Raw genomic sequence first — 144,179 nt, forward strand, 5'->3', positions numbered from 1 at the left:
CCTTACTGCCATAAGCAAGTCTTATTTTTTCTAGGTGGATTATAGTATGAATATATTCTAAACAAAAAAGGATAAAAAACTTTCACAAGACCCAAAGACTGTTGTGGATTCTGTAATTCTTATTTAACTTGTGTCAAACTATGCTTTAAAATGTCAATGCCCCATATGTAATAAATGTGTAGATTATTTAAAAAAAAAATATTAGAAAAGCATTTATATTCTGAAGTACCTAAGTATTTATAGAATAAGCTATTTTTAATGTAAAACAAAACCAGAAATGGTCCTGAACTAGACATTAGGACTAAGGAATAAATCTGAATTTTGGATTTAATGCCAAGAATGCCTACAGCAGGGGAAAAAAGGGTTCTAGGCTCACAGTTCATTTAATAAGATTTTTATATAGTTAAGATATTTGCTAATCTATAGATTCCTAAATATGTGGGGTTCACTAGCTGACCAATTCCTGGCGCAGAGATTATATTATAGAATATTCTACACCTATCCCAGAAAATAAGTAGTAAAAAAGGATACATGTACCTGACACTCCTGCTTTGCCCACCCACAAAAAAGAAAGCTACCACATTAAAGAAAGTTAACAAACGTTGGGCAAACTTGTCTTCTCCTGCAATAAAACCTGCAGGAAGAGGCTTTGGGCTGGAAATCTCTGCAGAAGTCCCCTCAGACAGGGCCGCCCAGAGGGGGAGGCAAGAGGGGCAATTTGCCCCAGGCCCAGCAGGGGCCCCCACGAGAGTTTTTCAGGGCCCCTGGAACGGGGTCCTTCACTCGCTCCAGGGGCCCCGGAAAACTCTTGCGGGGCCCGGGCCCCCGGAGCTTCTTCGCTCCTGGTCTTCGCTGGCCGGGGGTCCTTCCTCTCTCGGACAGAAGGACCCCCCCGCCGCCGAATTACCGCCAAAGCGGGACCCGCCGCCGGAGTGCAGCCGGGTCTTCGGCGGTAATTTGGCAGCGGGCGGGGGGGGGGTCCTTCCGTTTCGGGACCCGCCGCCGAAGTGCCCCGAAGACCCGGGGTGGGGGCTGCACTTCGGCGGCAGGTCCCGCTTCGGCAGTAATTCGGCGGAGGGGGGTCCCCGCCATGGGTCTTTGGGGCACTTTGGCGGCGGGTCCCGGAACAGAAGGACCCCCTGCCACCGACTTACCGCCGAAGCGGGGGCCCCCCGCCGCTGAAGACCCCAGGCCCCCAGAATCCTTTGGGCGGCCCTGCCCTCAGAGATCCTTCCATGGTTAGGGGTTGGGATTTGTCCACCATCATGGAAAAGTCTGCAGGGCCCCCACCCCAAAAGCTGGCTGATTCAGCCCAGGATTCTGAAGTACTAACAGCTGGTGTCCAGATCCCTGAGTATGTGGGGGGACCCTAAGCTGTAGTATCTTTGGCAGGTGTTTCTATGGACTGAGGGGTGGAATGATGCACAAGGGCCTAGCCAATACCCCTGCTCAGAGAAGACCAATTATAAATTATAAAGTGAGCAGTTTAAGATGTACCGGTAGCTCCTCATGGAAATCGTTGAGTAACCCGGTATCTTGTATTTCAGTTCAGGTTTGTCTTAAAGATGATAGCATAGCAGTTACTCCTAGGCCTCCTTGCGAGCAGGTTACAAACTTCTATTGGCCCGGCCAGCCTGGTGGTTTGAGCTGAACTGAAGTTTCTCCACACTTCTCATCCTAAATCACAAAAAAGTTTGGAGATTTTTACTTTGATTTAAAAAAGGAAAGAGAAAGACCTGCTGATTGATGAGACACTGCTAGCTCAAATTTGGCTCCAAATTTTAAAAGTGGTGTAAAGATCTTTTTTCAAACCCCCAAACCAATTTGAAGGTCACATTCTCTTTATGATGGATGCTTAACAAAAACAAACAAAAAAGATTCCTTTTAGTGTTGTAAACCTGAGCAATGTTGTGCTAGATTGGAAGAGACAGGGGTCTAGTGCAGTAGTTTTCAAACTTGTGGTCCGTTGACCCCTGGGGATCTGCATGTCTAAGATCTCCAATGGGGTCCACACTTCCATTTGGAATTTTTTAGAGGTCTGCAAATGAACAAAAGGTTGAAAACCACTGGTCTAGTGCATGAAAAACTGATATTGAAACTGACTACATTTATCACCCCTTTTTTTTGGTTTTAAACTTTGCAATACATAGGGTTTTTTTTTTCAGCTGACCATTTCAAAGCAATCCAGAAACCTGGGTAAATTTACTTCCCTGTGCTTGTTTCTAAGCCATAAAACAAAACTGAGTGACATGCCCAGGATCACAGAACAAGTCAGTAGTATAGTCAGGAAGAAAACCCAGGCTTCTTAGTTGCAAGGTCTCTAATGGACAGAGCTTTCCCAGTTAGTGAACCCAACTAGTTTATTTTCATTGTCCATGCTGGGAGAAATGCAGAAACTGAACAAACAGAATTAGATTTTTAAAGGCCATTTTAATAATCCAAAGCATTATTTGAAATGTAGGTCAGGACAATGACTTTTTATATATATATATATATATATATATAGTGAGTAACTTTACAGTGTTCCTTAAAAAGAAAAATATCTTTGAACAGAATTGGAGAAGTTAGAGAAGTAAAATACTTATTGGATGATCCAGTCACTCATTCCCTAAAGCACATTTTTTAGTGGTTTATTACCAGTGTCTAAAAAAGTGTCAGTAGCACCTATGTCCCATTGAAAGCCAAGGGGCATTTGCAATTTTTTACTTTCCAGATCTGTTTTTTCATTTGCTGCCATGTGCTAAGAGCTCTAAATCCAGCCAATAACAATACGAATTTCCCTTGGAGAAACAGATGCTCGCTAGACATTTCACCAGCTCTAGGATTCTCTCCCAGGGCCCCCTACTGGTACAGTTCTGCTGGATGTGCAAACAGCAGTAACCACCACTTTACTTCAGTATGCAACTGATTAAGAACAGCTTCACAGCCCATCTTACTGTTAGTTGCTGATCTTCGCCAAATTTCTCATGTGAAGGCGCATACAGGAACAGAAGAGCGAAGACGTAAAGGTTCCACATCCCATAAATGCCTGTGAAGAAGGCACCATTCATGTACCCTGTGAACAAGTTCCCCCATTTCCAGTGCCCTTCAGCCACCTGTCCATGAGAAAGCAGAGATTCAATAGGGCCAGGCAGGTAAGGAAGAGTCTCAAATATGTTGAATGAGCACCTGGGGGGGGGTGTAATACAAAGCCCACAAGTTGTTTTTTGGATGGATAATGGACCAAATGTTTGGCTTACCACCCAGAACTGAACATGAACACACGCAGAATGGGATTGTAATAAAATACAGGACAACGGACAGAGCAGGTGGCAGAACTGCTCAAGCAAATTCCCGCAAAAATCTATTAGGTAAATAGAAACCCACTGACACATCAGTGGTTTTAGCATTGGCCTGCGAAACCCAGGGTTGTGAGTTCAATCCTTGAGGGGCCCACTTAGGGATCTGGGGCAAAATCAGTACTTGGTCCTGCTAGTGAAGGCAGGGGGCTGGACTTGATGACCTTTCGGGGTCCCTTCCAGTTCTATGAGATAGTTTCTAAAAATAATATATGGAGATATACCTAAGATAAAACCATGCAGCTCACACTGGTGCATTGTTTTCTATAAGCATTTCAAAGGGCTCTATATTAAGACATCACATATCTCTACATCACCACTGCAGCCCATGAGAAGGCACTTCTACACACAAAACCAGAGCCATAGGGTTTGTAGTTAACCAAGAATCATAACCATTTCTTCCTTTCTACTCATTAACCCAATGTGCTGCCTTGTAATTTCTAGAACAGAAATCCCTCCTCCAGTGCAACACTGGAAGACTTAGTTTTTCAAGGGCATTGTTCAGCACAGAAAATGGGATTAGTCCCAGAGGAAGCATCTTGGATAAGCCTCAAGAAGCTGCGTAGTGTTTGAAACACTGATGGAAATCCATGGTACTGAATGGCCTTTTTGACTATGGCCCTTCTCACTCCAGACTGAACAAGGATGAACCTGAGGTGTCACAACACAATGCAGGAATGCTTTCATGCAGGATTACCTTTCAGCGCACTCACCTGCCAGACAATGAAGATGATGATAGTCATGGCAGCACAGATCAAAGTGATGACCATCAAGAACTTGAACCTGATATTCAGCTCCTGGGTATACAGACAGCATTGAAAAAACTACCAACAAAAACAGACTTGCACACATCCTCTAGGTGCGACAGCCAATATTCTTCATTCCCTTACACATCTGAATTCCCCCCAGACGCACAGAGAAGGGGTTTAAGTGTCTGAGATTATTACTGCTTTCCATTACATTTCCTTTTGTGAAATGATACAGGATAGAGTGAGGCTGATTTACTAAGTGAATGTGCTGGAGGCACCACTTAAACTTAATCAAAAGGTTTCATTAAAACAGCAGCAAATTTGACAGCCCCAAGCTTCCATGCTTAACCATTTACACTCCCACCATGCTTACAGTGAGACTGGACAGAATTTTGACTTACTTAGCCAGGGACAAATGAGGCACTTTTGAAAATTTCACTCTTTGTTCCTAGTGTGCCTAACTGACTTAGGAACCAGACTTAAGACACCTAAATCATTGAAAAAAGCAACAAAGAGTCCTTTGGCACCTTATAGACTAACAGATGTATTGGAGCATGAGCTTTCATGGGTGAATACCCACTTTGTCAGATGCTCCAATACTTCTGTTAGTCTATAAGGTGCCACAGGACTCTTTGTTGCTTTTTACAGATCCAGACTAACACAGCTACCCCTCTGATACTAAATCATTGAGTTGCTTTTGAAAATTTTAGCTCAAATTATGACGTATTTCTAAATAGAGAATTAGACTTACCCAACATTTGCCCCCTTTTTAAATAAAGGCTTTCCACCGTATCTTCCGATAACCAAAGAACGGCAGGATGCAGACTCCTCTGTGACATCCACTATGGACCTTGCTATGGTCATTGACTTTCCCTGCACAGTACTGAGATACCCCAGAGATGAGCGATAAAGAAAACTTAGCACTAGATTACAATTGGACAGAAAGTAGTATTTGGCTCCTTGTCCATACACTGTACCCTGGCTCCGTTAATTCTTCCTCTTTAGTTAACAAAGAGCTTGGTCAGACCTTCGGTACCTATGCTAGGCATGCTCTTAACGCAATCTCTCAGTTAAATCAGTAGCCCTTTTTGTTTGGACTAATTCAGGGGGTTTGGCTCACTTTTGCATCTTTTCGCATCAACTTTTGTTGTTATAGGTTATTGTGACATTTTATAAACTTTCATTCAGTTGAGCTCACAATCAGAGTAAATTTGTAGGCCCAATTATCACATGTGCTGCATATGACACATTTTTATTGGAGTAAATAACATATTCCTAGTGAGACAATCTTCTAAGATAAAGATTCCACCTGTGATAATGTCTACTAGGAAATGTTTAATAGGGGCTTAAATATTTTTGGAAAATAATCCATCATTAATACAGACACCCTTCGGGTTACGCAAACCCGACTTATGCAAATCCGCACTTACGGAAAAAATTCCGTAAGCTAGAAATAGGAGTTGTGGTTGGGTTTTTTGTGCATAATGGTCGGTATACATTTCAGACTTATGCAAAATTCTAGTTATGCAAGGCGTTCCGGAACGGAATGCTTGCGTGAGTCGGGGAGCGTCTGTAATAGCACAATGGACATTTTGAGCATGTTCAGAAATCTAGAGGGGACATTCCTTTTCTCCCCTGCAGCAGAAACCAATTGGGAGAAGACTTGCAATCAAGTCAACTCCAGTCTCCCTAGTAAGAGTTATCAGAACACACACTCACTATTTATTTATTTATTTGACCAGACTTTTCCAACCTGATACTGAATCCTGCAAGTCTTCTTTATGGGTGGGAGACTTAATGGCTTTCCATGGAAGTTCTGAAACACTTTAAACACCAGGAAGCACAGAAACAAGAAGTAGAGGCAGAGACAGATGCCAGCTATTGTAATGAATGCCATCAGCTGAGCATACCAGTTAAAGGAAATGACTACTTGGCAGAGTGGTATTTACAGAAACAATCATCCAGGTAATTAGTCTGCTTTCAGCTATCCTAATTCATGCTTCTAGTGTGTCTTCAATGGAAGCGTCAGACTGCAGCTTCCGTCTGAGTGAGGCTATATGCTTCACGGTTCCTTCCCCAGCTCAGTCCCAGAGCTGATGCTTTGTTGTTCCCCCTAAGCACTTGACATGGTGTTAATGAGGGATAAAATATTAAAACTTCTGCAGGCTAAAGAGGCTAAGCTGGAATTGTCACTTCTGCTCCACTGGCATGAAAAGGCAGGGCTTAGCTAATCACCAACCAATCTTAGAAGACTCCTGCAAAAGGACTGGGTTGCTGGAGAAGTGGAACTAATCATGTTACCTTATCTCAGCCTGGAATAAAAATTAAGGCAGCTGAAAGAACTTCCAGCGTGAACAGGCAACTTTAAATAGAAAATCGTATAAATGCTGTAGGATAACACTCCCAATCAGCAATGAAATGAACTGCCCCAGAGGGAAAAACAAAAACAAACAAACAAACAAAAACCAACCAGAACAGGAGTACTTGTGGCACCTTAAAGACTAACAAATTTATTTTAGCATGAGCTTTCGTGAGCTGCAGCTCACTTCTTCGGATGCATAGAATGGAACACACAGACAGGGGATATTTATACATACCGAGAACATGAAAAGGTGGAAGTATGCATACCAACAGGCAGAGTCTAATCAATTGAGATGAGCTATCATTAGCAGGAGGAAAAAAAACCTTTTGAAGTGATAATTAAGATGACCCATAGAAGGTGTGAGGAGAACTTAACATAGGGAAATAGATTCAATTGGTGTAATGACCCAACCATTCCCAGTCTTTGTTTAGGCCACAGTTAATAGTATCTAGTTTGCATATTAATTCAAGTTCAGCAGTTTCTCTTTGGAGTCTGTTTTTGAAGTTTTTTTGTTGCAAAATTGCCACCTTCAAGTCTGTCACTGAGTGGTTAGAGAGGTTGAAGTGTTCTCCCACTGGTTTTTGAATGTTATGATTCCTGATGTCAGATTTGTGTCCATTTATTCTTTTGCGTAGAGACTGTCCGGTTTGGCCAATGTACATGGCAGAGGGGCATTGCTGGCACATGATGGCATATAACCAACCAGCAACTTATAGTTCAGATCAGGAGAGGGAACAGCATAACCTGTCATAAGAACATAAGAACATAAGAAAGGCCGTACCGGGTCAGACCAAAGGTCCATCTAGCCCAGTATCTGTCTACCGACAGTGGCCAATGCCAGGTGCCCCTGAGGGAGTGAACCTAACAGGCAATGATCAAGTGATCTCTCTCCTGCCATCCATCTCCATCCTCTGACCAACAGAGGCTAGGGACACCATTCTTACCCATCCTGGCTAATAGCCATTTATGGACTTAGCCACCATGAATTTATCCAGTCCCCTTTTAAACATTGTTATAGTCCTAGCCTTCACAACCTCCTCAGGTAAGGAGTTCCACAAGTTGACTGTGCGCTGCGTGAAGAAGAACTTCCTTTTATTTGTTTTAAACCTGCTGCCTATTAATTTCATTTGGTGACCCCTAGTTCTTGTATTATGGGAATAAGTAAATAACTTTTCCTTATCCACTTTCTCAACATCACTCATGATTTTATATACCTCTATCATGTCCCCCCTTAGTCTTCCTCTTTTCCAAACTGAAGAGTCCTAGCCTCTTTAATCTTTCCTCATATGGGACCCTCTCTAAACCCCTAATCATTTTAGTTGCTCTTTTCTGAACCTTTTCTAGTGCTAGAATATCTTTTTTTGAGGTGAGGAGACCACATCTGTACACAGTATTCGAGATGTGGGCGTACCATGGATTTATATAAGGGCAATAATATATTCTCAGTCTTATTCTCTATCCCCTTTTTAATGATTCCTAACATCCTGTTTGCTTTTTTGACCGCCTCTGCACACTGCGTGGACATCTTCAGAGAACTATCCACGATAACTCCAAGATCTTTTTCCTGACTCGTTGTAGCTAAATTAGCCCCCATCATGTTGTATGTATAGTTGGGGGTTATTTTTTCCAATGTGCATTACTTTACATTTATCCACATTAAATTTCATTTGCCATTTTGTTGCCCAATCACTTAGTTTTGTGAGATCTTTTTTAAGTTCTTCACAATCTGCTTTGGTCTTAACTATCTTGAGTAGTTTAGTGTCATCTGCAAACTTTGCCACCTCACTGTTTACCCCTTTCTCCAGATCATTTATGAATAAATTGAATAGGATTGGTCCTAGGACTGACCCTTGGGGAACACCACTAGTTACCCCTCTCCATTCTGAGAATTTACCATTAATTCCTACCCTTTGTTCCCTGTCCTTTAACCAGTTCTCAATCCATGAAAGGACCTTTCCTTTTATCCCATGACAGCTTAATTTACGTAAGAGCCTTTGGTGAGGGACCTTGTCAAAGGCTTTCTGGAAATCTAAGTACACTATGTCCACCGGATCCCCCTTGTCCACATGTTTGTTGACCCCTTCAAAGAACTCTAATAGATTAGTAAGACACGATTTCCCTTTACAGAAACCATGTTGACTATTGCTCAAGAGTTTATGTTTTTCTATGTGTCTGACAATTTTATTCTTTACTATTGTTTCAACTAATTTGCCCGGTACCGACGTTAGACTTACCGGTCTGTAATTGCCAGGATCACCCCTAGAGCCCTTTTTAAATATTGGCGTTACATTAGCTAACTTCCAGTCATTGGGTACCGAAGCCGATTTAAAGGACAGGTTACAAACCTTGGTTAATAGTTCCGCAACTTCACATTTGAGTTCTTTCAGAACTCTTGGGTGAATGCCATCTGGTCCCGGTGACTTGTTAATGTTGAGTTTATCAATTAATTCCAAAACCTCCTCTAGTGACACTTCAATCTGTGACAGTTCCTCAGATTTGTCACCTACAAAAGCCAGCTCAGGTCTGGGAATCTCCCTAACATCCTCAGCCGTGAAGACTGAAGCAAAGAATCCATTTAGTTTTCTCCGCAATGACTTTATCATCTTTAAGCGCTCCTTTTGTATTTTCATCGTCAAGGGGCCCCACTGGTTGTTTAGCAGGCTTCCTGCTTCTGATGTACTTAAAAAACATTTTGTTATTACCTTTGGAGTTTTATGGCTAGCCGTTCTTCAAAACTCCTCTTTGGCTTTTCTTATTACACTCTTGCACTTAAGTTGGCAGTGTTTGTGCTCCTTTCTATTTGCCTCACTGGGATTTGACTTCCACTTTTTAAAGGAAGTCTTTTTATCTCTCACTGCTTCTTTTACATGGTTGTTAAGCCACGGTTGGCTCTTTTTTTTAGTTCTTTTACTGTTTTTCTTAATTTGGGGTATACATTGAAGTTGGGCCTCTATTATGGTGTCTTTAAAAAAGGGCCCACGCAACTTGCAGGGATTTCACTTTAGTCACTGTACCTTTTAACTTTTGTCTAACTAACCTCCTCATTTTTGTATAGTTCCCCCTTTTGAAATTAAAGGCCCACAGTGTTGGGCAGTTGAGATGTTCTTCCCACCACAGGGATGTTGAATGCTATTGTATTATGGTCACTATTTCCAAGCGGGTCCTGCTACAGTTACCTCTTGGACCAGCTCCTGCGCTCCACTCAGGATTAAATCTAGAGTCGCCTCTCCCCTTGTGGGTTCCCGTACCAAGCTGTTCCATGAAGCAGTCATTTAAAGTATCGAGAAATTTTATCTCTGCATTTCGTCCTGAAGTGAAATGTTCCCAGTCAATATGGGGATAATTGAAATCCCCCACTATTATTGGGTTCTTAATTTTGATAGCCTCTCTAATTTCCCTTAGCATTTCATCATCACTATTACTGTCCTGGTCAGGTGGTCGATAATAGATCCCTACTGTTATATTTTTACTAGAGCATGAAATTTCTATCCAGAGAGACTCTATGGAACCTGTGGATTCGCTTAAGATTTTTACTTCATTTGAATCTACACTTTCTTTAACATATAGTGCCACTCCCTCCCCCTGCACGGCCTGTTCTGTCCTTCCGATATATTTTGTACCCCGGAATGATTGTGTCCCCATTGATTGGTCTCAGTCCACCAGGTTTCTGTGATGCCTATTATATCTATATCCTCCTTTATCACAAGGCACTCTAGTTCACCCATCTTATTATTTAGACTTCTGGCATTTGTGTACAAGCACTTTAAAAACTTGTCCCTGTTTATTAGCCTGCCTTTTTCTGATGTGCCAGATTCTTTTTTATGTGACTGTTTGTCATCTGATCCGGCCCTTACATTATACTTCTCATTCCTCTGCTCCTGACTATAACCTGGAGATTCTCTATCATCAGACTCTCCCCTAAGAGAAGTCTGTGTCCGATCCACACGCACCTCTGCAGCAGTCGGCTTTCCCCCATCTCCTAGTTTAAAAACTGCTCTACAACCTTTTTAATGTTTAGTGCCAGCAGTCTGGAGTATTTGTGGCACCTTTGAGGGTAAAACAAATGTATTTGAGCATAAGCTTTCGTGGGCTAAAACCCACTTCATCGGATGCATGCAGTGGAAAATACAGTAGGAAGATATTACACAGACACAGAGAGAACATGAAAAAATGGATATTGCCATACCAACTAGAACGAGAGTAATCAATTAAGGTGGGCTATTATCAGTAGGAAAATAAAACTTTTGTAGTGATAATCAGGATGATAATCCTACGATGGTGTCCCCTGAATAGGTATGTGGATAGGACTTAATCACATCAGCCACACCATCAGAGGCTCGTTCACCTGCACATCTACCAATGTGACATGTGCCATCATGTGCCAGCAATGCCCCCTGCCATATACATTGGCCAAACTGAACAGTCTCTATGCAAAAGAATAAATGGACACAAATCAGACGTCAAGAATTATAACATTCAAAAACCAGTTGGAGAACACTTCAACCTCGCCGGTCACTCGGTTATAGACCTCAAAGTCGCAATACTCCAACAACAAAAACCTTCAAGAACAGACTGCAATGAGAAACTGCAGAATTGGAATTAATTTGCAAACTGGACACCATTAAATTAGGTTGAATAAAAACTGGGAGTGGATGGGTCATTACAAAAAAGTAAAAACTATTTCCCCATGCTAATTTTTTCCCCTACTGTTACTCACACCTTCTTGTCAACGGCTGGAAATGGGCCATCCTGATTATCACAACAAAAGTTTTTTTTCTCCTGCTGATAATAGCCCACTGTCATTGATTAGTCTCGTTATAGTTAGTATGGCAACACCCATTTTTCATGTTCTCTGTGTATATATATTTCTACTGTATTTTCCACTGCATGCATCCGATGAAGTGGGTTTTAGCCCACGAAAGCTTATGCTCAAATAAATGTGTTAGTCTCTAAGGTGCCACAAGTACTCCTCATTCTTTTTGCTGATACAGACTAACATGCTACCACTCTGAAGCATAACCTGTGCAATTTAGACAGGGTTCAGTGAGGACAGGATTTGCTCTAGAACTACTGTAATACCCAAACCCTAATTCCAGATGTGCCCTTTTCCAGACTTCCTACAGCTTGAGGCAGGTGCTAATTTTTCTAATTACTTCCCTTATATTAACATCAGTCTCAGAATTCATCCTTGCAGCAAAATCTACATGCTGCATTAATGTTTGACAGAGTGTCACCCTACAGAACCATAACACTGTTCACTCAAAGGACACTCTGGATCATCCACAATATTAAAATCATTAGAAACCAACTACTGGTCCCATTTTATCCAAGATAAGATGCTTTTCACCAGTTAAATAAGAACTTAGAGAAAAAATAAATTGTTACTTAACTGTTTCTAGTTTCTACCACAATAAACACTTGGTACTAATAGATGGAAGGAAACAGCCAGCTCCATGCCAACATCTGTGGTCCAGAAACCGTAGAATGGATTTTTCAGTTGTACCCCTCTGAAAACAGGAGAGAATCCACAATAATCATAGATCACATCAGTATAAAGTTGAAAATAGAGCAAGATGTGAGTTCTTAAGCATTAGTCTTTGCAGCTTGGTAAAACCTGAGAAATGTTATTTTCAACTGGGTGGGGAGAGGGATAGGGAAGTGGGAAGGAGGAACATATTTGTCCATGTTTCCAAATAATATCCATTTTCGGAAGAGCAGAGTATTTTAAATCTGAGAATAATCATGTTAGCGCTACAGAGGCCAGTTGGAAGATAGTGTCTCATTTACCTCTCATAAATGTCAAAGATGAAGAGGCAGAAGGAGCCAACAGCTATTGGCCCAACCCACTTCCAGTACCCAGAGAGCCACGTTTGGTCATTTTGATCCTAAGCAAACAAGGATGGGAAAAAATAATCATGCCAGGTAGAGCCAAGAAGGTAAGTTAGAGGCCTAAGCTTCATTACAACAACATGGAGAAATTGCACCGAGCAGAGGACTCTGGGTTTTTTTTTTATTATTGTTTGAAACAAACAGAATAATCACATGTAGCACAATGGCAGGTTCTAGGATACTGCACAACATGCAGGATGACACAGGCCTGGTTAAACTCACCCTGCTGTGCGCTCACCAGGTTGCTGTGTTTGGATCCAAGTGCTGGATCTGATCCCACATGCTTCTAAGCCCATTGAGACTGAGCAGTGTCCAGACACTGTCTCTAACTTCTCAGGTCAATAAATCAGAAGATTCAGATTCCCTCATAGGTGCCCCTTCTTGGAAGCAGGGCCCTGCAGTCCAGCTGCCCTAGGCCCCAGAGGTTCATCCTGATGGGTACTCTGATTTAGTTTAACCCTTCAGGGACATGTGAGAGTTACAGCAAGGAACAAAGGATTTGCACAGTAACTCCTTCACACACACACACACACACCCACACACACACACACCCCTTACTCATAGAGAAAGCATAAGAGACTTACAGATCCCTGAAAAAACAACAAGCCTTTGCAAAAATCTCTCTCTCCGGTGCCCTCACCACAGAGAGGCCTTTGAGTTTTGGCCAGTCCTTTCTAGGGATCCATCTTGCTGCTTAGCTTTCAGGTTCTGGTCTCTCCCCTCCATTGCAACGGCCAGTCAAAGAGGCACACTTTATATAAAGTTGCAGCCCCCTTTGTCAGGGTGCCCACCATCTTTCACTTCAAGTCCTTTGTTTGGTGATCCTTTTCTTGGCTCCTAGCTCACATGAGGGGTTGGGTTTGTCCAGGCAGTACCCAACTCATCATCCAAGGGTGCTTGTGTTCGAGTAGGAGACCCTCCAAGTTAATGACCCTTGGACACTTGGTATTGTTTGCCCTCTGTCAACCTCTCTTGGAATGTCAGTCCAAAATGGAGGCAAAAAGACCACAGGGAAGGCACAGTACAGTCTTACAATCAAAACGAGGCTCCTAAACAAAATGGAGTTTGTAGTTTGATATAGATACACACGGGCATAAACTGAGTTGTCACATAGGGCTCTTCTCTTGCCTTTTCCTTCCATTTATTTGTTGTCCCCTTGTAAGATAGTGTCTTACCATGTATTTATACAGTGCCTAGCACCATGGAGCCACAATCCATGGGGGCTCCTGAACACCAGTGTAATACAAATAAACAATCATCACTCAACATCCAGGTGGTCCTTTATATTGCCAAAAAGTGAGCCTTTACCAGGCACCAAATTGCTACTTAATCCAAATGGCTGGGGGGAAAACCCAGCACCACTATATTTAAAGATACATTTTTTTATTATTCCCCATTTTGTAAAAAAGCAAGCCTTTAGATTTTCCAGATCTGTTGTACACATTGGCATCTCCCTCTCTTGCTTTATTAAGTCCTGTCCAAATTTGGCTAGTTACCAGATTGTGCTGGAATCACCTTCATGTACTTCTATAGATATCAGCTTCAAATCCTGCCCATATGGAAGGCAATGTCACCCTGGATGTTGCAAGAAGCACATGTGCATGAATTTGACTGACAGCAAAGCTGGTTTTAGTAGAAGTCTTCACATTTTATCTATATAAAAGACTCGTTACTCTATAGTCACACCTACCTTCACATGCTCTCCACAGAAGATTATCCAAAATGACAGAAGCATGGCATAGAAGATTCCTTGTCGAATATCTTCAAAGAGCAACATCCAAGTCCAGTCAAATCCAATGGAAAACCACTCTACTGGGATGTTTATGAACGTCATGGAGATCACAAGAGCAAAGATGACTCTGGAGAAGCAGAAACAGAGTTAACAGAATCATTTTGGATTTCAAAGAAAAAAACCCAGCTACACTTGAGGCGGCTGGTGTGGACATACAGTAGCATGTTTGAGCAGCATCTTCACATATCTGCACCAGTCACAAACCCCATTGTCACCCAGTTCTTAGATTTTTTTGTTGTTAAGAAGTCACTTGTCTCCATAGTTTTGTCTATCATAAACCAGTCTTTCCAAATCAAGTCTTAAGCTATTTTTAAATATAACCCTGCATATGTATCAATCCAAGTTCACCGCTCTATCTATATTAAGGGAGCTGAATCAACTGGTTACCAAAAGGCTTGTCAACAAGGCCAATTAGTTTAGTGACTATGAAATAGGGCTAGGAATGAGTTAGGTCTGTAGGCCAATGGGGTTCGGAAGAGTCATGAAGAAGTGGAGTTTGGAATTTTGGGAGAAAGGAAGATATTTGCACTTTGCTGCTAAAGCAAATCCTTGTTAACACTCCCCTCCCTCCCCCGCCTTCCTGGTGGCACTGGTATCTGTTTTCTTGTCTTCCCACAAATACCATGGCTAAAGGCTCACATGGCGACTGGCAAGTAAGGCATGGCTATAAAAAAATGAAAATATGTGCCTAGGCGTACGAGTCTAAATGAAAATGCAGTGCTATTTTATGCAGAGGATTGAGAAGTAGTCAAATCCCTGTGGGGTAAATCTTGCTTCCCCTGACACTATCAGCTCAGGATTAAACACAGACTGTGAATGGCTAGCCAACTACAAAAGCAGTTTCTCCTCCCTTGATGTTCACACCTCAACTGCTAGAAGAGGGCCTCATCCTCCCTGATTGAACTAACCTTCTTATCTTTAGACTGATTCTTGCCTGCATATTTATACCTGCCCCTGGAAATTTCCACTACATGCATCTGACAAAGTGGGTATTCACCCATGAAAGCTCATGCTCCAGTATATCTGTTAGTCTATAAGGTGCCACAGGACTCTTGGTCGCTTCCCCTCTAGTTATTCAGGCTTTGACTGGGGAGAAGCGTTTAAACCAGGGGTCTCAAACACGCGGCCCGTGGGGCTATTTCCTGCAGCCTGCCCCTGCGCCCCCGGTCTACCTCCAGGTTAGGGGTGGGCAAACTACATCCGCAGGATTCCCCTCCTTGAGCCCTGCACCACTCCCTGAAGCAGCTGGCATCACATCCCTGTGGCCGGGGGGGGGGGGAGCAGAGGGCTCCATCCATGTGTTGCCCTGGCTTCCAGGCACCGCCCCCCTGCAGCTCCCATTGGCCAGGAACGGGGAACAGTGGCCAATGGGAGCTTTGGGGGAGATACCTGGAGGCGTGGCAAGCAGGGTGCGGAGCCCTGCGTCCCCCTCCCCCAGGGGCCGCAGGGACATGGTTCCAGCTATTTCCCGGGGCCAGGGGCCTGCCCTGGCCCCGGTGTGCACTGCTGCCACCCCGAAGCCCTCCTGCACCCCGCCCCCCCAACTCCCTTCCCTGAGCCCCTTGCTGCATCCCACATCCCTTCTGCACCCTGAGCCCCCTGCCTGCACCCCAACCCCCTGCTGCACCTCAACTCCCTGCCCTGAGCCCCCACCACACCCCTCATGCACACTCTGGGGGCAAGGAGGGGGCGGAGTTGGGGTGGGGACTTCAGGAAAGGGGTTGGAATAGGGGAAGGGCCAGAAAAGGTGTGTGTGTCAGTGATGTATAAGTAGGGACATTTCCAGCAGATCAAGGGATGTGATCATTCCCCTCTACTCAGCACTGGTGAGGCCTCATTTGGAGTACTGTGTCCAGTTTTGGGCCCCACACTACAAGAAGAAGGTGGATAAATTGGAGAGAGTCCAGCGGAGGGCAACAAAAATGATTAGGGGGCTGGAGCACATGACTTATGAGGAGAGGCTGAGGGAACTGGGATTGTTTAGTCTGCAGAAGAGAAGAATGAGTGGGGATTTGATAGCTGCTTTCAACTACCTGAAAGGGGGTTCCAAAGAGGATGGATCTAGACTGTTCTCAGTGGTAGAAGATGACAGAACAAGGAGTAATGGTCTCAAGTTGCAGAGGGGGAGGTTTAGGCTGGATATTAGGAAAAACTTTCACTAGTAGGGTGGTGAAGAACTGGAATGGGTTACCTAGGGAGGTAGTGGAATCTTCTTCCTTAGAGGTTTTTAAGGTCAGGCTTGACAAAGCCCTGGCTGGGATGATTTAGTTGGGAATTGGTCCTGCTTTGAGCAGGGGGTTGGACTAGATGACCTCCTGAGGTCCCTTCCAACCCTGAGATTCTATGATTCTATGATGCAGCCCTCGGGCCAATGAACTAGCCCTCATGTGGCCCTCATGGTCATTTGAGTTTGAGACCCATGATTTAAACTGAAGTCCATTGTGTTCACTGGATCATCAGAGAGAATTACTCCACTACTCATTTGTCCAGCAGGACAGGAGCACACGTCAGCACTCTGATCCGTCTCCAATACCAGAGCATGATGATGAAGATGACGGGTGTGAAGAAGGTTTTCATTGCAAACCATACCTTTGTAAAATATTTATTCTGATGGATACCCTGAGGGAAGACAAGTTTAAGTGTGGAAGCTGTACGATATTTCACTCTTTTCCCTACCTGCCGTCAATATAGCAGACGGTCTCTGTACAGTTTCCTTTGCAGACCCTGGAAAAGGGTGATTTATATTTATATGTTTTAAAGCAAACAGTGCTTGTAAAATACCCTATATAATAAAAGGACAGCTACAAGCCAGGGAATAGCAGAGCAAACTTCACCACACAGCCCTGGCAGTGAGCCTCAGCCCTAATCTTCAAGAAAGCTTTAAATGCCTGCCCTCTCTGTCTTTCTTTCGTATGGCTTGGCTAGGTAGCATCAACTACAAATTTATATCTAAGTTGGATAGCCAACACAGTGCCGCAGCAATGAGCTGGTGAATGTCCTTCAGGCCCCCGGCAAAAGAACGAAGGGACACTCACATATGATGTGCTCCAGTCGCATACAGGTGTTTGCCTCATTTTCCATTTAAAGAAGGTTTGTCCACATCTCCCAGGAGAGGTCCTGATGCGATTCAATCTGCACCAGTCTTTCTGACATAAATCAAAACCCGGTAGTTTCTCAGCAGGGTCAATGATGATGTGCTTGTTTTGAGCAGTCAAAATGCTCCATGTGACTCTCCATTGAGCCTCAGCATCAAAGATGGATGTAATGGTCTTGGTACTGTTCCATAGGAGGTTGTGGGATTTTATTCTCATCTTTGGGAGTTCTTCAGGTCATCATGCAGCAGGATCTTTGCATTTGCATTGACATGGTTAAGAAAGCGAGATTTCTCCACAGATTAGAAGAGCTGCTCAGGCCGGATGTGCGATAGGACGGGGAGCCAGTCAACTGGAGTCTATTTGAGCATCCCTAACACTCTGCGCATAGCATTAGTAAGTTTAGTGTGACTGCTATGAGACCACATTGGCACAAAATATTCAGCAGCAGAATATGCCAAGGCAATTGTTGCAGTTTGTAAGGTCCGTGGACTGGAGCCCCATGATGTTCCAGCCAATTTTCTGATAAGCACGACATGAGACTTGACCTTATCGTGGGTGTTCTAGGTGTTGTTGAAAGGTCAAACTCCAGTCCAGTGTAATGCCAAGACACTTTGGATTAGCCTCATGGCTGACGGTCTCACTACAGAATGGCACATTAAGTTGGTATTAACCATTTTATTGTTCAGATGGAAAGCAGTCACCGGCGGAGGGGAGGAGGAGGGAAGGGGGTTAGGCCTAAGTTTCCAGCATTGGAAATAATCAGCCATTGTGCTAAGATCTCAGGTTAGGGTGCAGCTGATGGTATGGAGGCTTGTATGCTGAACAGTTAGGGTAATATCATCCGCATACATGAATTTCCGTGACTCCGTCACTGATATATCCTCGGTATATAGATTAAAAAGTATCCAGGCCAGAACAGAGCCTGAGTTAAGAGTTCTTGGTCTACTGGTTTAGCCATTAAGGTGTACCTTAAAGCGGCGGCCCCCAGTCATTGCCGCCAGGAAGCAGATCGTTTGCTGGCAGTGAATGACGTGAGAGATCTTGAGGAGGCGGCCCCTTCTCCAGACAGTGTTGTATGCCGAGCACAGATCAACAAGGGCGATCCCAGTCTTCAACTTACATTGGAATTCTTCCTCAATGCTGCTAGACAACTCTCTGACACCACATTCTACAGGCCATTATCCTTTGACCCCAATGAGGATTACCAAAAGAAACTACACTATCTGCTCAAGAAACTCCTTAAAGGAGCATAGGAACAAATCTACACTGACACAGCCCTAGAGCCCCGACTAGTGGTATTCTACCTGCTATCCAAAATCCATACACCTGGCAATCCTGGATGCCCCATCATCTCGGGTATTGGCACCTTAACAGCAGGATTATCTGGCTATGTAGACTCTCTCCTCAGGCCCTACTCTACCAGCACTCCCAGCTATCTTTGAGACACCACTGGCTTCCTCAGGAAACTACAATCCTTTGATGATCTTCCTGAAAACACCATCCTAGCCACTGTGGATGTGGAAGCCCTCTACACCAACATTCCACACAAAGATGGACTACAAGCCGTCTGGAACAGTATCCCCGATACCATCACGGCAAACCTGGTCGCTGAACTTTGTGACTTTGTCCTCACGCACAACTATTTCAGATTTGGGGACAATTTATACATTCAAGTCAGTGGGACTGTTATGAGTACCCGCATGGCCCCTCGGTATGCCAACATTTTTATGGCTGACTTAGAACAACACTGCCTCAGCTCTTGTTCCCTTATGCCCCTACTGTAGTTGCGCTACACTGATGACATCTTCATCATCTGGACGCATGGGAAGGAGGCCCTTGAGTGATTCCACCAAGATTTCAACAATTTCCACCCCACCATCAACCTCTGCCTGGACCAGTCCACACAATAGGTCCACTTTGTGGACACTACAGTGCTAATAAGCAATGGTCACATAAACACCACCCTATACCGGAAACCTACTGACCACTATACTTACCTACATGCCTCCAGCTTTCATCCAGACCACACCACATAATCCATTGTCTAAAGCCAAGCTCTAAGATACAACTGTATTTGCTCCGATCCCTCAGACAAAGACAAACACCTACAGAATCTCTATCAAGCATTCTTAAAACTGCAATATTCACCTGGCGAAGTGAAGAAACAGATTAATAGATCCAGAAGGGTACTGAAGTCACCTTCTACAAGACAGGCCCAACATAGAAAGTAACAGAATGCCACTAGCCGTCACCTACAGCCCCCAACTAAAACCTCTCCAGTGCATCATCAAGGATCATCTGAAGGATGATCCCTCACTCTCACTGACCTTGGGAGACAGACAAGTCCTCATCTACAGACAGCCCCCCAACCTGAAGCAAATACTCACCAGCAACTACTCACCACACAACAAAAAAACCAACCCAGGAACCAAACCCTGCTACAAACCCCAGTGCCAACTCTGTCCACATATCTATTTAAGGGACACCATCATAGGAACTAACCACATCAGCCACACCATCCAGGGCTCGTTCACCTGCCCATCTACCAATGTGATATATGCCATCATGTGCCAGCAATGCCCCTCTGCCATGTACATTAGCCAATCCGGACAGTCTCTACGCAAAAGAATAAATGGACACAAATCTGACATCAGGAATCATAACATTCAAAAACCAATAGGCGAACACTTCAGTCTCTCTGGTCACTCAGACCTAAAAGTGGCAATTCTTCAAACAAACAACAAAACAAAACAAAAAAAAACCTTCAAAAACAGACTCCAACATGAAGCTGCAGAACTGGAATTAATTTGCAAACTGGATACCATCAGATTAGGCCTGAATAAAGACTAGGAGTGGTTGGGTCATTACAAAACCCAAACTTAATTTCCCCAATACTAATTTCTCCCTACTGTTACTCACACCTTCTTGTCAACTGTCTGTAATGGGCTACTCTCTTACCACTTCAAAGTTATTTTTCCTCCCTTGGTATCCTGCTGTTAATTGATTTCTCTCATTAGACTGACCTCACACTCGGTAAAGCAACCCCCATCCTTTCATGTATTTATAGCTGCTCCTGTATTTTTCCACTCTATGCATCTGACGAAGTGGGTTCTAGCCCACGAAAGCTTATGCCCAAATAAATTTGTTAGTCTCTAAGGTGCCACAAAGACTCCTCGCTGTTTTTGCTTGGTCACAGCAATTCCTCTTCAGGCAAAATCCTGCCTGCTCCGCTGGGAGGATGTCTTTGATAAGGTCAGACAGATGGTGGTGCAGCACCTGTTCCATAAGCTTGCTGATGGTTGAGAGGAGAGAGATGGGGCACTAGCTGGTTGCATCCTCTGGGGTTTCCCAGGCTTCAATAGGGCAACCACTGTTGCCCATTGCCAGCTTGTTGGCACTTCTCCAGTTCTATGCACAGCAGTAAAAAGCACTCCAGCCATTCCCGTCCCCGTCTCACCAGGTTCTTGAGAAACCCTGGAGGAATGCCATCAACCCCTGCAGCTTTCCGGCTTTTGGTTTCCAACTGTGCAACATCGATCTCAACAGAATATGGGGAGGAGAATGGGGATTCCTCTGGGCATTGTTGAAGGTTTCTGCGGAATTCCTGCTGGACCTCCTGGCATGTAACCATGTCTGTCAGGGTCTAGCTGTTAGAAAGAAGAAGATGAGAGGCAATAGCATTTACGGTCACCTTTGCCGGGCATCGCATTACTGGCTGGGATCCTCCAAGTTGCCACAAAAGAGCCCATGCCTTATGACTCCATGGGTGAAATCAAGGCTTTCAAAACAAAACAGTCTCTTTCCACTTTTCCAGGGACACCGAATTCAAGGACTCAAGCAGCACAGGGTCGCTGCTCCTTTCCTATTCCCTCAGGAGGGACTCAGATTCTTTTGTCCAGCAGGAGGTGAAAGCCTTGCAGTCACTGCGGGGGGGGATGTACTCCTTAGCGGTCAATTTTAGGATGTTTGAAAAGTGGACGAAGTTTCTAGGTATTGGTTTGAGCTGTGGGATTTGATGTTCTTTTTCTGAAGCGTAGGCAGGTCAATCAACCTTGCGGAAATTCCCATGCAGCTGTGGCACAGACTGCAGAAGAGGCACTTCCAGGCCAATCTGGAGGATGATTGGGCGATGTTGGCTATGTGGGAAGTAACTCAGGATGGTTCTTGTTGTGGCCAGTGGGACACCTGCACTATTACGGGTCACAAAACACAGGTCAGGGTTGTGATTCATTGTCCACCTCGCAGACCAAAAAGATCCGGATTGCTTCGGATCATAGAGCAGGTGGAGGTCTTCGAGGGGGCCCCATTCTGTGATCTGTTCCCCAGCTGTCATTTGAGTCGTTTCCCCAGTCTTCATGATGCCTCTTAAAGTTGTCCATGTAGATGGCCGGATGAGAAAGGGAAGGTGAGATGGGATCAGGCCACATGATGTTAGGTGGCTTGTATATGTTTACTATAATGATGTCCCTGATTCTAACCATGTTGATCTCTCTTCCACTGGTTGATGAGTCTTCCAAAACTTCCACATCCTCTAATCCATTTTGCACGTACACTGCTAGCCCATGTTTTGGATGGTTGACAGCAGCGATTTTGGTATAGCCATAGATTTTACGTCTGGCACCTTTATCTTCTTTCACATGTGTTTCTTGGAGGGCCACAAGGTCAATGTGATGGTCTTTCAGGGTCCTCGAGAGGTAATCTGCTTTTTTCCCTGGACATCCCTTCTATATTAAGTTGGTATATTCAGAGTACTGGCCCAACTTTTCTTTTTTGGTCCTGAAAAGGGTGGTTTGAGATAGTATAATCATTGCTATGTTCATTGGGAGGTCGGTAATACGACATCTGGTGGCCAATTGATGACATTGGCATGTTGGTTAATTTTCACAACGCCAACACTTAACAGAAGCACCACATGAAGGCTGTCAACTTGCTCCCCCTCTCTCAGTGAAGACTGACAACAAGGATGCCAATTAGTGCCAGTGATAGTGGTGTTTTAGTGATGTGAACCTTAAGAAACTGGCTGGAGACTAACTCATTTCATATAATGCAATGTACATTACAGCTGTGAACTGGGTTCAAATGGTGACAGAGAAGTTAAGAGCCCCCACTCAGTTTCCCAATCCAACAAAAAGTCTTAGGAGATAACAGTAGTGTGGAGTTGTGGGATCTGAGTTTTCCTTTATAAAACTCAGAGTGAGCTCTAATGAGTTTTAAACAAAAACTCTTCTGGTTCTGTGTGCCAAAAAGGTAGTAGCTAGATAGCTCAATGGATTACGAATAGGAACTAGGGTATTGTACTGATAAATCATCCATTCAATCATAAATCATTCCATCATAAATCATCTGTGCCCTGTGAGGCACAGATGAAATAAAATTGGTTGTCCCAGACCACTTGTGGTAGTGGTTAAGATATTTGATATCATTTACTGAAGGCAAGTAATAAAAATGACACACACTTACTATCAGGCGAACATCCTTTATTTCTCCAATGCCCACATTAACTCCCTGACTTTCGTTCACAGGGAGTTGAATGTTGAGGAGGTAGAATAAGTGAGCCACAGTTCCAATTTCCATGAAAGGCAGCATATCACATTGGCCTTCATGTTCTCTAGTCTGGTGGAATCGCATAGAGAGGGAAAATACAAAGTCAGTATTGTTCATACTTAATTGGACCTTACCATGGTTTGGTTCTGTTCACCGAAACAGTCAGTCACTGCTTTAAAATGTGGCGATGCACAGTACAAAGTCCTTATCATATCCTGAATATTCCCTTTTCAGGGAAAGCAGGACTGTGGAATAAGACAGGCAATTACATTACCATATTGCCTTTCAGTTGTGAGGTGGGACAGCTGGTTAAGCAGATACCTGGAGCTGAAACATGTTACTGAGTTGTCATTTATTTTAAAAAATGACTATAGTAGTTACAGTAAATGGTACTGTTGCAAAAAACAAAACAGGGATAACTAAGGCAAATGAACTTTCTTTCATCTCGTCTCACCTCATTTGTGCTCCAATCATGTTGGAATATTTTGCATAATGCATAGACCTTGCACAGCTATATCATCATGAGGGCAGGGGACTGGACTTGATGACCTCTCGAGGTCCCTTCCAGTCCTAGAGTCTATGAATCTATCAATCTCCTAAGGATCTCCAAGCATATTACAAACATTAGTGAATTAACTCTCCCAACTCCACAGTGATGACAGGCATTATTTCCTTTTCCCTCCCTGCTCCTTTTAACAGGAGAAACTGAGCAACAAGTACTTTGCCCAAGGTCATGCCAGAAGGCTGTTAGAGTGGGGACAGAACCTAGATCTCCTGACTCCCTGTCTTACCCACAAGGCAATCTTTCTACTCAAAAGTTGTACTCACTACTAGGTCTAGTCTGCTTTCCTCTAGTTAAGGCTTTGATCACAGGGCAATGTCCAGATAGGGCAATCAAACACTCATTCAGGACACATGGATGCAGCAGCTAAATCCTATGAAGCATAAGAACACTGAAGAAGTAGTGGACCTCTGACTAAATTTTGTCCCATAACTTACTTTTGAAGATGCAAAGGAGCATTTTAGCTTTCGGGTCTGTACTGCATGTGCCATTTCTGTCCATTCAGCGACCATGTCATCATGATAAGCCAATGACACGTCAAATGTAATCTCTGCATTGTCTTCTGCAAGAGTAACAACCAGCCAAAATAATTACAACACGAACTGTAGGCAATGTCGGCTCAGGGAAGGAGGAGAGGTACTGTGATAAAATTCAAGGATATCTATCTCGGGTGGTGATTTAGGGAGGGATTTTCAAAGGCACTCAGCAGTGGCCTAACTCTGCCCCACTGAAATCAATGAGAATAAAGATTGGCCAACACTGATTGCTTTTGAAAATCCACCCTTAGCCCATCCTGGAGGGTTAGATGTTTACCACCTTACTTGAGAACAGGTCAAAGAGCCAGCTGCTCAATCATTATGGTACCCTTCTCTAGGCATAATAGAGCTCACTCACTTGTAGCATTACCATCTAATTCTAGTCACCAAAGCTGGGATTTTCAAAGGGCCCCCATGTGTGATCCACTTTGAGTTGGTTTATGCCCCTACAATGAAAGGAGGGGTGCTCTGTAACAATTATTGATCGGTTTCCAAAATGTGATTTATGTGCTGTGAGAGTTGAAGAGAAGGCAGCAGACAGTTTCTGTGCCCTCACCCACAGATAGATACTGTCACAAGGCCAGTGATTGCAAGCCTCTGGGACTGAATGAATTTAACTACCCAAACAATGGAGCAGCCATCATGGGGACACTGTGGCTGGACCGCTGGACCCTAAATGGACAGGCTAGACTACTGGGCAGAAGAAAGACTTAATTATCTTCACCCTCTAATGAAGGCCTGGTCTTCATGGGGGAACTGACTAGCAGACATATAGCAGTATTATTATAGCACTATAGCTGTGCCAGTATAGCTCCCCATACGGACACTCTATTCTAGAATGAAAGTAACTTTATTCCAGTGTAATTTCCCCACTTATGCAAATCCAAAGACACCACTGAACAATATGGTAATTGGGATGAGATACACACAGGGATGGTGGGGGCTTTCAGAAAACCCAGTTGTCTCTGGGACTAGTGAGAGAGACTCGGACAGAATGGGACCAGGCTGTGTCTCAGGAGCTTGTTGGCTTTCTAAGAGCATGTGCGTTGGTTCATGACTTCTCCTCAGTGGGTGAGATTTTGTCTCTCACCCAAGGAGGTCAGACCAGATGATCATGGTCCCTTCTGGCCTGAAAATCTATGCAAAGTAAGTCCTGTGGGAAATCTGCTAACCCAGCTCCAAGCTGCACAGAAGAGCTGCAGTGGCAGCTTGAAGTTGGTCAGAGAAGTGAGGTGAGTTACCCGTAGTCAAACAGGAGGTCTGTAGCAAAGCCAGGAATTGAACTCACTCACCCTAAGTCCTAGTGCAGGGTATAAATCACAAGCCCAACCTTCTTCTATTAATAAGTCAGTTCACACTGGAATTAAGAGTCATTATTTCCATCCCTGGAGAACCAAAACTATACACTACATGCTACTTGCCTCTGAACAATAGCGCTTCACACTCAGAGAGCTCTTCAAATGAAAAGTGCAAGTCATATTAGAAGCACAAAAACAACAAGGAGTCCGGTGGCACCTTAAAGACTAACAAATTTATTTGGGCATAAGCTTTCGTGGGTAAAAAACCTCACTTCTTCAGATGCATGGAGTGAAAATTACAGATGCAGGCATTATATAATGACACACGATGAGAAGGGAGTTACCTCACAAGTGGAGAACCAATGTTGACAGGGCCAATTCGATCAGGGTGGATGTAGTCCACTCCCAATAACAGATGAGGAGGTGTCAATTCTAGGAGAGGCAAAGCTGCTTTTGTAATGAGCCAGCCACTCCCAACCCCTATTCAAGCCCCAATTAATGGTATTAAATTTGCAAATGAATTTTAGTTTTGCTGTTTCTTTTTGAAGTCTGTTTCTTAATTTTTTTTTTGTTCAAGAACAGTTACTTTTAAATCTGTTATAGAATGTCCAGGGAGACTGAAGTGTTCACCTACTGGCACAGATTCATGTGGTCTCAGTCTCCTGGTGAGCTGGATATTACATTCATTTTACCAATGTATCCATTTGTACCCATTTTTACAGATTAGAATAAATCGCTAGACAAGATCATCCCTTTTTGGTCCCTGACATGTAAAATGGAAGAGCAGTTGCTGCCACACTGACCGTGCAATTTTGAGGCGAATTGTCTGGAGTTGCCCCTGGCTAGCATAGCACGATCGAGAGAAGAGGGCATGTCAGTGTTACCCTGATCGCCCAGCTTTGAACACTCTCACTTTCCGATATACTTGCACTGGAGGCTAAGATGCCCATTGTAACAGTTTACATTCATAGAGCACCGTCAGGCTGAAGGAACCCAAAACACTACACAGAGCACCCCTGAACCAGTGCTACTGATGGAGGGGAGAGCATGAGACAGCTGAGCTGACACACACAACACTGCAGAACACAGAGGAGTTTAGACTATAAACTCCTCAGGGCAGAGACTGTTTCATGCCATATGTTTGTATAGAGACTAGCAAAATGAGGTTTCTAGGTGCTGCTGTAATACAATTAATACTAACTAAGCATATCCAGCAGTAATAGCTCCCCCAGGCTGTCTACTTTTCTCCTCTACAATCATTCCGAAATTCCGAACTGTGCTAGGAGCACTTCTGTTCAGGAATGTTCAAGCTTTATTGTCACTTGAAGCTAAAAAAAACTAAGCAATTTTTTTCCAAAAATCCATTAAAAAATGCCAGAGGTAGATATTTTGATCAAGCAGCATGGGGGCAGTTAGTAAGTGACTTACTGATGGCATTATCCATCTTGAACACGATGTCCAGCTGCATGGTGACAATCATGAACTGGAGCCAGGAGCTCATCTCCCTGTTGGGGAGGGGGAAGTGAACGGCAAACACAATATCACCGATGTCTAGTGGTCTGCTCATTTCTTCATCAAGATCTTGGATCTTCTCACACTGGCTGGGTCCCCAGGGCATTAGCCATTTGGTTTGGTGATGGGGTTTTTGTACATTTATGCATTTTACTGACATATAAAGCACAGCTGTAGTCGCACTTGGAGCTGAAAAGGAAACACAAACCACATTCATAAAATCTGCAAATCCATGGCACAATGACTAACTGCTTTTTGTGCAGTATTCACCACTGACCCTTCCTCAGGTATGCACATAGGACCAACTCTATGCCAGTGAATCCCTTCCAGCAGGTCTTAAAAAGAGGATGTTCCCTAGTAACCCTTCTGCTTATGCAGGAGCAAGTATAAGTGAAAAGCAACATCTACTTGTGCCAGAGGGACACTCTCTAAGCTCCCCTCTGAAGATATTGCTCCAAGCATGAGGTCCTCAGCTGGGATTCTGGCTGCAGTAAACTGCAGAACAAGCCTGTTCAGCCTCTGGATGGAGACTCTGATAACTGGACAGGTACGTTCCAGTCATCAGATAATTACACATATCGGTACTACCAGTGGCACCCAATTCTACATCCTTCTGTTTCTTGCTCCGGTAAAGAGGCCTTGTCTACACTAGAGTTCTTTGCCAAAAACGTTTCCCCACCATTGCTACCAGTAGTTCAGCTTCAGCAATGGAACATAGTAACTATGGGAGCACAAGTGTAGACAGGGCTCTGCGTGGCTACATCTTCCTGTTATCTAGCCCTGCACCAAGCGGCTCTAGACAGCTTCGGAGAGCCTTGTCTGCATGACCACTCCCATCCTATCTACCATTCATGTTCACAAGAGTGGAAATTCTTGGCAAAAATTCTAAGATGAAAAAGGCCTTATTGGGCCTGATTTTGGACTTCACATCAGTGTAGATCAGGAGACGTTCCCATGAAGTCAATTAAACCAGGTATAAACTAGATCAGAATCCGGTCCAGGCACATTTATGACGAGACATCTAGAATATGCATTCTTTATGGCTTCCAGAGACCTCGAGTAGTAGGCAAGGCTCACTCTAGAAAACACGACAGGCAGAGGCGGTGCTACCCCTTTGGGGACCTTTCACAGGAGCATCCGCCCCCCCAACAAACAAACAAACAAAAAGCAAATAGGGGGCCCACTTTGAGCTGCTCAGGGCCATAAGCAATTGCTTAGTCTGCTTATGCCTAGCGCTAGCTCTGATTACAGGGTCCCCATTCAGCAAGGTAGTTAGGCACATGGGTAATTCCATGGACATTGTGGTATCAGGGCCCAACCCCTCCTTTTCATTAAGGATAATGCAGCAGTAATGAAGCCAGAGTAGAAATGATTTTACACTTCTTGGTTTTACATTTACCATAAGCTGTTTTGATAGGGTTTCGCTGGCTAGTAGCTCTTGGCCAAGCTGTGCTAAAACCACTATTCTATTTCAGATTTCTGCTTTAACAAATAGGTTTAACATTGAGTCCATCCCGACTAGCAGTTAAACCAGGATGAAAACAGGGTTTAACTGCTTCAGGCAATATGGTTTTACTAGCTGGAAGGCCATCACCAGGACTCTGCACAAGTAGGAGGGGAAGTGCGGTCACCCTTCGCGACAGCTATGAGCTACTGACAGATTAAAGCCAGAGTAGAAGTACTGGCCAGAATAAATGATAAAATTTTAAATCCTGCCTTGTAAAAAATCAGCAGAGCATGAGCTGGTTTCAAATTTTCTTGCCAGAGGATTAGAAGTGGCGTTCCTCATCAACAGAGCCTGCCATTGAACAACTTAGTCCTTCAGTTACAAGTGGAGATCATGCATTTATTGTTGCTTTTGTCCTCTAAGCATCTACCCACGCAGCGATTCCCCCCACCCTGCAAAAAAATATTATATATAAGGGCATCAGCAACCTGCAACTGGCAGGGTAGATAGAAGTGAGGGCTGAATGTATGATGTCCATGTCACTTTGGCTAGATCCTCTCCTTTTTTAGAGCTGAAAAGGGACTACTGCATTCCTAGCACCATATTGTTCCCAATAAAGGAGGTTGCACAAGCTGCACGTAACGGACATGAAACTAAGGAAGCTCTGAAATCCTGTTGAGCAACATTCTAGCTGCAAAAGTTTCCAGTAACTGTTGCAAACCTGGCAGTGAGTAAAAAGATTTCACCTGGAATCCACCATCTGTGGAAACCAAAACATCACACTGCTATTTCCTGCCTTGCCCCCGGTTCCTTATAAAGACCTGAGACAGAATTTTCGTGTCTGCTGTATTTAATACTAATAGCTACATCAAGAGGCATTAGCTCAATATTCCAGAAAACTTCATTAGGGCAGACACACACAAAGCCAACAGAATAGCTTATAACAACCAACTGGTCTTGTGCTTAGAGCTGGGGTGCGCAGTGCAGTGAGGGAGCGAGGGGAATAACAGATGGGGGACTCTTATGACATATGCCCTGATTCACCAAGATCTCACCCCAAGCTCTGAGCATGCAGATACTTCATGGCATGAAGCAATGGCCCATGAGCCATAAACCCCCACAATGGCATTTTCCCCTGCTGCCGGTGAAGCAGCTCAGCTAGGACCAGCTCTGTGTTGGGCAGCACTGTATAACCTGACCCAGCATGGAGCTGACATGTGTTTTGTAAACACTCACCGCTCAATAGCTTGTTCGGGTTTTGCACCACTCAACAAGCAGTTTATGAATCAAAAATCAAATGAAGACACATACCAAATGGCAGTTATTTAAAGGACTACACAGTAAGTGGACAGTGCCATAAAGAGTGAAGGTAACATCATTTACTTGACAGGACACTGTCAGCACCTCCAATGCAATTTTAAAGTCTCCTTTAAAATAATGAAGGGTGACACCACTTACTACATGTGTTCCCCTTCAATGCCAAATAGCACATCTGGCCAGGAAGGATGATCATGTGGTGAAGGACTCGGACTAGGAGAGCCAGGTGCCATTATCTCCTTTACAACAGAATTTCTATGTGAACTTGGGCAAGTCAATCAGATTGGTTTAAGGAAGCAATTTTTCTTGCTGCTGTGAGAATCTGCTTAGCAGCTTCCCTGACGTGAGAAAGGAGCTCTTCAAAAAGCCCTAAGGGGAAAAACATCATCACAAAACACAGAGGACCCCAAGTGTCACTCTACCAAAATGCCTCCTCAATCTCTTCCATATCTGCCAAGAACCCACCTCATGAAGCAGACTCCCCCCACCCCGTAACTTGTACTGAGCTTCCTCTTGGCAGAGTTCCTGAAATGAAATCTGAGAGAGACTTTAAAGAGAAAAAAAAAACCTCCACCATCACAGCACAATTACAGATAAACAAGATTCTTCTGCTGGAGCAGTTCCCAGCTGTCGTTTTTGTTATCATTATTTGATTAACTGAAGATTAGGTTACTTCCTGTAACTGCACCAAAAGGAGTTAAAGATTTTTAGTTTCAAAGTTCTTATTCAATTTTCCCTTCCTCTCCAAGCAGATACTGAAACTAGGCAGTACCACCTTTTTCCCCTCTGCCCCTTCTTTCCTGGTAGCCACTGGAGTCCACAAAGAGGTCTGGGGAAGATGCATGTTCATAGAAGCAATTCAGCAACACATAACTAACCAGGACAGAGGGAAGGAGAAAGGGAGAAAGTTTGCACCTTTAACACTTACCCATCAGACCTCCCACTAGAAAAGCGATGACTCGGGAAATCAGCAAGGTCCCTCCAACAATGCACAGCTTTTTAGTGCTCATGTTTTCTATAACTGCCCCAGCCATACTTGGCCCCCTTCGCCAGCAAAACTGAGGGCTTGGAAAGTGCCGTGGGGATGGGAAGGAGACAGGCTCAGCACTGGCTGCTGAGGAAAGACTGGATCTGCCTCCCCTCCTCTGAGAGCTGTGATTTAAATTGGTGCTTGGCTGCTTTAAAAGGAGCAGGAACACAAAAGTGAATCACAGGACACTATCTTGCCCCTGCTCCCCTTCCAAATCATGCGGCAGCTATTTATGGCAGTCTCATAGAGCCTCCTCAGCTGTGGAGAGAGCCAGAACTGCCCATTCAGCAGGTGCTTCTTTTAGTTCTTTAGTCACAGAACCATAGGCTAGCTCTACACTACAAACTCTTGCTGGCATAGAGAGGTTGGTCAGGGATGCGATCCCTGCCCAGCATAGCTGTGCGGGCAAAAGCCCCAGTGTAGATGCTGTTGGGCTGGTAAACGCTATATCCCCACTAAGAGTGCTTTGCAAGCTCAGTATACTGGGATAGCTGTACAGGCAATGTGCACATCTGGCGATAGAAGTTGGAGATGGAAGGGCTAGTCAGATTCACAGGCTGGGGTTAGTGTAGGATTGTCCCCTACAATATATGCCTCAGGCAATTTGAAAGTGAAATTGAATCTGGAAGAACATGCAAGCAAACTTATAGGCAATGGTAAGAACACAAGGCCAGGGGACCCATAGGGGGCATTTACATTTCTGTGCAGTATTTAGCCTATCAAGGCTCACATTTGTGATAAGAGTACTCTGTATGCATATTAGAGCTGTGGGATTTCAGAAACAGGTCCCGTTGCATACCGGAAGAATCCATGAGCTTTCCAAAGGTTTTGTGAAGATGATGAGAGCATAAGCCAGGGCCCAGAATAGCCAGTAGCCTGGTGGCCAGGGCAAGCTCCTGGGATGGTGGAAATCCAGGCTCAGATCCCTGCTCTTCCTAATTTAGAGCAGGGACTTGAACTTGGTTCTCCCATATCCGAAGTGGGGTACAGAGTCAGTCTCTCTCACTGAATGCTTAATTATTTATACCAAGTGGAACAGCTCCAGCAGGAAAGGCAGAGAGACCCAACCCAGACCAGCCGGTAGCCTGGGGGGAAGGGCATTCACCTTCACTGTGGGAGAATGGCAGAGTAGGAACACACACTTGGCTCACCCACATCAGAGGCGAGTGCTCTCTCCCCCATCTTACTGGCTATTCTGGGGTCTCTCTCTGGATCTGACCAGAAATTCCTGGGCCTGAGAAACCTTCCTGATGACTGCTTAATCCAGACAGATACGCTCCCGCCAAAACATCATTTCCAACAACGAACCCTTTTATTGAAAAGTTCCTGAATACATAGATGCACTCAAGAATATGCTGAATAATTTCTGGGTTTTGTAGGCCAAATAGAACTTCTTGTGTACTGCAAGTGGCTTCCTCTGCATTTTACATCACTTTAAAAACTAATAGTTTCATGCCCCATACCTATCCCCTGCCAATTTTTGTGGTTTTACAGTCACCTTTTCCTATTCAAAAAAGGGTTTCTCTGTCCTGCTGCTAGTGTGTAAGAACCACACAAACAGGAGAAATAGACTACAGTTGGGGGTGGGGGAGAGAAGGAGGAAGTAAACAAAAAAACAAACAAAACCACACACAGTATTCTTAGATGTTCCATATCAGACTAAGTAAAACAATTGTCCAGACATGACTAATTAAATTGATTCTCTCTTTAACCATCCCGTTTTTTTCCTGGACCACTTCACCTCTGCAGTGTCAATAACACGTCTGAATGTTTGTGCCCTAATCTTCAGAGAAGGGAAGCAAATGCAAACTGCATCAGTTTCTAATGCAACCTAGCCAGCAGTTTAAAACATCTTCACAAACAGCCATAAGAGGCATTTTAATTGGTCTTTGTTTTTAAATGTTAATTGCAAACATCTGTTAGATAAATGACAGACACTCGGTTTATCACAGGCTAAAACTTTGTTCCACAGTTAGCACCGTCTCCCATTAAGCCACTCATTGTCATGCAACATGCTCTCTTTAGTCTTTTTAGCTGGATAAATGGATAGTCTCAGCTTCTTTCACATCTGTCACTCTTGTGAAATATCCTCCCAGTTTATTTTTTGTATACAAATAGTCTTTATTTGTAATGGTTTGATGCCTCATTTAGGTATTCTACCTAATCCATTATCCCACTTTTCCATTTAATCCTAATGCATAAATAAAGTCACGTGGCCCCTTTTATTGCACTATAAATACAACAGTAACATTTTTCTCGTCAAGAAAGCGTTCCCCATTGTTGGCAGTGTATATAGAATGAAGAGTGATTGTTAGGAGTGTTACAAGCACCAGCTTAGTACTGTTTCATCAACCAAGTACAGAAGTTACAAAGGAGGTTTGATTAGAGGTTGCCAAAAAGCATCACTGTAATTCCACATTCCATCAGGGGTGCAGAGGGGGAGCTGGGCCTTGCCCTGCCTTTTTTGAGCACCCAGGATTCCCACTGAAGACAAGGGAAGTCTGGGTGCGTAAGAAATGCAGGGCTGGGTTCCTATATTGAATGTGGGCCAGATGTAGAGTACCCCAGATGCCTTCAACTCACTGTAGTGGTGCATTAGCGTACAGCTAGTTTTGTAAATTAAGTCACACTACGAACGTGATGAACTGCACCTAGAATTGTGACAAAACTCAAGGTCCATGGGCTCGAGACAGACAAGTAAGGTGTACAAAGCCTGCTTGGAAGCATAGTGGCTACTGCTCAAGGCGTAAGTGTAAACAAGATTCCACCTCCTTTCCAGGTGCTTCCAAAAGCACAAGTCTCGCAGTACAGTTCATGCCTTCTGCTATCTTGCCAGTATTGAACAAACTATGGTCTTATGTCTGCAGCTATGTTAACATTTAAAATGCTACAGTAGCACAGCTGCAGTGCCACCGCTGCACTGCTCTAATGTTACAGGGTAGACCCTCACTACAGTGATGGGACTGGGTTCTCCAGTTGCTGTAGTTAATCCACTTCCCGAGAGGTAGAAGAAATCTTCCAGCGACCCAGCTACACCAGGGGCTAGGTTGGCTTAACTACATCTCAGGGGTGTGAATTTTTTTTGCTCCCTTGAGAGATGTAGCTATGCTGATGAAAGTTTCCAGCATAAACCAGTCCTAACTGACACCATGCCCTGAAGTACCCTAAGAAAGCACAGCAGTTTGTACCCTGGTGCTAGTCATTCCTATATAGTCTGTTATTTAGGGTGGTGTTAAAACTACTTTACCTTGTTCTGTTGAATAGAGCTGGCAGCATGTACTTAGAAAGCTCTGTAGGTTTGTTAGCTTTTTTAAAGTGGCCATAGAGCAGCACTCTTGTTCATGCTCCGTGCTGTTTGATGGCATAAGAAGGGTTCAGAACAGTGTATGCGAGACAGAAATCATAACATGAGCATGGTGCCTCTCTGTGTTTGGAAATGCTCCCCCTCCTTCCCCCAGCACAATCGCTGTAACAGCCAAGCGCCTCCTACAAGGGAAACTGCCAGTGGCACCTCATGCTTCATTTTCTGCTATCAAGGAGCAGGCTTGGGAGCGTTTGGGGACACTAGTATGAAAGGGAGGGTACTATTGCAAGAAAGCCTAATCAGAGAGGGGGGTTTTGGTTTTAGCGCTGAACACGTTCTGACCTAGGGAAACTCACTCTTCCTGACAGTTTCCTAGTTCTCAAAAAAACAAATGTCATATCATTTAAAATAAATAAATAAATCCCACCATGTAGCTCAAGCAGCCAGTAATGGTCTCCTGTAAGTTTAACTGTCAGTTCAAATTATTTCACTTAATACATTAGCTTTCCCTTCACAGAATGCCCCTGGGCAGATGTACATGCCAAACTAGTTAGCAAAGTCAGTTTGAAGTACAAGGAAACAAAGGGGATTCCAGTTAGCTGTAAGGTCCAATGTCAAATACCTGTGATATTGAGACCCACCCTGCTTCAGTTCCCATTGACTTCAAAAAGCACTGGATCTGGCCTGGTGTAAGCAAGACCCAAGTTACTTTGATAACGTAACTGCTTCTAAAGTGAGGAATTAAAGAGAGAAGGAGCTCAGCCACTGAAGTACTGCTTTCTCATCACATTTGAAGTGACAAGTTGCTTACGTTAGCCATCTTGCCTCATAATGAGTTATACAAAAGAATTCCAGCTTCCAAAAAAATCAGTTTTGCATTTTCACAAGAAATATGGATTAGACGATTTAAAAAAGGCCAAAAAGACACAAGACATCACCAAGAACTAGATCGGTGGCTTGGTGGGAAATTCAGGTCTCCAGTTCTGCCCCGCCGGTCTATCCACTGCAGTTCGGCAGACAAACCATAAAAAGATACCCAAAAAAAGGCTAAAATTTCTTCTCACTCAATGAGCCAACAAACCAACCCACAATATTGTATATTTTATTTAAATTAACAAAACTACATTTTTTCCAGGTTGTTTAAAGCATTTTGTAAAAAGTGAACATACAAACAAACAATTTAATAAGATCCAGGGGCTGTTTCTGGTACGCAAGTGGCACTTAGTAGTTTAGCAAATATAAAAAGATATCTACACCATAACAGACTTGTTAGTGTTGGACACACGAGATTTGGTTTTAAAGCTGCAATGACTCTTTTGTAAATCAATCTTTACAACATGCACTGTTACACTATGCTATAAAAAAAGTCAGGATGAATTTATTCTAGGTACATAGATATTACATAAAAAAACCTAAAGTTAAAGTAACATTAAGGTTGCAGAGTCAAGCTCTCAGAAGTTGCGAAATGACAGAACTGAGGTTGGAAGGGCAACTGAATTCTGCCCCCTTGGGAATGTGTTATGTTACCATCTTTAATTATATGCTTATGTATATTTTTCTCTAGAGGACCCCAGCCTCATTGTGTGAGCATATATTTATTCAATATCTTCTTTTATTCTCCTCAATATGGATCCAGGCTTTTTTTTTTGACAAAGCCCATCCAAACTGCACTGGATACAAAATTAATAATTTCCTCCTAATGCTCTCAGAGTGCTTCAAACATGAATACATGGGATCTTCACACACCCCTCCCCACAGAGGTGGCATTTACGCATTTACAGATGGGGAACCGAGGCACAGAAATTATGGCCAAAATTGTCCAAGTGTCCATTAATTTTTGGTAGCAAATTTGAGAAGCCCAGAGCCTTGTTTTTAGGAGATTTAGCATTTTCATAGCCTATGCTCCAAGTGCAGCAACACTTGACTTCAGCTGGAGCGCTTAGCACTTCTGCAAATTTGGTCCTAGGCACCTCCAGGTGAGCAGCCAGAAACTGGAACACGTACATTTAGTGATGGGGATGCTACAGCCAGTAGTGTCCTTCACTACACATCCCTGATTTATCCCCACAGCAGGTCCATCCTCTGCACTGAATAAGGCAGAGGGGGCCTATGGGAGCAGGAAATAGTGTGAGATCATTAATTAAAAACTACATCATAATGTGTATGCAGAAGAGGGTCATATTAAGGTTACACAGGCAAGCTTAACACTGGCATTTCCTAACTTCTGAATGCTTGACTTTGCAACCTTAGCACTACTGTGTCTGTCAGTGTGTGAGTGTGAGTGATTTCCCAGGCTTAAAAAAAAAAGCCAACTGAAAAATGACTGTGCCCCCCTCTGCCCATGGCAGCTGGGTGCTGCAGGGTGACCATATTTCCTAGAGAGAAAACGGGACACCCCAGCCAGTGGCCCAAGGCATCCCCCTCTCCTCATGCAAGACTGTCCTCCATCAGGAGTCTATCACCTGTTGCTGGAACCTTCCAGGGGGCCCGTCACTGGAACCCTGCCAGGGCCCCACTGGCCGTCAGCTCCAGAGTCCTGCAGCCCCTGGGGCTGAAGCAGAGAATGTCAGAGGCCTCCAGAAGTCACGGGTTCTGTGACTTCATGACCTCAGTGACAAAAACAGCCTTATGCATGAGTCATCAGCAGATTTGGAACCTTAAGATTCGCAGCACAAACCTCTATTACTTGAGCAACCCATAGCAGTAGACTCATCCTCTGCATGGACCACGCTCTAGAGGGGGATGAGACACAAACTTTGCCAGGAGTTTCAAAAGATATTTGCTGACAGCAGGAATGAGACACTCAGGAATCCATTCCAGGTTCTGGCATAGTATGCACTCTAGCGGGCACAGACAATTCTGCCCATCTCTCTCAGCCTCTACCCTTTTGCCCCAGTCCCCTCCAACCCATGCCTGTCTTAGTTTTCCTCTCCCTCACTACAGCTCTAGCTCCTCCTACTAATCTCCCTGCCCTGCTAGTCACAGTCTCTCTCGGCTACACCCCCAATCCACACGTATCCTAGTCCACTCCCTCTCCCTCCAGATCTGGATCATCCCCTCTGCATTTGAAATCAGGCTGTTTCCTCCTCCACACTGCCTGGGCATTAGCAGGGAGCGCACATGACTTAATACCATGTGCAGCACTACAGCATCCGGCAGCAGCCAAGAGCAGCAATTGCAGGGAAAGTCCTGCTCAACTGTGCAGTCGTCTGCAGGACATTGCCAGAGCTAAACTCCCCAAAGAGTCTAAGAACTGGTCAGGAAGTTTGGCCAAGTTATGAGACACTGAAAAAATATTGGTTCTCACATGCTCAGTGCAGATTTGGCAGCTAAGTTCTCCAGACATTCCATCTCCGAGTATGCTCCATGCTAGTGCTGCCGCCTCCGAGCAGGAGTTTTGAGAGAGAGAGAGAGAGAGAGAGAGAGAGAGACTCTCCTGTGTCCTCAGTGCTCCCTCTCCTGACACCCAGGCATCATGGATGAGAAGGAGCCATCACTAGAATGCACAGAAATGGAGGAAGGAGGGGAGAGAAGGGGTTCAGGAGCCCAATGGCAGTGCTTCTATATCCTGGGAAATTTCACACAATCTGGGAATTTGAGTAAAATGTTTTCATTCAAAACATTTTACTCAAATTCCCAGATTGTGGGAAATTTCCCAGGATATAGAAGCACTGTAAAAAACAATCTGGGAAATTTTTAGTGCTAGGTTGGGAAAAGTGGGCATCACGATATGGACGCACTGCCCAATGGGAGTGGGGCAGATAGGAGGATACAGAAAAGTTGAGGGACAAGGACAGAACGGTTTATAACCCACTAGACTATACTCCCCTCCAGGACTTGGAAAAGAATCCAGGGAGTTCAGAGTTTCTACTTTCCTCTGTCAGCAAATAGCTGTGAAATCCACTAGTAAAGTGTGCATCTCTCTTCCCTCTTTGGTGCCTAGTCCACACACAGGTAACAGCCTACTACTGCTACCAGACACTGTTAGCCTAAGTGGCAGAGGTCTGTGCTACAGGTCTAAAGGTTTGAACCCTGCCAGTGACCCAACTGGGGGTGGGGAGGGTGTCAATATGGTTAGATACAGAATATAGTTTTGCATTTTCTGTGTGTTTATGAGGAAATTACACACAAGAAAAACCAAAATACTAAATACCTCCTCTTAAGCGAGCACTGTTTACTTTGTGCATTGAATGAGGCAGGAGTCCTGTGTTAAAACCCCAGTAATTAAAGACTACCATCCTGCATACACACAAGGAGCCAAAATTAAGGTTCCGCAGGCAACATTAATCCTGGCTTAACTCTTGAACATTTCACTTTGCATCCTTAGTGTTCATTTAGCATGTCTGTAAAATATAGAATACATATCCTGCCCTCCCCCAGAGATAGCGACACCATATTAAAGAGAGTTTACAAAGGTTCTATTTTAGTTCCACCGCTCAGTGAACACACTATAAATACTGGGCATTTGTAGAGGGAGTTACTTCTGATGTCTCCTCAAGGAGGACGTTGTCTCAACCTGTGTATTGTACTTCATTGTGTTTGTCCCAAGTGAGGTGTTCCAGGAGTTACTCCTGAGCCTCCTTGCGAGCCAGCTTGTAAACCTCGGTTGGCCCATCCACATGGGTGATGGTGGTGGTGAGCTGAAGCTCCTCCCCACTACTTACTCCCAGGTCACCTGAAATACAAAGCTATGTTTCAGCGTGATGCACAAAGGAGGACCTGGGAACAAGAGTGACTGCCAGGTTAAATTTCCCGAGAGTTTGGGTCTTGGAAACAATAAGCTTTTCTAAAACTGAGAACTAAGAAGGGTTTCCAGGATTCCTTCGATTCATTTGAAGGGAAGAATGTTCCTTTGCAGTGGTTTCAGTCCAAACAAACAGTTACATGAGCTAATGCTGGAGAGCCACTGTGCTACAGAAAGGTATTCCCAGGGAAACCAACTGGAAACTCAGTAAACAAAACTATTTAGTTCCATTCCTCAGTCTTGTCTTTCACTTCCTCCACCATAGCTACACAATGCTCCCCCCAGACTATTTCAAGTTAGTATTGATAGCAATTTAGAGCCACACTAGAGCCCAGTTTACCATTTGATTGATCTTCACCATAATTCTTGTGCGATGGAGCATATAGGAACATAAGAGCGAAGACGTAGAGGTTCCACATCCCGTAGATGCCTGTGAAGAAGGCACTGTTCCCCTGTACTGTGAAGTCCCCCCACTTCCAATGGCCTTCAGTCACCTGTCCACGAGAAAGCAGAGATTCAACAGGGACATCTAGGTAAGGAGAATTCTATGATGAGCAAGTACATGTTTCTAAGAGCAGATACAGAGAAATCTGAAATCCATGTCCAGACAGAAAACACATGGAAGTAAAGTCTATACTAAAAAGTCTCTTCCCCTGCCACCAACCTATAAGGACTGGCACATGCAACAAGATTCATATTAGAAACTTTATTCATCTTTGGTTTGTTGTTTAAAAACCTAACAAAATTTATCTCAGAACATTCAGGTTAGATCATTCCACTCATAGAAGATTAGTGAGAGGATAATTATAATCGAGCAGTACCTGGGAGACTGGCTATGTCTGAAAACTTTAGAGGGTCTATAAATAAACCTTTTATAGAAGAAAACAGCATGAATAATGCAAAGAGCTAATGGCATCCAGCACGTCTCACTGCTTCTGTCTTACGGCAGAGACTTATGGCTGATAGCATTAGCTCCAGATATAAAGAAAGAGACAAGAGACTATGGAGAGTTAAGAAAAACAAACAGTCATTTAATATTAATAAATATATTGAAAACAATGAAATGCATGGGCTGTGCACCTTGACTGCCTTCCATTTTAAAAGCCAAATTAACAAGTCATTTGGAGCCATAGCCTACCATCGACTTTAAAGCAGAATTCCCCATAGAAAGTGAGCTCTGCTTTAAAGAAAAAAAAAAAAAAAAAAAGACAGTGGCAGAACATAGCCTTTAAACAAACAAAAATACCAAACGATGAAAGTAGCCAGACAAAATGATTTGCCAGATTTGAGGTAGAACTTCAAACCAATTGCTTCAACTGAACAGATTTTTAGATCAGAATCATCTTGCCATGCCAATCAATCAGACTACGGCATTGTTTTCCATAAGCAAAGGGAATGCAGCTGCTAGATTCTCTAATATAGTATGTCTGAGGGTACTTCTGTGCACAACTCAGCAGAAGTGCTTACAAGTAAAACTGGCAAGAAAATAAAATCCCTTCCTGTGAAAAATTTCACCTTTTTGAAAAAGAAGTTTTCATCACAAGCAGAAATGACACATCCAAAATTTTTCCACAGGAAAGGATTTCAAGAAAAACTTCATTGTGCTTCTCCCAAAACCAAATCTTTCAGCTGCCCATCTGGGAGGCTCTCATCAATTTTGCTTTCTGCCTGCAGTGAAGCTGACCCACTCCTCCCAATTCCTGCAGCCAAAGAACTGGGCCTATCAGTCCCCCCACTCCAGTGACTAGCTGGTGAGCTGTCTTTTCAGTTTCCCTAGTAGAAAAGAAGATTCTCCCCCACGTCCCCAGCAAAACTGAAATTGTCCTACAACTGACATTTTCCTTAGGAAAAGAGTATTACTCTTTAGAAAATTCAGATGAAAAAAGTTTCAGAACAGCTCTACTTTGAAAGTAGAAAGGAGTTTGACTATTAATTTATAAAGGTGTATTCATTGTATTTCTGCAACTAAAGCCTACGTATCTATGTACAACTGTGATTGCCACCTTACACCCGAGACCAATAAAATATCTTAACACTGGAAAGTCATTTTGGGAGGTTGTAGTCTTGGGAACTGGTCAGGAGAGTGAAGGGGCTTATTCTCAGAGGAATACTGTGGGGTAGACCTTCAAGAGGGTGCATGGGGTTTTGCCTGTGCAACTTAGAACAGCCCAATTCACAATATGTGGACATACAATTATAATAAAAATATAATCTATAGGCTAAATCCAAGTTCCAAAGGAAGAGACAGAGACAGAAATATAAACTTCCTCAAGCCCAAAAAACTGTTAAGAGCATTTAAGATTGCAAAATCAAGCACTCAAGAGTTAAATCATAGAATTAAAACACCCCACCTAGACAAGTTCATGGAGGATAGGTCCATCAATGGCTATTAGACAGGATGGGCAGAGATGGTGTCCCTAGACTGTTGGACAGAAGCTAGGAATGGGCAACATGGGGGTGGATCACTTGATTACCTGTTCTGGTTATTCCCTCTGGGGCATTGGCCACTGTTGGAAGACCGGATACTGGACTAGATGGGACTATTGGTCTGACCTAGTATGGCTGGTCTTATGTTCTTAGAATTAAGGTTGCCTATGCAACCTCAATTCGGCCCCCTTGTTAACATGTATGATGACAGTCTATAATTGTATACTCACATATTAGAGATTTTCAAAGAAAAAAGGTCATCAGAATTTTTTTTTAAACACATAGACAAACCACCCTTCCCACCCCTTCATATTGCAAATGGGTAAACTATTTTGGCTGAAATGTAGGGGGTGGGGGGGAATGCTATCCTGAGGCAGACACTCAGTATGAAAAATTTCAGCCCAAACAGTTTAAGTTTGCCAAAAAGTTATAAACAACTGAAAACAGGGTCTTATAATGGGAAATATCAGGCAGCCTTAACAATGAGCCGATGATACCAGCCCCACCTACAATCTATGCATTCCTGTGTCCTCTGAACTAGGATATAACCAATATCTTGGCTACCTAGGAATTTGGATACTGCACTCTATCATACCAAGTTTGGTTTCAGCACACTCACCTGACTGACAATGAAGAAGATGATAGTCATTGCTGCACAGGCCAGAGTGATGAGCATCAAGAACTTGAACCTAAAAATCAGCCCCTATTTAGAGAGAGATGACACTGATCACCGTAACAGAACAGACAATCCCATTTTAATTTTTAGCTTCTACAAGATGGAAATTGGAAAAAAAAAAAAAAGATTAGTCCAAAACCACAAAACCCACAATCACCCACTTGCTCCTTTGTCCTGCCCTGGTGACAGCCAATATTCCCTGTTCCCCACACGTCTGCATTCCTCCCAGTTACATTGAATGGGGTTTAAGAGATCTTGACTGCTACTGCTTTCCATTACATTTGCTGCTGTAAAATTAAACTGATTTACTTAGCGCTAATGTGAAGGAGGCACTTGAGTTTAAGCAAAAAGGTTTCATTAAATTAACAGCATATTTGATAGTCTGTGGCTTCCTTGCTAAATCAGATATACATTCTTTCTAGAACATATATCTGATGAGGGTTTGTTAGGTTATACCAGGAGTGATCTACTTTATAAATGTTTTCTGTTTCTGTAAGTGTAACGAGTTCATGTGAGGAGGATGCAAACTTTCCCCATCTAATTTCCTGTGGCCAAGAATTTAAGGTGACTAAACGAATGTTGGACTATAGATTAAGGACATCAAACAAATGACATAAGACCCCCAAACCATGTGAATTTATCACAGACTGTCTGCTTTTCTAAATCTGTTTTGAATTTAACAAAGATGGATTTTAGTTGTGTTAGTTTGGAATCACACTGAGTCAGGCATCTTGGGGGAGTGAGGACATTTTACAAGTTACTTTGTGCAGCAGGTGGGCTGAACGTGGCAAGACTGAAGTCCTCAGGGCAAGGACTGTCTTTTTGTGAAGTGTTTGCACAGTATGAGAGCAGTGGAGCCCTAAGCTCTCCTGTAACACAAATCCATAATACTGGTGCCGTACTTTTAACTCAAGGAAAGGAGATGAAAGAGCTAAGACTTCAGGGAAACGTCTGCAAAAATACAGATTTTCTTATTGGAACAAGTAATGTGCCTTTTAATGAGTCACAAATGACCTGATTAGATGCAGAGTTTGACTCATCAGAACATTTTCTACCAAAGTTTTATGGACACACAAATCTTTATCACCAAGAAAACAGGCATTTTTGGCTTGACTGCAACTCTATCTGGGCTCCTCCTTCTGCTCTGCAACAGCAATTAAAGAGGAATGAGTACAGCTCTGACCAGGGACAAACACTAAGGAGAGGATGGCAAGCCAGAAACTTCTGATTTTTAATCCTATTCTGATGCAGACTCAAGTGGTTTGGGCAAGACACATGAGCACCCTGCATCATTGTCCTCATCTGTAATAATAGTGCTTTATATCAGTAGATCTCAAAAGGTTTTTACCACCAGGCCACACCTCTCTGAAGGGAAAAACAGAGCTGATTGGGAGTAAATGCCTACAAGTACATTGTGCGGGTTAGTGTTTGTAAAGTACTTTGAAGATTGAAAGCATTAGTGGGAGCTAAATATCAGAACGAAGAAAAGTTGATTGCCTTTTTGTGAGCTGACATTAGGGTGGTTTTGGCAGCATGAAAAAGCTGGTAAAATACAAAGTTTTCTAAATTATGGAAAAAGCTAATGAGGATGGATACAGTTTTTCTAGTAGCTCAGCAGTCATCTTTTTGGACTACTAAAGCAACGAGTGCACGCACATGCACAACTGTAATCCAACAAGGGTTTTCTAACCTCATAATGAAGCCTGCGAGCCTTGCTCATTGCTGGGAGGCTGGATTGTTTCCCACTAATGTTTCTGAACACTTGAAACACCATGAAACACAAAAACAGGAAGTAGAGGCAAAGGCAGATTCCTGCCACTATAATAAATGCCATCTGAGCAGTAAAGTTAAAGGGAACAACTACTTGACAAAGCAGGAGATTGAAGAAAATATTATTCAGGTAATTAGAACTTTACAAAAGCAAATTAATTATCGTAATAAGCCTAATTCAGGCTTCTAGTGTGCATTAAATAGAAGCTTCCGTCTGAGTGAGGGTGTATGCTTCATGGTCCCTTCCCCAGCTCAGTCCCAGAGCCGATGCTTTGGTTGTTCCCCCAAGCACTTAACATGGTGTTAACGAGGATAAAATATTAAAACTCCTACAGGCTAAAAAGGCTAAGCTGGAATTGTCACTTCTGCTCTGCTGGTACAAAGAGACAGGGCTTAGCAGAGAAGTCGAAAAGTAATAACCAACCAACATGCGATCCAGGCGACTCCTGCAAGAGGGCTGAGATGCTGGGGAAGTGAAACTAATCACATTACCTTATCTTAGCCTGATAAAAATTAAATGCAGCTGAAAGCACTTCCAGCGTGACCAGGCAAATTTAAAAAGCAATTTGTATAAATGTTGTAGGACCACACTTCCAAGTGTCAGTGATGAAACAAACTGCCCCCGAGAAAAAACTGCTCTAGTTCAGACCAGGAGAGGGAATAGCAGAAAGGGTGCAATTTAGACAGGGTACAGAGAGGATAAGATTTTTTTCTAGAATCACTAATACCCAAACCCTAACTCAAGATATGCCATTTCCTAGACTGTCTGCAGCTTGAGGCAGATGCTAATTTTTCTAATCTCAATATTAAATCTCAGAATTCATTCTTGCAGCAAAATCTACATGCTGCACTAATATTTTTAGAAGTGTCCCCCTATACAGCCATAAAGTTGTTCATTCAAAGGATACTCTAGATCCTCCACTACATTCGAGTCAGAAACCAATTTCCTAGTCCCATTTTACTCAAGTGAATAGGCTTTTCATCAGGTTCAATAAGTACTTTGAGAAAGTGAAATTTTTAGTTACTTAAAAAAAAAAAAACTTATTTCTCATTCCAAAAACCTAACAAAAAATAAATGCTACAGCACAAACAGATAAAAGGATACAGCCAGCTCCGTGCCAACATCTGTGGTCCAGATACTGTAGAATGGATTTTTCAGTTGTACTCCTCTAAAAAAAAATAATAATAATAATAGAGAATTCAGGGCAATCAGAATTCATGTGCAAAGGGTCAAAGATACTGTAAAATACACATTCCTATACATCAAACTTTACAGTTTGGAAAAATGAGTAATGTTATTTTGTAATTTGGGAGTGTGTGTTTGGAGGTGGGTGGGGAGACTTCAGTTTACATTCCAGTGGACATGTAATCTTACAGAAACTATTCCAACACAACTTCACAGTACTATAAAAGCCAAAGGAAAAGCCTTCTTGTCTCTGTAAGAAAAATGGTGAAGCAAATGGTTGGACAGTTGCTGTCAGCACTGGAGCAGACTGTACCTTGCTTGTCCAAAGTGACTTGCATCAGCTATGCAAGTGATAGCATTTTTAAAATATGTATTGTTTATGGTGTCAAGCACACTAGCTGAGAAGGAATTCTTGTCACTTGCACAGTATTAAACCTCCTTTTCAATTATGCAGAATTATGACGACTCCACATTGCTTCAAAAAAAAAAAAAAGTGTTTGTTGGAAATGTATAGGATACATGCAAGAAAAATCTTCCTCATGTAAATGTTAAGACAAGAAAAAGGGATGAAATTTTCTTATATAAGAGACTGGACTAACTTTTGTCTTGATACACATACCAATGAAGCAATACTGTAAGCAACACCTAGGTCTACTGCATTTTCATCCTGAAACTCACTCACTGTTCCAGTGCAGCTTTATGAGATTGCTCAATATACCCTTTGAACTCCAAGTCAAAAACATTTTTTTGTCCTGTGACATGGAATATTTCGATGCTTTGTGAACTTGTATGGCTAGGCAGACAAAGAGCTACCTTTTATCTCTTTCCTCTCACTTTCGGTCAGTCATTTTCCAGTAAAAAGTCTACTTTTAAGTAATGCAATCTGATCTGGAAGGGAAAACTTAAATTGGGGAAATTGCTACTGGGATGTCTAAGAAATTGAACACTGGGCTTGGAGGAAACAGGGTTATAAGGGGGCTAATGACTTGAATACCTAGTCTAAGGAAAAAGGACTTGCCATTCCCTTCCCCAAAGGGCACAGAAAGGTGGCTGGTGAATACCAGTGTTGGCGTGGGGAGACCCAAATGGCCTGAAAAGTGCTAAGCCTTTGTACCAACTTTTCAATCCTTGTCTCAATAAAGCTATTAGAAAAAGGCAAACCAACATGGACCCAGCGTAAAGATCAATTGTATCCAAACAACTGCCCCTGTAAAGAGGACAGCACCTGAGTTCAGAGCACAATCGTATTAGCACTACAGAGTCTAAGAGAAAAAAGTGTCTCCGTTACCTCTCACACATGTCAAAGATGAAAAGGCAGAAGGCACCAACAGCTATGGGCCCAACCTGTTTCCAGTACCCAGAAAGACGATTTCGTTCATTTTGATCCTAATGAATCAAGCCATGGAAAAAGAAAGTTAATTCATGAAAGGGGAAAAAAAAGTGACTGAATTATGCACCCAGTGAGACTCATAGCAAAGTCAAGAAAGAGGTTACTTACTAGGTGCTGTTTGGAGTCACCTCTGTGCATTTCCATGGTGGGATATGGCATCCCAGATTTTGAGCTGCATAACTTCATTGGGAAGCCAGGTTCATTGGGGGATACATGAAAGAGCTTGTGAGAGGGAGACATCATTGCCCTCCCCAGAGGTGGGCAAGCGATGGCCCTGCGCACCACTGTCACTGCAGAACTGCTCCAGGTAAAATGGCCCTGGGCTGGAGCTGGCACCCTGCACCCAAACCCCCTGCTGCACCCCAACCCCCTGCCCTGAGCCCTCTGCCGCACCATTCCTGCACCTCATCCCCCTACCCTGAGTCCCCTCCTGCACTCCACACCCCTCCTGCACCCAACCCCCGTGCTGAGCCCCCTCATATACCTCACACCCCTCCTGCGCCCAATCCCCCTGCCCCGAGACCCTTCCTGCACATTGCACCCCCCTTCCACACCCCAACCCCCTGCCCCAGCCCTACATTCATGGCCCTGCATACAATTTATCCACCCCAGTGTGGCCCTCAGGGCAAAAAGTTTGCCCACCCCTGCCCTACCCTACATATGGAAATGCAGTCGTCCCCCATCCCCGTCCCCCCCAACTGCCTTGGTTCCTTCTCCCAAACCACACAGTACTGATGTCACACTGACTTCTGAGGAGAGGGAGAGGTGGGCAAGTAGTGGGAACGCACAGAGGTGACTCCCAAAGAAGAGTTAGATAAGTAACCTCTCAGATTTGAGGGCATCTGTACATTTCTATTTGTGGGAGATTAGCAAGCAGCGTGTCCATCCGGAGGAAAGAAGGTGAGGAGTTCGGCTTAAACATAGACAAGCCCTATGTGGTATATTAACAGGTAGTCGGGAACTTTAAGTGCCCGCCAGCAGCGTCCACACAGGCCACTTAGCGTGTGACATGCTGGTGTGATCTAGAAGGTGCAGTCCACTGGTGTGGGCTGGAGCACCATGTAGCCAAGCCCATAGACTAACACTGTTCTGCCAGTCTGGGCATTGGAGCATTATGCTATTTCTAAGGAAGAGGAGATCTGATGAAAAATGTGCACAACACTCCAAGTTGTTGCTTTGCAAATATCCAGTATCCACCAGGGGAGCTTGTCTAAGGCAACCACTGATGCTGCAATTCCTCTTGGGGAGAGGGTTTGTAAAACCAGGAGGAGATGCTTGTTTCTTAGCTAAGATTTATACATCTAAACCAGTGGGAAAGTCTGGCTGGCTAGCATTTATTCCCATATGCTACAAGCAATTTATCGGATTTCTAAAGGGAACGAGACACTCTTTACTCCATAGTCATACCCACCATCATGTGCTCGCCACAAAAGATTATCCAAAATGACAGAAGCATGGCATAGAAGAGTCCTTGTCGAATATCTCCAAAGAGCAACATCCAAGTCCAGTCAAATCCAATGGAAAACCACTCTACTGGGATATTTATGAACGTCATGGAGATCCCAAGAGCAAAGATTACCCTGGAGAAGCAGACACAGAACAGAATCCCTTTCCATTTCAAAGAAAGGACCAAGAGGACTAGGCCAAAGGAACTCAAATTTCATGAAGAAGTAGAGGTGTCCTTCTTTTTGCCACAATACCTTCCTGTTTGCCCACTCCCCCCACCCCACAGCGCAGTCCTGTTATCCTGCCCCCACAGAGACACCGTTAATGAACGGTGACTCAGTAACTGGCAAGAAACGTATCCATTTCAAACAAAGCCCATGCTCAGGAGTCAAAATGGAAAACCAGTTGCTGTTTTCAAAGGACTGGTTGGGCAGTCAAATTCTTACGGTGCTAATCCTACACATGCACCCACAGGCAGGGGGGATCCTGACGCAGCAGCCTAGCATGTTTCTGCCACATTAGGAGATACGCATCAGGTTTTGGGGAACTGACACAGAGGGTACAGACACTGTCTGCTACACAGCCCTGCAGGGGCTTCCTGTGCACCACCAAAGAGTTTTGGGAGGCAAATTCTGTGGCTCCATGATTGCTGTGAGAGAACGGCAGAAGGGTCTAGTCACACGCACACATAGGAGGAATGTATCAGCTATGCAGACTATTGCAGATCAAAGACTGCAATAGAGGTTGAAGAGCAGCTCTGCTGCCACATTGGCTTGGCTAAGAGTGGGGAAGGAAGGAAAAGGGATGGCAATCTAGCACATGGCCAGTTTACCCAGGCTTTGCATGAGGCATACATTTTGGCTTAAATCTCTTGTGTTGTCTGGATCACAGTGAGTTACTCCTCTACTCACTTTTCCAGCAGGACAGGAGCGCGTGTCATCATCGTGATCCGTCTCCAATACCAAACCATGATGATGAAGATGCTGGGCGTGAGGAAGGTTTTCATTGCAAACCACACTTTTGTAAAGCCTCCATTTTGATGGATACTCTGAGGATACAAGTTTAAACGTGGGAGCTGTACAATATTTCACTTTCCTTATTTACAGACAAGATCAGATTTGCATGCTCCTGTGATAGTCACAGGGCCTGGCAGAAATTGCAATAGTCTAAACTACAACCACTTAATATTAAAGAGCATTGCTTGTGAAATGCACAGCTGAACTGTTGGACAAAATGGAAAGCGCTGTACACCGCTGTTTAATGGGTGTCCTGACCATTCAGTCCAAGTAGAATTTTTAAGGACTCCTGACAACTAACAAATATTCCACCACTTCAATTTCCAAATAACCAGAAATTGATAAAAACAGATTCTTTTAGTACTGGTGTTTAATAGGTATATTTTTGCATACAATTTAATCAATAAAAGTTGCCACGCATTTAAACTAAATTTATTCTAACATGAAAATTAGTCAACTTTACTATTAAATGCGGAATGAGGATATACATGATGGTAACCCCAATAAATACTCAGAGCTAATAGGCAAATTGATCGTTACTCCAGAAATAGTGCCGATCAAAAGCCAAAACACTGAGAGGAGAGAGAGGAGCTCTACTGCATTAGATGGTGGTAAACAGGAGAACCATTTAGGCTCTCAGATAATGTTGTCCATCAAGGTGCTAAGACTGAAATGAGGCAGAGACAAGGACACTTAACAAATTTAAATTAAAATCAAAGGGGACATGATTAAAGGGGTTTCCTCTTCAAGTGCTATTATTCCAGGTCTCTTATTTCCTCTCATCCCTTATTTTAAGTTCTATGCCTGAAGTGGCCATGTGATAGGAGGCATATTTTTTCCAGTTAAATTAAACTCTGATCCAAAGACAGACTGTATGCAATAGAAAAATGTTAGTCAGGCATAATAAAATTGCCTACTTCTGGAGTCATTCAAGGAAGCAATTACCAGCAGACCAGACTAGCAGTGAATTATCCCATTAGCGAAGTTAGCATGGTGGGAAAGGGGAGGGATAACTAGAGAATAGTCAAAAGAAGAGATCCAGTGGGAAAAGGGGCTGCATTGATGATGAAAGTCATACAAGTTTACTCACCTTAGAAAATAGTGTCATTATATTCTTACTAGGGAATAGAACAATTGGCAATTGTGGTTTTGTACAGAACAGCAAAACTCCTTCCCATTTCTCTATCAGTCATGGGTTACTTTATCACACCAAAATCATAAACCCAATAAAAGGTTGGATTCTACAAATATCTTCTCACCTTTGACACAGCAGTGAGTCCACATTAAACACCTACTCCAGAGGAGACGGGAGCCCACAGTAAAGATAGAAATGAGACATGCACACTTACCACCAGGAGAACATCCTTTATTTCCCCAATTCCCACATTAATTTGTTTCCTTTCATTCACAGGGAGTCGAATGTTGAGGAGGTAGAATTTGTGAGCCACAGTTCCAATTTCCATGAAAGTGAGTGCATCACAGTCATAGTGTCGGCCTTCATGCTCTGTGGTCTAGTGGAATAGTGGAGAGGGGGGAAAATGCAAAGGGGTCAGATTGGATCACTTATTTGGACTTCAAAGATGATAAATCGATAGTTGTAAAGCAGTAACTAGTCCTTCCAGGGACTCTAATTTGGAGATGTACAGCACAGACTTCTTGTTTCATCACATCCTAACCTTTCCCCTTTTAGGGAACCAGGAAGTAAGTACACCTCTACCTCGATACAACGCTGTCCTTGGGAGCCAACAGATCTTACTGCGTTATAGGTGAAACGGTGTTATATTGAACTTGCTTTGATCCACCAGAGTGCGCAGGCCTCCCCCCGAGCACTGCTTTACCGTGTTATATCGAGTGGCATTATATCGAGGTAGCGGTGTAGTAATACGTATAAAAAGAAAGCAAATCCACATGGAGAAGCAGTTCACTATGTATCAACCAGCTTTATCTGTAAACATAAATTGATGAGAACATATCTGAGCCCTTTTCTTCCTGAACAGTGACCATTTGCCTCAATACTATAGTTTTTGCCTGTTTTAATCCGTGGCCAAAAAGAAGTTCATTGGTGTCACTATGCTATATACTATGGCTACTTAGAACTTCCTGTGGTAGCAAGGGTAGGTTACAAATACTCTTGGTCTGGCTTTTCCAAACGGAGTTAAAGGAGACTCTCAGTTAGCAGAACAGGGCCTGACACATGGCTGAACAGTTCCAGTTCCATCCAGTAGAGCTTAGCGGTGCACATTAATGCTGCAATTAACTGGCTAGTTTAGTCAGTAATATCGGTACTGTTAAATTATTCCAATTGTTTCACAGCGCAGATCACTACAATCCAATCAAGTGTACTTAGGCCTGTTCATTTTTAAAGTTATTTTATTGTGTAGCGGTTTTAGAATGTAAGTCATCATTTTTAATGTTCAATTTTCACACAGAAAGACTTATAAGTAAGTACAGGTAGTAAATAGAGAAGTAATAGAAATTTGATTTAGACCCCTAGACCTAAAGTCTGTAATTGATATTAAATGCATTAAGCATTTAGAGAAAAAAAAATGTAAGCAGGAAGTAGTTATGCAGCATCTAATATTCAAATATCAGATGTTAAGCAGGGATAATAGGTCTGTAATCAATTAACCAGCATTGTTTGTCAAACTGCCAGCAAAACCCTATTAATAGATCAATTGCTGCTTAATATTTATCAGGGTAGATTGTTTAAAAACTATGCTTTTCACTTGGTCACTTAAATCATGCTTAAAAATAATTCATTTTAATCAACCTCTCCATTTGTACTTCAGTTAATTTTCTAAAGAAAGGTACATTTTCATTGGTTGATATAGCCATTAAAACATATTTACAATTAGACAGAGCCTTTACATTAGACTGCTACTTTTTTGCTACCTAGGAGGATACACTATAACTATATACATTTGTTTAAGCATTAATATAGGTTGAGATTCAGATTTTTAGTACGTTAGAAAATAGTGAAGGATATATTCCTTATTTACTGGACAATTAAACTTGTACTCATGTGTTGAGCTGCATTAGTATGGCTATTGGAGTTTCATTAAAACTGCACAAAAATGTGCAGTTATTAAACAACAACCTTAAATGTTTTGGATACATAATCTTCTCTTATCATACGATGTTTCACATTTACAACTAAAATGATTTATTAAAGGAACAGAAGGATTAACTGCCGTAAGTGAATTAAAACTATTTCAGGTGAGCCTGGGAAAATTTTCAAATATGCTTAAGTGAAAGTCTCTTGAGCTTAACTTCCTACTCACCTGAGGGGCTACTCTAGGTTGACCTAACTTTCTAGTACAGATGCATTGCTTAGGTGTGTAAAAGTCACACCTGAGAAACATAGTTAAGATGACTAAGCCACACCGTGTAGACAGCACTAGATGGAAGAATTCTTCAGATGACCTAGCCACTACCTCTAAGGGTATGTCTTCACTACCAGCTGGATTGGCAGGCAGCAATCGATCCAGTGGGGAATCGATTTATCGCATCTAGTCTAGACGCAATAAAAATCAATCCCCAAGCGTTCTCCCCTTGACTTCTATACTCCAGCCCGGCGAGAGGCGCAGGCAGAGAAGACACCATGGTAAGTCGATCTAAGTACGTCAACTTCAGCTACGTTATTCACATAGCTGAAGTTGTGTAACTTAGATGGATCCCCCACCCCCACGTAGACCAGGCCTCAGAGAGGTGGATTTACTTCAGCAACAGAACCCTCCCCCTTCTGTCACTGTAGTGTCTCCACTGCCACGGCACAGTGTTTTTAGTGTGGACATACCTACCCTCGGTCTCATTTTCAAGAGACTGAAAAACTTTGAAAACAAACTTAACTAGGAGATCTGATCCCCTCCCTTTTGTTTTTATTCACAGCCTAGAAGAGAGAGAGAGACAGACTAGTTTTTCTATTTCAACTCCCAATTGATTTTTCAACCTCGCATGCATTAGTTCACATGAAGAAAATACTCTGTCCCTGCAGAAGAGGCTATTGCTGTCAAAAGCTGGTTTAGAACTTCAACAAACTATGGTTCCAAGTACTTGGCTAGTGATTTAAATCAGTTAAGTGGTGTGACTTTCTTTAAAAGATCAGCAGCAAACATTCACTGCTTGAATGGTTCATCGCCAGCCCTTCAATTTATTATGGTTGGCATGATTGATGGGTGAATATTTAGATACTTATGTCATAGTAATATGATCTTCAGCAGTTAGGCATCTATCCTGATACTCTGGTTCAGAATATTGGCAAGAAAATTAGGGGGAGTAAGTGCTTGATCCATCTGCTTCTTTACTGCCTGAAATCTCCAAAATTTCAACAGCATCAGCAATATGGCAGCACTTATTTCCATAGCCTTGGGCAAACTGCAGAAACTGAATATACTGAATCCTCCCGCTTACATTTTCCCTTATGTTTGATGTTGCCTACTTTGGCTGTGATAGTTCCATCTATTTTGCCATGCTTTTCTTCATAAATTGTCATCAGAATGGGCCAGTTCTTAAACAGCTCCAGACAGCCAACCAATGAATTCCATCATCCATCCTGGGGGAGAATTAGTTTGCATCCTCCTGCTCTCTTCAGTGAAGCTGAAGCAAAGTGGCTGTTATGGAAGTATCTTGTAATTCCAACATGATTTTCCTTTATTCCTAGATTTGTACTTGGCTAAAAGATACCTCAAATGAGCACTGCACCCAGATGTCAAGTTTCAGGTTCCCTTCGTTATCTTTGCAACGTTTGCAGCATTGACTGTGACAAAGCTACACACTTGAATTTTTGTTCAGCTTGTTACAGCTCAATGAGAAACTAGATGGGCTCATTGAATGATCCTGATGAGATGATACATGGTGTCTCCTGGAATCAGAGGCCAGGTCCCAATGCCTGCAATGACTTTGCCTTGCACACAATAACGCAGCCCTGAGTCCTCCACAGGATCACACCCTTAATACAGTACATGATCTATTTGTGCCACAATTTACAAAAAACTACCTCAAAAGTTAGAATTGGGGAAAAATATCCTTCTTCCTATAGAAAAGGCAACAACTAACTAAGAGTTTTAGATGGAGGCTCCATCAGGGATTTAGCATATTTAAATAGTTTAGCCTTAAAAAACATTTTGTATTAAATTCAGGATTTCATTTTAAAAACAGATTAAAAAAATAAAATCAGTTTGATTTTTTCAAAAAAAAAAATCAACCCTGATATTTACCACTTTTACTTAGAGTTATTTTATGCATTATTCCTGCTTGTATATGCAAGATGGCCATTAAATATAAACTCAATACAATCCCTCAACATCCTCAATCTCTGCCCTGCAGTCAGTCATTCTTTATCCTTCTCCTTAACCTCTCGCTTGCCTCTGGCTCTTTCCTCTCAATACAAGCATACTTTAGTCTCTCCCATCTTCAAAAAGATATCCTTGACCTCACTTGCCTCTCCAGCTACTACCTCATCCACCCTCTTCATCCCCAAACTCATTGATCAGATGTGCTGTCCACAAGGCCTGCAGGGAGTCTCTCTTCCAATTCCATTCTAGACCTTCTCCAAGAAAGCTTCCATCACTTGCACTCCACTGAAACAGCTCTCAGTTCTCTAATGACCTCTTCCTACCTGAATTAGAACAGAGATTCTCCATTCTCAGTCTCCTTGATCCATTGGCCACCTTCAAGATGAGGAGCATGATTGGCTATGCTGAAGTTCTTGTCCTGTCTTTTGTGACTCCGTCTTTTCCAGGGTCTCCCTCTTGCCGATCAGCCTTCCACATGTCATTTGAAAAATCCTTTTCCTCTCCCTCCTCCTCCTGAAGTTGGGAGGGCGAGCGGGTGGGCGGGCAGGTCCCACAGGGCTTTGCCCAGGTCTTCTCCCTCTACATATTGCCTATCTCACTCATTCACAAATGCAAGTTCCACCATCATTTCTTTGCTGATGATCTCTATTTTAGAGAGAGTAAAATCTTAAGCTTGTCTTTCAGATATTTCCTCATGGACTTCCAGCTGTCAGCTTAAGCTCAACATGACCAACACAGAGATAAGCACTCTATATAGCCTGGCCGTGAGGATGTGTCTCTAAGTTTTGTCAGTTCTTCCTGTGTAATATCTTGAAGATACAGCCTCTCCATCCGCACATCTAAGATTCTTGTCCAGCTCTTCAAAAACCCTCTCCACTGCCTTTGTCAAGGCCAATCTTGCCCCACTTATATCCATTCAAAACACTGCTGCAAAGGTAATTTTCCTGACTCATCATTTTGTCCAAATCACCCAGTATTTGCATCCCTCGCTGGCTCCTCCTTTTCCATACATCAAATGCAAGAGTACTTGTCTTCACTTTCAAGGCCTACCTCCCCGCCCCCCATTCACTTCCCCAGTCAATTCTGCCAATGGCCAGCTTTTGATGCCCACGTGTTCAGTTTTTGAAGGAGCACCTTCATGCTTTCTCCCCACGCTGCCTCTTACTCCCGGAAATTAGTTCCCTACAAACACCTGCAAAGCTACCTCATTGATCTCTTTCAAATTCTTATAGTTAAAGCTCTCCTTTGCCATCAAGCCTACTCATACCCACAACTTCCAACACCACCCCCCAACTTGACAATGGACAGTCAGCTGGTACACAGACACCACTGCAATCATGCTTATACTATCTCATTATTTCCTGGTGCTCCCCGGCCATCTGCTACATCTACCAATTATTTCTCGTCTTACAGGGCTGTGAACTGAGGCACGGATTATGTTTTTGTTCTGTGTTTGTACAGCACCCAGCACAGTGAGGCCCTGGTCCCTAACAGGACTCTCATGCATGAGTTCAACCACCACCATAGATGTGATTTGCTGCGGGAAATGCCACTTCAGACTCCTCACCAGGAACACAAAGAACTGAAGTCTCAGTTATCTTCCCCCAAATCCCAGAATTACAAAATGGGGAAAAAAACGTTATATTTCCTTCTCCTTCCCACCTCCCCTACTATTACTCAACCTCAGGAACCCACTTACGCAACCCATCAAGTCACAGTTGTTAGCCCAGTGTCCACAACTCCTTAAAACCTTATTGTAGTAGGGATTTCCCCCACCCCCCAAAAATTTTTGTTCATGATACAGTGATTTAAATAAAAGTAGGTTCTGGAAGGAAAAAAACAAAACCAAAAAACAACCAACCAACATTTCTTAAAATAGACTTGTAATGCTTAAAAACAAAAACCACCGATGTAGACCCCAGGATTAATGACTACTTGGGATCCCAATTTCATTCCTTTGAGAACACACACACACACACACACGCACGCCTTGGAGTCTTTGAAATCCGGTTTTATTGGCAGCATTCCCCTCTGCAACTCCCATCCACTTACTGTACACCCAACAGAAACCTGGTAATGCTGAAAGCTGTTAGAATTGGGTCCAGTTGCAAAGAGCTCATAGAAACCAGCAATACCTACTTTTGGAGAGGCAAAAGAACATTTTAGCTTTCGGGTCTCTATCGCATGTGCCATTTCTTTCCATTCACTGAACATGTCATCACGATAGGCCAAGGACACATCAAGCGTAACTTCTGCATTGTCTTCTGCAAGAGTAACAACCAAGCTTATTATGAAAGGAACAGTATGCAACAAAAAAGGTGCGAGAATACATATTTCAGAATATATAAAGGAGAAACTGATTTACATATGGTGGTGGAAATCCCTCCACTCCAACTCATAGACATTCACCCTCTATAGGGTGTTTAATCTATTCTCCAGTAGGAGTCCTAGAAGTCCACGGTGACCGATCTTTGTTGGTCATGAGTGTTGGGTATTCTTTTCTATTCTTGTTAGCTTCTAGTCTTATGTAACACTGGTCCTAGGGCACACACACATGATCCAGCATCCCATGTCAAGGCTTTGCTGCCTCATGACCCACTTCACCATGACTGCAATTGAATTTGTATTATAGCCATCGATGAAAGCAGAACTCTCACTCAGTAATGGGCCCTACCCCCACTTCATGTGTGTACAGGAGCTTATATTAAGTATAGTAAGATAGAACATGTTAAAAAAACCTTAATGGACATTCTCTTCTGCTTTTCTCCTGCTGTTTATGCTTTTCATGTCCATTTTCACCATTTCTAACGTCTCTCTCAGAAGATAATCTTTCTTCACTGCACACTTCAAAGCAGATGCAGAAAGTGGTGGACAGACCTGGAGCAGTAGTAGTTCAAAGTACAGGTTACCACAAGCAGCATCTGCTTTGAAATTCCCTAGAAGTGGAAGGTTGCATGGTTGCCAATAGACCAGATCAGAAATCTCACCACGTGATAAGTTGCCATATGCATTCCATCTAATCTACCCCACTGAAGATGTTTAGAAAGGCCATTTATATACAAAACATGAACAGAGATGTTGTGCAAAAGGGATCTCAAAACAAAAAATCCACCTAACCCCACCCCACTTATATAGTTCACATAGGAGCAGATTGACAAGGAACTCTGCACCCAACATATTCTTTTGAATCTCTGGCCCCAACTATGGATGCTGTGCTCTTTTGTGAAACTGAGCTTTACAGTTTACAAGGGATAATATTTCAAATTTACAACAGAATAAGAACAGATTCTTGAAGCTCTGCTTGGCCTATGCTTTTGTCATCTTTTTCAGAGTTATGTTTTTGTTGGGATTATGTAATGGTACACTCATACAGAATGCTGGGAAGGGGTGTGGATGGGTTTGTGGTTTAGACTTGCTATTTATAGTGTGTTTGGAGGTGGCTCTCAAGCTTTAATGTGGACGCCAACATGGTTTTTTCTGAGCTGTTTTTGTCGCATGTGTGATCTGTGTCTTCCAGATTGATCATGAGTTCTGATACCCCAGAGCCATCTTTGCATTAGTTAGGCTTCCTTGAAATATGAATACACGAGCTCAGGTCCACTGTTTTAGCGTTTCAGCAAATAATGGCTAAATAGTCCAGTCAAATGTGGCCCCAAAAGCCCACCCACACACCCCATTTTACAAAACTATAAAAAACGGGACTATTCAGGACTTCAGTTCCAGTGGGAACAGTTTGCAAAAATGAAGTGGTTTTTAAAATCTAAAACACTGCTGCACTATCACTGGTCATGAAAACCAGAAAGCAAAAATTAACTAGTATATTTTTGTCCAAGCCAAGAAAAATGCATAAAAAGAGAAAGTAAAATCCAGAATATATCTGAATTTTCAAGTTTTCAGAGTTTTATTAAGCAATAGTCTGGGATTACTCCACCCATCAGAGATGCAACCTGACTGAAGTGTCCCTTCAAATTGACAAGAACAGAAAGGTTCTTATATACACCAATACAGAATAAAGAAAGACTTGGATTCCCCACCTGGGTGCACTAATGACTCCTTTCACTGAAACCAGATATTTTTGGGGGGAGAAAAATAAAAATAAAAATTCTGCTAAATACTTTAACCGTGAAAGGTTTGTAACTCTACTTGTATTGGCTATACTAACATCCTTAGACAGTTAACTGTTCTTTCATACTTTTTGTTCAGCTGGATAACACTGCTGATGTTCTTGCAGATTTAAGGAAACACCGCACAACAGGAACCATGTATATAGTTAACGTACTGTAGCATGGTATGGAAATTGGAGCAAAAGCAGACACCCCACTATGTTTGGCCACAAGACAAGGGAGTGGTTTTAAAACTGGATGTCAGATACAGGTATCAAGAGTCAACAAGACAGATCGGAGAAGTGAACAAAGACTCCCCATCAACATATTACTCGCTTCTTGTAGTGCCCAATACATGGTATGTGCTTTCTAAACAGAAGCAAGGCACAATATTTGTCCTGAGGAGCTTATACTTTAAAGTTAGAGGTGAACTGAGAATGGGGCATTGGAAAAAAAAGGTACAACGTACAAAGGTAGTCAAAATTGTGCTTCTTGGGTTAGTTGGTATAAATTAATTGCCTATGAGGAATTTAGCATGGCAAAAAATTGGGTCTTCAAGGAGGGATTTAAATAGAGGGTAGGGACCTTGCAGATGAAGTCACAAGAAATATTAAGACCTCTAAACAAAAGTCTGACCCAACTCGCCCTCTCATATTCCATGAAGGCTCATCTTCTGGTGGTCTTTTATCTTTTCTACTCCTGGCTTTTGGGTGCCCCCACTCCAGATCCACATGGAGTGCTCTTTGGGCTCAGACAGCTGCAGGATGGGAACAGAGCCCATTCAAGATTACACCAGGTACTTTTGGGGATGAGAATAAGGAGTCCATCCCCCAAAACATAAATCAGAACCAGGATAATAGGCAACACCTTCAAGGCTTTGGAGAGGCAGCCACGCATCCTTCCTATGAAAGGGAATTAAAGAGTCATGTTTGGGAAGGGAAAGGTAGAGACAAGTGGAAGAGGGGGTAGTATCTTCTCCATACTTGAGGTAGAGAGAGACCAGGAGAGATTTCTTATTCAGGGAGAGAAGTAGGTGAGGAAGAGAGACAGGCAAGCTGCTGCTGAGTACCCATAAATATATTCAGCTTGTCAAAATATCAATGTTCAGGGAATTAGTTATTCAGTTCCTCCATGTTGCATAGAGCTCTCCAGGTTTTCAGAACCATGTATGGCTGCAAAAAAACTGAGGTGGGGGGGGGGGGTCACACACAAACATGGTATCCACCACCTCCTTTAGTGTCGAAACATGAGACTGGCCAGGCACCTGTAACAGGCTACCGTATATAGTTAAGATTCAGATTAAGCATGCGTAGTTGTGAGAGAGTTTCCCTTCCACTTCCCCCACTGTATGCTCAAACTAGATGAGCCTTCCATAGATGCGCAGGACACTTGTGCACAGAAAAGGTGGTTATGCAATTCCACTGTCAATATAAACAGGATGTTGTATGGATAATGGAGACTTCAGATTTCACATCCTCATTTAGCACCTCAGTTGTCAATACCAAGAGGTGGTGAATAATAATCTCACCTGTCCCACTGGATTATTTTGAAACTCTCTAAATGAGAAAATAAACAAGTTTATACAGTAGGCAGTGTGCCACGGAGGATTGTCTCCTGCTCCCATGTTTTCCTAAGGCTTCCAGCCAGTCACAGACTTCTCCATGACAGTTTCATGAACATCCATAAGGTAAGTCAGGTCACAAACTACAAGAGCCCTAAATAAAAAGACGATTTAACTCTCCTTGCATTGCCCATGTCACATCTCAATATGTCTGGGATTTTGAGGTTAGAGATTCAACTGCTATGAGCTGTCACCCAATTCCCTTTAAACTGTTATTAGTACAGATATCTTCACTCACAAAAAGCAGTCTAAAAATAAGGAAGTAATTTTACAGAATGACAGGTCTGTGCCAGCCACATACTAATAAAACAACCTGGAAAGACACTTGCAACTAGGGGCGGGGGAAGTCAGTTTTTGCATTAGCAGACAGCTAACAAAGGATGGAAGTACAAGCCAGCCGACCTAGGAAGAGAAGAGGGCCAGCTCATACAAATCTCAGTAGGAGCATACAGGGCTAGATGGACTATGGTGTGATCTCCTTCAGAAAAAGGAAGTGGTGATGGTAATTGTTTCCTCCATGCTGACAATACTGGAAATTTAAGTTATTTGCATCTATTAGGATTTTTAAGATTCACTTCAAATGTGTCTCCTCGTTTCCCCCGCCCCCCCCCTTTTTTTTTTAATTAGGCTGAAAGTGGTTTAAATCCTTCACAAGACACCTAGGGAATGTTATAGGTAAAGTCACACCATTGATTTTCTGTGCAATAAAATGCTTCCACCACCTCCTGCTTATAAAAGCACATTTCATATACCGATTTCAAAATGTTTTCCTGATTTTATACACGTTGAAATGGAGGCAGAGATGTCATGTGACTTGGCCAAGTTTACAGCAAGAGTTGGGAATAAAACCGAGCCCAAATGTGAATAGAAGTAAATCAGTTCTCTGCATAAAAGGTTAAATATAAAGTAGTCTGAGGAGGAGTGCTAATGTTCATTATTATAGATCAGTGTACAATGGCCCAGTCTTCCAGATGATGTACAAGAGGTGAAGCTTGATAAACTAGAAAGTCCTATGTCCAAGAAGGTACAGCAGACCAAAAAAAAAATACTGTGTCTAGTGATACAGCACATTCTCTCTCCTTCATGAAGCATTCAGCTATAACCAATGTGGTGGTGGCGGCGGCAAGATGTGCAGACCGTTATTTCTATTACTTAAGTTTCCAATCCTCAGTCCTCTCTAGTCTTAAATTGAAGGACTTAAATTATGAGAACAAAAGATAGATTCTAATGCAAACCTATTAAGCAAGTGAAAGAGGATTTAAGCCATTGTTGGAAGTGTATCCAACTTGGAATATTACCTGCTGAAGGCAAACTTACTGCTGAAGGATCAAAGGCCAGAATGCATGAAAGTTTAGAAGAGCATAAATGCAGGCAATGGCCTGCTAGGTGCTGGGCTAAGTTGAGGCATGTGTACTGTAGGTCAGCTAAGAAACAGTTGGTTTGAAACCAGGTGTTATATGGTGGAATAAGCACTGATGAGCTGAGTGGCATTTTACCCATTCCCAAAAAGTTTCCAGTGTTCTCCAACTCAATGACAGGAATAAGATCTAATTGCACAGTAATAGAGTAACACTTCTAGTTTCAAAAGAAGTCTTTTTTAGTGACTCTTAAGCAAGCCATTTCTTGTGGTCAGAAACAAGACCACCACCAATGCCCCCCCCCCCATAATTCTCTCTCACTTTCAAGGTTGCTGCCAGCCAGCTAAATGTCAGATTACTGCATACAAACATTCCCTCAGAGAGTGCCATCCATCGTCCTGGTAACTAAGCTCTTTCAACAGCTGTGTTATTGATGGAGACTGGCCAATGTTATTCACACAGAGCATTTGTTTCATACAGCTTATGTGAATGAGACTTAGTGCACTAAGATAAGACTGGAATTCTATTTGCAGTTGTACCTGCTTGACCAATTAAATGAACTATGCATGGCGTATTTCAGTAGCCAAACACAGCCCATTTTAACCACTTCAGCCGTTCACACTTCTTTGGCAGATTTCTCCATGCTCCCCATCTTCTGCAGAACAGTCAGTCAAACTGAGCAAGAGCATTTGTTGTCTTCAGTATTTGAGTAAACATTGCATTAAAAAGGAATAGTCTGTTTAGACCCAGAAACTAGCCTTTTTTAGAGAAAAGCCGAACTCAGGCAGCTTTCCCATGCAAGTTGACAGACATAAGAGCAAACTGCTTTTTCTAAGTATCTGGATCCTTATTAAAGACCTAAACACGTTTCTAAAGATATACATGAATAAGGCCTTCCTTTCTTCCGAAGGGCGTAATACCAGCATTCCTGAAGGCATATTTTAGGGCTACCCAGTTTGTTTTGCTTTGAGAAAAATAAACCATCTTACAGAGTCCACTTGGGGCCACAGTGTCATGACTAGCATTTCATTCTACCACAGGAAAGCCCCTGTTTAGTCAATGACCACGTTCTGAAATTGTTTGACTGACATACATGCCTGACTTGTGTTATTCTAAACAGTCAGCAATGCCTAGTGAGCAGAGTAATACTAATTAAACTGTGGTAGAACTATGACAGTCTCCCATTATCCTTGCCCTGTGGCTCAAGTGGCAAAATTTAGAACTCGAACTGGTCAGAGGAAAAGCCTACATCAAAAAACAACATGAGTCACTGCAACCTTGTCACTGGAGCCCTGCCCCCACCAGACAAATATTGTATACATACCCCCTCCCAGAACCTGAATATCAGATTCCTCAAAATAATCCAACTCAGCTAGAAAATTTGAGTACAGAGAATTATTGCAAATATACTTTTGTTCAGCTCAAACAGCTTGCAGACCACTAGTGAAAAGAGGTCCTGGCTTGTGCAGTGAACTGACCACCAGTTCAAGCAAGCATCATAAAGTTACAGGGTCACTGTTGAGTACAGATGAACATCCTCCTTATCTTTCTCTGGTTTTCTGATCGTGCCTATGCAGATTTCAGTAGCCTTGAAAAGCTAATTTATAAATGCAAGGGATGTGTGCTCACTGGAAGAAAAAAAGAAGTGTAGATTTAATACAGTTGATTTTAGCCTGGTTAGGAGTACTGCTGATTAGTCTGTAATAACACTATATAATAAGTTTGGATATGGATCTTAGGGGAGCGACTTCCAAGTGGTGTCATAATGGAAATCAACCATGCATTTTACCATTGCGAAGTCTTTCAGAATGAGCCCTTGTAGGTGGGGCCAGCCCAGGTTATCATCCAAAAGTGTAAGGCTACTACATCCAGTAACAGAAAGGAGAGGATAGATTCATGTTCACTCAACAAAAGTAGGACTGAACATCACCTTGAGATCATTTCTGTTTTAAAAAGATGAGGGAGGGAAAAAAAATCCACTCCATATTTGTGCTTGCAAAACTGAGGTTTGGCAGGTGAGGGAGTAAAGAAAAAGGCCATTTCTGATTGCAGATCAGAATTATGCTTCAGTATTCTTTGTTGGGAGGGAGAGGAAGAGGAGAGTTCCTTATGTTAACTTTCCTTCCTTTTGCTAGAGCTGTCCCTTCCCCACGATTTATTTTTCAATGAGAAGGGGCCTCCCTAGCTCACACAATTTTAATAATTAACTGTTCTTTTCACTGACCATTCATCTTGTTAGCATCACTACCCCCAACATAGTTTCTGGAATTTTTTTTTTTTTAAAACTTTCTTCCATGCAGAGGGAGATAGTGGACCGCAATTAGCAACCTTTGTTTTATGGTTCAAATCCTAGTTCCACTAAGTCAGTGGATTGTTGCCAGTGGACTTCAGTGGGAGCAGTATTAAAGCCCAAACAGTTTGTTACGTAGTATAATCTGGCAAAGGGGGGTTTGGAGAAGACATTGCTCTTACCAGGGTCACTCCCTTTTGTATTGTTGGGAGATATTTTGATTTTTCCCCATGATTAAATAAATTTTATACACAGTAAATAACATACATTGACAGAGCTTCAGGACATTAAAATTCTCCTTAAGATGATGGTTTCAAAAGGGAACACACAGTGTTTATATGTTCTCACTGTTAGTACGTACCCCATGTAGCTCAACTTTGTCTATATAGACAATTAAAATAGTTAAATAAAATGTATTTTAAAAGATTTTTTTAAACACACACACACACGTCAACATTTTCTTGTACTGATCAAGCATTTTTGGGGATACATACAGCCTGACATACAGAGAGAGACATACTTATCTCATTATTTTTCTTGAACGCAATGTCCAGCTGCAGGATAACAAGTATGAACTGGAACCAGGGACTCATCTCCTTGCTGGGGAGGGGGATGTGAACAGCAAACACAATGTCATTGGCTTCTATTTGTCTGCTCATTGCCTCGTCAAGATCTTGGATCTTCTCACACTGGTTGGGTCCCCAAGGCATTAGCCACTTGGTTTTGTGGTGGTTTTTCCGTACATCTACACATTTTATTGACATGTAGTGCATAGCTGTAGTGGGACTTGGAGCTGAAATTGAAACAAGCCACATTTTTAGAATCTTTAACATGTTACATGACTAACGGCTTATGAAACCAGATTATCCTCAACCCCCCCAGAAAAGTACAGGAGGCAAGTTACATCAGAGCAGTCATTGCTATTAGCCTTTTAAAAATACTTTAGGAATCCTTTCAACGTACGCAAGAAGCAACACAGTAGTTAAGTAAAGAAGTTTCTATGTGAAAAAGTTTTAGCCTTGTTCTACTGACTAGGCATACCAGTGACACTTTGCATCACATGGTGGATTAGCCACTGGTGACCATGAGGGACACTTAATGAAGGCCAATGGAAGTGAGGTGCAGAACGTAGCACATCTATCCACTGGATCAGGCAGAGTTGTCCAACTTATGGCCCTTCAGAGAGAGACTAAAGAAAATGTGGACTGAAAAGTCATTCTATAAGCTGTGTGCTGTGATTTTACTGTATCAGTTGGTACATGGCATAGTGGAAGAATTTAGATGTGAATGTGCCACCTATGCATTTCCAGCTTCTTTAGCAGAAAGAGGCAATTACAGATTTTCAAAACCTAGCCTCTTTATTGTGCTTGTAATTATTTGAGAGACAAAGAACTAGCTGGAGGCTCATATTAGACATATTGTTGTGTAATATCTTGTACATCTAGGTATTTGTCCAAGGAGATTTCTAACATAAGAAGGGAGGCCAGGATGAGGCATCATAAAAAACAAAAAGCCACACACACATCCCAGCTGACTTTATCTAGCTAGAATACATATCGCTCCTAGTTCTTACATGCAAAGCCCTTCCTTGCCTTTAGCCTTATTTCTGCAGAGAGAAATTTGAATGCAAGTTGTTTTTAAATGGCCTCAGCATGGTTTAGCCAGCTGAATGGATGGAGCTTGAGACTAAACACCATTTGGCTCCATCCACCCCAGTTGGTTAAGCCATGTTACCACATTTTAATCCAAATTAGTTTTCAAACCAGTGCTTATGATAATCCAGAAGTAGTAATATTAACTAGTGACTTCCATTCATGGCAGCAGGTCTCTAGTAGACACCATCATTTTGATCGATGGGCTTTACAAACCAGGAGCAAAAGGGTTTATTGCACTTTTTGTAGCTTGCTAGAAATGCCACCTTAAAAGTCTTTGGGCTGTGAGGCTCCCAGTCTTTGCAGTCACTAATTCAAGTTTCTACAGTTGTGCCATACTTGCTTCCAGTGCGGCTGGGGCCAGAGATTTCACTGTGGCCCTTCAACAAGATTTCACAATGCCTTTTCACAACAGTTAGCAACTCGGCTCTGGTCTACACTATAGGGTTAGGTCAAATTTAGCCACGTTAGGTTGATTTTATAATGGATGTGTGTGCTGCACATCCACTAGAAAACTGCAGCCCCTCTTTTTAAATGGCAAACCCAACCGGCATTGCTTGGTATGGGAAAGGAGGGCGCTGCAGTTTGAAAACATTCCCACGTGTTATGAAGGCATTAGAAGCCAAACCCGCGTACCCTTTGGCTTACCGAGGCTGCCTGGAAACCGAATTCTGTTGCCCGGTTGTGTGTGATGGGTCACCATACCGGCAGGCACTCAATATAAAAAGGCAAAATGCGACCTTGTACCTAAAGCACATGTGCTGTCTGCTGTGAATTACTTGATTCACTGTGAAAGAGTCTCCCTTTTGTTCTCAGAAATGTATCATCTTAAATTTTACTCTCCCTTTTTATCACCTCGCAGGTGCAAATATTTCTATGCTCCCCTTATCTCCATCCCTGAGGAGAAGAAAAAATTAAAAAAAAAAAAAAACCCACACAAAAAAAAAAAATGCATTCACAATGACATGTTTTCTGAGCTCATGCAGTCCTCCTGCACTGATAGGGCACAGCTGAATGCATGGAGGCATTCAGTGGCCCAGTCCAGGAAAGCATTAAGTGAGCGCGATGAGAAGAGGCAGGATGCAATGCTGAGGCTAATGGGGGAGCAAATGGACATGGTCAGGCATCTGATGGAGCTGCAGGAAAGCCAACAAAAGCACAGATCGCCGCTGCATCCACTGTACAACCACCTGCCCTCCTCACCAAGTTCCATATCCTCCTCAGCCAGACGCCCAAGAACGTGGGTGGGAGGCTCTGGGCACCCAGCCACTCCACTCCAGAGGATGGCCCAAGCAAGAGAAGGCTGCCATTCGAACAGTGCTTATTGTAGCCACACTATAAATCAAAAATGTGGCCTTGTCCTTCCCTCCTCCCTCACCCCACCCTACCCAACCCAGGCTACCTTGTCAGTTATCTCCTTTAAAAAAAAAAAAAGGGGGGGGGGGAACACCCACAACGAAGCGGGTGGGTTTGCATCAAGGAGAAACACACACAACTGTCACACTGTAGCCTGGCCAGTCATGAAACTGGTTTTCAAAGCCTCTCCAACATGCAGCGCACCTACCTGTGCTCTTCTAATCACCCTTGTGTCTGGCTGTTCAAAATTGGCAGCCAGGCGATTTGCCTCAACATCCCATCCCACCATAAACGTCTCCCCCTTACTCTCACAGATATTATGGAGCACACAGCAAGCAGTAATAACAATGGGAATATTGGTTGCGCTGAGGTCTAACCTAGTCAAACAGCACCAGCAAGCTTTTAAATGTCCAAAGGCACATTTTGCCACCATTCTGCACTTGCTCAGCCTATAGTTGAACTGCTCCTTACTACTGTCCAGGCTGCCTGTGTATGGCTTCATTAGCCATGGGAGAAAGCAGTAGGCTGTCTCTCCAAGGATAACTATTGGCATTTCAACATTCCCAGCAGTAATTTTCTGATCTGGGAAGTAAGTCCCTTCTTGCAGCTGCTCAAACAGCCCAGAGTTACTAAAGATACGAGTGTCATGCACATTTCCCAGCCATCCCACGTTGATGTCAGTGAAACATCCCTTGTGATCCACCAGTGCTTGCAGCACCCTTGCGGATTATGTACTGGTTGGCAAGGTGGCCCGGTGCCAAGATAGATGGAACGCATATCCCTATCGCCGCACCACAGTTAGGGAAACCACTGCAGCAAAGCCATCCACTATGACCTGCACATTTTCCAAAGTCACTACCCTAGATAGCAGAATGTCAGTGATTGCGTTGGCTGCCTGAATCACAGCAGTCCCCACAGTAGGTTTGCCCACTCCAAATTGATTCCCGACTGACCGGTAGCAGTCAAGCATGGCAATCTCCACTTGCTTCTCAACTGTTGGGCAGCTCTCATCTTGGTATTCCTGCGCTTCAGGGCAGAGGAAAGCAACTCAGAGTTCCAGGAAAGTGGCCTTACGCAGGTGAAAGTTTCACAGCCACTGAGAATCATCCCATACCTGCAACACTATGTGGTCCCATCAGTCTGTGCTCGTTTGCCAGGCCCAGAATCGGCATTCCACTGTATCAACCATCCTCACTGCTGCTATGATGTCCCAATTGCCACGGCCCATACTTTCAGGAATGTCTGTGTCCATGTTCTCCTCACAATCATCCTCATGCTGCCGTCTCTTAGCCAGGTTCTGCACATACTGCAGTATAATGCGCGAGGTGTTTACAATGCTCACAACAGCAGTGGTGAGCTGAGCGGGCTCCATGCTTGCCATGCTATGGCATCTGCACGGGTAACCCAGGAAAAAAGGCACAAAATTATTGTCTGCAGTTGAATGCTCAGTCTGCAGCTACACTGTACCCTTATGCAATCTTCACACTGTAGTAGCCACCCATCAACCTACGTCTGCTGGATAGTCTCCTATATGCTGCAGGGGTGGGGAGAGAAGAGAAGAGATCTACAGGTCTTCAAAATTAGGTATCCAGATATGTTCCTATAGTGTGGAGGAACTCCCTGCCCAACCCAAGGCAGCAACACCACATTAGGTCTGCAGCATTCAAGATCTTGCATCGAATCACAGCACTGGAAGGAACCTCGAGAGGTCATCTAGGCCAGTCCCCTGCACTCAAGGCAGGACCCAGCATTATCTAGACAAGAGGTGGGCAAACTTTTTGGCCTGAGGGCCACATCAGAGTTCTGAAACTGTATGGAGGGCTTGGTAGGGAAGGCTATGCCTCCCCAAACAGCCTGGCCCCCCACCCCTTATCTGCCCCCTCCCACTTCCCACCCCAACTGCCCCCCCTCAGAGCCCCCAACCCATCCAAGCACCCTGAACATCCCCTCCTGGGACTCCCTGCAGGACCCCACCCCCCCATCCAGATCTCCCTGTTCCCTGACTGCCCCAACCCCTATCCACACCTAGCAGTGGTGAGCTGGAGCCGGTTCCCACGGGTTCCCAAGAACCGGTTGCTAAAATTAGACCTCCGTGGAGAACTGGTTGTTAAAGGGCCAGGGAGTGGGCAAAGAACTCTGGTCTGCGGGCCAGACCATCCTGTTGCTCCCAGGATTCCCACCTGGGGAGGCTGAGGCTCCCCCGGCCCTTCCCCCCAGCTGCAGCGTGGCCAGCCGCCAGCATCAGCTGGGCAGCTCAGCTGAGCTCCAGAGTCATCCTGCTGCTTTAAGCTGCCAGCAAGGTAAGGGGGGAGGGGGCTGCAAGCTCTAGGGCTGCCGAGGGGGCAAGTGGGGCAATTTGCCCCAGACCCTGCAGGGGCCCCCGGCCCCACGAGTATGTCTTCCCCTGCCCCTCCCCCCATAAAACAGAACTTTTTATAGGGAACTGGTTAAGATTTTGGCAGCTCATCACTGTCCACACCCCTGCCACTGACAGGCCCACTGGAACTCCCATACCTATCCAACCGGCCCCTGCCCCTTATCCAAGCCCCCCTTCCCCAGAGCACCAGGACTGGCAGCTGTGTCGCCTGGCCAGAGCCAGCAACGCCGCTGTGCAGCCTAGAGCACTGGGGCAGGCTGGCGGCTCTTGCAGCCACGCTGCCCGGCAGGAGCTCACAGCCCTGCTGCCCAGAGCGCTGCCAGTGCGGCAAGCTGAGGCTGCGGGGGGGGGGGAAGAGGACACACGACAGCATGGGAGGGGTCGGGGGCTAGCCTCCCCAGCTGGGAGCAAAAGGGCCGGGCAGGACAGGACAGTCCTGTGGGCCGGATGCGGCCCGCAGGCTGTAGTTTGCCCACCTCTGATCTAAACCATCCCTGACAGATGTTTGTCTAACCTGCTCTTGTAGAATCTCCATCATGGATGTTTTTAACCTCCCTAGACAATTTATTCTAGTGCTTAAGAGGTTTTCTAGACCCTTAATCATTTTTGCTGCTTTTCTCTGGCCTCTCTCCAATTTTTCCACAGCTTTCCTGACATGTATTGAGTCCATTTCTGGGCACCACACTCCAGCTGAGGCCTACTCAGCATGGATTAGAGCAGAAGAATTACTTCTCATGTCTTAGCTTACAACACTCCTGTGAATACATCCCAGAATGAGGTTTGCTTTTTATAGTGTGCACAACAGTTTTATACTGTTGACTCATCTTTAGTTTGTGATCCACTATGACCTCCAGTTTGCTTTCTGCAGTACTCCTTGCAAGGCAGTCATTTCCCCATTTTCTAGGTGTGCAACTGAATGTTCTTTCCTAAGTGGAGTACTTTGCATTTGTCCTTAGTGAATTTTATTCTATTTACACCTCAGATCATTTCTCCAGTTTGTCCAGATCATTTTGAATTTTAATCCTATCTTCCAAAGCACTTGCAACTCCTCCCAGCTTTGTATCATTTGCAAACGTTATAAGTGTACTCTCTCTCTCATTTCTAAACCATTGATGAAGATATTAAACAGAACTGATCCCTGTGGGACTCTCCTTTATGCCTCTCCAGCTTGACTGTGAGCCACTGATAACTACTCTCTGGGAATGGTTTTCCAACTAGTTACGCACCCACCTTATAACAGCTCCATATAGGTTGTATTTCCCTAGTTTATGCCCAAGAACATATGGGTCAGAAGAATATAGCCTCTCTCTCACCTTTGTGAAGAGATGTGGCAGCAGATTAGTTGAATGGAGAAAAGAATGTGTAGAAATTGCCTCTTCAAGTTCAGTTGGTGAGAGAGAGAGAGACAGACACACACACACACACACCCCCCTACCAAATGAAGATCAGCATATTGCCAATAAAAATACTGTTTCTTTAAAGACTATTGGGGACTAAATTTTGAGAAACTTCTATGTTCAGCTACAATATTGATAAGTTACCCAAGAGGCTTATATTCCAACAAATATTTATCCTTCAAGATTAAGCAGAAACTGGGCCATGCAGCAAAGTAAGAAGTGCTTAATTTATTAGGTAAGCAGACAGACATAGGAGTGTGACTGCACAGTGGGATCAAAATAAGATTAGCTGGTGGAAAGGGAATAAATGGATTCAGCTCCAGGTACCTTCAACAATAAGAGATGAACCTAATATTATTGGTCAATTTACTTTGCCCACAATTCCCTTTCAATATGTCCCACTGAGCAAGTCTCTGTGTAAAGCACATACTCATATCAGTAGCTGATAATAAGATGGTCACGAACCTCATCATGCAGATGAGATAACGACCTGCTCTGATTAACTGAATCAAAGCATATTGCTAGGGTAAAACTGTATTTCTCTTGCTGCTGGATCACAACTTAAAAAAAAAAAAAAGCAGCAAGTTGGACAGTACAATGAGTGTCAAGCTACTGTACCATTTGGAAGACATCCATTAATTTAATAGTTTCTAGCACTGAAATTCAGCGCTACTGTATTCGTCGTCCCACCCTCCCCTTGCCCTAGCCCCCAGAACTGATCTGATTTCCCTATGTGTCAGTGAGTGAGTCACAGACATACAGACCCGTTACACTACACAGCTATAACCAGTTCAGAGGACACACACACACTCTTACAACTTGGATAAAGAGCTCAAGTGTAGATGGGACCGAACCCGGTTATGCAGGGAGGGCTGCAGTGTAGAAAGCATATAGAAACCCAATTACATTGGATTGCCATTGTAGTCACACCCCATGGCCTTGTCTACATTACGCTGTTTTTCCATGAAACAGTAAGGGGAAAATTAGTTTCTCTAGTGAAATTTCCGCATACTAACTTCCCCCTACTGTTACTCACACCTTCATGTCAACTGTTTGAAGTGGGCCATCTTGATTACATTGGCCTCATTACTGCTACCAAAGTGATTTTTTCCTCCTGTTGATAATAGCCCACTTCCACTTTAATTGAATTGTCTCATTAGCACTGACACACGCGCGCCTTGGTAAGACAACTCCCATCTTTTCATGGAGAGAGAGAGAAAATACACACACACACACTATTTTCCACTCCATGCATCTGATGAAGTGGGTTTTAGCCCACAAAAGCTTATGCCCAAATAAACTGGTTAGTCTAAGGTGCCACAAGTATTCCTCATTGTTTGTCTTTAATAGTTATTCCTGATTTACACCAACGTGAGAAAAAAAAGGAGTCACTCCCTTTGTCTTAAAAGATAAAACAAACAAACAGATGAAACCCCAAGCAAGTCCTTCAGTATTGGATGTAGGAATCAAAGGACTGAGGGGTTTGGGGGTTTTAAAAGCTTCCCCCCTTAAAACAAAACCTGTATTTCTAACATCACTGCAATGCAAACAAACAATAATTCTTGTGTCAAAGTAGTTCTGTCATGTTTCTAGTGTCACCTGGGAAATAAATACTTTAAAGCTACACATGAGCATAAGAGACCTCACAAACCCTGGAGCTAAGTGGAACTGGAATCATTCTAAATCTAGCAACCATGATTTTGAGAGGGTTCTAAATATGACAGAGTTCTCCCATTCCTAGCTGGGTGTTCATATTCCTGCAGTCTTGTGTGATACACAGTAGGAATTATTTTCCAGAGTGGGAAGTGGCAGAAGAAAAACTGAACCAGGAAAAAGAGTTTTGGGCTTTTCACAGCATTTGGGCATTTCATGAAGCATGCAATCACTTCCAGATTGTCTTTAGAAGCAAACAACAAACATTCTCTACATACAAAGCAGCAAACATGTCAGGGAAACTATCCCATCTGTGGCATTTAAAAAGGAGAAGAGAGGACCAGCTAACATTAAATGAAAACATTCTTGCTGCTTCTGCCTAAACCAAAGTCTGAAAAGCCAGGCTCTGGTATCAATTGATTATGGAAATTGTGGCATTACAAAAATTTTACATTGTTTTCATTTAACAAAACAATCTTTTTCCTCATTACACCCAACTGCCATTAGTATAAAACAAAATCAAAAATACCCCCCAAAAGAATCTTATAATATAGGCCACATTGTCTCTAGATACAGGACGTTTAGAGTAAATCAGGTTATGACCAGAAGGGAAAGTTTGCATTGGCCCCAATCCAGGAAAGGATCTTAAAAAAAACAAAAAACCCACACACACACCACACGCTTAACTTTACACTTGATTTCAGTGGGATGTAAGGACCATCTTAAATAGTGATTACCTAAATTAAGGTCATGGGTTCTAAGATTCAAAACATCTCAGTTTAATAAATGCTTGCCCTAGTACACAAGGAGAAATAAGAAGTGTGCGCGCATTTATCTTGTCTCCCACTAGTTCACTTCTAACGGTCATTACAATTAGCAACTGAGCTGCAATGATTAGCCTCTCAGAAGAGAGGGGCAATCAAGATGTTCCTTAAATGTTATATTCCTTTCCCCCTGGACCACCACCACCACCACACCCCACCCATTAAAAAAAAATAAAAAACACAACCAATATTTAAATAAATAAAAAAGGTAGTGACATCAGCTTGCATTCTGGTTCATCCAGTAGAGCTCTCTGGCATTTGCTCAAATATCGCTACACTTGGTAAGTGCTGGAAGTCATAATAGGTCTAAAATATTATGACAAGTACTTACAGTATAAGGCTATATCTAGATGTGTATTATACCAAATAAACTAAAGAGTCACTACAAAACCAGAACACTCCATGATTCTTCATAACAACCAATTCACTACAGTTTGATCTCACAGTAAATGTCCACTAGATCATTCCTACCACAGTGCTAGTTTAACAACTGATATCCAGCTTTCTGAAGCATTACAAGGTGAGGTAGCATTAATATAAAAGATACTCTATTGCACTGATTTCAGTTATCCAGTTTTCTGAACTCAGAACTAGAGCTGGTCAGAGAAGTATCTTCTGAAAAATAAATGTTCCTTTTGATTTGTTTCACTGAAACACCAGAATGTTATGGGGTTTTTTTTTGTTTTGTTTTGTTTTTTTTTAAGTGAAAAATTTTCCACACAATTTTTTTTTAAATTTTCCAAACTAACATTTGTATATACCAAAAAAACCAAAAACAAGTTGACTAGCTTTACTCAATCATTACAGATGATGTTAACAAGTGCCCTTGGGCTATGAAAATATAAATGGAAACCTCATCTAAAATTACTTGGAGGGTGTTTTGAATCTTACCCTCTCAACTATTTACGTATTTTCACTATCACCTAGACAGGAGAGGGGGGGGGGGGGGGAAATAGCATGCGGAACGCCAGTGAGCCATGCCAAAACTTCTACAGGAAGAAAATGACTTGGTAAGTGTGGTCATTTTAAATATGAAAGAAGGGGGCTAGACTCAATGCAGACTCGGCTCCTACAGAATTCTATTTTCATGAGGTCACCATTAGCTCTCAACAACCGGTGAAGACCTTGCTGGTAATGCTTTTTGATATGTTGATTTACTCAGGACATAATAAAACCCACATGCAAATTGCAGCAGTTCCAATTACACAGCAAGGTTTAGGAATTCACAGGACAAAATCCTGGTCAGTCTGATTTTTGTAATTAGCTGGAACACACATGCCAGCAAGCCCAAACACTGATAAAATGACTCAAGAATCAGAGACATCACATATTTACACATTACACACAAGTCTACTTGCACAATTTTTAAAAAGTTAGTACTGCCCCTTTGGTCTATTTGACTGAGTTGATTTGTAAAATTAGAGTTTAGATTTATAACAAAGTTATTATAACTGACAAGAACAAAGGTGTGGTCCACACTGATTTTTTTCCCCCTAGATCACAACTATAAATCTCTCCCAGAGGTGTGAAAAGTCTAAACTGATCATGGGTAATTAAGCTGACCTAAGTCCCCCTGCAGACAGTGCTAGGTCAACAGGAATTCTTCCATCAACCTAGCTACTGTCTCTTGGAGAGATAACAGGGGGGCAGTACGTACACTGGAGCCCTACAGCAGTGCAGCTGTGCCCCTGTGGTGCTTTACACGTAGAGAAGCCCCAAGGTGCTCATTAGGGCAAGAAGCGTGTGTTACTCCAAGAGCAGGCTGGACAGTTGAAGCTCAAAAAGGGAAGTCTGCTGGGGCAGGGGGCTACTACTGTCAATTTTATTACAAAACGTTATTTGCAGGTAATTGGATGAACTGAGAAACAGATCAACAAAGCCAATACATGCAGGACTGTAACCAGGGGAGGGCAAGCAGGGCAGCCACCCCAGGTACAAAGTCATGGGGGCAGAAAATAGCTGGGGAGGGGGGAGAAACAGCAGGAGGCGCAAATATGCTTGCTGTCACTGGCTGCTAAACTGTCTAGTTACAGATCTGAATGTGTGTGTTTGGTCTGGGAAGGTTATTAAAGGCAGTTGCCTACAGACAGATCACACAACTTTTGATCTTTTTGTTACAAAGATCCCTTTCGTTGTCTTTGGCATAAAGGGGCATCAGGGCATGACAGTCAGGTCTGTATGGCTTTTTGTAGTGGAGGGCAATCTCCTCAGACATATACTGCCCCTGCCTCCAATAGTCCCTGCACTGCATTCCATCTATTCACGGCTTCCACAGGCCCCACTAGGGAGCCATGAGAAGCAAAGTATAGGTTATCACAGCCCCAGCAAATACAAATCCCTGATAAGTCTATGGTTAAAATCAAGAAATAGGTTTTTAAAAGGCAACTTTGTGTCTGTGATTATGTAATAGATTTGTGTCTTTGTGTCCCCCACAACCCCATTAAACACACACCTTAGCAGTAGAGTGTTAAATTCCTTTAGCCCCAGACAAGACAGTCATCTAGCACTGATGACTAACAAAAAACAGCAGCTTTGCATGAAGAGTTTGAATTCTAGGTTTTTTTTGTTTTTTTTAAACCTCACAAAAGCCAGATGTTTCAGACAAGCTCTCCTGGAGCTTTTATACACACTGTAAGGTCTTTGGGTTTGATTTAAAGCAGGCATTTCTGAATTAAGAGGGATCGTGATTTCTACTTTAATGTTTCCTGCTTTGATGCAACTCATTATAGCTTTAAATATACGTTTTCATTGCTGGTTGATTATGATTTTAGATACTTGGCCTGCAACCTGAGATATCTCCCCAGCCAAAGTTATAGCTTTGAGAAAGAAGAGACACTCTCTCTATATTTCTTGTCAGGAACTGCACACCAAACAAGCATTGCCACTTGGCTCACATTACTTGTTTGGCTCAGATCCCATTAAATTGGAGAAAGCGTTGAACCAAGTAGAGAAAATGCTTTGTGAAACTGCAGCCAAGTCAACCAACAGTATTACAAAGTGCTATGCAAAAACAACTCTACCATCAAGAGATTCCAGTTAAATATTGGTGCCAAGCATGCTGTTTTTAACCATACAGTTTTACATGCTTGCATTTGGTTCAGCTGTACATGTGCCTTGGTATATTTCAGTAGAAAGGTAATTTTTTTTTAAAAAAAAAAAGACATTTCTGAGGATAATACAGTGTGGTATTGTTGCCTGAGTTCTACAACTGCTGTTGTAATGAAAAAACAAATGCAGTAATTCAGGGGTCAATAGCTTTCACCTCAGACCTGACAGACTCATTACACTATTAAACATACATCCTGCAGGGTATTTATCCATATTTATCCACCTTTTCATGGTGTGTGTGTGTGTAATTACACACACACACACACACACACACACACTATATGTTCCATTCCATGCATCCGAAGAAGTGAGCTGTAGCCCACGAAAGCTTATGCTCAAATAAATTTTTTAGTCTCTAAGGTGCCACAAGTACTCCTGTTCTTTTATCCATAAAGGGATATTATGGAGGTGTCTACAGAAAGCTTGTAATGATTTGAATCTTGGTAAGCTACAAGAGGTATGTACAGGTCACATTTAAAGGAACAATGTATTTATATTGGAAGTTTGCTTTATGGACTGGAGTAGAGCTTAAATCACCAAGTAGTAATGGGCCTCACAGACAGCCCATCCAGACAGGAGGGAGTTGTCACTCCTCCCTAATCAGCCAGTGAGGTAAAGGAAAGCTGTGAACAGAAACAAAAGACTTTCCAGTATCAGAGGATAGGGAAGGGCACTCTGGCTCCATTCATGGAGGAAACCACTTGGAGTGCCACAAGTGCTCTCATGAACATTTTGGATCCTGGTTACTGAGAAGCCAACCATCTTGGCAATAGAGTAAGGGTTTTTTTTAAATCCTGTCCCTCCCCACCCCTGCCCAGTTCAGTCTAATAGATAGGAAAGGAAAAACTATTGATAAGCATATGTTCAGCATGTTTTATGGTTTTGTTTTATATTGTATGGTAACCACTTGCTTATCCACCACTCTTGTTTCTAGAGAAGTCTTTATTCTCTCTTAAATAAACCTACTTTGTTTTACTCAGAAGTGCCATGTGGTTTACAGAAGTGTTATTTCCAGGAAAAAACTTGTAAACTGGGATATGTTGCATCTTTGGGCGCAGAGGATCTGGGATTTCTGAGATTAGCTAGTATCAGGAGCTGGATATCACAGGGGAACAATCAAAGGGATTAGTCACCTATTGTTAGCCTGCAAGGCGAAGGAAGGGCTGGCATAGCCCAGTGGAGACAGCTTGAGTGGTTGAAGGAGCTGACACCCACAAGAGGACTCCCTCTCAGTAGAGGCAGGATAGGTAATAAGGTAACTCACAGTCCAAGATACTCAGAGAACACTCACAGGTGGGCAGGCATAGAAGGTGAACACAAGAGGCATCTCAGTAGCCTGTCTGTTGTAGCTCATTGCTCTTCAGAACAGTCCTGATTCAAGCAATGAACATTACATTGTATTTGCCATTTCTCACACTATGTTCAAAGAGACAAGAGGGAGAAGGTAACAGTTTTAAAATACAGTATTTAAAATCAGACCGACTTCTGTTCATGAAAGACAAGCTTTTGAGCTACGGTGACCCGAAGAAGAGCTCTGTGTAGCTCAAAAGCTTGTCCCCCTCACCCACAGAATTTGGTCCAATAAGAACTACTACCTCACTCACCTTGTGTCTCTGATATTCTGGAACCAAGTGGCTACAACAACATCACTGTTCAAAGCTTGTTCATATCCATATTGTAACAAGTCTGTCTGGAAGGTATTTGCGGACAAACTGGTCATCTGTCTGACTAACTAGGGGTTCAGACTGTTCCACCTCTATAACAAGCAACCACAAAGACTCCTTACTCACAAACAGCCACAAGCCTTGGGCAAGAAAATTCCAGTTTACAGGGAGTTAGCCAGACTATGCAGCAGCCTTCCAGGGAAGCACTATACCCTTTGATATTTTTAGTCGATTGTTTTATCCTAACAAGGCTGAGACCTCTCAAGCAGCATTGCTCCTTCTTCCTAAATCTAGCAGTTCTCCTTGTGAAGAGGTTTTCCTGAATTTTCAGCCGTTTCCTTTACTGTTATTGTATTACTCCTAGCTACACACTGTGGTACTACCCTCATGGATTTCCTAGACAAATTTTTCCAACTTTTAATATTAAAAGTAATTCTGTAGCTAATGAAACATGAGTCTTCCACTCAAGTCATATTCATGGAACAAGCCATCATTTATTAGGATTTAAGTAATTCATGTAACTTCAAGAACCAAGATTTAAGCGAGAACTTAAGTTTCAAGTATTATCATAGATCAATTAGTTCTAGGAAGCCAGAAGACTGAAGATGGTAGTGCTGCACTGTTCTCAGGACCATTTAAAAAAAAAAAAAAAAACCCTACAACCTTGAATTCTTGCTAGTGAGATCGCCATTATTTTATTTGTTTGCTATTATTGCCAGTTTGATACTCCGTATATCCCTCCCCCAATGGTTCATTCATATTTTTGGGACTCTAATCTTCTCTCCTCCAGAGCACCCAGATTCAACCCTTATCCCAAAACCTAGTGCCATATTTCTATCTGCCAAAAATACTTACTTATTTTGTTAGGGCTTATCTACATGGGGAAAAAAGCCCATAATAGCCAGCTCAGAAAAACTATGGTACACTAGCTCTACATGTGAACAATCTTGCTCTGCAGAAGGTATGTCTACATTGCAATTGGGAAGTGTGATTGCAGCACATGAAGATATGAGCTAGCTTTGATCTAACCAGATCAAACTAGTTCAAGTAACAACTGCATCAGTGAAGCACCCGCTTGAGTATGTACCCAAGGTCCCCAGGGGGTGCAACTAACCCATACAGCTGCGGTTCCACTGCTATTGTTAATTGAGGTAGCTTTGATCTCCTGTGAGCACAGCTAGCTCAAGTATGTTTATACTGTACATACTGCACATGCAGTCACAACAGCCGATTACACTGCAGACATGCCCTACAAGTGCCTTTGTGTGGTTTAGGAAGGATTAACCTAGAACACAAAGAGGCACTCTTAAATGCAGAATAAGTATCCACACGGGGAGTTAAAATACAAATCAACTATATCCCACTAGCTTCCCACCCTAGTTATTTCACACTAACTTGCCCATGTAGACAAGCCCCCACTGCAAGATTTTAAGTTCAGTTATGCCAGTATTTGATGTGAAACAACCCCACCAGGCTACAAAAGCCTATGTAGGGTGTTTCAGAGCATTTGATGCCAAGTCCTTAATAAAAGGAATGTCCCAATGACCTCCAATAGTTTAGTATACTAAACTATCAGCTCAGTTTTTTAAGCTACATACAGACCACTCTCCCATAAAATAAGACATGGAAGTTTGTACTCTTGCCTTTCTCTGGCACAAAACTTTTGGAGCAAATAGGACTGAGATGATAGGAGCTGTGTTACTTACCTTGCACAGTAACCGGAGTTTTGAGATAGGTTTCCCTAGGGGTGGCTCCACCACAAAGCGTGTTTACACCCACGCACTCTTGGCTGGAGATTTTCCATCAGCAGTGTCTGTAGGCCTGTGCATGGCCCTAGATATCCTTATGCTTTGGTATGAGGGCATATTAGGGGAGGGGAAGAGGAGAGGAGGGAAGAGAGGTGGTGGATTCACCACCTCCAGTTTCCCAGGTCCAGTGCAAAGATTCTGAGGCAGACGAGAAGGAGGGCAGGTAGTGGAGAACCCATAGAGAGACACACACACACCTAAGAGAACTTGAGTTACTGTACAAGGTAAGTAAGCTCTTCTTCAAGTAGTGTCCCTACGGGTGTTCCATCACAGGAGATTCTCAAGTAGTTCCTCAATTACAGAAGAGGGTGCAGAAATGATGGATTCAGTACAGACTGAACAACACCATCACCAAAAGCCACATCAGCTCTGGAAGCAGGCACAATAGCTTTGGGCTGGGAAAAATGTACATCCAAAGACTAGGTGGCTGCTCTGTAAACATCCAAGATAAATATGCTTTTCAGTAGGACAAGAGATATAGACTGAGCCCTAGTTGAATGGAGCCTTGCATGGACACCTCAGAATCAGATCAGGTGTCAAACCCCAGGTCCATCAGAGGGGCAAGTGGTGCTAGTACTGCTAGCTGAGTGGGTGCCAGGGACTGGGGAAAAGATCCAATAATCACATCAGTACGGCGATCAAGTCTTGTTTGGCTGGTGAGATGGTACCAGTTGGAATGAGGAACTGGTGACTGGTTTGATACTGGAGGGTAGGTAGATTCTGGAAGGTAAGTTAGTAGCACCAGGGAAGGTCTCATTACCCTGACGCAAAAGTGACTCAGATTCTTCTAGGATCCAAAGATCCTCCCAGCAAGAGCCTGGATGGTACAGGATAAGTACTCTCAGGAGTTAAGTATGTCAGGTGGTACTGGAGACTGTGCTGAAGTGTGACCTTGATGCCCTTTTCTGCTGGCAGCAGAAGGTGGTACTGACAAGGATTTCAGCTTAACCTTAGAGCCCTCGTGCTTCGGAGTTACTGAGTCTGGTGCCAGCTGTTGAACAAATGCCTTCTCAGTACACAGGTGTTTTTTCTAGCCAGTGCTGAGGGTCTCTGTAACAGAGGAGAGCCTCCCCCTCCTCCAGTAGTACCCTTAGGGGGAAACATGATGTCTCCTGAAATCCAGACCAAGAGGGTGACTTTCCCCTTCTTATCCTGTTCTGAGGAAGGGGCTCTTTCTTTTTTGATGGTCTGCAGCAGGGGTTGGCACCTGCAGCTCCAGAGCCGTTTTTTGATGGGGTGTGAGATGCAGGCTGTGGCCAAGAAGTGTTTACCACAGGCTGCTCCTGGCCAGCGACTGGCATATCTCTGTGTGCCCCTTGGGGAGACAGGAGCAGCGGGTCTCAGTGCACTACCCATACCTGCAAGCACCACCCCACCAATGGGAGCTGCGAGGACCGTGCTGGGGGTGGGGGCAGCACATGGAGCCACCTCCCCCGCACCAGGGGCACAGACATGACAGCAGGTAGCCTGCCTGAACCTTGCTGTGCCACTGGCCGGGAGCCCCCTGTAGTAAGTGCCTCCTGCCCAGAGCCTACACCTTGCACCCCCTCCTGCACCCAAACCCCCTGCTCCAGGTCAGAACCCCCTCCTGCACCTAACCTCCCTCCCAGACTGTACACACACACACACACGCACACACCCTGCACCCCAATTCCCTGCCTGGAGCCCTTTCCTGTTTATATTCAAATTCAAACAGCTCATTACAAAGGCAACTGAGGAGCCAACTGCCAGATGTTAGTCTTGAGTCCTGCTTGAAAATGAAAAAAAAAAATCACAGCAGTTACCAAACATTGGACATCTTTAGAGAGTTGCTCAACAGCAGAACTTGCATTCAAAGTATTGGTGAGTAGTAATAACTTTAATATGTTCAACCATTATTAGTTGATAAATTCTAACTCTACAAGTAGCTTAGCTGATGCATCTCTTGAAATATTTTGGTCAAAGACAAAAACAAAAAATGGCTGCTCCTCTTTGAAAGGTTGCTGACCCCCTGGTCTGGGGGAACCACAGGGTCTTTGCTGACTGTTGCAGCAGCAACAGTCATGAGGGCTCTCTGGGCAACTTGACAGGGAATTTGCCAGACCCCCACCCATAGGGTCAGAAGCAGACTGCATCCTAACCCCTGCCTTTTAGGCCCAGGCCTGTTAGCAAAACCCAATTGCTATATAGGACAAAGGTTAACTTCTGCAAAACTTATTTGTCTGTATAAGGGGTGGGGTGAAGAAACCAGAGAAAGAGGAACTGAGGAAAGAAACAAAGAGGGCCCATATGTGCCAACTCAGCTAGAATGCGACAAGAGACTTATCCAATGCAACCGCAAAGGAGGGGTCTTAAGGCAGGCAGACTACCAACGAAAACTGCCAAAGAACAATAACAGGAAAAACCAAATACGGAAAAGTACTGAGCTAGCTTGCTTAATTTGCCATTGATAATCCCAAATAAGGGAATCTAAGTAAGTGTTAATTTGCGGTTTTAGCCTTTATAAGCTTGGTGAAAATCTGTTGAAGACAAGGCAGCTAACCCCTTGCGTGGGGCCATGCTGACCTTCCTTGTATGCATATTCGTACTCTAATAAAGGTGCCTCAGGCTGTCTGATCCAAAAATCAACGGTGTGGTTAATTTTCCACAACAAACTGAATCAGATGTACAGAGGGTGACTCGGACATCACGGGTTTCAGGGAATGTTCCATTAACGGGAGTTTAGCCTGTTCTCCCTCTCTTTTTTTAGATATACTTTTAAATCCTAAGCAGCTCTTACACTTGGAGGGGATAAAAAAAGTCTCTCCCAAGCAGTGGAGGCAGCTTGAGTGTCCAGCACTGAGGGGGAAAAGACCTATAGCAGGGTTTAAGCCCATGGATCTTGGGCATAACCTGTTACTCAAGGCTGTGGGTTGAGGCCCAAGGAAAAAAATCAGGCATACGAATGAAGATAAGGAGGAGGATATCCCTCCCCTCAACTTGCCCCCTCCCCTAAAAACTACAAACTGTGCTAAATAACACAACACAACATTAGTAGAAAAAGTGAGAGAGAGGTAGCAAGCCACATGGCTAGATAACAGACACACTGACGCTCCTTCTCAAGCCACAGATGGTTGAGAAGGAACTGGGAGTGGCAGCATCCCCATCCCTCAATACCAGAGAATGAGAATATCTAGGGTGCAGTTGCAGACCATGGACACTGCTGAAGAAAAATCTCCAATCAAGAACACAAAGGGGCATACGTATCCTGCAGTAGAGCATGTACAGGACACTACTCAAAGAAGAAATTAAAGTGATTCCAGTCATGAGGGGCCACTCGATTAGTCTACCTTCTGCACCATAGTTCATGCCTTTGCCTTTAAGGCCACGTATAACCCTGCCCAGTCTACATCTCTGCTCTCATCCTTTCCTCCTGTTGGCTGCACTCTTCTCCCAAAGAGGACCTGCAAGTGAAATGGGCACAAGCCAGAAACCAGGCTTGGGCTCTTTTTTGTTGCTTTATACATTATATAAAGGCCTGAAGGCAGTGGAGGAATTTTTTTAAACTCCTCAGGAGTTCATTTTACATCATAAATAAGAGGGGGGGAGAGAATATCACAAGCCTGAAGATTGTTGTTTTGGATTTGTTTTAAGACGCACATTCAATATTCAGGTTCTGTCCAAGCTAGACAGACTTGAAGACTAATGAGATGATCTCTCCAGGATGCGAAAATTAAATGGTTGAGAAGAGAAAGGATTTTTTGAGCTGTTTTTAAACACTCAACTTGCATCAGTTTAACTAAATGGATTTAAAAATATTTGGATAAACTAATGCAAATCCCTATGTGGCTCGTAAACCAAATTTGGGCCCAAGTCAACATAAGACAGTTGTAAACCAATTTAAGTATCACAGAAGGGTTCTCCTCCATGGGAAATTCCCAAATTAACAGTAATTTCATTTCAGAACAGAAAGTAGAAATTTCTAAGTTGCCCACAGAAGGGAAATTCCGGGGGGGGGTGGGGGGAGAGGAGAGAAGTTATTCTATTTAGAAAATTTCAAAATAGAAAATTCTACCTGGCTGGCTGATGTGGCGATAGGAGCTCTGGAGCATGGTTTCCAGACTGCTGGGATTCTGGTAGTCCAAGGAGCCAGCTGACTCAAGAGCTGAAGAGCCTGGCAGCCCTGAGTGTCCCAGCTCCATGACAGCCTGGTGAGCTTGCAGTTTTCCATTGGATATTCATCAAAATTGACACATTCCCATGGAACACTTCAATTTAGATGAATCTGCATTTCCCACCACCCCCACGGAAAAATGTTCCACTGGAAAAACTTCTGATCAGCTCTAGCCTGGACACAAAGTCATCACTTTCAAACTTTGATTGAAGTGAAATAGGTGTTAACAAAAATGACCGATCAGTCATGGAGAAAGGAAGCTTCAGCAAAGAGCTTCATCACCTCCAACTCTCCAGTTAAGGACTGAGGGAACAATTATCTCCTCCAAGAACCTCAGCCAGTTCTCCATCAAGACCAGGAGAAGCTACATTTAATACTCACTGTGTTTCTAAAACGTAAAAAACCAAGCAGAAAATTAGGACAACCCAAAAACATGCCTTTCAGGGCTTTATACAGCGTAAAGTAAAATAAGGCACAAACCACATTTTCTGAAAATTGAGTGTAAAGTTTAAATGCCCCTTTCATTATCTTTGTTCCACATAAAAAACAAAATTTGTTATGCCTCCCTTTGAACTTGAAGTCTCCTCCTTGAAATAATTTCTACTCGAAGCCTCCACAAAGCAGGTCAGTATTAGGGCTTCTCTCCACCGGAGGATGGATGCTGTGGCGATTGATGCACTGGTAGTCAATTTTAGTGGGTCTTCACTAGACCCACTAATCAGGGGTCTCAAACTCCTTAGGGCCAGTACCAGTTCTCAAATCCTCCTAGCAGGCCAATAATGTCACTCATGCCGACCAGAACCTCTCCCCCCCTCCACCAAAAAAAACTCTGCCCCTCCCCCACCTGCCCAAGGCTCTGGGAGGGAGTTTGGGTGGAGGAGGTGGTCCGGGTGCAGGCTCTGTGAGGGAGTTTGGGGGATGGGTGTGTGGGGATGGAGTGCAGGCTCTGGGAGGGAGTTTGGAGGCAGGCTGGGGTTGAGGGTGCTGCACTTACCTGGGGCTCCAAGGCAGGGCAGGCCGGGGGGGGGGGGGGAGGGAACTCTGCATACTGCTGCCCCCCAGGCACTGCCCCCGCAGCATCTCATTGGCCGCAGGGGCACTGGGGGGGAGGTACAGTCCAGCCCTGTCCCTCAGGGAGGGGCCGGCTGCCATTGGAGCGAGCAAGCAGACACCGCTCCACTGCGCTGCCAGAGCCCCCGGGGGAGCGCCTGGGGGTGGCAGGTGGGGCTAAGGGAGAGACCCAGCCCCAAAACTGCTGGAGCACCACGGGCCACACTGGGGAGGCTTGCAGGCTGCAGATGGCCTGTGGGCTGGGAGTTTGAGACCCCTGCGCTATCTTGACCGCCAATCTCTCGCCCATCAACTCCTGTACTCCACCTGATCGAGAAGAGTAAGGGGAGTCAATGGGAAAGTGTCTCCCGTCAACATCACAGTGTGGACCCTGTGGGAAGTAGATCTAAGTTATGTCAATTTGACTTATGCTATTCATGTAACCCAAATTGCATAGCTTAGAGATTGACTTATCAGCACTAAAGGGAAAAGGCCTCAGAGTCCTCAATTCAGCTCTGAAGGTCCTGGGTTCAAACCCTGGTGTTAGCTAAGGGCTAGTCTACACTGGCAACGCTAAAGCGCTGCCATGGCAGCACTTTAACATGGCTTGTGTGGTCGCGGCGCAGTTCTCCCAGCGCTCTGGGGGGGGGGGTAGATACCCACACACAAACCACCTCCACGAGAGGCACAGCTACCAGTGCTGGGGCACTGTTTACACTGGCGCTTTTCAGGGATGAACCTTGCTGCACTCAGAGAGGTGTTTTTTCACACCCCGAGCGAGAAAGTTGCAGCACTGCAAACTGCCAGTGTAGGCAAGCCCCAAGATGGTGGCTGTCACAATAACTTCTCTGCTGTAGAGCGAGCAGAGAATTAACTACCGATAAATTAATCGAACAATCTTCCCCACTGACATTCACCAACCACCCTGCCTTTCTTCTCCAACAAGAAGCTGAGAGCCACATCTGTACAAAGAAAGGTTCCAAGAGACCACACTCCCACCCTGTTTGTCCAGTATTGTTCTCTGTTATATTCAGGGCTCAGTTTAGTTTAAGTATGTCAGGTTCTTTTGGACAAAAACAAATGAATTGTGAATTGCATTTTGCAGTACTAGGTATATCTATAGCAGTACATAGATTAACTGTAGTTTAGAGAAGAGGTAATCTAAGGGGCCCTTTTTAAAAACATCTTTTACATGGGTTCAGCCCAAAATTTAAAATGGTCACATCTATCCCATCCTACTGTTAAGGATATTTGTGATAAGTATATTCTGTACCTTCTTTTCTGAAGCACCTACAGCATTTCAAATTAACTACTAACCCTTGATCTCACACTATAAACAAGCCCTTTAGAAAATCTCAATTGCATTGTGTCCACATTGATTAAAGCTTGAAGCCTAGTGACCTCACATGGTATTAACTTCTCCCATGCACCAAGAGCATTCTGCTTTTCTACTCAATTACCCCCTTCTGTGCAGAGCCACCACTACCCAGTGAGCATGTACAATGGACTTCCGCTTCATTACACTAACCAGCAGCAGGATTGGAATAAACAAGCTAATTTATCAGTACTGAGCTAGCTTTTGCTATTCTGAAAAGTTTGTTGGTGGTGGGCTTTTAAGTTATTCACAGTAATATCAATGTGAGGTAGAAATCATAACTTCAGACAGACAAGGTGTTGCTAACTGGCATAAACATGTCTATTATATTAACGAGACACCTGGGGTGATTTTTCAGTACAGTTACAATTTCCCACGACTAAGTCAAAAATCCCCTTCCAATCACCAACAGCTGCACTTCTTTGGATAGAAGTGATTGTATAAGAGATCCCCATTCCCTGTGTGTATATAAAAAAGGTATTATTTATTTTTGCAATTATGGTAAGGCTTAGAGACTCCTCTCCTCCTCCCTCAACAGATCCTGGGGCCCTTTTGTGCTGGGGACATTTTAAAGATATCATCCCTGTTCTGAAGAGACTACAATCTAAAAGAAAATAAAGGGTGGGGTGGGAAGGGAAAGAGGCCCAGATGAGCTGTCTTGCCCAAGACTGCATAGCAAATCAGTGACACATCATCAAGTAACAGAGCCCAGATGCCCTGATTCCTATGCCAGTGCCACTTCCATTGGACAACACTTCTTTTAATTATAATTACAAGAGTAAATTTTTGCCACTTTTTACTCCTATTAGCGCCACACAGTTAAGTGAATATAGATTCATTCCACTCTAGCTCAAAGATCAGAATTGTTAATTAAGTTCCATCTGTTTTCATGCTTTAACCATCCAAGACCCGTGCATCTATATGGTTCCACAAATCAAGGCAATGCAGGAAAAGGCACACTCCTGTGCTGGAGACATGAGTGTCCTGGCCATGTTTTGATAGCAACTCTGTGCAGCAATAGTAACTCCATAATTACAACTAACTTGTTTTCCATTGCAAGCCTGAGTTGGGGCTTTCTGCTAGGTATTTCATATCTTGCCCATATCGAGGAGACTCTTGACAAGATACAAGATTGATCAGTGCCCTAATGGGTCTACTAGTTGAACATCATTATTCCCTAAGATTTCTACAATAAAATAAGATCCAGTCTCCAAGCATGGATCATCTAACCGAGTCCATCACCCCGCAACAGGAGATCTGCTTACGAGATTCTCACTCAGAACCATCACCACCTATGATAGGTTCATCATTAAGACACCGGCCACTGGATTTAGAGAATGCACTTATTGTTGGCTTTATACATTGGAACTGAACCATACCAATCAGTCATATAAACAAGACCAGATATGCACTGTCCCAAGAAAAGTAACAGGAATACATTGTTCAAGATTTGACTGGGGGTGGGGGGGAAGAGAGAATAAATTAGGGGCACAGACTCCTGTTAAGTGGTGTGGAATGGAGTGGCATGGGTAGAGGGAAAACCGCTCCATACTATCATTGCCCTGCAACATTGCCATATGGGGACTAGATGCAGTTGTATACAGCTGAGTTCTTGCATAACTGCGGCCATAGATGGTAGAAGGGAGAAGTTGTCTAGGCAAAATCAGACATTCTGCACAGCATGCTCTCTTTAGAGGAGTACATGTTTAGAGGTTTTTTGGTATCCTAAGTTACTGCTCACAGATCAATAGTAATCACTACTCACAACGTGTTTACAAACCAAACAAAGGATAGACTGGTGGGGTTCCCAGTCAGTGTCAACACTGAGGTACAAGAGCCTTTTGTACGGTTTCTGACAGAAGGAGTTTCAGATGGCCTTTCATAGGAAGTACAGAAAGGCCAAGATCTTTGGGGAAAGGATATTGTTTCCACAGATCTTGGTACTACCACCAAAGTCACACTGCCACCAGTCCCAAATCCCAGAGTGAGCAATATGGTAGAGCGGCAGCACGGGTGTACTTACACATGGTAGTACATGAAAGAGGGAGCAGGCATGTACCTCACTGCTCCACTTCCATGGTTTCACAAGGTGCTGAATTCTTACTGTGCTCTTCTCATATAAAACTAAATTAACAAAACCAAAATAGGAGATACTTTCTACAGATGTGAAGACAGGGTTTAGTTTTTAAAGCACTTGGAAAAGAATCACCTGTGCAAGAAGCATTTAACTAATTAGAACATGAATTCACAATGAAATTTAGGCAGTGTGTTCAGACACTGCATTTAAGTACACAGATAGTTGTCATTTTACACCAAAGAACCAGCATTTTGAGTTCTATAAAGTGCACAAACATGCACCCAAGATATTCTATTAACTTAAAAATGCTAGAATTAAATTTTCTAATTATTACAAGCAAGCTGAATCTTCATCCAAGCTCTCATTTGTCAGTTTTCAGGTCAAATCAAACAGTGTTTCCTGCTACACTGAGTCAAGCTAGTAAGTCACTGAAAATGGGGATCTGTAACTGCAGTGGTGACCCCTCTATCTCATGCTACAAGCAGTTGTGTTTTGACAAGATATTTCCTTGGCGCTTCTCTCCTCCAATACATGAATACTGACATTAATTCTGCATTTTGAAATCAACAGCTTAGATTCTCCCAGACATACACGTGGTTGCCTATGAGTATTTCACACATGCCTGAACTAGTGCTAAGGAAACACTGGAATGCATGCATGCTCGCCTTTCCCTCTTCAGAGGCATTCCTGGGTTAACAGGAGAGACTTAGCATTTGTCTTCTTGCAGTTAAATTACATTTGCCAGGGAAAGACTTCCTGTTTAGTCTTAGGCCTTGTCTACACTACAAGACTATTTCGAATCTACTTAAGTCGAATTTGTGGATTCGACCTTATGAAGTCGAATTTGTGTATCCACAGTAAATACACTAATTCAAATTTCTGAGTCCACAGTAACGGGGCTGGCGTCGACTTTGGAAGCGGTGCACTGTGGGAAGCTATCCCACAGTTCCCGCAGTCCCCGCTGCCCATTGGAATGCTGGGTAGAGCTCCCAATGCCTCCTGGGGGAAAAATGTGTCGAGGGTGCTTTTGGGTAACTGTTGTCATTGAACCGTCAATCACGCCCTCCCCTCCCTGAAAGCTCAGGCAGGAAATCTGTTCGCGCCCTTCTCTTGTCGGTTACAGCGCGTACGCCACAGCACTGCGAGCATGGAGCCCGCTGCGATCATCGCTGCACTTATGGCCGTTGTCAACTCCTCGCACCTTATCGTCCACCTCTTCCACAGTCAGCTGCTGAGAAATCGGGCGACGAGGCTCCGGCAGCGCGGTGAGGACAGGAAGTCACAGAGTGGCGCAGACCTCTCACAAAGCAGGGTACGCCGCGCAGTGGAGATCATGGTGGCAATGGGTCAAATTCATGGTGTGGAACGGCGATTCTGGGCCCGGGAAACAAGCACGGACTGGTGGGACCGCATAGTGCTGCAGGTCTGGGATGAATCACAGTGGCTGCGAAACTTCAGGATGCGTAAGGGCACTTTCCTTGAACTCTGTGACTTGCTGTCCCCTGCCCTGAAGCGCCAGGACACCCGGATGCGAGCAGCCCTGAGTGTGCAGAAGCGACTGGCCATAGCCCTCTGGAAACTTGCAACGCCAGACAGCTACCGGTCAGTAGCGAACCACTTTGGCGTGGGCAAATCTACCGTGGGGGTTGCTGTGATTGAAGTAGCCCACGCAATCGTTGAGCAACTTCTCTCAAAGGTAGTGACTCTCGGAAACGTCCAGGACATCATAGATGGCTTCGCCGCGATGGGATTCCCAAACTGCGGTGGGGCTATAGATGGGACTCGCATCCCTACCCTGGCACCAGCCCACCAGGCCAGCGAGTACATTAACCGAAAGGGCTACTTTTCAATGGTGCTGCAAGCACTGGTAGACCATAGGGGACGTTTTACCAACATCTTCGTTGGGTGGGCGGGCAAGGTTCATGACGCGCGTGTGTTCAGGAACTCTGGACTGTTTAAACGCCTCCAGGCAGGTACTTTCTTCCCGGACCACAAAATAACGGTTGGGGATGTGCAGATGCCTACAGTGATCCTCGGGGACCCAGCCTACCCGCTAATGCCCTGGCTCATGAAGCCCTATACAGGCGCCTTGGACAGAGAGAAGGAACTCTTCAACTACCGGCTGAGCAAGTGCAGAATGGTGGTGGAGTGTGCTTTCGGACGTCTCAAGGGGAGATGGCGGAGCTTACTGACTCGCTCGGACATCAGCGAAAAGAATATCCCCAGTTATTGCTGCTTGCTGTGTGCTACACAATCTCTGTGAGAGCAAGGGCGAGACCTTTTTGTCCGGATGGGAGGTTGAGGCAAATCGCCTGGCTGCAGTTTACGCTCAGCCAGACACCCGTGCCGAGAGAATATCCCAGCGGGAAGCGCTGTGTATCTGGGAGGCTTTGAAAGCAAGTTTCCTCGGAGAGCAGGGTAACCTATGACTCTCCACTTGCTTTCAAGAGAAACTGACTCTGGGCCTGTGTCTGTATGTGTCGATTTCGATCTGCGGTTACATACCCCGTTCTCCAAGTTTACCCCACTTCCAAAGCACGTTTTAAAGCAAATTAATTGTTACACTCATTATTAATAAATCTTTGTTTTACTTTGCATTTCTGTTCAGGTGTTGAAACATGGACGCATACTGTGCTGGGCACGGTGTGCACTGATGTACAGACCGCTTGTTCCATAGAGGAATGACATCCTCCTGCTCCTACATAGGTCTCTGGGGTGGGGGACGGTTGCAAGTGGTTGTGCATGAAGGGGAGGGATTGCAGGAAGGGGTGGGTTTGCAGGAAGGGGCGAGTGGTGCCTTCTTTGGATAGGGGTTTGGATGACGGCAGTGGGCTGCGGGTTTGGGCGTAGGAAGGGGTGAGGGGTGTGGGGGAAGGGTGAGTATCTGTCCGTGGATGAGGGCTCTTGTTGGGCTCAGGGCAGCGGAGAGGCTAGTTGCTACGGTGGAAGTGCATGGTAAGGGCAGCGTGCCTTAACATTAAGGGGGTGGCAGGCGCTAGGACCCTGGACAAGCATACACATCACAGAATGACCCGGGGCAGCATACACCACACAGAGTGACCCTGGTGCCTACTGACTGCAGTGTGTGTGTGCCCTGCAGTTGATCATGGCCCCAAGTCTGTACCCTGGTAATGTAGGCTATACCGTGCAATTATAAATCCCCTCCCCCCCATACACAAAAAAATCCTCTGACACGAAAGACGTGACCGAAACAGTGAATAACAGCAAACAGCTTTTAATAATCTAATACACAGTGGGGGGATGAAACTTGGATTTGGGACTGGGTGAGCCTGTAAGGGAAGCACTTCTACAAATTTATAGCGTGAGAGGTGTGTGATACATTAGCGCTATGCAGTGGTGCAGTGACAGTTCTCACGGCCCCTACCGCCCCGCCGTCTTGTACTTTTGGGTGAGGGGGGGGCAGGACTTCTTGGCGGGGGAGGGCGGTTGCAGATACACTGCAGGGGGGCTCTGTCCTCCTGCCTGCAGTCCTGCATAACATCAACAAGGCGCCGGAGCGTGTCCGTTTGCTCCCTCATTAGCCCAAGCAGCGTTTGAGTCGCCTGCTGGTCTTCCTGCCGCCACCTGTCCTCCCGTTCGATGTGTGTGCAATGCTGTTGACATAGGGTCTCCCTCCACTGTCTCTGCTCTGCCGCCTCGGCTCTGGAGCAAGCCATCAGTTCCGCGAACATCTCGTCCCTAGTCTTTTTCTTTCGCCACCTAATCTGCGCCAGCCTCTGCGAGGGGGATGCCGGGGCAGTCCGGGAAAGAGCCGCAGCTGTGTGATGGGAAAAGTAACTGATTTCCTTGAACAGATACATGTTTGCGAACAGTGAACACAGTCTAGTCAGTTTCTCTGAACAAGACCATACAGGGCAACAAGTCTCATGAGATCTCAGGACAAGTTTGAGATTTCGGAATACGCTCTCATTGGCTGCGGCATTGCACAGGAGAGCGGACAAGTGGGGAGAGACAGCTGAATCCGTCTAGCAGACAGTCCTGGTAAGCCTTACAGTACATTCTGCTTATCAGTTAATGGATAGCTGTGCCCTCCCGCTAAAGGCAATCTGGAAATCATATACTCTGACCCTTTTCCAGCCACTCCCGCCAGTGCACGGGAAAGATCAATGTATGCTTTTCCTATGTGGCCTACAACACGTGGCTGTAAAGCGAGGGTCATTGTTATGCAAAGTAAAAGTCAACCATTCACAACAGTAACAATACACTAATTGCCCTAATTAGATGCAGCATTTCATGAACGAGATCACCCTGATGCGGGTCCCTCGGAGTCACAAAGAGCGGATGCTAAGGGAAGCCCTGCAGAGACCAGGACCATATGCGGCCATGCTTGTGGAGGCGATGATTCCCATCTACGTAAGGATGTCCTGGCGCGGAAGAGTGTGCTTCCACGGAGCACCCAACAAGGCACCTCTCCCCAGGAACCTCCTGCGGAGGCTTTCGAGGACCTAAATGAGACCTTTCTTGAATTGTCCCTGGAGGATTATTGTTCAATCCCTATATGTGTGGACCTACTTTTCATATAGTTTTTCATTGAAAATTTTATATATAGTATTTCTATTTTTTTTATACCTGTTTTATAAAAAATAAATGTTTACATGTTTATAGCACTTACCGCCTGATCCTTCCCCTGATTCAGAGTCCGGGTTAACGGCCGGGGAGGGTTGGTAGGGGATCTCTGTGAGGGTGATGAAGAGATCCTGGCTGTCAGGGAAAGCGGTATTGTGTTGGCTGTCGCCTGTGCCGTCCTTCACAGACCCTTCCTCATCTTCCACATCGGCGAACATCGAGGAGGAACTGTCCAGGTTCACTATGCCATCCACTGAGTCCACGGTCACTGGTGGGGCAGTGGTGGCAGACCCACCTAGAATGGCATGCAGTGCCTCGTAGAAGCGGCATGTCTGGGGCAGGGCTCCGGAGCATCCGTTTGCCGCTCTGACTTTTTGGTAGCCTTGTCTCAGGTCCTTGATTTTCACGCAGCACTGCATTGCATCCCGGCTGTATCCTTTCTCTATCATTGCTTTGGAGACCTTCTCGAAGGTCTTTGCATTCCGCTTGCTGGAGCGCAGCTCCGACAGCACAGACTCCTCGCCCCACACACCGATCAGATCCATGACTTCCCGGTCAGTCCATGCTGGGGACCTCTTTCTATGGATTGGCCGGACTCCTCTGCTGGAGAGCTCTGCATCGTTGCAGGTGCTGCGGAGCTCGCCCCAATGTCCAGCCAGGACGTCAGATTCAAAGTGCCCAGACAGGAAAATGAATTCAAATTTTCCCGGGTCATTTCCTGTGTGGCTGGTCAGAGAATCCAAGCTTGGACTGCTGTCCAGAGCGTCAACAGAGTGGTGCACTGTGGGATAGCTCCCGGAGCTACTAAGTTCGATTTGCATCCACACCTAGCCTAATTCGAGCTAGCCATGTCGAATTTAGCGTTACTCCACCTGTCGGGGTGGAGTACCAAATTCGAACTAAAGAGCCCTCTAGTTCGAATTAAATGGCTTCCTGGTGTGGACGGTTGAGCAGTTAGTTCGAATTAACGCTGCTAAATTCGAATTAAAGTCCTAGTGTAGACCAGGCCTTAGAGAGAGAGAGAGAGAGAGAGAGAGAGAGACTTAAAGAGGCAGACCACCATCACTTGCTAAATCTTCAGATAAAATTTAGAAATAAAGTTTGTTATACTTAAAACCAGACACAACTAAGATGGAAAACCATGCAGTTGTTTTCACTTTATGTAAACTATGAAGCACAGAATTTCTGTCACCCAGACCTTTCAGGTTAATTGTTGTCTTGAAAGAGATGCAGTTACAAGAGGATCTAAAATATTACCTTGTCAAGTTTACTGCCTGCTCCTCAAAGGACAGAAGTTTGTGTCTGGGAATAGTCAACTTTGGCACATTTGCCCATTCAGCTACAGTAACAGCTCTTAAAAGAAGAATTGAGTAGACCTAAACTAAATAGACATGACCTTTCATTTCTGTTTTTTCATCAGCTCCCAGAATCCCTGCCAAAATTTCAGGCTGAAGGAATCTTTCAATACACAAGAGAGTCTATCAGTATTCGTGTCCACAGTACAGCATGGACCTATTCAGCACAACTTGTCCATAGTTTTGGAGTGTCAAACAATAAAAGAAAATCAGGACTATAAAAAAAATGGTTTTGTGCTGGAATTCACAACCATTTTACTTTGGCGGTCTGCATGGTGTTCTCTCAGGAGAAACATCCAGTCCTAAAAATGTAATAAAAATCAGAGGGGGAAAAAAAAAAACCTGTAGAAAACTCACGGGTAAGTAACAGAGCAGACTCTTAGATAATGAACTGGAATTGCTGATAGCTGCTCAACCATTTATATAAATGGTTCATTATCTAACTGGTTAAGACCTGCAAGTAATTGTTTTGATTGGAGCACATCGACTTTTCAGAGTTTGCTCAGCCTTGACCAAGTGCAAGCAAGTGATGATGCTCGGTGTTTTTAAATGAGTCTCTCTCCTCCCAGCAACTTTATACACTAGAATGAAAACCTCAATTTCTCTTGTGTAAAAATAGTCACCTGCAAAACCAGAGGCTGTAAGGCATGCTTTCAAGCCTCAGCAGTACTCCCACTCTTTGGCCTCCTTTTTACTACAAGATAGATGTGTTCTTAACTCAAGTTGCCAAAAATCCTAGTGACAAGACAGTTTGTAGTCTTCACATGAATTAACAAATGAATGACTACGGGGAAGCCTAGAACTTGTGACAACTTCCCAATAACTCTTGCACATCCTGTACTCTTCATTGCAGCCATACATTGGTCTTCACGGGGTCTTATATGTAACTGGAAAAAAAAAATACTGAAGCACAGGTCAAATCATACTGACACATGGGAGATGTAGAATTACAGCAGATGCCAAGCCAGAGGGGAGTCAGGACAATGGGAAGATCTCTCTACTCCAAATATTTAAAATAGAGCAATCCAGTCTCAGACTCGGTACTCCTGCTTAACTAAGATTACATATCTACACAGATTATCAAAATCATGTTGCAATGCACAGGTATGGTCTAAGCTCCCCTACATAATATGCTGCCACAGCACCAGCAGTGCAAATGGAATTCTCTAAGGACACAACTAATGTCCTAGCTGTACATAAAGGTAAATATACTTTCTAACTAAGCCTGTAACAAATACAATTTATTGTAAAATATACACTCAGACTCCAAGAAACAGAAAAATAGTAAGTTTTCCATTGTTTTTAAAAGCAGCTTACTGCATATATAGTTTTCCCCTCCACCCCAGAGGGGTGCATGTGTGTAAGATAACTGTCAACAATTCTCCATATTGACTCAGGTGAAGATTGCTTGAGATTGGCAACCCTATCCCCCCACCCACCCCTTTTGGTTATTTTTTTTCCAAAACTCCTCAATCCTGAATTGGCTCTTCAGTGGAAGACACACAAGTCTTAGAAGGCCAATTTTAATAACTACTTCGAAACCCAGTGGTTGTTTGAGCTGCTGGGGGCAGGGGGCATATCCACACCATAACACCATACCTGAAAAAGGAGTGGGGGGAGGGGGAGCAAAGCAAAGCTTCTGTAAGGAAAGAACATTCCCAACGAGACTAGTGCTGGAGTTCATATGTATCTCCCAAGGAAGCGAGCATTGGTCAGATTTACACTTGTGCAGAAATCAGAGCAAAGATGGGAGAGGAAGTTGTGGCTTACATTGACCCTGGAGCTGCCTAGAGCCAGCTACTAGTTAGTGCAACTCAAGACTTCCATGGCTTGGTAGCAGTTATGGGAACAGATCACCCTGGCCACACCCCTCCCAAATCCTGAACACCTTCTGGGTACGTCTACACTACCCGCTGGATTGGCGGGTAGTGATCGATCTATCGGGGATTGATTTATCGCATCTAGTGTAGACACGATAAATTGATCCCCGATCGCTCTGCCATCGACTCCTGTACTGCGCCACAGTGAGAGACCGAAGCGGAGTTGACCCCGCGCCGTGAGGATGGGAGGTACGTTGACCTAAGATCTCATAGCTGAAGTTGTGTATCTTAGGTTGAAACCCCCCCCACACACACACACACACCCCAGACCAGGCCTCTGTGCCAACAGCAGAGTAAACTCAGTGTCAGCAGGCAGGGCTTAGACCCGGGGCGGGGGGTCACCTTCCTCTGCAGCATGGGTCACTTGCCAGTTTAAACTGTGTAAATGGTGGATTCTCTGTAACCTGAAGCCTTTAACCCATGATTTGAGGATTTCAGTAACTCAGCCAGAGATTCACTGGTTTAACTAAAGATATTACGTGGCACTGAGGTAGTTTTAACTGGTGTAGCTTTGTTCTTAGAGCAGTCCCTGAGAAATTGTATCCTCAGTTATGATGAGAAGGCCACTGTGCAATGCCCTTTAGGATTTTTACATGCCACCTTTGATCACCACTACTTCACCATCTCATTTCAGCAGGATTTCTTTTTCAAAGAAGTAGCTGTGTCCACAACCTGCAAGTGGTATGGTAGACACAAAAAAGTGAAAACTGAACTTGTAAGATCCAAGTCATTCTGGCTCTAAATGAGCATTCTTGTGTTTGTCACAGCTGTTCTACAACTAAAATAAGGAATACTGCTGTCCAGTCGCGCCCAATTTTCATTTGAAGATAGGGCAAATTGGAAATAAGGATGTTAATGGATTCATATTTTAAGACCAAAAAAAGGACATCAAAAGAGCATCAAAAGTCAGACCTTCTTGCATGACAAAGGCCATAGAATTTCACCAAGTGATCGAGGCATCTAGCCAATAACTTATGCTTAAACCAGAGCAGAGTTTAAGAGTTATGGGAGTCTGGATCGTTAGCCCTTTCTCTGTAATGTTACCTTTTTTGTGATTCAAGCACACAGGACTGAAATACCACCAGCTCTTTCCAGGTCTGCCACAGACATCCCACGTGATTGACCTTGCCCAAATCAGTAAGGGTCTATGCCTCATTTCTACACAAGCTGTAAAAATCCTCATGGGGTGCTGCAGGTTACGTTTGTAGGACACTTAAGAATTCTCAAATAAGTGTTCTAGAAATTGAAGGTGTTCTTGCATACCAAGACACAATGGATCTGCTCTTAGGGGAGTAGATAGATCATCGGTTCATAGGCTATAAAAGGAAATGAGAAGGATTGGTAAAGGTCAGGTATGGCAATAGCCCCGCTTTATTCCTAAAGTAAAAGATGTTGGATTTCTGATCAGCCATAATTAAAATCCTTACAGCAACCACTCATGAGCAAATTATGTCTGTTAGATAATCTTAGCCAGTGCCATCACTCACATCAGAGCCCTGAGTAACGGTACATAGAGATGTGGAGGACAAATTCTTGTCTAGTTTGTGGGATAATTTCCACCTCATAGAAAGGGACAAAAGAGGAAGGATTTTAGGGGATTCTATAGTTCGCCTGGTTTGGGGCAAAATCTCTTCTAGTAGATGCTGCTGCCGCCACCTCCTCCTCCATTTATCAAGACACAAGAGATAATATTTGTCTGGATGCTGTAGTGGCTGTGCAAGGAACTGACACCTTAGGGAGTAAAACCACCCACAAAACTGCTTTCTGGCACTATTCCCATGTACAGTTCATACCTCCAGGACCATTCAAACTCTGGGATCCCCTCAGCAACTCTCCCCCTCCCTCCCCACCAAAAATCACAACCATCACAGACAGGATAAGTTAGACAATAGGCACTGAATGAGAATATAGGGGCAAAGAGAGGGAAACAGGATTACAAGTTATGTCAGCACTTCCATAAAAATTTTGTAGTGAAACAATAAACTTGCCCCCTTCAAGGCAAAATAAATAAAAATCTGTGGCTCTAACATTTCACCCAGGAAAGTTTGATGCTGCTGAAAAGTATGGACCAGTTGGCTTCCACCAGAAAGCAAATTTTGGAAATGGCTCTGGGAAGCTGCAGCCACAGGCACTTCATTAACAAAGGGAGCAAGAAAAAGATCCAGTTAATGGGATGTCTGTGGAGCCCCATCACAGCAGCTTCCCTGATTCTGAGATTTGAGAGTGAGGAGGCAAAGATGGCCAAGATAGCATCTCTTCCCCGCAGGGTACCAACAAGGAGGTAAAGTGGAGGCAGTGTTCACAATACACATTTGGGGAAGGGAGTGTTTCCAAGCCCATAAGCAATAGCCAGAAAACTTTTCACAAGCAAAAAACAAAAACAGTCTCAAGCTTCTTGAAGCAGGATCAGAGGAGTTTTCTCCCCCTCCGCCGCCCCCCTCCCCCGGCTAGGAGAAGGGGATGGGTGAGAAAAACCTTCAAAGCACAAAGCTAGGAGAAGAACTTGCTACCATGGCCACCCAAAAGTCTCTCCCTCTCACTCCAGCTTTGCTGAAAGCTCACAATACCTCCCCCCAAAAGCCCCTCAGGCTGAAATACAACCTAAAACAGCAGATTGTTGGAGAATAAAAGTAAACAGTGATCTAAATACAAAACACCGCAAATTAGAGACAATAAAAACCTTCCTTTCCTCTGCTAGAGCAGCTCATTGATTATTTTTTTTTATTGAAGGAGATTAGATTTCCTCCTGCAGCCGGTTCAAAGAGAGAAAAGGGTTGAAGGTAAGGAGAAAAACAAAACAAAACAAAAACTTTGTAACCCAACACTTCCATGCACGATCAGTCGCCATGCTTAAGATTTTCTCCCTCTTCCTCGTTCTTTAAGCAGACACTGAAACTAGGCCAAAAAAACTTTTCCCTGCCCCTTCTTTTCTTGTAGCCACTAGAGTGAAATGTGCACAAAGAGACCCGCGGAGCTATGTTTTCTTAACTACAATAGCAGGACTAATTAGATCATAGAAGCAGGGCAGTGATACAGTAACAAGTAGCTAAACAACACGACAGAGCGAAGGAGAAAGTTTGCACCTTTAACACTTACCAATCAGACCTCCTACTAGAAAGGCGATGACTTGGAAAATCAGTAAGATCCCTCCAACAATGCACAGCTTTTTAGTGCTCATGTTTTCTATAATTGCCCCAGCCATTTTTGCAGAGATTTCCACCCCCCTTCTCTCTCGCTGCAAAACTTAAGGCTCTGAAAGTGCTGCAGGGATGGAAAGGAGACAGACTCAGCACAGATTGCCCAGGCACACCCGGATCTGGCTCCCCCTCTGCTGAGAGCTGTGATTGTGGCCGGTACTCGGCTGCATGTGGCTGCTTTAAAGGAGCAGGAAAGCGAATCACATGATACCTACCTCCTCCTCTCCACTTCCCACCCCCCTTTTCCCCTCCCGGATCCATTCAGCAGCAGCAGATATTGGTGTCAGTCTCATACAGCAGTGGCAGCCTCTTCAGCTGCGGGAAAAGCCAGAGCTGCCCATTCAAGGGTTGCTTGTTTTGGTTTTTGAAGAACACAAACATAGAAGGTAGAAGGGCTAGTCCAGTCCAGGAGTGTCCCCTTGAGAGCGTTCTCCAGGGCAGTTTTAAGGGTGAGATTTGCACTAGTGTAGTAGGGGTTTTTTTTTCTCCATAATGCATTACAAACACTAAGTGCTTTCAGTGCTAAGCATTATCCATGGTTTTAATAACATTATGTTCTATTTTTGCACCTTCCAGAAGGAGGATTTCAAAGCACAATGTAGGGTAAATAAAGGATGCCCCAGTGGATAAGGACTTTAACACATCACTGAAATGCAGGTAAAGGTAAAGGACATAATATGCTGCTGAAACAATCACCCTGGGGCGAGATGCAGATTTCCTTTAAGGGCAAACATTAACACCATAAATGAATACTATATCCATCTGATACAGCAGGAAGAGTTTAATTGAGGCATAATGTGAATTAAGTTGAAATTTAGCCAGGACAGCAAAGATCATACACCTATACAAAACAAGTTCTTTAGTGTCCACAAGCAGTCAGGGCAGTTGCTGCTCCAGATAAAGACAGCGGTAAATTTTCTATGATATTCTGTTTCTTCCCAGTTATGCCACCATTGAATAAAGGCTCTCCCTCTTTGGTGTTCAGGTCCTTCAGATGCTACAAGGCTATGTTTCCTCCTCCAATTAGTGATACTTCAGCCAAAGTCCTTTCCTTACTTCAGTTCCTCCAACCACTTAATTATTTTTGTTGCTGTCCTTTGAATTTCCTCCAAATTACAGACAAAGTTTGGAGGTGCCCAGAACTGAATGCAGCATTCTAGCTGCAATCTCACCAGTGCCACAGAGAGGGCTTATCACTAGCTGGTCTCTGACAGTACGTTTGCTCACATGTTGCCATATCACAATCTAGAATTAATTCACTCTGTTCACCCCTGCCCTCATTAATGGTTTCTGGCCTTACTGCTTTTCAGTTATCTATGGGATTTCACATGGACCACTGTTAACCCTGATTATTTAACATCTTGATACTGCTGAGATCTTTAATAAATAGAACATTACCATTTACAGATTAAACTAGACTGGGAGCTGTTGAAAACATCTGTGAGACCATAAACAATGCAAAGGGAATAGAAGAGATAGGAATATGGGTGAGGCATATCCAAAATGGGAGCCAGCTGGGCAAATATGCAAACAGCAACCAGTAAGAATAACCTGAATATATATATATATTTTTTCAATGAAATGGAATAGGTGGGAAGCACTAATAGCACAAGAAACCAATAGAGGTGATAGTAAAATGAGATAAGCGTTTGCACTGCAGTATGGCAGCAAAAAACCCCAAACACCTGTATTCACTTTTCTTTAGGACAATGATCATATCTATGTGAGTCTGAATGAGGCCGTTGGTCATTCAATAATAGAGATAATTAACACCTCAGAACCAGAAAAACAAGAAGTTAGAAAGAATTCAGAGAAAGGCAATAAAACAGACAAAGGGTCTGGAAGGACTGACTTGTGAGGAAAGATTAAACTACAAAGAGCTTGGCCAGTGTAGCCTAATTAATTCTTGGCCAATTAGTATGAGGTGATGATGGGGCACGTTAACTTTCTATAAGTAGAAATCAAGATGAGGAGAAGAATTGTTTTGGGTGGTCTAACCAGGGGTAATTTTTTATGTACTTTTATCTTCCTTAACAGAGATTTAGAAATAGTCCATCCACATGTAAGAATGTGTCGTCCCTTTCATTTGTAGTTGCTGGATCAAGGCTTAAATCACTTCAGCTAAATCCCATTCTTTGTACTGTTTTCTTTAACTAATAAGGGAATCTGCTTTCCAACCAACATATTCCCTCCTTAAGGGAGCACTGGCAAATCGCACATCTTGAATTTAGGACTCAACTTCCTTAATTCCAGATTCATTATATGCAAGACAGTACTGATGCAGATTATTCAGACAGTCTTATGTTAGCAAGGGCAAGTGAAAAAAATAGAAGGGTAGCACTGGAAACCAGCCAATAGTGTAGTGAGGAACTTTGGATTCACTAAGCATTGGATTGCCTTCTGTGGTGTCCTCCTGGTAAGGATTGTGTGTCAGGCTAACAACCTGTCGATGCAAAAATGCTTTCTGTTATGGAAACAAGCCAGAGAGACAAGCCGCGTCTGTCACAGATTTGCAAATACAATCATCAACTGTGGAGAACCACGATCTGCTGGATGTAAGACAAGATAGTACTGGTCAACCAGCAAGTCCAGCTGATGCTAGGATGATGGAGAATAAAAACCGCAAGGAAGTTCTTCATCTGAAACAAGCTAGCTTCACAGCTGAGATTAGGACAAGAATTGGGTGTTGGAATATTAGATCACTTTGAAGCACAGATAGAATGATGCAAGTTATCAGAGAAATGAAAATCTTTGGCCTAAGTATACTTGGGCTGATTGAGATGAGGTGGACTAGACAAGGCAAATTATTGTCAGACGGTGTGATGGCTTTATGTTCTGGAAGAGAGGATGACAAATACTGGGAAGGTACAGCCTTATTATTTTGCAAGGAAGCTGCTAAGTCACTGAAGGAATTGGAACCTGTAGAGCAGTGGTTCTCAAACTTTTGTAGTGGTGACCCCTTTCACACAGCCAGCCTTGGAGGGCGACCCCCCCCCACTTATAAATTAAAAACACGTTTTAAAATATTTAACACTATTATAAATGCTGGAGTTGAAGCGGGGTTTGGGGTGGAGGCTGACAGCTCGCGACCCCCCAGGTAATAATCTCATGGCCCCCTGAGGGGTCACAACCCCCATTTTGAGAACCCCTGCTGTAGAGTCAAAAATATTGACTGCTTGCTTTGTGATGAACCATGCAACTCACAATTGTTCAGTGTTATGTACCAACAGACAATAGCAATGAACAGACTATTTCTATGAAAGATTGTAGCGCATCCTTGGAAGATCAATAAATATGACATTGTTTCCTTGTGGGAGATCTAAATGCACAGGTTGGTGATGATAATACTGGATATGAAAGCATCATGGGTAGACATGGCATCTCAGGACAGACTGACAATAGAGAACGTTTTGTTGAACTCTGTGACCTGTGCAATCTTTGCACTGGGGGATACACTGTTTTCACACAAAGACAAACATAAACTGACATGGAGATCAAATGATGGCTTCACCCACAAACAGCTTGACCATATTACTGTTAGTAGGTGCTGGAGAAGATTGCTATTGAACTCTAGGGTGTATATTAATGCTGATGTTGGAAATGACCACCATCTTGTTATTGAGACAATCAAAAATAAAATTAAAGAAGGCAACTTCATGCAAGGTATGATACCAGAAAGTTAGCAGATCCACCAGTGAACGTGTATTTCAACCTGCAGCTTAGCAATAGATAGATCTGAAGAGTTAAAAGAAACTGATGGAAGACACAAAAGAACAATGGCAGTTTTTCAAAGAAGTAAGTGTGAATGCCGCCAGAACTACAATGGGGATGAGAAAGTCTCAGAAAGAATGGCTCCAAGTAATTACATGAAGAGAGGAAAGAATTAAAGAAAAGAATCCAACAAGAACAAGACAGCAGTAAGAGCTATACTGCCACAAGAATATGTGGACAAAGACAAGTAAGTTAAAAGATCAGCCAGAAGAGAATGGATGGAAAATTAAGCCAGAGAAGCTGAAGAGGTGTACAAGAAAGGGGATTCTAAAAAGCTTTTGCTAGTATCTAAAAAAATCACATGGCAACTCTTGGACCTTGTAGTGGCATTGTGAAGTTCAAGATGGTACAATTTTAACTTCAGACGAAGGACAGAGAGCCCCATTGGCTGGAACATCTCCAGGCTATGCTCAACCAGCCAGAACCACACACTGAGATATCTGCAAAATAGCAGACTTACCTGTATGACTAGAAGTAATACCCTTTGAGGCAGTAACCGAGACCATAAACCACCTGAAGGGTGGTGAAGCACCAAACTGTGATAAGATAGATGCTGAAAAGTTAAAAACTGGAAAGGAAGTGATTGTGATTTACATGTGCATGTTGTAAAGAATGGTTTGGGAAAAGGAGATTTGTCCTAAAGATTGGAGAAGAGGTATGTGATGTTATTGACATGAACTGTGACTGTATAGATCATTGTTGCAACCAAGGTCCTATAGTTGCACCAAATCTTGTACAAAAGAGGTCAAGTGAGGTGTCTATGAAAAGGTTGTAATTTGCTGGTTATGATTACGCTGTCTGTATGTATGTATCATTTTTGTATTTGAAGTTATGAATATTGGCTATGCACTTGTATCTCAATGTGTTTGATTCTAAGTAGCATCAGTGAAGCATTTGGTCAGCTTCTTGAAAAAGGACTATTCTGAGTAAGTACCCAATCAAGAAACACTTAACTGACAATGGACCTTGGGAGAATCCAATCCACATCTGAGGAGCCTTTCTGGGAAGGTTCAAGGTAGCATGTGAGCAATGGCTGCTGCCTGCAAACTGAGTCATGCATGGACATGTGACTTGCCCATGTGATTCCAAACTCCATCTTGCTGCTGTGATTTTCCACAGTAAGAACAAAGGGGTCATTCCATATGGCAGAGGATATAAAAGGCCCTGGAAACCCTTCAATCCTGCTTCTGACCTCTGGAGAAACTGTGCTTGAAACTGAAGCTCTGAACAAAGGACTGAATGACCCATCCAAGCTGGGGTGTTTGTACTCCAGAGACTTGATTGGTTTAAATCAGCAGTAATCCCATAAAGCCTGAAACAAGATTGAACTAAGAACTTTGCAATTGTTGTATTTTATTCCATTTAACCAATGTTAACTCTCATCTATATTTCTTTTTTTATGAATAAACCTTTAGATTTTAGATTCTAAAGGAGTGGCAACAGTGTGATTTCTGGGTAAGATCTGACTGGTATATTGACCTGGGTCTGGGACTTGGTCCTTTGGGATTGGGAGAACCCTTTTTTTTTTTCTTTTACTGGAGTATTGGTTTTCATAACCATTCATCCCCATAAGGAATGGTGCTTGTGGTGATACAAGGGAACTGGAGTATCTGAGGGAATTGCTTGTATGACTTCTGGCTAGCCAGTGGGGTAAAACTGAAGTCCTCTCTGTTTGGCTGGTTTGATGTGCCTTAATAGTGAAGGACCCTTGGCCTTGGGCTGTGACTGCCCTGCTCTAAGACATTTGTCCTGAATTGATACTCTCAGTAACATCCCACCAAAGGCCACTTTGTTACAAGGTGTCATCTGTAAAATCCCTGAAAAGCTTATTTGTGATAACAGGAGAGGGGTGACACTCCTATCTGTACCTGGAAAAATGGTTTACATTATTATTTTGAATAGGATGAAAACTGCCATTGATAAACTAACCATCAGGCCATCTTGCCATAGAGTACAGAACGGACTACTTTCTATGGTTATGCAAGTGCTGGTGGGTCTATGGGGACACTTCACTGACGTCAAAGTTGGTGGCTGGTCAGGGAAGTTGCATGACATTTGCCTCTTTAAGAACACAGGACTGTTCAGAAAGCTATGAGCAGGGACTTTCTTTCCTGACTGTCAGATTACCATTGACAATGTTAAGATGCCAATAATGACCCCTGGGGGAACCCAGCCTACCCCTTGGTCCCCTGGCTCATGAAGCTATACACAAGCCACCATGTCAAGCCCAAGGAAAGAGTCAGCTACTGGCTCAGCATGTGCAGAAAGTAAGTTGAATGTGCTTTTGGTAGACTGAAGGGGCCCTGGCATTGTTTACCCACAAGACTGAATCTCAGTGAAAAAAAACATCCCAATGGTTATAGCTGTCTTCTGTGTCCTGCAATAATATCTGTGAAGCAAAGGGGGAAAGTTGCTGCTGGAGCAGAAAGTGGGGGTGCAGCAGCTGTCTGGTGAGTTTGAACTGCCAAACACAAGGGCTATTAAAAGAGCACATAAGCTACAAGTGGAGCTATAAGGCTCAGGGAGGCTTTGAAAGAGCACTTTAACAGTATGCTACTTTAATACATTGTGGTGTACTGTGCTCTTCCTGGCCTGTTAGGAATTGTGTGGTGCTAGGTGTACATTTATGTATATAACACTGTTGATGCACCTATTAATTTTGTGGTGCTTGCTGTACATTTATGATTATTGCACTGTGTTTGCTGATCCCATGAGTTGTGTCATGCTGTACAATAACTAGTAAAGTAGTTGCTTTCAGAACTGCAAGGTACTCTGCAGCATATGTTGTGAACTAATAAAGAGGAATTATTTTTCAAAAATAATTTTATTCAGTAACAAAACCAATGCAAAGAAAAATATGTGCAATTTAAAAGCAAATGCATTAAAAACTTAATAAATTAATGGAACAGAGCTTAACAATGGGGAAAGAACATTCATATGCATTTTCCCTACACATACAGCAACCGTGGCTTTCGCAGGTCAGCGTAACGTGAAGCTGTGTCCCCCAGTGTGGAGCAGCAAGGATAGGGATGTGGACCCTGGTGCCACATGGAATGTTGTGGGGGTTGTAGGGAGGTGCTGTAGTGAAGCTCTCCACGGACTGCAAAGGGAGGTGAGCCAATAACTGTTGAATCTGTAGGCCCACAAAAGTCTGCAGCATAGGCGCCGACTCCGTGGGTGCTTCACGGAGAAAAAAAATGCTCCACGGCAGCCCCCCATCAGTGCCTCCTCCTCCGCCCACCAGCGGCCTCGCCGCTCAGCACCTCCCCCTCCCACTCAGCACCTCCTACCCACTGTGATCAGCTGTTCTGCATCATGCAGGAGGCACTTGGGGGGAGCGGGGAGCAGCGAGGGCCGGGCACGCTCAGGGGAGTGGGCAGAATGGGGTGGGGAAGAGGTGGGGCAGGGGCAAGAAGAGGCAGGGTGGAGGCGGGGCCTTGGGAGAAGAGGTGGAACGGGGGTGGGCCTGGGGCAGAGCCGTGGGGGAGCACCACCCCCAGCACATTAGTAACTCGGTGTGCATGGTCTGTAGAACCCATGGGCGGTGGGTGGAACCCCCACCCCCTTTGAGGAGGCTAGCCCCTGGCTCCAACCCTTCCACCCGTGCCCTCCCCATGGCCGGAGCCCTGAGCCCTCTTGTCTCCCCCCTGCAGCCAAAGCCCCAAGCCCTCTCCCCCCGCCCAGAGGAGCCACAGGCCGTCCGCAGCACGGAATACTCCTTCCTCTCGGCTGGAGGAGCCCCGGGCTGGCTGAAGCCCCGAGCCTCCTCCCCCCTACCGCCTGCCCACTCCAAGGAGCTGGCCAAAGCCCCCTGCCCATAGGAGCCCCGGGCTGGCCAAAGCCATGCCATGCCTACCCTCCCAGGACACAACCCGCGCAAGGGAAAAGCATCTGTTCGAAGATGCTTTTGATATACCCCATGCAGGTTCTGGGGTGGCTGAGGAGGCGGTATGTGCCTCCTCAGCCGACCTGGAACCTGCATGGGGCATAATAAAGCAAAAACTTCGCCACCAACCCCGTAACTGGGGGTCCAGCAGCACCGGCAGTGCCAGGGGAGGCAGAGCCTCTCCTGGCCTATTATACCCGCCGCCCATGGCAGCATCTGTGTTTGCTGCCAGAGAAGCCCCATTATGTCCTGGTGCATCTTTAAGAACATAGGGCTGTTCAGAAATTAAGATTTCCTAGACAGACATCAGGATATGTTTCTATGGGCACAACATTCTGAAGAATCAGAACAGGCTGTGCAGCGGGGACAGAAGGACGGTGAAGAAAATTGGCAGCATGTGACCTCCAGAAAAAGAAAAAGGCAGCTGTTTTCATGTTCTCTCCACAGGTACTAATGCAGAGAGTGGACTGGATGATACATCTGAGGGAAGGGAGCAGAAGGAGACTCCACCAACTGGAAGGCATGAGATGCACTGTCCTAGGGATGGGGGTTCCAAGACCACTTCTCTCAAGAGAAGGAGGCGGATGGTGGTGGTCAGGGACTCCCTCCTAAGAGGGACTGAGTCATCTATCTGCTGTCTTGACTGGGAAAGATGAGAAATGTGCTGCTTGGCAGGTGCTAGGATTCATGATGTGATGGAGAGACTGCCAAGACTCATCAAGCCCTCGGATCGCTACCCCTTCCCGCTTCTCCACGTGGGCATCAGTGATACTGCCAAGAATGACCTTGAGCAGATCACTGCAGACTACACGGCTCTGGGAAGAAGGATAAAGGAGTTTGAGGCGCAAGTGGTGTTCTCGTCCATCCTCCCTGTGGAAGGAAAAGGTCTGGCTCGAGACTGTCGAATTGTGGAAGTCAATGAATGGCTACGCAGATGGTGTCGGAGAGAAGGCTTTGGATTCTTTGACCATGGGATGGTGTTCCAAGAAGAAGGATCGCTAGGCAGAGACAGGCTCCACCTAATGAAGAGAGGGAAGAGCATCTTCGCAAGCAGGCTAGCTAACCTAGTGAGCAGGGCTTTAAACTAGGTTCACCAGGGGAAGGAGACCAAAGCCCTGAGGTAAGTGGGGAAATGGGATACCAGGAGGAAGCATGAGCAGGAGAGCGCAAGAGGGGAGGACTCCTGCCTCAAACTGAGAAAGCAGGACAATCAGCGAGTTATCTTAAGTGCCTATACACAAATGCAAGAAGCCTGGGAAACAAGCTGAGAGAACTGAAAGTCCTGTGTAGCAGGGTGGTCACCCACTCCTGCCCTGAAGGGCTTGAAATCAGCCCTGGGAGAGGGCTGAGACTGTAAGAGGTCTGGTGCTAGGAAAGCAGCAAGCCTAAGCTGATTGGGGAAAGCAGCCTCAGATGGGGGCCATACCTCAATCAGGCCAAAGCTGGCTTAATTAGGGCCCAGCTGGCCCTTATAAGAGGGCAGTGGGCCAGGAGCAGACAGTCTCCTCTAGCGGTAGAGGGAGATGGGCCTGGCTGCTGGGGAGCTAGAGAAGGTACCTGGAGTGGAGCAGGGCTGGGGGAAGGCTATGGGAGCTGGGGAGCTCTGGCCTGGAAACCCCCCAGGCTGCGGCCTAGTATAAAGCCAAACAGGTACTGGGGTAGCAGGGAACAGTCCAAGGCTAGGCAGAATCCTAGGCAGGTCCAAACCCAACCTTGCCTGTGATGAGTGGCTTACACTGCAGTCTGCCCCAGGGACCGGGGACTAGTTGGTGACTGGCAGTAGCCTATGACTGAGGTGATGCAGGGATAGTGGGTGGGGGTTCCCCTGAGTGGGGAGACCCATGGAAATGGTGGGGGTACTGCCTGGGGGCAGCACCTAGACAAAGGGTCATCCGGGGTCTGGGAGGGACATGGGGCCAGCGCAGGGCAAGACACTGGCCGACAGAGGGTGCTCCGGAGGCTGGAGAGCTGATTCCTGGAAGATACCAGCAGGAGGCGCCGCAGGGGTGAGTCTGCTAATGCTTACATACTGGCATAGTCAAGGAATTATGATGTGATTGGAATAACAGAGACTTGGTGGGATAACTCACATGACTGGAGTACTGTCATGGATGGATATAAACTGTTTAGGAAGGACAGGCAGGGCAGAAAAGGTGGGGGAGTTGCATTGTATGTAAGAGAGCAGTATGACTGCTCAGAGCTCCAGTATGAAACTGCAGAAAAACCTGAGAGTCTCTGGATTAAGTTTAGAAGTGTGAGCAACAAGGGTGATGTCGTGGTGGGAGTCTGCTATAGACCACCAGACCAGGGGGATGAGGTGGACAAGGCTTTCTTCTGGCAACTAACAAGTTACTAGAGCACAGGCCCTGGTTCTCATGGAGGATGTCAATCACCCCGATATCTGCTGGGAGAGCAATACAGCAGTGCACAGACAATCCAGGAAGTTTTTGGAAAATGTAGGGGACAATTTCCTGGTGCAAGTGCTGGAGGAACCAACTAGGGGCGGAGCTCTTCTTGACCCGCTGCTCACAAACAGGGAGGAATTAGTAGGGGACGCAAAAGTGGATGGGAACCTGGAAGGCAGTGACCATGAGATGGTCGAGTTCAGGATCCTGACACAGGGAAGAAAGGAGAGCAGCAGAATATGGACCCTGGACTTCAGAAAAGCAGACTTGGCTCCCTCAGGGAACTGATGGGCAGGATCCCCTGGGAGAATAACATGAGGGGGAAGTCCAGGACTCTAGGTAAAGGGACACCTGGCTTGTGCAGAGGGAGGGCAGGAAGCCCCCCACAAGCTGAAGGACAGGAGATGGAAGTAGCCCAGAGGAAGGAACCGTCAGTTCAAGTGGTTTACCACTATCCTCAGGGCCCCTGGGCTGGGACCTGGAGTAGAGGGCGGGCCTGGGAGAGCTGGCTGCATTTAAAAAAATCCTTATTGAGGTTATAGGAACAAACCACCTCGATGTGTAGAAAGAATAGTAAATATGGAAGGTGACCAGCTTGGCTTAACAGTGAAATCCTTGCTGAGCTTAAACACACACACACATACACACACAAAAAGCTTACAAGAAGTGGAAGACTGGACAAATGACCAGGGAGGAGTATAAAAATATTGTTCAAGCATGCAGGAGTGAAATCAGGAAGGCCAAATAACACTTGGAGTTGCAGCTAGCAAGGGATGTTAAGAATAACAAGAAGGGTTTCTTCAGGTATGCTAGCAACAAGAAGAAGGTCTAGGACAGTGTGGGCCCCTTACTGAAGGGGGGAGCCAACCTAGTGACAGATGATGTGGAAAAAGCTAATGCACTCAATGCTTTTTTTGCCTCTGTCTTCAAGAACAAGGTCAGCTCCCAGACTACTGCACTGGGCAGCACAGTATGAGGAGGAGGTGACCAGCTGTCTGTGGAGAAAGAAGTGGTTCAAGACTATTTAGAAAAGCTGGATGAGCACAAGTCCATGGGGCTGGATGCACTGCATCCAAGGATGCTAAAGGAGTTGGCGGATGTGATTGCAGAGCCATTGGCCATTATCTTTGAAAACTCATGGTAATCAGGGGAGGACCTGGATGACTGGTAAAAGGCTGCTGTAGTGCCCATCTTTAAAAAAGGAGGATGGAGGATCTGGGGAACTATAGGCCAGTCAGCCTCATCTCAGTCCCTGGAAAAATCATGGAGCAGGTCCTCCAGGAATCAATTCTGAAGCACTTAGAGGAGAGGAAAGTGAACAGGAACAGTCAGCATGGATTCACTAAGGGCAAGTCATGCCTGACTAACCTAACTGCCTTCTATGATAAGATAACTGGCTCTGTGGATGAGGGGAAAGCAGTGGACGTGTTATTCCTTGACTTTAGCAAAGCTTTTGATACGGTCTCCCACAGTATTCTTGCCAGCAAGTTAAAGAAGTATGGGCTGGATGAATGGACTATAAGGTGGATAGAAAGCTGGCTATATCATCAGGCTCAGCGGGTAGTGATCAATGTCTAGTTGACAGCCGGTATCAAGCAGAGTGCCCCAAGGGTTGGTCCTGCGACCAGTTTTGTTCAATATCTTAATTAATGATCTGGAGGATGGCATGGATTGCACCCTCAGCAAGTTTGCAGATGACACTAAACTGGGAGGAGAGGTAGATAAGCTGGAGGGTATGGATAGGATACAGAGAGACCTAGACAAATTAGAGGATTGGGCCAAAAGAAATCTGATGAGGTTCAACAAGGTGTGATACAGCATGGCCAGAGGGCAGCAGGAGAGGGTTAGAAGGGAACCTTAATCCCTGTAGAGGGAAGAAAGTTTGCCATAGATTAATTAGAGCACCTGAAGCCAATTAGAGCACCTGCAGTCAGTCACCTGATAAAAACCCGTTTCAATCAGATAGGGGAGGAGTTGGAGCAGAAAGGATTGGTGTTGGAGCAGAGAACAGTTTGGAGGAGTTGGAGCAGAAAGGATTGGTGTTGGAGCAGAGAACAGTTTGAAGGAGTTGGAGCAGAAAGGATTGGTGTTGGAGCAGAGAACAGTTTGAAGGAGTTGGAGCAGAAAGGATTGGTGTTGGAGCAGAGAACAGTTTGAAGGGAAGCAGAGGAAAGTTTGGAGAAGTGCTGCAGTAGGCTAAGAAGTCCAGGACTCTAGGTAAAGGGACACCTGGCTTGTGCAGAGGGAGGGCAGGAAGCCCCCCACAAGCTGAAGGGCAGGAGAGGGAAGTAGCCCAGAGGAAGGAACCGTCAGTTCAAGTGGTTTACCACTATCCTCAGGGCCCCTGGGCTGGGACCTGGAGTAGAGGGCGGGCCCGGGTCCCTCCCTCTCCACTCCCCTCCTCTAGGACACTAGTGGGGCAGTTAATATTCCAGTTCAGGGGCAAGAAATGGTGCCCTGAGCCCCCGCCAAAGAAGAGAAAGTGCAAGACCCATCATAATAGTGCTGGCAATTTGCCACAAAGGACAAGTGCAGAGTCCTGCACTTAGGACGGAAGAATCCCATGCACTGCTACAGACTAGGGACTGAGCGGCTAGGCAGCAGTTCTGCAGAAAAGGACCTAGGAGTTACAGTGGACAAGAAGGTGGATATGAGTCGACAGTGTGCCCTTGTTGCCAAGAAGGCTAATGGCATTTTAGGCTATATAAGTAGGAGCATTTCCCTCTATTTGACATTGGTGAGGCCTGTAGTGAGGCGGCCTGGCTCCCAGCCGCACCTGAGAGGGACGAGCCAGAACAGCCGCCACAGTGGGCGGAGCCACCGCCACCTGTTCCCGCCCCCCGGAAGTCAAGGGGCGGGACAGGAAGTATAAAGGCCCGGGCCCAGCGCTCAGTTGGGGCCCAGCCGCTGGAGAGGACAGACGCTGGTGCCCGAGCTCCTGCTGAACCGAGCCTTCCCAGAGCCTGGTACCCTGAGGAGGACTGGCCAAGCCTGCCCCGAGCCCGGTACCCTGAGGAGGAGTCGAGCCCTCCCGTGCACCCGTGTCCTGAGGAGCCGATGCTGGTGGACTGTGGGATTGAATGTGAGATGCTGAAGGCTTCTGGATTGAGAATTGTGAGTGAAGGGCTGGCTTTGGGCTTGTTCTCATTGGCCAGCTAATTGTGAATAGGTAGACAGGTGTGTAGAATGATAATTACCCTATGAGTTACAGCTGCGGCTGTGTGGGTTTAATTAACTAATTAGCAATTGTGATTGCTTATCATGTTGTATATAAGAGCATGCTGGGAATGAATAAAGATGGATGCATACACACACACTCTCTCTCTCTGCTTGGACTTCGTTCCTGCTCTTGCGATGCAACAAATGGTGACCCCGATGTGATACAGACTTACAGTGCAGTGAACTAGTCAGAACAAGCTGGATCATCATTGAAATAAAACACAGTGAGAGAAGTACAGCTGTGGATGCTTCTCTTTTGAAGGTAATCATCAAAAATGAATTTAAGGAGCGTTACTCGCTGAATCCAGAGTATATAACTGATGTTGTGTATGAAAAACCTTATATCACTATTGAACTGAAACAAAATGTTTCCCAGAAGTCTGCCAAGAGTGTGGATATATCTGACGTGGCTTACTACTTTGAAAAAGATGTCAAAGGTGACTCACACTACAGATAAACATCAGTGAAGAACCTCTAAAATTTGATCAAGCTCTAATCTACTATGTTGATGAAAAGCCCCCAGAGTTTTCCATGAAACGTCTGACTGCTGGTATTATTGCAGTCATTGTAGTGGTGGTACTAGCAATTGTTGCTGGAATTATTGTACTGGTTATCACTAGGAGAAGGAGAGGAAAGTATGAGAAGGCTGAGGCAAAGGAAATGAATGAAATGCAAAAAGAACTAAACCCATAACTGAAGTCACTAGAAGACAAATCGTGAACTATCAAGAAGGCAAACAGAACTAAAACAAGATAAGTACTAGTACCACTGTTGCCAATCTTGAATGAAGATAGTGTTGGTGGCCTGAATTGATAAAAAGAAAAAGAAGGACGCGCCTGAAGTCCCAGCGTCGAGTGGCCGGAGGAGAAAGAGAGAGAGAAAAAAAAAAAAAAACGCACGGCGTCCGAGCGAGCAGCTGAGAGCTGCAGGGCGTCCGAGAGAGGAGGCGTGCCTGACAAGCAGCTGGGAGCCGCAGGGAATCCGAACGAGCGGCTGGGAAGCCGCGGGACGTTCGAATCAGGGAGACGTACCTGACAAACGGCTGGGAGCCGCAGGGTGTCCAAGTGAGCGGCTGGGAAGCCGCGGGGCGTCCGAAGAAAGGAGGCGTACCTGACAAGTGGCTGGGAGCCGCAGGGTGTTCGAGTAAGCGGCTGGGAGCCGCAGGGCATCTGACAAGGGAGGCACACTCGAACCAAGAAGTGAGCAGCTAATATGGGAACTGCTGCGTCAGCAGATTTGATACGCATCACGGAGCGGTGGGGAGAAAAGTTCCCCTCTGATGCGTTATCCCGCCTGTTGCGGTGGGGACGAAGAGGGGGACTTTCCGTTCAATCGAGTAGTAATACTGTTTGGGAGCGGTTGGGCTGTGAGCTCTGGAAATCAGTGGCTCAGGGCGATAAGAAGGTTTTCTCCCTGAGTCCAGTATGGCTCACCGCGCAGAGACGATTGAAGGAGCAGTTCTTACAGCAAAAGGTAATGGTGGAAGCTTATCAAAGAGATGCAAGTTCACAGGACCAGCTGATTAGTGAATTAAAATCTACAAAGAAACGGCTGGATTTGGAAGTGAAAGAATTAAAACGGGAGTTACTGAAACTTCGAAGTGAAAAGCAGTCCATTGATGTTGAATGCTCAAGACTTCAGAAGGAAGTATCCCAGGTTCACCAGCAGATAGTGGAGTTAGAAAGCCACCTCCAGTCAGTGCAAAAAGAACGGGATGCACAAATCGCTGATGGAGGAAATAACCAGGTTTCCCATGAACGGATTCAAGCTTTGGAGATAGAGCTGCAGGCTGTTAGCCACAGTAAGATGATGTCAGAGAAAGAGCTGCAAGAAGTAATTTCACTTACCAGCCAGGAGCTTCGAGAATCTAGGAGAAAGATAAAACTTTTGGAAGAAATAAACAAGAAGTTGGCCCTCGAACTGGAACATGAACGGGGGAAGCTCACTGGTTTTGGTCAGTCTAACATTGCTTTGCGAGAGCACAGCACCATCCTCGAAACAGTACTAGCAGAGAGAGAGGCAGACTTGGTGCAGCTGAATCTCCGGGTTCAAGCAGTCCTAAATATTCAAGCTTTACAGACTGCCTTCGAAAGAGAAAAGTCAAACGTTAATAACCTTCAAAAGCAGGTTGCGGCAGCCAAAGTAGATGCAGCACATAACCGTCGTCATTATAGAGCTGCGGTTCTTGAGCTGAGTGAAATTAAGAAGGAGCTACAAGCCAAAGAACTGCTTGTCCAAACCCTTCAGGCTGAAGCAGACAAACTACACGCTATTATTGAATGTGCTCATGCCTCTTTTAAGGCGCTCCTTTTAAGACAAAAAGGGGGGATTTGCAGTGAGCGGGCAGACGCCTTGGATAAGACGCCTGCCGCTCGGTTGCTGCAAGCTCTTAATTGGTTACATCTTGGTAAAAACAGCCAGGTGCCCCCCGCGATTAAACATGTCAACGGGATGACTGGGGAAGAGCAGGGTGCGGCCCCCCGACCCTCGGTCAAATGGTTTGATTATCAGCAGCAAATATGGAAAGGACCAGTTGACTTGCTAACGTGGGGCAGGGGTTATGTGTGTGTTGCCACTGATGCGGGTCCCAGGTGGATGCCAGCGAGGTGGGTCCGGCCTTGGTTGCGTCCTCCGGAGTGACGGCAGGCAGATGCGGAGGAGCCTCACGAGACGCGCTCAGATGTCGCGAAACCAGAGCCCCCGGAGGAGAGCTGTTTGTTAGCTCTGCCAGGACTTTTTCTGTCTGATCCTCCATGAATGAATTACTCACTTGAGATGATTTTTTGTGTTTGAAAAAAAATCTGTGTGGTACCATGCAATTATTATTTAGAACTAAGATTTATGTTTTATGTTCCTTGTTATGTTTTGTGTTGTCTGTTTTCTGGCCAGAATTGTTGTTGTATTGTCATGTGGTTTGATGTTTTTTCCCTTAAGACCCCCCACCACCCTCAGTGTCAGTTTGATCACCTGACAGCTGAGGGATGATTCAAAAAAAAAAAAAAAAAAAAAAGGGGGGGGGGGTCCTTCAGAGGTTACATCATTTGTTTATTGTGTTTTGTTTTGTTCGTTTGATGTTTTTGAAATTATATGTTAAGGATTGAATGGTCATATAGGTTGATCTTATAAAGTTTTAATTTTTGTTTATGATAGGTTATAATGTTATGCTGTTATGAGTTGCAAATGTTCTATGAATAACATAATATTTGATTAAGATAGATTGTGGTGTTATGCTGTTATAAGTTGAAAATGTTTGGTGAATGTTTTTATCTTGTTTTCCTTTTTTCTTTTCTTTTGATTGTAAATAAAGGGGGGAGATGTGGGATTGAATGTGAGATGCTGAAGGCTTCTGGATTGAGAATTGTGAGTGAAGGGCTGGCTTTGGGCTTGTTCTCATTGGCCAGCTAATTGTGAATAGGTAGACAGGTGTGTAGAATGATAATTACCCTATGAGTTACAGCTGCGGCTGTGTGGGTTTAATTAACTAATTAGCAATTGTGATTGCTTATCATGTTGTATATAAGAGCATGCTGGGAATGAATAAAGATGGATGCATACACACACACTCTCTCTCTCTGCTTGGACTTCGTTCCTGCTCTTGCGATGCAACAGTGGACCCCCCTGCCGAAGCCACGCCGATACAGGTACCAACGGAGGGGGAGATTGGAAGTGGCCCGGGGATAGCCGACCCCAGTCTGGCTGTAGCCGACACTGAGCCTATGTCAGTGTGTTGCGGACAGGATCCCCACTGACTGCAGCGGATCCACGCCGCTGCTAGGGCCCCGGGCCGGGACGCAGTGGAGTGGGTGGGCCTGCGTCCCCCGTGCCACCCCCTACTCATGGGTGGCAGTCTCCCCCTCAACCCCAACGCTCAGGCTTAGAAGCCTGGACTTACCTGTGGTTTGCTCAGCCCCTGTCTGAGGGTCTGAGCCCTGTATCTGTGTTGCTGCCCCGCCCTGAGCTAGGGCTTGGGCTCTACAAACTTAAACTGCTGCTCAGCCCTGCCTGAGGGTCTGAGCCCTGTATCTGTGTTGCTGCCCCGCCCTGAGCCAGGGCTTGGGCTTTACAAACTGAACTGCTGCTCAGCCCTGCCTGAGGGTCTGAGCCCCGTACCTATTGCTGCCCTGCCCTGAGCTAGGGCTTGGGCTTTGATAAACTGAACTGCTGGGTGTTTGCTCAGCCCCTGCCTGAGGGCCTGAGCCTCTGAACTGCTGGGTGTTTGCTCAGCCCCTGCCTGAGGGCCTGAGCCCCTGAACTGCTGGGTGTTTGCTCAGCCCCTGCCTGAGGGTCTGAGCCCAGGACTACTGCCTGTTGCCCCGCCCTGATCTAGGGCATGGACTGTAAGACTGAACTGCTACCCAGCCTCCGGTAGTGAGGCGGCCTGGTTCCCAGGCACCCCGAAGGTGAAGAGCGACCCCTCACCTGACAAGGGGACCCGTACACGGACCCTTACACGTGGCACCTGACGAGGGACCCTTGCCCAGATATGTGGGCACGGGCCCTCGACCCTTCTGAGAGGGGACCTGGGGGGGAGCGAACCCCACCCCGAGACATGGATCTGTCTCAGCTCTTCGCCTTCCTGACCGAAAGCCAGGAACGACAGCAGGCGACCCAGCTCCGGCAACAGCAAGAGCAGCAGGCCGCCCAACAACAGCAACAGCAGCAGCTGGTTGAACAGCTGGGAGCCCAGCAGCACCAGCTGATGCAAGACCTGGCCACACGACATCAGGACTTCCAGAGGGAATGCCTCCACCAGCTGGCCACGGCACTGCCCCGGCCTGCAGAGCCCCAGCCGGGGGGCTCCGAGGGGGCACCGCGGCCGAACCCACCCATCCGGCTGACCAAGATGAGCCCCAGTGACGACCCAGAGGCCTTCCTGGTAACATTTGAGCAGGTCGCCGTCGTCACGGGGTGGGCTCCGCACCAGTGGGCGTCCCTCTTGGCCCCGTACCTGACGGGGACCGCCCAGACGGTCTATCGGGGCCTATCTACGGAAGCCACCCAAGATTACCACCAAGTAAAAGTGGCGATTATGGACGCCCTGGACGTGAGCCCGGAGACCTTTCGCCAGCGGTTTAGGGGCTTGACCTACCCCACAGGGGGCCGGCCCCGGATGGTGGCCCAGGAACTAAGAGAGACATGTAAGCAGTGGCTGCAACCCGAGACCCGAACACCCGAGGAACTCACGGAGCAAATAGTGTTGGAACAATTCCTCCATATACTCCCGCCACGAGGGAGAGCCTGGGTCCTCCGCCATCGGCCCTCGATGCTGGCGACTCCTTAATGGAGAGCTTTCTGGCGGCAGAGGCCCCCGTGGGCCCGACCCCGCAAGTCGCCACCCCTGGGGTGGGTCGCCTCACTCCTGAGAGGAGGGCCCCCCTGGCTCGGATGGACTCCCGAGAGTCCCCCCGGAGGCCCGAGCCCCAAGGCCGACCCCCGGAGGCCCCGGTGCGACCCGCGCCCACCTCACCTCCCGTAAAGCGGGGGACCACGTGGGACTCTCCGAGAGGAGCCACAGGAAGATGTGCCCAGCCAGGCCGAGCTGACCTGGGGCCCTGCTTCTCCTGCGGGGAGTATGGACACCTACGCCGGGACTGCCCGATGATGGAGTGCCACTTCGGCCAAGTTTACTCCGGGGAAGGCCGCGCCCGGCGTCCCCAGGCCGCCCGAATCACGGTGCCCGTGGTCCTGGAGGGGTCCCCAACGGTGGCTCTCATTGATTCCGGCTGCGGGCAGACGCTGGTCCGCCAGAGCTTGGGGCCCCGGGCCGATCCCCACCTGGGAGCAATCCGATTGCAATGCATCCACGGGGATACTCGGCCGTACCCCAGTGCTCAGGCCCAGCTAACAATAGAAGGGGTCACCCGACTGATGGTAGTGGGCCTCGCCCTGCGCCTGGCGTACCCAGTGATCCTGGGCCGCGACTGGCCCGAGTTTTCGGAGGTCCTCCACCGCCACGCCGGGGAATGCCCGAGGATCACGCCGGCCTGGGAAGGAGAGCTGCCGGAGGCCGTAGAGGGCGAGGAGGAAACGTCCGAATTCCCCGAGCAGCTGACCGAGTCAGAGGACTCCCCTTCAGGGACCCTAGAGGGCCCCCCACTTCAGACGGACTTCTGCCGTGACCAGCGGGCCGACCCCAGCCTCAAGCGGGCGTATGAACAGGTGGCCGTCGTCGACGGCACCATCATAGACTCTTGCCAGGACACCCAATGGCCCCACTTCGAGTTACAGCAGAACGCCTGTACCGGGTGGAGAAGGACCCCCGGACAGGCGAGCTTCAGACTCAGCTTCTCGTTCCCCAGTGTCACCGACGAGCCGTCATGAAGCTAGCCCATGACGTCCCGGCAGCTGGACACCTCGGCCAGGAGAAAACATTGTCCCGGATTTTGACGCGCTTCTTTTGGCCTGGCGTGCATCAGGAGGTTCGGACTTACTGCCGGTCCTGCCCCGACTGCCAGTTGGCTGCGCCAGCCCAGACCCCGAAGGCACCATTGATTCCCATGCCATTGATTGAAACCCCCTTCGAGCGGGTGGCCATGGACTTGGTAGGCCCGCTCCCCAAGAGCGCGGCCGGCTTCCAGTATATACTGGTCCTGCTGGACTATGCTACCCGGTTCCCCGAGGCGGTACCCCTCCGGACGATCACGGCCCGTAGCATCGCCAACAAACTCATGAAAATCTTTGCCCGCGTCGGGTTGCCCCGAGAAATCCTTACGGATCAGGGTACCAACTTCACCGCTCGGCTATTACGGCAGGTGTGTGAAGTCCTAGGAATTAAGCAGCTGCATACGTCCGTTTACCATCCGCAGACCGACGGGCTGGTCGAACGCTACGAAAGTTTCCCCCAGACGACCTCCGACGCTGGGACCAGTTACTACCCCCACTGCTCCTGGTGATCCGGGAGGTCCCGCAGTCTTCCACGAAGTTCTCCCCATTTGAGTTACTATATGGCCGACGGCTCTGAGGCCTCCTGGACCTGATGCGAGAGACATGGGAACAAGCCCCGTCCCCTGCCCAAGGCCTCTCGAAATACGTGCTGCAGCTTCAGGAGCGCCTGGCCCAGGCAAGGGCCCTCCCCCACAAGAATCTGAAAGATGCCCAGGAGTCTCAGGCACAAACCTACAATCGCAGGGCGCAGACTCGCGAATTCCAACCCGGGGACTGGGTCCTTCTCCTCCTCCCGTCTAGTGAATCAAAGATTCTGGCCCGGTGGCAAGGGCCATACGAGGTGATCTGACGGGTCGGGCCAGTCACGTATGAAATCTACCAGCCCGACCGGTGGAAAAAGAAGCAACACTACCACGTAAACCTTCTGAAACCATGGCGGGAACGAGAGGGGCTGTTGATTACCCCCTACCCGCCGGAATCTGAGCTGGGCCCCCTGGTGGCCGAACCAGTGGACTCCGAAGGCCCCCAGGTCGGACCGACCCTAACGACAGAGCAACTTAAACAAACCCAGTCTCTCTTATTGGCATTCCCCCACACCTTCACAACCCATCCGGGCCCAGCGCTCAGTTGGGCCCCAGCCACTGGAGAGGACAGACGCTGGTGCCCGAGCTCCTGCTGAACCGAGCCTGCCCCGAGCCCGGTACCCTGAGGAGGACTGGCCGAGCCTGCCCCGAGCCCGGTACCCTGAGGAGGAGTCGAGCCCTCCCGTGCACCCGTGTCCTGAGGAGCCGATGCTGGTGGACCCCCCTGCCGAAGCCACGCCGATACAGGTACCAACGGAGGGGGAGATTGGAAGTGGCCCGGGGATAGCCGACCCCAGTCTGGCTGTAGCCGACACTGAGCCTATGTCAGTGTGTTGCGGCCAGGATCCCCACTGACTGCAGCGGATCCACGCCGCTGCTAGGGCCCCGGGCCGGGACGCAGTGGAGTGGGTGGGCTTGCGTCCCCCCTGCCACCCCCTACTCATGGGTGGCAGTCTCCCCCTCAACCCCAACGCTCAGGCTTAGAAGCCTGGACTTACCTGTGGTTTGCTCAGCCCCTGCCTGAGGGTCTGAGCCCTGTATCTGTGTTGCTGCCCTGCCCTGAGCTAGGGCTTGGGCTCTACAAACTTAAACTGCTGCTCAGCCCTGCCTGAGGGTCTGAGCCCGGTACCTATTTCTGCCCCGCCATGAGCTAGGGCTTGGGCTTTGATAAACTGAACTGCTGGGTGTTTGCTCAGCCCCTGCCTGAGGGCCAGAGCCCCTGAACTGCTGGGTGTTTGCTCAGCCCCTGCCTGAGGGCCAGAGCCCCTGAACTGCTGGGTGTTTGCTCAGCCCCTGCCTGAGGGACTGAGCCCCTGAACTGCTGGGTGTTTGCTCAGCCCCTGCCTGAGGGCCTGAGCCCCTGAACTGCTGGGTGTTTGCTCAGCCCCTGCCTGAGGGTCTGAGCCCTGAGCCTGTTGCCCCGCCCTGATCTAGGGCGTGGACTGTAAGACTGAACTGCTACCCAGCCTCCGGTAGTGAGGTGGCCTGGTTCCCAGGCACCCCGAAGGTGAAGAGCGACCCCTCACCTGACAAGGGGACCCATACACGGACCCTTACATGGCCTCATCTAGAGTACTGTGTCCAGTTTTGGGCCCCACACTACAAGAAGGATGTGGAAAAATTGGAAAGAGTCCAGTGGAGGGCAACAAAAATGATTAGGGGGCTGGAGCACATGATTTATGAGGAGAGGCTGAGGGAACTGGGATTATTTAGTCTGCAGAAGAGAAGAATGAAGGGGGATTTGATAGCTGCTTTCAACTACCTGAAGGGGTTTCCAGACTGTTCTCAGTGGTAGCAGATGACAGAACAAGGAGTAATGGTCTCAAGTTGCAGTGGGGGAGTTTTAGGTTGGATATTAGGAAAAACTTTTTCACTAGGAGGGTGGTGAAGCACTGGAATGGGTTACCTAGGGAGGGGGTGGAATCTCCTTCCTTAGAGGTTTAAGGTCAGGTTTGACAAAGCCCTGGCTGGGATGATTTAGTTGGGGATTGGTCCTGCTTTGAGCAGGGGGTTGGACTAGATGACCTCCTGAGGTCCTTTCCAACCCTGATATTCTATGATCTCCCTCTTCTTCTTCCTGTGCCTTTCTCCTGTCTGCTCTTTCCTTCTCCAGGCTGTCTGCAATATTCACCCTCCAAGTCTTCGCCATGGTCTGATGCAACATTGGCTTGCAGGATCTCCTTGAACATGCCTCCAAGTCCTCTTCTTTTTCCTTATTTGGCTCTGGTGTGGTGAGGGAAACCCCTCAAAGCCCCAATGGCAGCAACTACAGATAAAACACACAAAGGTACTGCTGTCAGTATAGTCACAACAGAAAGTGACAGTCAACGTTCAGAACTCCCTTCCCTTGCTCCCCTAAAGTTTTAAACAAGACTTGCTTATGCACACTTCTGCTTTGATGTACTTGTCCATGGCACCAGTCACAGTATCAGCCATGGCTGAGAGGAAATGAGGAGGGAATTGCTTGGTTGCATGGAACTGACTATAGGGCAATGGCATTGAATACTGGCATCATTTTCCACAGGCAGTGGTGATGTTAGCTGATATCGCACCCCTGAGGTTCACAAAGGCACAAGGAGCACAGCTGTAGAAGCTGCCTGGGCCCTTATGCTGCTAGCCTGTTTACTGCCAACTGGTGTGGGGAAGTGTCCTGCCACGGAGGAAGAAATAAGGTTGCCATCCCTAGAAAGCTTTGGGAAAGGATTGCAGTGTACCTCTATGGAAGATGAATTGAGATCTCTCAGGAGCATTCCAGGGAAATCCCCATGTACATAAACTGCTCCATATGGCCTTCCCTGCCTAATGCTGCTGGGGAATGAAACCAGATAAATCTTTGCCTGTGTTTTGTACTGCTACCTCTTCCATTAATGAAAAGTTGATAGCTGTGTCCTGTTAAGTTGTGGGTGCCATCAGTACATCATTGTAATAGAAAATACAATTACACACTTACCCGAGGTACCTTCCCTGAGCTCGACTGCCAGGATTGACTGGACTACGATGGACTCTCAAAGAGGTCCTGACTTGTGGCATAGCTAGACTCCCCTGTCACATGTCTCCCATCCTCCTCAACCTTGTCCTCATCCTTGTTATTCATGCCAGGGGGCCTATGACTCAGGCTCCTTCGAGGGATCCACAGTGGTGTGCAGGGTGGTGGAGGAGTCTCCAACTATCGCATGCAGTTCTTTGTAAGAGTGACAGGTCTGCAGCTCAGCACCAGATCAACTGTTGGCCTCCCTGGCCTTCCGATATGCCTGACACAGTTCCTTTGCTTTCATGTGGCACTGCTGCTGGTCTCTGTCAGACCTCTTTTCCTGCATCCCCTATGCAATCTGCTCATAGATGTTCACATTTCTATGGCTGGTCTGTAGCTGTGCTTGCACAGCCTCTTCTCCCCACAGGCCTAGGAAATCCAATATCTCCTGTCTGCTCCAAACCAGAGCACATCTGGACTGCGTAGCTGGCATGGTGGGCTGAGCAGTTGCACACAACAATGGAGAGCTGCTAGGTGTGCTTGCCAAGCTGGACAATCAAGAACAGGTATTTCAAAAATTGGTGGGGCCAAAAGGGTGGGTGAGCTTCCAGTCTCCATGACCCCACGGCAGTAGCGTTCATAACTGTGACCAGAGGAGTCAGTGTGGGGCATTCTGGGACAGCTGCTGGAGGACTGTTAGGATTGACATAAGTAAACCTCTCCAGCACATCATCAAAGAACTATAACCTATCCTGAAAGATGATCCCTCACTCTCACAGATCTTGGGAGACAGACCTGTCCTTGCTTACAGACAGCTCCCCAACCTGAAGCAAATACTCACCAGCAACCACACACCACAGAACAAAAACACTAACCCAGGAACCTATCCTTGCAACAAAGTCCGATGCCAACTCTGTCCACATATCTATTCAAGTGACATCATCATAGGACCTAATCACATCAGCCATGCCATCAGGGGCTCATTCACCTGCACATCTACCAATGTGATATATGCCATCATGTGCCAGCAATGCCCCTCTGCCATGTACATTGGCCAAACCAGACAGTCTCTATGCAAAAGAAGAAATGGACACAAATCTGACATAAGGAATCATAACATTCAAAAACCAGTAGGAGAACACTTCAACCTCTCTGGCCACTCAGTAACAGACTTAAAGGTGGCAATCTTGCAACAGAAAAGCTTACAAACAGACTCCAACAAGAAACTGCTGAACTTGAATTGATATGCAAACTAGATACAATCAATCTAGGCTTGAATAAAGACTGGGAATGGCTGAGTTATTACACACATTGAATCTATTTCCCCATGTTAAGTATCCTTACACCTTCTTGTCAAACTATCTGAAATGGGTCATCTTGATTATCACTACAAAAGATTTTTCTTCTCCTGCTGATAATTGCTCATCTTAATTAATTAGCCTCTTAGAGTTGGTAGAGCTATTCCCACCTTTTCAAGTTCTCTGTATGTGTATCTATATCTCCTTACTATATGTTCCATTCTATGCATCCGATGAAGTGGGCTGTAGCCTATGAAAGTTTATGCTCAAATAAATTTGTTAGTCTCTAAGGTGCCACAAGTACTCCTGTTCTTTTTGCGGATACAGACTAACATGGCTGCTACTCTGAAACAAGTAATTCAGTGTCTACACTCCTGCTACGTCAACCTCAGTACCTTGACTGGCGCTCAACACCGCTCAGGGAGGTAGTGTAACTTAGTCGCTGTAACAGGGTGCTCACATTGGTGGGAGACAAAGTTAAATGTAGACACATGCACAATTAGCGCGATGCAAGGTGACATAGGTCAACCTAACTTTATAGAGTAGACCAGGCCTGAGGCACCATGCAAGCACAGAGGTCCACCCACGTACCACTGAAAATCAAGGGATAGATTTTAATTGCCTTACAAACAGTGAGCAGTACTTTACTTTGCAAATAGTCTCTTTTGAAGTGAATGGAGTAAGGCTGTACTCAACAGGAGTCATGCTATCGGACTCTGACCCCTAACACAAAAAGAGTTTGTTCAGATAAAGAATTACATAATCAATCATACGTAAGCATCTTTCATCTCTATCTTCTCCAATCACCCACAAATCTCCAGCATTTCTCTTTAACCCACACAGAGCTTCCAAGCAAAAGGCCTAATTCTCTGCAGCATTACACCACATCTATGCAAAGTGGGTGTAGAAAACTACCATTCTGATACATCTGCTTTGCAGAGATGTCGGTGATTAGACAGGGCAGTGGAGAAATAGGCCCACAGTTGGTTTATAAGCCAATCACCAGCCGCTATTGCTTCTTCTCAGCTACTCATAGTGCAGAATCTGTACTTACAGCTGCAAATTTTCTGGAATTATCCACTCAGGAACTCACCTATTTGCAGCTGATAATTAATTTGTCATTGGCTCCCTTAGGTTTCTTTGAACACTTTAGCCTCACCCACTCAAGCCCCAATCCTGCAATCAGCTGCATTCAGGTGCAGGAGTCTTCCCATGCAGAGATCCTTGCTGAATCAGGCCTACAGACCAGATTTTCAAAGATATTTAGGTGCCTAAATGTGCAGATAGGCACCCTGTAGGATTTTCAGAAGTACCTAGTATCTAACTCCCATTGATTTCAATGGAAATTAGGTGCCTTGGTGCTTCTGAAAATCCCACTAGGTACCTATCTTCATCTTGAGGCACCTAAATACCTTTGAAAATCTGGCCCTATGCACTTAACTCCCACACAGATCACAACTCTCTTTCAAGGGATCAATATTTTCCCTTATTCAGCTGTTTTCTCATTTTATTTGATCCCCCAGAGCTGAAGATTAACATGAACAGAATGTAAAATGACTCAGAGATGCAATTCTTAGAACAATTTCTGAATTTCAGGGGAAATTTTGAGGCAGACAGTTGTAAAGAGAAATATGCTCTAGCTCAACCACAACATATGGGCTTGGGGCAGGAATTACTGGATGAAATTCTGTTAGGCAGGAGGTCAGACTATGTAATTGTGATGGTCTGTTCTGGCCTTAAAATCTAGGAATCTATAAAATTCTAGCAGCCTCACAAGTCTCCAAAGTCAACTGGACTTCTTTTCATGTATGTGGGCCTGAGACCGATCTCCCTTATGCTTGATTTATAATGATATAACTCCACTACCTTCAATACTTACTCCTGATTTGCGCCGGTGTGAGACCAGAATCAGGTCTTGAGTATAAATAACATAATAGATGAACATACAAAAGGTTGGACAAACAAAGCCCTAACTATAACCAAATGATTGCTTGTAAAGACTTCTTTGAGACTATCACTGTTTGTGTCTGGAATTAGGCTTGAACTGTAGAGGGGGATTTTCAGCCATACAGTGTATCAGCTATTTTTTTTAACTTTTATATTTGAGTTCTTTTATGTTTGGAATACACCTCACACATCATGGGTGCTAAGGAAAACACAATTACTCTCTCCAATCAATAGTGTGTGTTTCGATGCTGCAGCATCAAATGTGCTGAGGGTGAAAGGCTATACAAGTTCAAGTGTTTTAAATCTACTGGTCAGGGATGGTCTGGAATACTTTTGTAATTAGCTTCAACATGTTTTTGTTGCTTTGCAGAATACTGATACCATGGGAAATTATCTCATAGTACAGGAAATGGGTGGTTCTTGCTATCCCTAGCGCACAGAAGTTGGGAAAATTCTCACTTTATAAACGAATCCTTTTTATATTTGTAAAGATGCCCAACTGTAAAACTTCTTGCTGTATCCACAGGAATAGTCCTTCAAAGAGGGGTCAAACGCCTTTCCTAGGCAGGGCAGCTGTCTGAAATGCATTACAATAGGCTGCCCTCAGGCGAGTCTAGATGCCTGTTCAACAAAATGGGGTTCATAATCTGACACAGACATATGCTGTTCTTTCACAGTGAGAATATAGGCTCCTGTGATTCCCTGCAGGACACAACCTTATATTTTATTTAATATTATTTACTTTATCTATCTGCCTCGCCTTCACCACAGGATCAAGGGCCCTGAACTCTTACAACCACTGCTGTCTGGATACTCCATATCCCCAGCATGTTTCAGTGTTGTTCAACTTTCTTTGACACCATAAAGGGGTCATCAGGGACCAGAGTTGCTGCAGCAGGGTATGCATGCAGCATGTAGCCCATAAGGCTAGCTTGCCTTTATTATATTCACTGCCTTGCCTTCATTATATTCTGTCTTTATTATATTCAGCAGTAATGGAAGTAACCTACAGGCCCATATCCTGACATCAGCCAATCACAGAAACATGAGCTAACGCCAGCTTTTGGAAAGACCATCCAACCACAAGAGTGCACCCACGAAAGCTCATGCTGCAAAACGTCTGTTAGTCTATAAGGTGCCACAGGATTCTTTGCTGCTTTTACAGATCCAGACTAACACGGCTACCCCTCTGACACGTGGCAATGAATGTGATAATAAGTTGAGAGCATTAATATACTAACCTGTAGGAGAAAGGCACCTCAACATTAGGAGGGTGAGGAAATACAAATAAGGAAGAGGGGAGAAACCCCTACTGAATATACATTAGACATAGTGGCATCAGCGTAACTTACTATAAAAGTTGCATCCCAGCTTGTGGGCAGTAAGGGGGAGAGATGTAGCCTTTGGGAGGTGCCAGAATGATGGCCACTGGGGGGGAGGAGGAAAGAGATGGTGATGAGGAAGATAATGGCTAACATTTCTGGTTGTTATGCAAGAGATGGTGTGTGTATGGATGTTCAGAAATACTTTCTGTATTACCTCTATCTAAAGTTGGAATGTCTGTGACTTTGCTAAATGTATTAATAAACTACTGTAAATGTAGAAGCGTTTCTATAGTGCGAGTGTTGTGGCTGTGCACATCAGGGTTCCCAACAATATAGTAATTTTAACAATACTGGGTCTGAGCTTGGGACAAGAATTTGTCAATCATCAAAGTGGTAACTGGGAATTCTTTAGTAATCAATATAATTAATACATAATCTATAGACTGGGCTACAGCAAATAAGAACCACCAGGGCAGATCACGAAGTCCATTCTAACCAAAACCCACCACCAATAACCAAGCACTTCTGTCCAACCTTCTCCCACAATATAAAGATCTATCTTCAATTTAGTGCCACTTCACTCCATCTATGTAACTAATTAACACACCCATCTCAACCCACAGCTAAATAACCTTATGGGTCTCCCACCACCACAGCACTCTTTTGCCTTTCCTAACCTATATCTTACTTCTTCCCATTACTGAACACAGAACCCCAACCCCATATCAAAAAGCGAGGTGACTTAGGCCAGGTCTTCACTTGGAAAGCTTTGCTGGCATAGCTATACCAGTGTACTATATTGGGAAAGCACTCCTAGTGTGGATGCATCTTATAGCAGCAAAATGTACTTTTGCCAGTATAGGTTATTCCAGCCCCTGCATGCGAAATAAGCAATACTGGCAAAAGCACATTTTTGTCGGTATAACGGCATCTACACTAGGGGCTTTTGCCAGCACAGCAACTGTCACAAATCACATCTATGACACCCCTGACTGACAAAGGCTTCTAGTGTAGACCTGGTCTCCGACTTTCAGACACAACTGTTGCGGGCCCAGGACTGAAGCTTGCTGAAAACGGGTCACAGACTGGGTAATTTTGGGGGAAATTCCCACATTTGGGAAGAGGTGGAGGAAACATTTCTCTGGAAGTTGTTTGGAGCTCTTCAGATATCTGGGATGTGATAATATGTTCTGGAAAAACGCACTAGTGGGCAGTGGGCAGGTGATGCAGTTAAAGAGTGATACCTTCATTTATTACATGGATATCACCACTACATATGTAGTGCATATGTGTATATGTATAATTTGTGTGTGTATAAAATGATTATACTGAACACACATATACACCACCAACAATGTATCTCTTAGCATTATTCAGTTTGTAAACCCTTCCCCACCCCCAAGCTAAGGAAGTTGTCCTTATTAGTAGCTGTGGGCAGTTTTAATATTAAAATACTATACAGTATGCTGTCTTGGTACCCATGGTTCTAACCCATTTTCAGATTAGCACTGAAGGTTCTATTAGTAGATGCTGCTGCTACTAAACCAAACTATAGTTTTCCAGAGCCTACCAGAGGTGAGTGAAAATGAACTCAGCTTGAGCACTTGGGATTCTGATGCCTGCTTCAGAATTATTGCATCGAAGATGCAGCTTTAATCCAATTTCAGAAAAGGCCGATGACGTACATTAGTTAAGTGAGAGGACTGAGGCAGCTTGCCAAAAGAGATAGATTTCATCAAGGAGTCCCAGCATTAATAGTATTGTAGCATTAGATGATAAAAAGGACAACAAATATGTACCAATTTTGGAACTTCATACTCTTCTGGTGCTTTACAAGGTAGCAAGGTTATGTAGCTTGGCCATTCTGGTTATTGTAACAGGTACCCCAGTCTTAATATTAGGATTGTACATATATATAAATATATCAGTCAATAGAATTTTAAGATTTTGAGGACCTGGAAGATTAACAGATTACTTGGGGCAATAAACCTTGAGACTGCTTAGAAGAAGGTTGAGATTTTCAAAGCAATCTTAGGGGATTCAGACACAGCTTCCATTAATTTTAATGGAAGATATGTATAACCCGTCTAAGATTGCTCTGAAAATCTCACTTGAAAAAAAACCAACAGGCATGCTTATTATTGGTATAAAAGGTTTCCTATAAAGAGACACCTCTGTTGGGGTAAGCAGAATGGGCTATTGCCAAGCCTATGATCTAATAGATATGAGCTGTAATTTGACATTTCTCTTCAGACATACATTCTTCTCTCCAGTTATTACTATATTTTCATTTTTAGCAGAAAGCAAAGAAAAAAGGGCTGCATCAAGTAGCTAGTATATCAATTCCAGGGATTTAACTGGCAGGGAACACAAAAGCTCTGTTCTCCTCTTAAAATAAAACAACGTGTAATATATAGGAAGAACACAGAAAGGAAAATGTAATCCCCCATTAAATGTTTCCCATTTGAACCCCAACTATATGCCTATGCAGTCAAACTCCTCCTACGTAGTGTACTAACTCCTATTGACCCTCTGTCTTGTCCTGCTGACTGTGTTATGGTTTCATTTCATTGAGCTAAATAATAATAATAAAAATACGTCACACATGTATAGCATCTTGTCTAAAAAACTCATCATACTTCCTAAAATTGATTGTTACTATCCTCATTTTACAGAAGATAAAGTGGTTAAGTGACACACACAGCAGCTAAATGGCAGACTTGAGAACAGAACTCAAGCTGCCAGACATATAGCCTCTGCTCTAGCTCCAAGACAGACTTTTAAAATATATTTATTTTCTCTCTAAAATTTGTTCAATGTTATGAGAAATGTCTTCGTCTCGCAGGGATCTGGCCTTCCTTCAATTGCTCATTATATTTAAAAGCAGTATTGCCTCCTCTTCAGCCATGTCGCCAAGATGGGACAAATACACCCCAGCACACCATGCTCTCAAACTCTCTACTGATACTGAAGGGAGCCACACTCTTATCTTTCCTGGCACTACCCATGGGGCCATCCCAGAGATTTGTGCATTCACAGAATTGAGCCAGATCTGGGAACTTCACTACATGATACCTGGTGTGACCTTGGTCACTCTGACTGCTGCAACGGTCCTCAGTAGACTACGCGTGTTGGAGGATGCTGATGACCTCTAAAATTGCTAATTGCTATTTCCTTAGCCTTCTAAGGAGCTTTTATTTTGTTCGATAAGAATAGTCCATTCAGCTCTAACATGGATTTTCACACATTTCATACATGTCCTATTGTCCATGCTTTCTTGTCTTAGCTGTGAGGAAGATTTCTTGCATTTCCCTGATGCAGCCATTTTTCTAATGTAGCACAATTAGCTTTGATGTACATCAAAGCTCTACAGACCATATCCCACTGATGCTCGATATTAGGTAAAAACATGTATCTGCTGTGTTCCAGCAGCGTAAGGTTACTGACACATCTCATTCAGTTTTTGGCCTCTCTCTAGACAGCAAACAAGGAATCAATTGTGATGCAGACACTTGTCTGGTAGGAATGGAGACCATCATATAGGTGACCAATGGTAACAATTTTCAGTAACTACCAACCAGTGCTGGATTGGAACTAATGACTAAGGTCTCTATCTGGAATCAGATCCATGCAGGCAGCCCCCAGTGCCTATGCAGAGTCCATATGGGAATATGGTCTGCCTATGTGGATCCAATTGCAAGACCAGGATCTTCTGGGTCCCCAGAAATATGAATACATTTGATACTTGTAGAGTTGGGGAAGAATATATTTTGACAGGTTCAAACGGTTATGGCTACAGCCTTCAGCCCTCCCTAGCTAGAAAGATGGATGTCAAGGACCAAGAGAGGGAGGAGAAGGTCATCTCTCCACCCCGCTACCTTAAAAAAATGATATACTTTAAGGCCATCTGATTCTGTAATAGGAATGACCATTGTCATCAGGAATAATCATTTATAAAACATTTAGAATTTATTTTCCTGTATGTCAACAGACAAAGATTTCCCTGAAATCATTGTCCTGGGATATGTTGCGAACTCTTAGCAGTAGTCCTTGAAACAGGAGTTTTCTTTAGGTTTCTCAGTGTGTAATGTTGGCCAAGTCACTTGATCTCCATATTCCACAATTTACCCATCCTTAAAATGGGGATAATACTTGCTTAACTCACAAGAAAAAGTTGTTAGGCTTCATTAATAAGTGGTTTGTAACTCTCAGCTGAAAGGTATTATAAAAATGTAAATTATTATTACATAGAGTAGAGAACACTGAACTCAGATTTTAAAATATCAGTTGAGTTTAGTTTTTGAAATATCCTAGTTGTGTTAACATTTTTTAGCTCTGGATCTTCTTTACTACTTTTCAGAGACTGCTTCTGAGTTTTAGTTACTGTCAGCGAGTAGAGAGGTAGGCAGGCTCTTAATCCTCATGCTAAACCAGCATAAAAAAAAGTGAACTCTAACTGCTGATATGCAAACATTCGGCAGGTGTGTGACAATTACCTGCCACTTGTATGTTTAACTTTGTATTCTGAACAGCCTGTTCTCATAGTACTTGTCTGTAAGCTTCAGATCTCATAAGTAAGGAATCTATCCAAATGTGAATTAGACATGTTTTAGGAGGGTCATTCCATTAAACAAAGGAGTAATGACTATACATTCAGTACTGGAGTCACCCAAACTAGATTCAAGCAGGTTTTACCTTTCTGGTCTGATTTCGAAAGATGATGAGATGTTTGAACTATTGTCAGTTATGAAGGTCTGAGCCTCCATTGTCCTGCACCTTGTATAGATGTTTATATTAGTGCAAAATGGGTGTAAAACACAATTATTCTGAACTGGTACCATTTTACACTGACAAGGTACCAGGCAATGGAGAATCGGGCCCCATGTGTTTTGAAGAATACAAAGAAAGTCAATGCCTACAAAGGAAGGATGGATTTGGGTTGTTTCTAATTCAGGCTCTCTCCCACACTCACACACTTCTAACTTTTTGGAGTAGAGATGGGTCTGACCGGCAACATTTTGAACTGGATCCAAATGTCACCACAGTTCAATGATATTTGAATCTGGAATTTCAGTTCAGGCCCATCTCTAATTGAGACCATGTCAGACAGGTAGCAGAACTTGTAGTGGATAGGCAAGAGGGAATAGACAGACTTAGTCTTCTAGGCGAAAGACTTTAATCTGCCATGTAAGATTGCCAGCAGCCTTAAATAATACTTTGCAACTAAACTTAGAACCCAGCGGTAATGGTTTTCATAGTATTCAGCCAGCCATGTTAATTTTTTAACCCACTTTTACTGTATGTCTCTCTCTCTGTTTTTATAGTCTGTACTTTCATTTTAAGACAACTGGCATTGGATCTTGAATATTATTAGGGACAGCCACTGACCGGTGCTTTTGGGAGAAACTGCACTCTGGGAACACAGAATTAGAAATAGGCTGGTAACTGCTTGAGTACAAGGTCTCAGGAATGTTGCAGAGTGCCATGTCCTTCCCTAAACAGAAAGGTACAAAGAAAGCCAAGTGACTGGCCAGGTCCTAAGATAGAGTTATTATTTTCAGCTTGTAGTTGCACACATACAAGTATTAGAATAAAAACATAGCTCTATACTAGAGATGCACATTCCTCCCTGTCCTTGTTACCCAGTATGTTAGCATGTACCTTAACTCTGTATTTCCTGGTTTTCAGACATTTAAGTTTGAAATACCTTAACTCTTGATGTTCTGCTTCTCAGGGGGTTGAGTTTTGCTTGTGAAGGGGTTGACTCACCACTGCCGCCTCCTCATGGCCAGGCCTGGTGTGGCAGCTCGCTCTCCACTGGGGCTGTTCTGCCTCTGCAGTGGCCTGCATCTTCCTGTGATTTGGCCCTCTGGCCAGGTCCCTTCAAAGTCTCTCCCCTTCTGGGGCCAAAGCAAGGGGAATTAACACAAAGAAACTAAGTTAGTGAGAGAGAGAGGGGAAATGCCTCCCTCCAAGGGTGTATCAGGATCAGGCCCTCCATTCTCTCTGCCCACAAGTGAGCTGTTCTGCTTCCTTTTTAACTCCTCCTCCAAACTGTCCATGTCTTGCAGGTGTCGTGGTCCATTGTGGGGTTTGTATACATCAAAGCTGTACCTGATGTTCTGGAAGGGCGCAAGATATCAAAGACAATCTTAACTCAGCATTAGAACAAAATTTGTTAGTGAATTTATATATAAATGTGCATCTCTAAATCCTGGTTGGGAGGCCCCATTGAGGACCCTTGCAATAATCTAATCCAAAGTACCTTGCTTTATTTATTAAAAACAAATGCATATTCATGACGGAAACAGAATGCTATCAACACTATTAGACTCTGAAGTGTCAATACTTGTGCAGAGTATATTACCACAAATAGTCAAGTTATTTTGAATGTTATATACCTAAGTGAGACCTTTATAATATTTATATAAAAATGGTATCACATGACACCTTTTGCTGAAATTAACAAATTTCAGCCTCCACTCCATGCTGCCTAATAGCACTTTGGGATTTTGGCTTCTGAAATACGCCCATACACATTGATCTGGGCGAGAAGGGGGTGGAGCGAGGGCGGGAAGAGGCAAAGCAGGGGTGGGGCCTTGGGGGAAGGGGTGGAGTGGGTACAGGGCCTGGGGCAGAGCTGGGAGTTGAGCACACCCCGGCACTTTGGGAAGTTGGCACTTGTGCTGACAGCCACTGAAATGGCAAGGTGATTGAGTAGTTCACCTGGCCCACAGCACCAGAGCTGACTGACAAATCATGAAAATATTATCCACTGGCAACAGGGACCCGTGGAACAAATTGAGGATAAAGAAACAGCAGAGAAAGCGGCGGTCCGTCTACTGCACTGTAAAAATACGGGCATGTCTGACTGAGCCCTAGTCTGTTCTCACAGCAGGTAGCTCTCAGGGCTACTGCCAAGATCCACAGTGGCCCAGTGGCTTGGTCAGGGAGCTCATGACTGCAGCATCATGGCTGAGCGGCCATGCCACTGCCCACCACACTATAGTGATCTTCCTTGGCAGTCTCCTATTCAAGTGCTGACCTGGTCCAGCTTTGGTTAGCATTATAAGATCTTCCCTGATCATAGCCAAGGTGCAGTAGAAGCTGGTTAAGCTTTATTTTTCAATAATGATAGAAGACTAGATTGTGTTTTTAGACACAGTCCAAAGCACGGAGTGGCACATAAACTGCTGCACCCAAGGAATAACCCGGGGAGGCTGTGTGACTCAGAGATACATTTCTGAATCACAGTTCCTCCCCTGCTTCCTCTTGGCTCTTGGGGGTGTAGTCATTTACTGCTGGCCTGTATCAGCAGCAAATTATTACCCCAGCTCAATTATTCTGAGCAAGGAGAGTAAAGGCCACAGGGAAGAAGTATGGTGAATAGTTTCACTTACTCCTGTGCTCCCAGACCCAATGTCTCAGTGGCCTGCATAGGCATACACAGATGGGGAAAGAGGTGTGTGGCTCTTACTCCTTTGCACGGGTATATTGTTCAAGTTACAATCTAGCTCCAAATGATTTGATTTTCAATGTAAACTTGAAGCAATCTCAGTAATCTATATAATCAGATTCCAGGACTGTCACTCTGAAGCATAGACTGTTGGAGGGCAGGGGATATGGTGTGTGTGTGTATGAGTGTGTGTGTCATGGAAAAAGCTACACAAGTATGGCTGAGAACTCTTTTTGTTTAGAATATTACCCTGTACAGTCATCACTAGGATTCGTGATCAGTTATCATCCAATTTTTAAGTTCTCAGCCATTTCCCACTTTTTTATATTTTATGAATTACACCCATGTGACAGCACGGGCTTTCACCTAGTGTAACTGTAAGTTAAATGACGCAGCGAGTCACCTCTAACAGCTTGATCTATGCATCTGTCTTAGATTAGATGGTATAAATCAAATAATAGTGAATATTTATTTATATCACAATTCTGCTATACAAATCACCTGCAATGTAAGACACAATTGTGACGTTGCACTTTATATGATTTTATGAAAATATGCTAATGTAACTGGAATATGCTTCATACAAAAGGTTTCTTTTAAGGTATCGTTACAAAGCTTATAATCTACTGAGTGTGATTATCCTATTTGTATAAATGTAGCTCTCTTGTATCTAAAACTAGAAATATGAAATATAACTCTGTGGGCCTATTGTAATTATGCAAAGTGTGGGCCATTAATGGTGGTTTGAAATCTTGATGACTCCCATTAACCAGGACAATTAACTGCAGATGGCTCTGTTTTACCTGTAAGTCTTCCTGTATACAGGTGTGCTGGCAAGGGGTAATGAAGTCTTAGGGTATGGCTACACTGGCGATTTGCAGCGCTGGAAAGCCTCCACCAGCGCTGCAATTAGTAAGTGGCCACACCTGCAAGGCACTTCCAGCGCTGCAACTCCCTGGCTGCAGCGCTGGCCGTACACCTCACTCAGCATGGGGAATAAGGATTCCAGCGCTGGTCATCAAGTGTGGCCACACACCAGCGCTGTGATTGGCCTCCAGGGTATAAGGTGTATCCCAGAATGCTTTTATAAATTACTCTCTTTGTTTTGTTATGCAGCCTCTCTTTGTTTTGTTGTGAACGAGCTCCGATCGGAGCTCCGTTGCCATTGCCGTTGCCGCTTATCTAAAAAACAAACAGAGCTCCTGTTTGCTGTGATCATCTGTACCTGGCTGTAAACAATCAAATGAGATTGCAGGCAGGGAGGGAATGAAACAGCGGGGAGTCGTGTTGGCTGCAGGCTGTTTGCAATTAAGAGTTAAGACTAAGGGGTTGGAAACATGTTCTGATTTTTCAAGTCAGGAAGCTAAACACACAGTGTTGGCTCCAAAAATCCACTCTCTCTCTCCCCCCGCTCCCTGTCACACTAGACCCCACTCCACCCCCCTCTTTTGAAAAGCACGTTGCGGCCACTTGAATGCTGGGATAGCTGCCCATAATGCATCACTCCCAGCAGCGCTGCTAATGCTGCAAATGTGGCCACACACCAGCGCTGGTATCTGTGAGTGTGGCCACACACCAGCGCTGCTCCTACACAGCTGGATGACCAGCGCTGCAAACTACCAGCGCTGCAAACCGTAAGTGTAGCCAGACCCTTACAGTGACATGTGATCATGTCACCTGAACTGGAATCTAACCTAGTACTTTTCCACTGAGAAGGCGATGTGGGTGACCCAGAGGGACAAAGGATTCCCGCTTTATGCAAAAGACATATCAATGGGTAAAAGAGAGAAAAGGTGGAGCCATCATGAGAAATCCCCAAGCTACCACCTAAGCTGGAACAAGGGCTGTACCAGGGGAAAGGACTGTTCCCAGACTAGAAAGGCATCTGGTCTGTGAAAGAAACCTATTGAAACATCTTTCAGGGTGAAATATTATCTGTACTCAATTGTATTACTGTATTAGGCTTAGATTTGCGCGTTTTATTTTATTTTGCTTGGTAATTCACTTTGTTCTGTCTGTTACTACTTGGAACCACTTATATCCTACTTTCTGTATTTAATAAAATCACTTTTTACTTATTAATTAACTCAAAGTAGGTATTAATACCTGGGTGGGCAAACAGCTGTGCATATCTCTCTATCAGTGTTATAGAGGGCGAACAATTTATGAGTTTACCCTGTATAAGCTTTATACAGGGTAAAACCGATTTATTTGGGTTTAAACCCCATTGGAAATTGGGCATCTCAGTGTTAAAAACAAGAACAATTCTGTACGCTGTTTTCAGTTAAGTCTGCAGCTTTGGGGCAATTCAGACCCAGGGTCTGTGTTGGAGCAGACGGGCATGTCTGGCTCAGCAAGACAGGGTGCTGGGGTCCCGAGCTGGCAGGGAAAGCAGGAGCAGAAGTAGTCTTGGCACATCAGGTGGCAGCTCCCAAGGGGGGTTCTGTGATCCAACCTGTCACAACAACTACTCTGAAAAACCCCAATAATGGAACAACAATTCTGTTTTACAAAAGAAGATTGAAATACATTGGAAGATCTGGACTGCATGTGTTTAACTAGTATCTACCTAGTCCCAGACCTGACTTTAGCAAGGGCTTTGAGTCTTCACTTTCAGGAACACAAAGATTATCTTTGAAAGGAGAGGAAACCAAAATAAAATACTGTGACATACAAATGGGCAAAATACAAATAGCAGTAACTGGAGTTCTTCAAGACATGTTGTCCATATGTATGTGGACATGTGCCCCATGCACCTGAGATCGGAGTCTTTTGGCCAGCAGTGTCTGTTGAGGCCGTGCATGCGCCCTAAGTCTCCTTGTGATTCTACCAAGGGCGAGAAGTGCAGAGCAGGTCCAACTACAGCTCAATTCCTTTGCCACTGCAGAATCCAGATGTTAAAAGACTCTAGTAGCAAGGAAGGAGGTCAGGTCATGAAATACATATGGACAACACAACTTAAAGAAATCCAGTTACAGTAAGATAAGCAACTTTTCTTTCTTCATCAAGTGCTGGTCCAGGTGACTCACAAACAGTGACCTGATGTGAAGGTAATAGGGTGCTTGGAGTCTACTTAGAAAAAGACTCTGCCAAAAAACCCATCAGACCTCTATGATTCTTCCAAAGAACTGTGTTTAGTGAAAGTAGAAAGTGATCAGCATTAAAGAGAGTGGTATCCATGAGGCTGATACCATAATGACTGGTGCTGAAGCTGAAGTTCTTGGTGCTAAGGTAATCCATGATGCCTTGGCCTCAGTATCAGAGGCAGCTGATTTCGATTTTTGAGGCAACACCGGAGCCCTAGTACCATGCTAAGAGATCCAGTGGTACCCAGATTGGGCCCTGGAGTCTCCTTCAAATAGGAGTGATGAGGTGACTTAGACCTCTTTTTTACCAGGAATTCCCATTGAGGATCTGCCCTCTGCTCTTTCCAGAGGAGTAATGTGCCTTTTTATCTGAGGATTTTTATTTAATGATCCTACCCAAATACAAAGCAGGCATGGCCTTTGAAGATGGAACCTGGAAGCTAGTGGTTCCAGAACTTACAGGGGCCTATTGGACTGAGGTGGAATTTGTCCAAGGGGTTCTGCTCTCTCTAGAACAGAGGCTGGCCATAGGGAGCCATCCATCAAAAACATTGTCAAATATGCCTCCCTTTTAAGGTCCTTTTAGAAATGGACTTATACTCCACACTTTTGTCAGGGATATGTGCATTCCTTAAACAAAAATGGAATCTTGCATGCTGACCATTTATTAGAATTGCCACCTACCAAGAGAGGCAATAATTAAAGCCAGGAGACTTAGATATATAATTATCAGCAACAAAGTTTGTAGCATATTTAAAACTCTGAAATGCAATTAACATATTCTGGCTGCAAAATTTGGTCTTTACTTGTGGTAGAATTACAGGTATGTTAAATATTTACATACCTAGACTATCTAGATAAATATCTGAGTCCAAATTATCTAGATACAGACATTTAACACAGTTGTAACTCTCTGATATTTGAAAGCAAATTTATTTATGGGCTTAAAATATTATAAAAAAAGGTTTCAATACAGATCAAGAGATAACCTTACAAACTTCTTGATTCTTCTTTGACTAAAATCAGGTTAGCTTTCATAGTAATGAAAAATAAATCAACAGCCACTATATTTGTGGGTATACTTTAGATCTTCATTGATGGGCAATGGCTAGTCCTTGAACCCGTTGTCTTAAAGGGCAGAAAAACTGGAAGAATTTAGCTTCCGTGAAGTTGTGTTATCATGCCAACATGTGCCCTATGATTAGTATTAAGAGAGGTCTGCTGTGGGATTGCTTTTTGCAGTACTATCTAATTTCCATTGCCAACAACATCTCTGAAGTAGCAGAGATAAAAAATTTTGTTGGTGTAGTTGTAGAGCATCGTGTGAAAAATATGTTATATACAGTACCTGGCAAAATGGGGTCCTGGTCTGTGACAGGGGCTCCTAAACACACTATTGCAATGCAAATAATAACCAATAAATAGTAATATATACAGACAAACAGAACCGGCTCACTACACATAACGAAAATCTGTGAGGAAAAAATGGAAGACCCAGATTATTTCAGAGTTTTGCAACAAGCCAAAAATTACAAAAATTAACCTCTATTTATAAGAAAATGATCCTGTGGAAAACAATTTCCCAAGTTTCCACTATATTATATTAAAAGAACTGCACCTATTGGCTTTGTCTTGTATTTTATCAATCTAAATTAAAGTCCTATTTAAAAATATATAAAGAAGCACTTGGGGAAAAGCCTCCCAAGGGAAGTGGTGGCAACCCCAGAGTTTGGAATATATAAAATTAAAATGTAAACAATCCAGCGGTGGCAAGAAGTTGGACTGTCTGTATGCTCTAATATGTCTACCATTTCTAGTTTCCACGAAGCTGAGATTCACATACAGAATTAGAACTGGAGACTGATGTATTTCTGAGCCGGGGGGAGTGGCAAATCAAAACATGAGTGACAATTTGAAAATTCAGTGTGTTTGAATTTGGATTCTTCGTGAGTATAATCCAGCAGCAGGGAACAGCAGCACTGGAGTTACCAAATGAGGCCAATTCATTCTCTGGAATGTAGCAGCACTAGTAATGAAGATTGATACTGACAGGGCTGCTTTCATGTAGCAATATGCTCTGCCACCAGCTGTGCAACAGAAAGAAAGAACTCTCTGGAATTCACAACATTCCCCCTCTGATTAATCCTTAGCTTTCCTGCTGTGCGTGAATGAATTGTGCTAGGTATTCCTAGCTCTGACCCGGGAGATTTGCTGATTTCTTTGAACTCCTGCTGGGAAGTGATATAGAGAGTAAATAACCAGCCTGCAGTACCGACTGTGATGTAATGAACAGGGGTATATGCAGGTTGCAGAACCCTTACCTCTGCTATTCCAACATTCACTGTCCATGCCTCTGAATGCCAGGAGAATTGGGTGTGGAGACAGAAACCCACTGCCTCATTTACCATTTATAACCAAGTTTAAAACTATGTTTCAACTTGGAAGAGCCTAATAGAGTTTAACATAGTTTAGCCAACACAGTCTTTGTTTTAAAATAAAAAGTATGTTTTAAGGGCCAAAGAACACTACTGTAGGTTAGGGGTTTGTTATTGAAGTGGATGGGTGAGATTCTGTGGCCTGCATTGTGCAGGAGGTCAGACTAGATGATCATAATGGCCCCTTCTGACCTTAAAGTCTATGAGTCTACAAAGACAATATGGTTGTCACCTGAAAATGTTAAAACATGATGAATTTAAAAAAAAAATTAAGTTAAACAGAAACATGTAAAATACTGGACGGAGTATCACCACTGCCCTCTATTGTAATGTCAGAACCTGCTCTAGCCACAGACTTGAGATTCCGTTTAATCCAAGTGGGAGGAGTCTATGTTTTTTCTAGCAGAAGGACCAAAACTGTCCCCTTGGTTGTGGCTGAGACATTCTGGGTGGCCACAGACCTTTAGAAGATACTAAGATTTTGTGCCATCACTGTTTCCACTTCACCTCTGAACCAAAAATGTTAAGAAAATAATAGTGGGGAACTTAGAAGGATTGAGACAAAGAATAATTAAATATCTCTCTTTCAGTGGTTAAATATTACTTAATTGTCAAATGACAATGCATCTTAAATGGCATTTTAAATACACACCATAATAATATAAGCAAGATGGCAGAAATCCTCAAGGAACCCTGTTCCAGTTTGGAAACTAAAAAAAGACGGTTACTCACCGTTGTAACTGTTGTTCTTCGAGATGTGTTGCTCCTATCCATTCCAGTTAGGTGTGTGCGCGCCGCGTGCACGTTCGTCGGAAGATTTTTACCCTAGCAACACTCGGTGGGTCGGCTGGGCACCCCCTGGAGTGGCGCCGCTATGGCGCAAAATATATACCCCTGCCGACCCATCCGCCCCTCAGTTCCTTCTTGCCGGCTACTCCGACAGTGGGGAAGGAGGGTGGGTCTGGAATGGATATGAGCAACACATCTCGAAGAACAACAGTTACAACGGTGAGTAACCGTCTTTTCTTCTTCGAGTGATTGCTCATATGCATTCCAGTTAGGTGATTCCCAAGCCTTACGTAGGCGGTGGCGTCGGAGTTAGATGTTGCAGGATGCAAAACTGCTGACCCAAAGGCTGCATCATCTCTGGACTCTTGGACCAAGGACCAGGTAGTTGCATGACACATCCCCTGAAAGGGTATGTGAGCCAGGAAGGCAGCAGAGAAGCCTGAGCACTGGTGGAATGTGTAGTAAAGTGGCTCTATGGAACATGGGCCAAAACACAGGAGGTGCGGATGCACGACGTCATCGAAGATGAAAACCTCTAGGAGGAGACAGGTATGCCCTTCGTCCGGTATGCCAGTACGATGAAGATTTGGGGGCGTTACGAAAGGGCTTTGTCCGCTTGATATAGATTGCGGACGCCCTACGGACGTCTAGGGAGGGCAATTGTTGCTCTCCTTGCGATGAGTGTGGCTTCGGAAAGAAGACTGGAAGGAAGATATCCTGGTTGATATGAGAGGCCGACACCACCTTAGGGAGGAAGGTCGGACGTGGTAACAACTGCCCTTGTCCTCGAGGAACACAGTATACCGTGGGTCCATCATGAGAGCCTGAAGCTCGGAGACTCGTCTGGCCGATGGAAAGGCTACAAGGAAAACTGTCTTCCAGGACAGGTATATCAGCGAGCATGTTGTCAGTGGCTCGAATAGGGCAGTCATAAAACTGGTTAGAACCAGGCTGGAGACCCAGGTTTCGGCGGGGGCCAACTGGGGGGGTATAAACGCTCCAAGCCCTTGAGGAACCTAGAAACCACAAGGTGTAAGAATATGGAGCGGCCACTCTCTGCTGGGTGGAAGGTAGAGATGGCTGCCAAGTGTACCCTTAATGATGACCGCGCCAGGCGCTGCTGTTTGAGAGACCAGAGGTAGTCCAAGATGGAATGGATCGGGGCCTCGGCAGGAGAAACATTGTGCGTTTCGTAACAGCAGGAGAAACGCTTCCACTTGGCCAGATACGTTAACCGAGTGGAAGATTTCCTACCACCCAGGAGAATCCTGTAGAACCGAGGCAGAACAACGTAACTCGGATCGGTTTACCCACGCAGCAGCCATGCTGTGAGGTGCAGGGATTACAAGTCTGGGTGGTGAAGCTTGTCGTGATCCCACGTTAAGGGGTCTGGGCAAAGAGGCAGGGGAATAGGGTTGGCTACCGACAGGTGTAGCAACCTGGTGTACCAGTGCTGCCTGGGTTACGCTGGAGCGATCATGATCAGGTGCGCTCTGTCCCTGCGGAGTTTTAGCAGGACCCTGTGAACCAGCGGGAACGGTGGAAAAGCGTACAGCAGATGGCTCATCCACGGCATCAGAAAAAACCTCCAAGATCGAGCCCGGGGAGAGGCCTTGGAATGAGGAGAACTTCTCTCTCTTTTCATTCTCGCGAGAGCGAAGAGGGCTATGCGGGGAAAGTCCCACTTCCGGAAAACGGAATGGATAATGTCCAGAGGAAATGACCACTTGTGAGACAGGAAGGATCTGCTGAGGCGATCCGCCAGCTGAAATGCCTGGTATACAAAGCAGACTGCTCTCAGCTCTCAGACCTTGATGTGTAAGGCCAGCTCGTGAGCCGACCGAAGGCCGTGAGTGCGAAACTGACCCAGGTGAGCACCCAGCCGAGAGATGGGGTGTCTGTCATGAGGGACCCCGAGGGGTGAATGGAACAGCATCCCTGGATACACCAGGGAGGGCGTTGACTCCCGGTCGAGGGAGCCTAGGATGCTCGGGGGAAACGAGACGACCATGAATATGCTATCTCTGCCCGGGTGGTACACCAAGGTGAGCCACGATTGAAGTGGACGGAGGCGAAGCCTGGCATGTTTGGTTACAAATGTGCAGACAGCCATGTGACTCAGGAAACCTAGGCAAGTACGAGCCAAAGTTGTCGGGAAGGTTCGTAGACCTTGTACAATTGTTACCATCGCCTGAAACCGAGGCTGAGGTAAGTAGGCTCTGGCGAGACTGGAGTCCAGGATGGCCCCAATGAATTCTATTCCCTGTGTGGGAATCAGAGTGGATCTTTCTATTGATCATCTGGCCTAGACACAGGAATAGGTTCGTGTCAATGCCCACATGACTGGTAACTTGGGCCCAGTAGTCCCTCGAATGAGCCAATCGTCTAGATACGGAGAACGTGTATCCGACGGTGGCGAAGAGAGGCAGCGACTACAGCCATGCACTTTGAATACACTTGGGCTGTATAGAGGCCAACCAGGAGGGCCGTAAACTGGAAATGATGACGGTAGGCCCCAAACCGGGGCTACCTTCTGTGTGGAGGAGAAATGGCGACGTGAAAATAAGCACCCTTCATATCGAGGGCGGCATACCAGTCTCCGGGATCCAAGGATGGGATGACTGTCCCCATGGGTACCATGCGGAACTTAGCTGTATCATGAACTTGTTGAGTTCCCGCAGGTCTAGGATAGGTCTGAGACCTCCCTTCGCCTAGGGGATTAGGAATTAGTGGGAGTAGAACCCTTTGCCCCTTTCGTCCTTAGGTACCTCCTCTATAGCTCCGATGAAGAGGAGCGTCCGCACCTCTTGCAAGAGGAATCGCTCATGAGAGGGGTCCCTAAGAGGGACGAGGATGGGTAGGCTTTTGCCCCATTGGTGGTTAGAAGGACCCTAATTTTGGCTCCTTTGGGGTCCTGATTGACGCCTACGACCGCGTAAGCCACGCCCGCTGGCAAAGCCCGTCTTTGTCTAGGTGCAGGGTAAGAGCGGTGAGGCTGGGGACGGAAAGGTCAGCGCTGAAGCACCGGCGTGTGCATGCCGAGAGAGAGCGCAAAGTGACCCTGCTGCCCTTTAGGCTTTGAAGCCTAGGGCCAGTTTTTTTCAGAGAACAGGCCTTTGCCATTGAAGGGCAAGTCCTGTATAGTGTGCAGCAGCTGCAAGGGAAGGCTCGATAACTGGAGCCATGAAATGCGCCTCGTGGCAACACCCGAGGCCAGAGTCGTGGCAGCGGAGTCAGCTGCATCCAACGAGGCCTGGAGGGAAGCTCTCACCAGCTTCTTCCTTTGCTCCAGGAGGGCATCGAACTCTTGACAAGAGTTCTGAAGAACCAACTCTGTAAATCTGCCCACCGCCACCCATAGTAGCGGCTAAGCAGGGCTTGCTGGTTTGCTACATGAAGTTGCAGGGCCCCCGCCGAGTACATCTTACGGCCCAGTAAGACCATTCGCCTAGCCTCCTTGGATTTAGGGGCTGGTGCCTGCTGGCCATGGCGTTCCGTCCCATTGAGGGACTGGACGACAAGGGAGCAGGGGCGGGGCGGGGAGATGTACATATAGGTACTCGTACCCCCTGGGGGATACCATGTACTCGCGTTTCGATTAGAGGAGGGCCCGAGGAGTATGTTCCTGCCCCCGCCTCAGCTGGGGAGGAGGAAGAAGAAAGGCCAGGGACAAGCGGGTCCTGTGTGGGCTCACGCTCCTGGACGACCTCCTGATCCGGTGGCTGAACCGGGGCTTGCTCTGTACTGGTCGGAGGGGGACGGCTAATTGTCGCCTCTGGCACCCAGTGCTCCGACGGAACAGAGCGGGATGGGATCACAGGTATGCCTCTGGCGTGGTAGTACACCCAAGGTGTCCAGAATGACCACTGATAGGTCTCCTGGAAGACTCTGGAGGGCACATCAGAAACAGAGTACTGCGCATATGAAGTGTCCGCGTGGGACGACACTGATGCATGGCTGGATGCCCCTGGAGGAGCTGAAAAGCCCTTGGTAGAGTCTCCCTCTCTAACTGACATCGCTCAACGCGGCACCGGG

At 44.9% G+C, this 144,179-nt stretch overlaps 1 protein-coding gene and 2 pseudogenes across 1 annotated transcript; 1 reads left to right on the forward strand and 2 right to left on the reverse strand.

Annotated features, from left to right (window-relative positions):
• Positions 1-1,246: 1,246 nt before the first annotated feature.
• On the reverse strand, positions 1,247-30,475 carry LOC123376402 (annotated as a pseudogene).
• A 4,388-nt stretch (positions 30,476-34,863) lies between these two features.
• Positions 34,864-98,757, reverse strand: LOC123376130 (protein wntless homolog). The gene is made up of 12 exons (XM_045027904.1): positions 98,488-98,757; positions 63,617-63,889; positions 55,864-55,988; positions 49,780-49,941; positions 48,326-48,462; positions 47,380-47,548; positions 45,867-45,964; positions 44,498-44,561; positions 43,313-43,456; positions 41,566-41,649; positions 38,860-39,013; positions 34,864-38,450 (listed from the first exon to the last, which is right to left on the reverse strand). Exons 1-12 carry the CDS (start codon positions 98,591-98,593, stop codon positions 38,341-38,343), a joined length of 1,626 nt encoding a protein of 541 aa, XP_044883839.1. The 5' UTR covers positions 98,594-98,757; the 3' UTR covers positions 34,864-38,340.
• A 13,266-nt stretch (positions 98,758-112,023) lies between these two features.
• On the forward strand, positions 112,024-112,708 carry LOC123376244 (annotated as a pseudogene).
• Positions 112,709-144,179: the final 31,471 nt, after the last annotated feature.

This window comes from Mauremys mutica, chromosome 8 (genome assembly GCF_020497125.1).
Source record: "Mauremys mutica isolate MM-2020 ecotype Southern chromosome 8, ASM2049712v1, whole genome shotgun sequence".
Classification (NCBI taxonomy): domain Eukaryota; kingdom Metazoa; phylum Chordata; order Testudines; family Geoemydidae; genus Mauremys; species Mauremys mutica.

Bases quoted from the DNA above. Each gene is read 5' to 3' on its own strand.
- LOC123376130 (XM_045027904.1), bottom strand. From the start codon at position 98,593: ATGGCTGGGGCAATTATAGAAAACATGAGCACTAAAAAGCTGTGCATT. The intron at 63,890-98,487 runs GTAAGTGTTAAA...TTTCAATTTCAG, and splicing joins TCTAGTAGGAGGTCTGATTG to CTCCAAGTCCCACTACAGCT. The intron at 44,562-45,866 runs GTAACGGAGACA...ATTTTTTTTTAG, and splicing joins ATCTTTGACATGTGTGAGAG to AGGAGTACAACTGAAAAATC.